This window comes from Chanodichthys erythropterus, chromosome 13, assembly GCF_024489055.1.
Source record: "Chanodichthys erythropterus isolate Z2021 chromosome 13, ASM2448905v1, whole genome shotgun sequence".
Taxonomy (NCBI): domain Eukaryota; kingdom Metazoa; phylum Chordata; class Actinopteri; order Cypriniformes; family Xenocyprididae; genus Chanodichthys; species Chanodichthys erythropterus.
Window position 1 is genome coordinate 40,805,047 of NC_090233.1, and position 121,896 is coordinate 40,926,942.

The 121,896-nt window shown below is 36.6% G+C and overlaps 3 protein-coding genes across 4 annotated transcripts; 1 reads left to right on the plus strand and 2 right to left on the minus strand.

The window, feature by feature from the left end:
• The first annotated feature begins 14,222 nt into the window (after window positions 1-14,222).
• Window positions 14,223-18,023, plus strand: si:dkey-3h3.3 (uncharacterized protein LOC100144568 homolog). Its single transcript, XM_067407240.1, has 4 exons — window positions 14,223-14,479; window positions 14,804-15,976; window positions 16,086-16,303; window positions 16,386-18,023. Exons 1-4 carry the CDS (start codon window positions 14,462-14,464, stop codon window positions 16,453-16,455), a joined length of 1,479 nt encoding a protein of 492 aa, XP_067263341.1. The 5' UTR covers window positions 14,223-14,461; the 3' UTR covers window positions 16,456-18,023.
• Window positions 18,024-21,163: 3,140 nt separating this feature from the next.
• Window positions 21,164-51,564, minus strand: parp8 (poly (ADP-ribose) polymerase family, member 8). Of its 2 annotated transcripts, none has more exons than XM_067405948.1 (26): window positions 50,736-51,564; window positions 50,151-50,205; window positions 43,545-43,582; window positions 41,881-41,970; window positions 40,286-40,356; window positions 40,089-40,157; window positions 35,827-35,921; window positions 32,229-32,289; window positions 32,011-32,101; window positions 31,483-31,570; window positions 31,273-31,401; window positions 28,602-29,184; window positions 28,190-28,243; window positions 27,704-27,799; window positions 27,023-27,115; window positions 26,802-26,927; window positions 26,630-26,695; window positions 25,730-25,797; window positions 25,437-25,485; window positions 25,006-25,118; window positions 24,359-24,431; window positions 23,041-23,110; window positions 22,817-22,890; window positions 22,518-22,587; window positions 22,336-22,420; window positions 21,164-22,148 (listed from the first exon to the last, which is right to left on the minus strand). In XM_067405948.1, exons 1-26 carry the CDS (start codon window positions 50,824-50,826, stop codon window positions 22,046-22,048), a joined length of 2,601 nt encoding a protein of 866 aa, XP_067262049.1. In that variant the 5' UTR covers window positions 50,827-51,564; the 3' UTR covers window positions 21,164-22,045. The 2 variants fall into 2 exon arrangements, with proteins under 2 accessions (XP_067262049.1, XP_067262050.1); XM_067405949.1 differs by having other exon boundaries at window positions 31,483-31,549; window positions 50,736-51,563.
• Window positions 51,565-61,458: 9,894 nt separating this feature from the next.
• Window positions 61,459-109,431, minus strand: pdzd2 (PDZ domain containing 2). Its single transcript, XM_067408062.1, has 24 exons — window positions 109,096-109,431; window positions 95,821-96,298; window positions 89,086-89,231; window positions 83,900-84,032; window positions 83,439-83,609; window positions 78,227-78,326; window positions 77,769-77,917; window positions 76,897-77,016; window positions 76,519-76,633; window positions 76,284-76,357; window positions 75,876-76,092; window positions 74,519-74,636; window positions 72,915-73,047; window positions 71,318-71,390; window positions 70,917-71,020; window positions 70,282-70,456; window positions 69,323-70,185; window positions 68,830-68,974; window positions 64,289-67,076; window positions 64,021-64,138; window positions 63,622-63,723; window positions 63,139-63,412; window positions 62,852-62,986; window positions 61,459-62,712 (listed from the first exon to the last, which is right to left on the minus strand). Exons 2-24 carry the CDS (start codon window positions 96,250-96,252, stop codon window positions 62,546-62,548), a joined length of 6,852 nt encoding a protein of 2,283 aa, XP_067264163.1. The 5' UTR covers window positions 96,253-96,298; window positions 109,096-109,431; the 3' UTR covers window positions 61,459-62,545.
• Between the last annotated feature and the right edge of the window lie 12,465 nt (window positions 109,432-121,896).

The window sequence follows — 121,896 nt, forward strand, 5'->3', positions numbered from 1 at the left end:
AAGCAAGGACAATAGCAAAAAATGGCAGTTGGAGCAATAATAACTGATATGATCCATGATAACATGATATTTTTAGTGATATTTGTAAATTGTCTTTCTAAATGTTTCGTTAGCATGTTGCTAATGTACTGTTAAATGTGGTTAAAGTTACCATCGTTTCTTACTGTATTCACGGAGACAAGAGAGCTGTCGCTATTTTCATTTTTAAACACTTGCAGTCTGTATAATTCATAAACACAACTTCATTCTTTATAAATCTCTCCAACAGTGTGTAATGTTAGCATTAGACACGGAGCACTATCAAACTCATTCAGAATCAAATGTAAACATCCAAATAAATAGGCCTACTATACTCACATAATCTGACGCATGCATGCAGTATGCATGACGGACATCTTGTAATTGAGGGTTATATAGCTGTGTGAACTTTGTAAATGCACTGTATTATAGTCGAGACCTCGGGGGGCAAGGAGCGTGCGATTTAAAGGGGCCGCAGCCTGAATCGGTGCATAGTTAATGATGCCCCAAAATAGGCAGTTAAGAAAATTAATTTAAAAAAAAATCTATGGGGTATTTTGAGCTGAAACCTCACAGACACATTCAGGGAACACCTTAGACTTATATTACATCTTTGTGTACATATTTTCTGTTTGTATCATATGAATGGTCATTAAACTATTTGCTAAGACAACAAAGCTATTGGTGGCCTAATACTTTTGCACAATATAATACATACTGTATAATACATACTGTATTATAACATTTTTAGGTATTTATGGTATTAGTGGTCAGAGTCAGAAACAGGTTAGTCAGAGTCTGAATCTCTGAGTTTGTGCTGATGAGACCTGACAAACAAATAAGGGTATCTGCATGGCAGGAGGCCACTTATGAAAAAAACAACAACATCAGCTACAGTAACTCTTCAGCTGCAGCTCTTAAAGCATTTCCTTTTTGACAGGACTAAGGGTTTTGTTTTGTTTTTGTTGTCAAGGTCATACATGCATTTGTTCAGTACTGTTTTTTAATACCAGCCATTGTTAAAAAGGATTTCATTTTACATACATACAGCCTCCCTGATGTAATGTCTCGTGCATCATAGGCAGAAGACATTCCTCTTACAGTAATAATTAGGGGTGTGACGAGATCTCATGTCACGAGTTTTCTGGTCGAGTCTTGTGTTGTTGCCATGACAGAGTGGTTAGGATGATTAGGAAAGAATATGCCACCGCTACCTTTACATTACGCCTCCACTATCGTTTTGCTTTGTATTTAAATAAAAAACATTGGATAACGGTTGCCGCCGCTCTCTATTCACAGAGTACGTGCAATCGCGAAAGTGAAAGAAAACGCGAGCGCGCATTCAAACGCGATGTCAATACCCGCATTTTAAAAGCGGCTCCCTGATGAATATAAATATCTCTCAATATGAAAGCTATTTTAGGCTGGGCAGTGTAGTTGTAACCATCTCTTAGCTCTGTATCAAAGAAAAATTTGGTCTTATTTGCACTTTGAATATTGAGAGAGTGCAATTATGGTTGCACTTATTGTAAAGTGTTACCATGAAAACGAATAACATTTTTCTCTTAATCTTATTAAGCACAAACAATAAGGTTTCATTTGTTAACATTAGTTAATGCACTGTGAACTATCATGAACTAACAATGAATGACTATTTTTATTAACTAACATAAACAAAGATTAATAAATACTGTAGCAAATATATTGCTCATTGTTGATGTTGTTAATACATTTATGTTAATAAATGAGACCTTATTGTAAAGTGTTACCATTTTTATTTATACTGTTTTTATTTCTATGATAAGTTTGTGGAAAGGAGTTCAGTTAGGAGGTCAAAAGTTGTAGAAACTCATATGTACAGTAAGGTCTGAAGAGACTGAAATCATACTGAAGTCAGTCAGTTGAGTTTGCGGCAAAACCTTTTACAGTACTTGAGTATTGTTGTCATTTCCTGCATATGATAATTCATACTCAGAAAGTACTGAAATGACATTCATTACAAGATGATTAGTTAAAACATTTTAAATGCACCTGCAGACTATTTTTTCTAGTCATGTATTTTGCCATTGAGGATTTCTTAAAAATGGCGTGTAAAAATCTTGTCTCATCTCGTTCTCGTGAACTCAATCTTGAGTCTCGTTTCGTCTCGTGAGATACCCGTCTCGTCACACCTCTAGTAATAATAGATTATAAGCAACCTGTGAAAGAAATCATATACAGCTGTTTGTTGGTGAAAAGCTAATACTAATACTTTGTACTTTGTAATAATTCAGATGGACATATTAACAACAATAATATTATGGTGGAGAAGCAAAGATGTGCAGTTTCTTACAGAAAATGCTTTAAAATTATCTTCCTCATCAAATGTGAGCAGCAAGCATGCTTCAAGAGTTACTTTCAAGAATTTTTAAATCTGCAACAAAGTGTTTAAGTATTTGCAGTCCACAATAAGATCTAAGATTGTTTAATATTTTAGTAACACTTTGTGTGGGGAACACATATTTACTATTAACTACGACTTTTTTTACTCAATAAACTCCCAGTATACTGATTATTAATAGTTAGTAAGGTAGTTGTTCAGTTTAGGTATTGGGTAGGATATGGTCATGTAGAATAAGGCATTAATATGTGCTTAATAGGTACTAATAAACAGTAATATGCAAGCTAATAAGTAAAAGACCTTAAAGTGCTACCAATATTTTTAAGGTCACCCCAAAAGAAAAAACAAACATGAAAAGCTGTTTTTATGTCAGTATCCACAGTTCTGTATTAGTCAAAACAAAAACAACAGAAGTTGATCCAAAGTGCTTTACAGATCAAGCAAGAAAAATATAATAGTTATGTATTAAATATAAAACATAATACAATAAATCAATAAAAATAAATACAACATCATATTTTTTTTTTCAGCTTCAAAACCTATTCCGCGATCTATTCAAAAGCCACAGAAAATTTAAAAGGCTAGCGATGAAGATGACCTCACATGGAAATGTCCATATGTTCCATAACTTAGGACCTATCACAGAAAATGCACTATCATCCCTAGATCTATAACGGCAACAAGGAACCTTCAAAAGCAGTTGGTCAGAAGACCTGAGCGCTCTGGTTGGACAGTAAGGTTGTAAAAGTTCACTGATATATTGGGGTGTGAGACCAAATAATGCCATGTAAACAAATCAACCATGAATTTCACCAGGAGCCATAAGCTAAAACTGTGGAAATGTGATCTCTCTTTCTTAACCCTGTTAACAGCCTGGCTACTGCATCCTGGACAAGCTGTAGATAGGATAACGCAGTTTGGGGCAGCTGTGATAAACTTGATTAAAATATTACCAAAGACTATAGAATAACACAAGACGTGTCACTCATATTGTTTTGAATGGGAGAAAGTGTAACGCGCAATATGGCGGAATAAGTCCCGCCTTCTAAAGCCAAGAGCCAATCGCCGACTGGTAAAGTCATCGCGTCACTTCAGCGGCCGTTAGAATCACCGGTTTCTATAGAAACAGTCAGACGCGCGCCTCCAAAGAGACGCGCATTTAGGTCTGCGCATGCGCATTAGCTTGATCCAGCCTGGGAAAAAAAAATAGAGTTTTTTTGTCATGATTCGAGCGTTTAGAAACTAAATTTATGAGTCGGTTGTTGTTAGATTTCATTGGTGATTTCAAATATCAAATTTAATCGTAAGGTTGACGAACAGTTTTGGAGAATCTGATGTTTCCCCATTCAAAGAGATAGGAGCCCGAACACACTAAACACACTGGCATCCAAATAAAAGCCATTAAACCACTGCAGAGAGAATGTCAAAAGTTTCCCTAGACAAGACTTCCTGTGCAGGTTATCATGAATTTTGTCCACTTTAAAAGCAGAAAGAGAGGAAGAGGCCCCAGTAATCTTTCACTCTTTTCAGGTGTTTAATTTGTGGAAGTTACTATGGAGACCATCTGCAGTCTTTCTGATGTAGCTTTACTTAAAAGCTGTCATCAGGGGAAAGTCCATTTGTAAATTTGTCTCCAGCATACTCAGAGGGACATGCACAGCTCCCCTCACAGACTGCCTTAACTATTAGTCTAAACATAACATTTGTCAGCATGTCATTTCAGCACCTTAAAGCAATTGCTTTAAGTTTTTCTAACATGGCATTAGAAGCCAAGGGTGAGGAGCGAGTCCTTTTTTCCCAACAGGGGGATGTCTGTTTTTTATCAGGCTGTGCTCTGATAAAAAAAACATCAACCAGGAACCAAGTTACTGGACATAGATAAAACCTTGACTAATCTCTTAGGATTTCATTGTCTTTTAAAGGGATAGTTCACCCAAAAATGAACATTCTGTCATTATCCTCACCTTCATTTCAACCCTATATCCTGGTCCTCATTTTTTAAGCTATCTCTGGAAAACTATGAAAATACCCTAAAAGTAATCCCGGCAACTCATGCTCTCTTGCAACAATTTTTTGACTTTTTCTCACAGAAAGCTATCATGAGGCACCAAGCACCCCTGTAATTCTTCGTACAGTGATGAAACAAATGCAGTAAAATATAAAAAGTAAATATTTCAGACCCTCACAAGCCATAAGAGAGGATCAAGACAATGTTCATTCCCACCCCTCCTCTTATAGCTAGTTGTTATGTCTCACATCCAGCTGTTGCCTTCATCTGCTCGTTGACATGGCTTTGAGACTATACAGCAACATACATGTCTGATTTAATGTATCGCCATCCATTAGTCTATATAATCTTAATACTGTTGTTTGTTATAGATATATAAGACGTATAAAGCATACATTATGTTACTTAGTAAATAAATTACCTTTGCCACAGCATGGCATTTCTATAATGCATTCCACTCAAACACATTTGTCTTTATTTCTAAAAGAGCAATGCAAAATGTTAAAGCATTTCATTAAATTATAAATACAAAGTATAAAGTGATATAATATATCACAGTGAAAATGATCACAGAAACACATTAATTTCATTCACTATTGTCTTTTATTGATGCGATGATAGAGATATTAAAGACAGTCAAGAGTAGAAGTGTAAGATATTAAGAACATATCAGTAAAAACCCAGCACTATCATCCAGTTTTCCATTTGACATTTCAGATTCAACAGTTCTGTGCACATATACATAATTACCCCAGCAGTAATAGCGCTTCTGCATTAACCAAACACCATTTCCAACTCCATCAGCCATTTTCACTTTGATTTTTCTACTTTGTCTGATGGGCTGATTTTGAATCAAATGAGAGAAACACTCTCCACAAATGCAAATAAGATTAAAGCTCACCGGACACCCGAGGACTATAACCTTTTAGAAAAGTTAGACACGTATTTTGAGTTTTGAATAAGCTAATTTTAACAAAATTTAAAAGAAAATGCACAACTTTGCTGAACTTGATGCATTAGATCATTTTGATTTAATGTGAGTTTTGAACTGCAGATTTGTTATGTTTATTTATGTATGTGTTAATACATACTGTATACATTAATAATAGATAATTGTTTTAAAAAATAAACTGAAACTGCGTCATAATTAGAGAGCCATAATGATTGTCTAATTATACTGGAATTAACATAGAGCTTTCATAAAAGTATAAACATCCTGACCCTGGCCATGAGTCAACTAAACAATCAATTATAAAGTCTACTGTTATTTATTTATTCTCAACCTCAAATACAATCTAATAATCTGTATGAATAATAATCAAGTCAACTAATTATCCAGAGGAGAAGGATTAGCCTTTCTCTAACATTTGCTTAATCAATATCTCAAGCTTCCTTAGAAGAAATGGCTACTGGTCGCCAAGCCATATTTATCTTTTGTGTATCATGTAGCAGATCTTTTTATTAACTAATTTTTTTTTTTTTTTTTTTTTTTTTTTAAACTCTACATTTGTAAATATATCCTCCTTAATACAATACTTCACAATGCTGTGCCTCATTCCACTTCCATTTACTTATTAAAAGGAATTTATTTTTGGAGAATTCATTCAGTGTTGACCTCACTGGCATTCATATTTTGTTAAGGCCCATTGTGTGAGATGTTTTGATGGCTGTAGGTGGAAGCTCTATCGCATGTAAGTTCCTCTGAAGACCAGGTGACATCAAGCAAAACAGTCTTAGTGGGTCATTCTCAGGTGATTCACATTCTAAACCACTGCCATCATTCTCTCTCTCTCTCTCTCTCTCTCTCTTCCAGGCACATGAATCTTTTATTCATCATATCAGCTTTAAGGGACGACATTGTAATTTGACGAGAGGGCTGAAAAATGTAAGATTCTTATACAAAGTGTTTCAAGTATGGAAATCATGGGAATCTACCGTATTTCATCTTTGGGGATCAAATTATATAGACACTCTAAGATAGAGATAGCAATGCTAAGCCTGACAGTCACATTACAGGTTGACAGTGAAAATGGTTCCTTCGTGGTATGTCTCCTGTCACGGAACAATGTTTCAGACCATTCCCAAAGTAACAATCATATAGATGGATTTGCCTAAACTCAAGGCTACTTCTCGTAGATTTTAATAGGCTTTGGATCTCTTCTTTAAAGTATCCGGCTCAGTTTAATATACAGGATTCAGATGATCCTTAGATGTTTGCCTCGTTTGTATTTACATTAAGCGGCTCTTAAAGCGCTCTTAAAGCTTAAAAATGTACAGCATAATCTAAATTCCTCACAGCTCTGAATATAAACGTGGAACATTTGGACAAATGGCACGTTATATTTGTAACGACAGTAATGGTTTGTTTCTGTAATGCAAATTAGTATGTGATTTTTTTTTTTTTTTTTTTTTTTTAAATATATGTGTATTACTGTCTCTTTAGGAAAAAGGAAAACAAATTATGTTAGCAAGCATGTGATTCATACATTTCTTTTAGCCAATCATCACAACAAGAATCTTCAAAATCAGCTTTCTTTAAGTTACTGAATTGTTAAGTGTTTGTGATAATTGATGAAATGGTTAAAAGATGCACAATAATAAGCCAGGCATGCTAAACAAGTCCTATCTAACAGCACTGTCCAAAACATAACAATTAATGTATTTTTTTGGTCAGTGTCGGTGTAACAATAGCATCTTTAATAACAGAGCGTGTTTATGGGGACTTCAGAAAGAAAACCCAAAACACATAAATATGTATAATTATCTCAATTATTCTCATGGACCTCTTTTTCATATAAAGGGTTTTTTAGGAAAAAAAAAAAAACAACCAGGCAAAACAACAACATAATTAAGCTCTCCTACACCCCCCACCCAACCCCAACCTCATCCCATCACCCCACTGTCCCTGTCATATTTAGATCAGATTAGCTGTCCCTCTTTGCTGTCTGTTGTCTATCCTGCTTATAGTGTCCATTGTCTGACACCAATATTTGAGGTCTATGGCATCAGGAGGTCATCGTGGACTTTGTATAGAAAGATGTTGTTATACATTATGTGAAGAAGAAGAAAAAAAAGTTTCTCTGTCTTCAATTTAATATTATAGAGCAAAAAGTAAATAAAATAAATAATAGAAAATGCCATATTAGCACTGAAAGTAAAAACATACATCACATCCCCTCAAACTTAATTTTTTTTAAGTTTACATTTTTAACATTTTATGGAAAGTAACATTTATTTTATGTAATTTATGGACAGAAAACGGAGGTAAGCTATTGTCCATGATAACATTTAGTCTGGGTTGTGAATCTCACGCAGAAGGGCATCTTGATCTGTGCCCCTTTTGTCATATGCATTGTGCCGGCCTGCATGCTTTCAAGCAGCCGAGTTTTCGTGATCAGATTATGAATTGTACTTAATCCTCCCCGATCTGCCGACGTCTTTCTTGGTTCAATATTACTAATGTACATTCTATTGGCTGCTTTTGACAGATGTCTAGATCTCCCTCAATCCGATTCCACATAATACTTTCACTGCCATTAAATCCACACTGGTGGCCTCTTTGGGATCCGTGCTATCTGAGGACTGGCAGTGATACTTGTTCTGCCTGTCTGGATGTGCTTGGACCGGGGCAGTGCTTGATATTTTCCGCTGTGATGCATGCGTTTGCAGACACAGGGTCTTGCTTTTAGCAACGCAGTGATTTCCAGCATTTTGCGCAAATCGATATGAGAGAAACATAAATCTGCCATGGTGTCAAGGCGGATGTAAATAATGGTTCAAATGGAACAGAACATGTTCCTTTTCACATGAGAATATTTCTTATATATATGCTACCGTTCAGCTTATAGACATAAATTATAGGCTAATAATTATTCATTCATAAATAATAATTAATTATTAGACTACAAGTTGTTGTTTAATCAAGTTTAGGCTATTATTTAATAGAATTTAAATAGAGTATCCTATCCAAAATTATAAAACCCCGAAATTTAGCTACTAAAATTTTGAGTAGTAGCCTAGCCTAAAACACAATATTAGGCTATTCACATTTTGTTTGTTATTCATTTTAATAGCTTTAATTATAATAATATCAACCTTAATATTAAGTATCCTTCAACTTATAAAATATATTATTATTTAGGCTAACATATTATTATGCGCGCTCAATAAAGCCGCATTGGTTTTGTATTTAGGCTACTTTGATTACAAACGAAATATTTTTCTGGATATTTTAATAAATTTAGAATGAAGAGGAAAAAAAGAAAAAAAAACTCCTTTTATTAAATACTAATATATGTTTAAAAAATAAGAAGCGTGTCCTGTTAGGCTTTATCATTGTTATAGAGTGCGGGGAAAATACATGATATCATTTTTTCACAGCTAAACATTTTTTATTTATTTTATAATAATAAAATCTAAACAAATTGAGTATAATTAAGTCGAATTAAGTACAAAATATGAAGTCGCTTTTATGTCGTTTAATTTAAACAGTTTCGTGCGTAGGCTATCATGAAATTAAATGAGAGTAAAAATAACTAAACGCGCTTTTTAACTAAAACAGTTCAAATTTAGAAAACCTAGCTGTAAGCGAACAAAATCTCGAAGATTAATGCAAGGTGAAAAGATGAAGATAGCCTCAACTCAGACGCAAAATCTCTAGTTTCTCTAGAGGCAGGCATACATACTGTGATGAAGGGGAGCCCCGTTTGGCTGCTGTCCTCCTGTTTTCACAAATGTCCCAAACAGTCGTTGACAAGTCGTCTTGTACGGACACATAGCTAATTTGTGTCATGTGCAGGTGGCCGATTGTGTGATATCCGACAGGAGCACCTCAATGGTGAAGTCTCACTCCAATTAGGGTCCCCTTTAAGAATTTCATGTTAGCCGCAGAAGTGCAATGCCACCAACCGCCTACAAAAAACAAAAAAACTAAAACATGTAGCGCATAGAAATATATATATATATATATATTTCCGCCCATTTACAGCCTTAAGTTTTATGTAAATGAACTCAAAGAGCAAATGACACAGTGCAGAAGAAATGTGGGTTTTGGGTGACAGTTGTGCCTGCGTGTGAGCAGCCTATGCTGTAAGTGCTATATTTCCCCCTGGTCAGAAAAGCAAAACATTAAGAGAAGGTGTTGTAACAATCGATTTTGGCATGAATTTGCTTGATGTGTGTTGTCGAAATGAAAGTCTAACTGCAACCTTAATACTAAAAAGCAGATTGGGTGTTATTGGTTTGTCAGAAACGCGAACTCTTCTGCCATCTAGCGATCAAGCATACAGAGGATGCTTTGTTTGTTAAGTTATTTTAAACTACTCTACTGCCATCTAGTGTAATTATGTAGAACATCGTCTGGTGGACGTCTGAAAGTGTGCATTACTAGTGTGAACTTCACAAGTCTGTTCTCTGGACCGACGGTATATAGCCCGCGACAAAATGTAAATGTCCCTGCTGATTTGGAAAAGAAGTGACTAAAACCTTAATGAATTTTGTAGATTTGATCACATTCTAACAATAGCCTAAAAAACAGTTTAATTTTGAATTTTAGTCTTTATATCCATTTAAAAGGACTGATTATTTAGGTATAGACAGAGGGTCTGCTGGTGTTCTTGGGCAGGTGGTCTCCAGTGATGCCCTGATGCTGGTGGGCCTCTCTTGATGAGGTATCGCTGGAGACATGGGTCCCTAATGATATCTTGGAGGGGGGAAAGGGTTTCTGACACTGTGTCTTGGCTTCTAAAGGGTTTCGATGCTGTCCTTTTTCCAATATTATATTGGCATTATGCTAAATCTTTCAGTGATTTTACAGTAACACTAAGTATTTGTTTGTGGATAGAGAGTAAATGCAGAGAGTAAATGTTTAGCTGGTTTGCTCAACCTGAAGGGAATTTAACTTAAAGGTCCCGTTCTTTGTGATCCCATGTTTCAAACTTTAGTTAGTGTGTAATGTTGTTGTTAGAGTATAAATAAAATATGTACAATTTTAAAGCTCAAAGTTCAATGCCAAGCGAGATATTTTATTTAACAGAAGTCGCCTACATCGAACGGCCAGTTTGGACTACATCCCTCTACTTCTTTCTTTAATGACGTCACTAAAACAGTTTTTTGACTAACCTCCTCCCACAGGAATACACAAAAAAGAGGGCTTGGTCTTGTTGCGTTCCCACGGAGAAGAGCAAGAGTTGCGTTTGTAGAGTGTGTTTGTCGCCATGTCGTCGAAACGCTGTTATTTTCATCCCGCAGTCCAATCACCTTTGTTTGGCCTTCCCAGGGACGCTGTACTTAGAGATCAATGGTTACAATTTATGTTTAACTCAGTTCCCGAAAATTATAATTGTGGTATCCTTACTGCAATAGTTAATGTTGGACTGCAGTGCACATAATGGCCACAAGAGGGGACTATGTTTATGATTATGGCTGTTTTCCGTATGAGGTACTCTTCTGAGTGAGTGCTAATTAACGTTGTACATTTTCTGTCACTGCTTGTGGAGATTAAAGAGTTCAGTCTCTCGGGAATTATTGTCTTTTGTGTTCATTCGGCACAACGCCACAATAATCCACATGTAAAACTATGTGCAGCACACGTTTTGGTAAGAGGCGTGACCTTTCCGGGCAAGGAGCGCTAAGCTGCTGTCGAATCACAACACAGGAACCGCTGGCACAATCAGAACTCGTAACGTATTTCTGAAGGAGGGACTTCATAGAACAAGGAAGTCATCAGCCGATTTTATGACAGTGGAAACAGCGGTATACAGATAAGTAAATTAAGTGAAAAATACTGTGTTTTTTTACATGCGAAACATGAACACATGTTATATTGCACACTATAAACACAATCAAAGCTTAAAAAAACACGAAAAACGGGACCTTTAAATACAGAAAAAAGGGGAGGAAATATCATGGCTGAATAGAAAGGCAGTGTTACCACCAGCTATTGTGTCCTTGTAATGTTTACCACCAAAGAAAGATGTGCAGCCATCATTGCTTTGCATCAAAATGGCCTCATGCAAGGACGCTGCTGCAAAGAATATTACACCTGAAAGAACCATTTACCAGATCATCAATAACTAAATGAAGAGAAGTTCAACTGAAGAAGGCTTCAGGACATCCCAGAGTGTCCAGTGAGTGCCACGGCTACAGAATCATGTCTCATCATGCTCAATATTTGCAGCAGGTATGTGTTAGTGCATCTGTACAGTGAGAAAAGAAGGATAAATGCTAACATGAGTCCTGTGTTGTGCCAAAAGTGAAGCATCCTGAGACTATCTATGTGTAGGTTTGCGTCTCATTCAAGGGTGTGGGCTCTCTCATAATTCCAGAAACACTGCCATTAATAAAGTACGGTATCAAAATGGCTCCCAACGATCCAATTTGGTGATGATCTGTGCATTTCCATCATAAGCACCATATCAAGAAAGATTGATAATGAAGTGGTTTTGGATTCGTGACTAGGCAACCCTCTGGATCTTAATCCCATAGAGAAAAATTAACCTTCAAATACTGAAGCTGCAAACTTTGTAAAACAAAATTTCACTGGGAAATGCACCTCTAACTCCCTCTTGTGGTGTAAATGTTTTTCTACTCTGTAATTAGTGAGTATCTACTAAATGAGGAAATCATTTTCACTGTAACTGGTTGCAGGTTACTTTTGGTATTATTACAGTCAGGATGTATTATTCGGCCTTTATGATTTCTAAATGACTCATTTGCAGAATTTTATTTAATTTCTTTCTGTGTAGCTTGTGCATTATGTATTCAAGTAAAAATAAGTTAATTTCATACCCTGATATATAGAATATCTTTTTTATTTGTAAAAAACAAACAAACAAAAAACCCTGGTTCTAAATGTCTGGCAGCATGTGTAGTTAATTTGTATTTTTTTTACACACAGCATTGGCTCCAAGAGGGGCTTGTAGGAATGGGAGATACCACTTATTTTATTTCCATTACGAGACCATGGTTAATGATGGTTAAAATATGGTTACTGTAGTGGTAACCATAGTATGTTTGTGGCGACTGTTGTTTTAATGCATTTAAAGGGATAGTCCACCCAAAAAGTGAAGACAAACATTTTTGTTCCCATTGACTTCTATTCTGTTTTTGACCATATTTTTTTGGGATCGAAAAAAACATGGTAAAAATGTTTATTTACCCTTGGATGAGGGTAAATAAACATTGACATAATTTAAATTTTTGGGTTGAATTTACCTTAAAGTTTGTGTTACATAAATAAAATCACTAGTTTAAAAAACACCCTGAGATTTATATTTTTATGTATAAGGATCGATCCGCCCATCCATAGGGGCCCGATCCAGTCACTGCGCTCCTTCACTTCACCCAGACCGCCTCCCTGAGTGAAAAAATAAATTTAAAAAATGCACCCTTTGGTTTTCCATACATTTTTAACACATTTGGTGTTGCCAGGGTTGTGTTTTTCCTGCAAGAGTGGGCTATTTTGAAAATGCAGTCTCAGGTTGCAGATTTTGGGCTACTTTTATAATATACTGTGCCACCAAAAAGCTTCTGTAGACAAATAAAAATGAAAATAAATCCTTTTACTAATGTGCATGAGTCTTTGAAATTAATACCTGGTAACCTTAGTGAATGAAAAGAGTATGCAGACTATTAGTCTAATAATGGTCTTAGTTGAGATCAGTTTTTCATTTATGGTATGGAGATGTGTACAAACAAACTACATTGTGTTCAAAGAATTGGGGAAGTGAAAGGCCAATACTTGTTTTAATGCAAAAACTAGCCTAAGATGTAGGACTAGGCTAGCGTTGTATTGATGACTATATGTCAGCATATCATATTCATGTTTAGGCCTACAGACCTTAGTCAGTGTAGCACCATATTTCATTTCTGACTGGAGTGAAAATGAGGTTGTGAGGGACAGAATTACAGTCTGACAAAACACCTGTGCAAAAAAGAAAGAAAAAAACTTCCAGTTGACAAAAACGCCATAAAACAAGTTGTAAGTTGTGAAAATTACATGATCTAGGACCTCTATATACAGTGCGTGTCATTCTACAGACTAAGCCTATCCCTCACAGCCTTGTTTTCATCTTCCTTCCCAGGTGAAAAAATACTATAGTAATTTATAGTAAATACTATAGTGTTTTTGAACCATACTATAGTAAAGTACTTGAATTAATTTGTTGTGGTAATTCTATAGTTGCTGTGGTAATATAACAAATATAGTAATATAATCAAATTACTTTACCCAATACTGTACTAAGTTTTCTACAACTATAGGATATATTATACTACAATATACACTACAGTTTACTGTAGTAAAAACTTAAGTATACTACAGTATTTATTACAGTTTATCAGTTCACTGTAGTTAATACTACAGTATGCTGAAGGATTAATTACCAAAGTGTTGTAAATACTATCATTTATACAGTATACTACAATTTATTATAGTATGGTTCAAAAACACTATAGTATTTACTATGGCATTTTTTGACCTTTTTTTAAATTCACATTTTAAACAATTTCATACAAAAATGCTGAAAATTAAAATAAAAAAGAACAAAAAAAAATAAGTAGGCTAAATGAATAGGAATAAAATACAGATGAAATATCATGCACATACTACACAAATCTAGCTAAAATCATATAAATAAAATAACAGAATAAATAAAATCAAAACGTTTATTTCATGATCCTTTAATCTATAATGGAGAGAGAATTAATTTAGTAATTATAGATCAATAGTTTTGAGTTGGCTTTAGTCTGGACATTTTTTTTTCTGGGATCTGGCAACCCTGAACATCTTACTGCGCATGAGTGCCTGCTTCAAAACTGAAACTAAAGCGCAGTGTTTACGTTCAAAAAGTGATAACATTGTTCTGAATTGCACTGTGATATTGGACCAAAAGAACACTTTATATTGTGCTTTTCTTTTGACAAGAATTAACACTTTTTCCTGAAACTGTTTCCTGTTACGATATGTAGGCTAGGCTACTTGGCTCGTTTTGTGTACACTGGACATTGTTTTGATTTCCCTGACAACTGAAAGACGCCATCGGCAGAGATAAGAGATGACAAGCCCGTCAAACGTAAGTTTGTTAACAGTCATACTAAAAACCCATTTAACTGTATTTGTCTTTATCATTTATGGACTTAATGTCAGGGCAGTAAGTTTTAGAGAATAAAAACTCCAATTACTTTGACATCTGACTATACTGCGTATATAGGTGTAGCTATAGCTATTATGAGTGGCTTAAAGCCTGTTTTTTTCCTGTTTAATAGTCTTTAGACATAAGAGTGACATCAGTTTGGTCACATTTAGGGTGTTAAAAAGTCTTACATTTGATTTTAAAATCTCTGCAGATGCCCTGTTAATACATTAGCTATGATTGTTTCTTTCTAATTCATTGCAGATATTTACTGAAGTCAGACTTAAGATTCCAGCCACCATACCAACTTCACCAAATTCAGTCTCAAGCTTACTTCACGGCAAGACAGTGAGACTTAAACGTGATGGTGAATATATAGTTGCCACCGGGTCTTTCCAAGATATTGAAGATATTTATAAGAAGTGTATAATTATGCAACCAACATATGATGGAAGTAGTGATCTAAGACAAGAGAAAATGAGTCTAAAGGACCATGCTGCAGCAGGTCTGGGACAAGCTCAAAGTGACTCTTTAGTAGTTCAACCAGTCAAGGTTGATGACATTGTTATGCGTTACATCCAAGAAAAGAAATCTAAGGAACTACACACAATCGAAAATAAGAATGCAGTTTCCATAAATTGGTGCAAAAGTCATGTGAATTTTATGTCTAATACTGGTAAGAACATTCATGCTCAATTTGCACGAGAACAGTTTATAACATTATATCAAAAGACTGCAACGGGGCTGCAAACTAGGACATACGTTTACAAACCAAAAATGACTGAACTTTGCCTGGCAGAGTTTCCAGAACTCTTAATCAATACAGATCGAAAGCAAATAGAACTGACTGGCAACTTCATTAGCCTTGAAAGATTCGAGACGGTTTTGAATTGGAGTGCTCAGCACAGAATGGGAAGGTCTTCACAGCACCAAACCCCAAGAAAAACAAAAGATGAAGACATGGGAATGTATTCACCACACCAAACCCCAAGAAAAACAAAAGATGAAGACATGGGAATGTATTCACCACACCAAACCCCAAAAAAAACAAAAGATGAAGACATGGGAATGTATTCACCACACCAAATCCCAAGAAAAACAAAAGATGATTACATGTCTTACAAACAACCTGTGAAAGAAGAGAAATCAATAGACCAAGCCAAAGATGAGACATGTCCAATTTGTTTGGACACAATCAAGACACCTGATTGCAAAGTCTTGAGTAAATGCAAACACAAATTTTGTAAAGACTGTTTAGATATGGCTTTCAAGTTGAAACCAGCCTGTCCGATATGTGGAGAGATATACGGCAATCTTACAGGGACGCAACCAAAAGGAGGGACCATGACTGTCTCAAGGGACAAATCTTCTTTACCTGGATACGAAAAATATGGTACGATCGTAATTAGCTACTACATACCAAGTGGACACCAGGGGGTAAGTTTATGAATGCAGTGAATTGTAAGACATTCTTCTGCTTTGAGCTGTTTGATATGACAACAATCAGTTACACCTCTGAGTCTTTTGATTACCTCATACTCTGCAGAATGAACATCCAAATCCAGGCATGATGTACCATGGTGCGTCCCGCGTAGCTTACCTCCCTGACTCAACAGAGGGGAACAAGGTGCTAAAGCTTCTGCAGAGGGCGTTTGAGCAGCGACTCACTTTCACTATTGGATGTTCATCTACCACTGGAAAGAACAATGTGGTGACCTGGAATGACATTCACCATAAGACGTCTCGTGATGGAGGGCCAACGCAGTAAGTAAACTTTGTCAATAAGCCCTTTTATTTTCAGCAAAGTCAAATCTAAAATTGTAGTGTTGTTGTTTTGCATTTGTAGTTATGGTTACCCAGATCCAGACTACCTGAAACGAGTACAAGATGAACTGAAAGCAAAAGGAATTCACTGACTTTATGGACTTAACTTTGTAATCAGTACAAACACTATATAATATTAACCAGAAGTCATAATACAAAAAGTAAGGTAATATTGCAATCTCAAAATGACCAGCCAATTACAACACATTTTTACAGCCACTCTATATATGTTTAACACAGTTTAGGATGTACTGTTTGAGTTGCCATGTTTTAGTTTGTAACATTTTAATCTCATAAAGCAGCATAAGAGAAACAGAAGTAGGAGTAGTCACAGTAATCACATTCTGATTTTAACTGTAAACCTTATAATTTCATGTCAATATGATAAAGGATCACATTTACAGAATTAGATTTTAAAGGCACAGTAAGCAAGTTTCACTGCTAGAGGTCGATTATTCAAAACAATAACAAAGACGTAGCTTGATGACACCGTGAATGAGCGTGGAATCACGGGAGTTGTTGTCTTCACCTTCGTAGCCGATGGAAAGCAATCCGACGGGACTCAGAAATCATGTTTGTGGAAGAGCAAATGTATTAAAGGTTCATTAACATTAATGCCGAGAGACGTGGGAGCAGAACAAGGCCAGTCGATCAAATGTTAATGAGACAAATGCGCTCCTTTGTTTTGTTGTTTATGTTTATATTACGATTAAAGTTGTTTAACATTCACTGGTTCCCGCCTCTTTCCTCCCTGATATTGAACTTTGTTACTGTTACGTTTGATCACTTAAAATCACATTATTTTATTTCATTCTAATGAAACAGCTGAAAGTGCTGAATTACTACTCATACAGGTCACTTTATTTGACTTGGTCAAAACAATCATACTAAAAATACATTTGAGTGTGCTGAAAGTTATGTTATTACTCTACTTGTTGCACATTGCAGTAAGCTAAATCGATATTAGAATTTCATATTAATAAAAGCTGGATGACTTATGTTGCTAAAAGGCATGCAATTAATTTTAAAATATATTGAATGGTAGAGAAAATGCCGCATTACAAATAAAGCTCTTATTTTGCTATGTTAGCAATGATAGCATTGTCTCTGAGGTACAAACTTGTTACTCGTGGCAAATCAAGAAAACGAGATTCAAACAAATAAGACTAACCGTGTTGATCTATATAACAGTGATTCCTTTTCTGTCGATAAAGGTATCTAAGCAGTTGCTCACCTGTCTAATGAAACATATTAAACATCTTTCCATGTTTTCTACAGAAGTAAAACCAGAAAATCAAGGGTAACACTGATATGTTTTTGCCAGACAACACAATGATATGGGCCATTACAGTGGCTAAAATTGTGGATTTCTCTGGATTTAAACATTGCTTAAACCTTTGGGATAATGCAAGTACACACGTCAACAGATGTAAAATTCTTTTAGAGTTTTTGGATATTTCAATCCAAAAATCTTAAAGATTGTGCCTGTAATCACCGTTCCTGTATTTTAATATTATTATAGATTTTCTATAACTGTATGAAGATGCAGTAATTAAATCATGTGTCAATGTAAAATAGACTGATTATAGAAACATATTTTTGTTTCATTTTGTTGCTGTTAAAATTATATGAACTATTCTGAGAAACATGAACAATCCCTTCAGTCATCAGAGGTTAATGAACCATTAATATTAATATTTCTGCATTTTATTATCTTGATCATTTAATTGTCTACTTTTGTTGTGATTTTGGTGAGTTGTACGCAATTTTTTTTATGGATTACATTTATAATACATTTTGTGTTCTGTTTGTCAGATCAGTCTTTGTATTATGCAAAAACTAACTTCAAATAAACTTTCATCAAATTATACTTTTATAATACAGTCAACTCCAGAATTATTGACACCCTTGTTAAATAGGATCAAAGCGAGCTTTAAAAAAAAACTACATTGTTTATCTTTTTGATCTTTCATTTAAAAAAAAAAATAAAAAAATTCTAACCTATCATTGAAGTAAATCAATGGAAATTGGCATCCGATTATTGCAACATCCTTTTGCCAAGATAACAGCTCTGAGTTTTCTCCTATAATGCCTGATGAGTTTGGAGAACACCTGAGGAGAGATCAGAGGCCATTCCTTCATGCAGAATCTCTCCAGATCCTTCAGATTCGTGTTGGTGCTTTTTCTCTTCAGTTCACTCATTTTCTTTAGGGTTCAGGTCAGTGGACTGAGATGGCCATGGCAGAAGCTTCATTTTGTGCTCAGTGACACATTTTTGTGTTGATTTTGATTCTGTGTTTGTTTTGGATCGTTGTCCTGATGGAAGATCCAATCACAGCCCATAATAAGTTTTTTTTTTTTTAAGCAAAAGTGGTCAGGTTATATTTTTTAATTGATAGTATTTGATATAATCCATGATACCATGTATCTGAACAAGATGTCCAAGACCTCTAACAGAACAGGCTCACAGCATTAAAGATCCATCAGTATATTTAACCATGGGCCTGGGGTACTTTTTATCCATGTGTGCACCAAACCCATCTGGTGGGTTTGCTTCCAAAAAGCTTTTTTAGTTTCATCTGACCATAGAAGCAGATCCCGTTTGAAGTTCCAGTCGTGTCTGACAACTGAATATGCTGGAGTAAGTTTTTGGATGAGAGCAGAGAATTTTTCTTGAAACCCTCCCGAACTGCTTGTGGTAATGTAGGTGCTGTTTGATATTTTTTAGGCTTTCTGACCCCAAGACTCGACTAATATCTGCAATTCTCCAGCTGTGATCCTTGAAGAGTCTTTGACCACTCAAACTTTCCTTCTCACCGTGCATTAGGACAATATAGACACACATCCTCCTACAGTACATGTCATCTAACTCTCATTTTAGTAGAACATTAGTAGACTGTCTGCTAAATATCTGCTTACACTTTAATCATTCTGTTGACTATATGTAACGTTGCATAAAGGGGACCATCAAAATAAGTGTAACCAACTTACCTGTGCCAAATGTCCTGGCTTTCGGCCAGCTTGAGTCAATGATTGACTTGTGCTAACACGGATTTGCAGAGATATGGCTAAATTAGTAACATTAGATTTTAATGGGAAAATAACAATAGGAACACTGGAATAACTTTTATTTGTGCTTCAGAGGACAGACACAAGAAATAAAATGAAGTCCTCTATTCCACAACGTAATACTAAATTATTTCCATGCACTGCTTCTTTCAGGCATTTTGTGGTAGTTAAAAATGAACAGCACTTGCGTTTGAAAACTGACTGTTGATCAATGGTGAGTGGGGCTTGTAAGGCTGTGTATGAACTGGTATTCTGCAGTATTTAGAGGTTTACATCCGATAGAAGGAAAAAAAAGACAAAAATGTATAAATTATAGGCAAATTTGAATTTAATGAACATAATGAACATAAGATACATAAGCTACTATATTTCCATAACTTGTAAAAAGCCAAAAAGCTTGATCTGTTCGCAAAATAAGGAAAAAGTAAAAACGTACTACGGAAAATATTTGGCCTCCATGTTGCTGTGGCATTATTTACAATATATACAGTATTTACACATATGACAGTATTGTCAAATTTGCCATTAAATCCTTATCTATAAGGCACCATATGCTAATAGCATGATCTGTCTCTCTTCTTTTTTTCTTTTTTTTTTTTTTTACCAATTTGTGCAGAAAATGTATAAAACTATACAACCAGAACTATCACATATGAACATAGTCCATCATAATGAAGGTAAAGTAAAATAAAAAAAGTTTTAAAACAGTTATGATATACAGTTATGTGTACATGCATGTAATAACTAATCCCTATTTTAATCTTTCAAAGAGATATTATTAACTGATCAGATTGTGGATTTGAAGGAATACTCATTGTAATAAATCTGATTTACATTCCTTTTTCAGTAATGACAAACTTGACAATGCGTAATGATTAGGTAAACTTTCACTTTAGAGTAAATGTAATATTAAGCTGTTGCCATTCGATCAATTGAATCTACAATGGAATAAAATGAAATATATTGCAAGTGAATATCATGTGGATTTACCAGTATTTCAGAGTCCCATGGAAAAATACAAAATACTTTTCTGCACACAAAATGATCAATACTACATATTTAATGTGCCCATTTTAATAAAACCCATGATTCTGCCCATAAGTGAGAAAAGTGTTGTGGTGCTACATCTTGACTTTATGTAAAAGTTGCATTTCCTCAAATAGTATTTTTAAAACAATTTTAATAAATTTTAACCAAATGTGTTACCTTTATGCACATATTCCTAATATCTATATTGGGTGATGATTCTCAAAAATGATTTAGTGATTTTAACGACTGAACAAATTAATGTTTAGAAAGTAAAGTTAACAACCACACTGGCGTCTAAACATCACTATAAAGAACTGCAAAAATCGAACAGAACACTCACACATTTGAACCTTCTGTTATTACATTACAATGTAAAAACAACAAGCAGCAAACATTTATTCTGCCTTAAAATCACCTTACAAAAAAGATTTATATTGAAAAGATATTTTACAATTGGGTGCCGATTTTTTCCTTTATCAAAAAATTCTCTAACCATACCAGGAAAACAAATTATTTGAAAAAGTAAGGAAAGCAGCATGCATCTTATGTTTAGTTGCTGCTGCCGAATATATAAAGTTTTCAAATTTTTTGTATATTTTATATATATTTTATATATATATATTATATATATATATATATATTATATATATTATATATATATATATATATATATATATATATATATATATATATATATATATATATATATTATATATATATATATATATTATATATATTATATATATAGTTGGTATAGTCACTCACCAATGAAAATGTTACAGCAATACTGTATATTTAAAATGAAGTGGCAGGTTTGGTAAATCTGGGCAAATTCTAAACTGAGGCCTTTAGAAATTGTAAACTGACAGCTACTTTTATGTAGCATGGCATATAAGCTGTAGCCACAGGGATTTTGTTTTTTAACTACACTTGTCAAAGCTCTCACCCAGCTGTAAATGCAGTCAACATCAGGAGTTGCTCACTTGTGTACAGCACTGTCAAACAATAAATATGTCTGTCTTTGAAAGGCATTTAAGATTATGTGGAAGTTTGAAACTATCATACATTAAGAAAAATAAAGTGCATATACAGTAGACACCTTTTGTATACACAAATTAATGTACTTTAACAAGTACAACTCTTAGTAAACAAGGTCAGATGGAGCATATCCACACAGGAATATTGTATTTTCTCCAGGAAAGTCTTAAAATACTATATTCTTCAAAGTGTTTTCATTTTTTGTATCTTTACAAAAAATAAGTAGTCCATCAGTTGAACTGAGAGACATACCATGCTCTTTCAAAATGTACCTTGTATTTATAAACTTAGCAAAATGGTAATAGTTTGAATAGCCAGTGTAAATGTGCATGTATCCCAGGGGAACAGTATAAATAGTGTATTTTTAAGATTGCGAATATCTTTTTTTTTCTTCTTTATGTGTGTGTGTGTGTGTGTGTGCGTGCGTGTGCGCGCGTGTGTGCGTGTGTTCATGTGGTTACCAAAAAATAAATGGTATTGGCCTCCTACGCTCAAATGTCCAGCTTTGGGAAAGAGGTCAAGGCAGCGTATTTTGTTCAAACTCTTTCATCCAGTAGCCGTTTGATTGCCGATGACTCGCAGGATCTCCCTATGAATACCAGGGTCCTGTGTGTTTATACTCGTGTCACCTACCTGTCCGTCCTCATAACTAGTTGACAAGTGGTTTAAAGAAAAAAAACAGAGAAAAAGGAGAGTTTAGGTTCAATTTCAATTCAGTTCTTCTACTACCGTTTCTACAGATACAGTATACATTTATCAAAACAGATATAAGAGTGAGATAAGAGTGTATATATATATATATATATACACACTGAGATAGATTTAAATGTACTTACACAAAGAAAAAACGTGTGCAGACATGATCTGTATTTGGAACCACCCAGATGTCACCATGCTTGTGCAGGTCTGGAGATGTAATAGCTGTTATATAAAAGAGAGATTATTATTATTTTTTTTTTTTTAAAGATTACAGATGATGATGTGAATCTGTGTAAAGGCAGTAAGGTCAAACATGAACCTTCACACAATGCTATGCATTTCAGGTTGCGGCTCTGCAGAAACTGCGGGTTCTGGCCTTTCTTCTGTGACTGAAAGCAAGAGAAAAATGTGGACCAACAGGTTTCAGATACCAAGTATGTTTGATAAAGTTATGGCTGTGTCAGGTGCTGAAATTATATATATATATATATATATATATATATATATATATATATATATATATATATATATATATATATATATATATATATATATATATATATATATATATATAGTAAAAAGTTTTATACAGTAAAAAGTACTAAATACATTCAATACCTGCAAATGAATATTGGACTTGTTGGCAGCAGTTTCATCTTTTGAAGCAACTTTCTGCTGTTTTTTATTCATCCCTATGGGAAAAAAGCCACAGCATGTCAAGCAAATGTTTTTTTTATTTTAAACTTTTTTTGTTTTATTGCGCATATATTTTTGTAGAAAGTACATGAAACATAGGTATCAAATATCTTGGAAGAAGTTTTTGCTCATAAAGGTTTTAAGACCTGAGTAGCCAAAGGATATGCTTGATAATGGACTGAGATAGATTCCACTCCCATAGATAGCGCCATGGAGCTGCAAACAAAACAATGATTTAGTATGCAAAGCATGTTTAACTTGTTCTCAAAAGGTGAAATGTGTCTGCTGAGCTACCCAGTAATTTCATTCTGTTTCCATACACCAGTGTTTTCAATCCTGGTCCTGGGGACTCACCGCTCTGCACATTTTGTCTCTCTCATCTGACACAGTTAGGGTGCATCTCAATCAGCTCCCTAGCTTCCTAGGTTGTGAACCAGTACATGAACATGAATTCGGGCAATTGGTAAGGACATTAAGGACCCTGGCTCACTACACATTGGGACACTGATGACTCCATTTCCGGCAACATGACAACATCCTTATTGTATAAGATCAGTAGTGGTATTTATTTTTGAACAACAGCAGAACAGATTTATTAATGTCATTTAACGTACATCATGATAAATACTTTGCTTGTTTCATATATGTGCAACATTTTCAGCTGTTTTTTAAAATACAAACCATTATTAATTATATATCAGCATAAACATACATCGCTAGCCAGTTAATGAATCTAACATTTATAATTTATTTATGGCTGAAATGTTGCATGTAGTGTAACAAGCAAATATTTATTATGATGTACTTTAAATAACATTAAGATATCAGTTCTGCTGTTGTTCATAAATACCAGAAGTGATGTTATACAAAGAGGACTTTGTCATGTCGCCAGAAATAGAGTCACCAGTGTCCCAAGGTCCTTACTGTCATTACCAGTACTCTAATTGGTGTACATGATATACTGGTTCATGACCTAGGAAGCTAGGGAGCTGATTGAGATGCACCCATAGTGAGCATTGTTGATCCCCGGTTTTCACAGTGCATTCTGGGACGTTTTGCAGAACAAACATTTCAGTGCACTGGTATGATTTTGCAAACGAGACAGCCCTTAAAATGTCCGACTCCCTGATCAGTGCCCTGACAACTGAACAAGGGAGCTGATTGATTTTCTGAGAATCATCTAATAAACCTCTTCTAGAGAGTGTTCAGAAAATTCACAACTATTAAGTTCCTCTTCACATATATTAAGAGATGTGGTGTTAAAAATTCAGTGTGCATCAGTCTGCTCCGATGTTTACATAATGCATTATGCATAAATACTATACTATTACATTGCATTTCCACTATAAAACCACTGGCTTCATACAAACTTCATCCGAGTTTAAGTACATTAAAAACATTTTAATAGTTTAATCAGCCTCGCCCTTTAAATGTACTGTAATGTAATGTACTGTATCTGCATACCTGAAGCCTTGTGTTTGATGCCACGACCAAACCATTCCTCAAAATGGAGTGCCAGTTTTCTATGTGTGATCCACTGAAAGCGACAGAAAGAGAGAACCAGTCATTTTTACTTGAAAAATCGACAACCAGTGTTCAATCAGCAAGAAACTTCACACCTGTACATCTGCGGTTTTAATTACATTTGTGCAAAAGACACATCTGAAACCAATTCTATGACTCAAAGCACAGCTGGACCGCAACTGAACTAATTAAGACAGCTGAAACGGATGTCCTCTTATTCCTGCAGTGAAATGCACTTCCAAATTTAGTGTTTAATATTAGTGGAAAATCACAAAGCCATGAAGCATGTAAAGTGTAAATTGGTGTTTTTTTTTCTGATACAGTAGGTCTTACAGTGCAAACCTGGCTTGTGGCTACAACATTTGTTCAGCACACCCACAGACTGCCTGATTCACACTGCACACAAAACTGCCCCGAGCTTGCCAAAAACGACAAGCTTCATCCAGACGGATATTGTTATATACTTTGGGACACATTCTCCTCAAGCCCTGTTGTACCCTAATCATGAATTTATGAATGCTGTGGGACACATTCGACTCAAGGATAAAAAAAAGAGCAGTTTCTTAGGTGTTTAAAATGGAACTTACTGAAAAGCAAAGGTACTCCCAAAGAGGCCTTTGGCAGCTCTAAAGTTGGATTCTTTGGCTGGCGGACTGCTGAGCAGGAGGAACTGATGGGGTGTGTGCATGAACTTCAGTTGCTGTTGTGATAGAAACAAGATATAAGAGCATATACTTGAGACGGCAAGCCTTAATCATTTTCTCTGCTTAAAACTTTGAAAAGTTTCACAGTGCCTGTGAATTCAAAATTCTCTTGAAAATACAGAAGAACTGAAAGATGGTTTCTAAAGGAGTCATGGTTCTCTCTTAGGGAGGTAATGCCAGTAATTCTATGAAAGATTAATCATTATGTGTCTAACCCAGATCATCTTAATCTAGATCTCAGAAATGTTGCAAATGTGCAAGCAGAAACATTTAGGGAAATCATAACAAATGCTTAAGGTAGATACAAGACTTACTCTAGTAACAGGAAGCTTCACTATGTGTGATCTGTTACTGGATATCACCCTGTAAAAAAATGGATTTATCAACCATATACCCCATTAAGTTTGAAAACCTCCACTGCAGGGATGTATAGAGACATTTAAATACTGTGTAATGGTGATTGTATGTCACATGATCACACCGACTGTCCAAGGTACCACAAAGATGGATGCACACACTCTCCATGACTATGTAATTAGAGCTATTATGAGAGCTGACCGTCACATATACACATCATTAAAATGCTTGAAGTGTCATTCAGTCATACCACTGCAGTAGTGGGTGAGCCAAAGGATCGTGCTTGTCCATTTGTCTCTTTATCTCCAGATATGGTGCCTGTGCAGAAGAAATGGCAAAAAAATGTTACAATTCTCCTCCATCAGGAATCAAAGCAGTAGCTGATTTCTCTGAAGACAAATGCTATGGAAGATACAGGGATTGTGATTTAAAACACTAGGGCTGTCAATGTAATGTACTAGAACACTTTTTTATAAATACTTTAAAAAAATATACATTTATAAAATATTATATTATATTAAACTGTAAAATAAATTAATGGCTACAATTTATTTTAAGGTTTGCTTGTTAGAGTGTAATTATACATTCAAGTACAGAATAATATTAATTAACTACATGTACTTATTTTAGGGCTAGTTGCATGTAATAATGCAGAATTTATAGTTAATACTGTAGCAACTGCATGTAACGTGTAACAAGGACACTGCAAAATAAAGTGTCACCAAATTAGTATATTAAATTATTATAAAAACACATAAATATAGTTTACATAATATTCTATGGCCTGGTTTGACAGACAGGGCTTAGCCTAATCCAGGATTAGGCCTTAGTTCAATTAGGGCATTTAAGTAGCTTTTATAAATGTTCACTAGAAAAAAAAACAAAAAACATTACTAGTGTGCTTCTTAAGACAAAGCAATGGCACTGACATATTTTAAGTTACTGTATGTCAGTGCAAGTTACTTTTTAGTTAAAACAGCTCAAACATGCATTTTAGTCTAAGACTATCTTAAGCCTTGTCTGTGAAACCAGGGGTATATATTATATATTTTGATGTCATTAAAATTGCTCAATTTTAATTGATTAACAGACTTAAAAACAACATAACCTCAGAACAAACATGCTCTTGTTGTAAATTGCTAGTTGATACCTGGGTCATTTCTCTGATAGATGTGATACTGTCAAGTGCTCTCATCACTCGGTCATAGTCCTTTTTCTGAAGAAGAACCCAAACACTCAATGTAATATTCCTTTCTAAATGGCAGCATTACACAAACGAGATGGGTTAAGCTAAAGCTAAATGCTCTTAGTCTTTTAAGTACCCTGGGGTTGAAGGCAAGTGCTTGTGAGTCATTGGGATCCACCACAGAAGGATATGGCTCAAAAATGACAACTTTCCTCGGAGACTCCAGTGCGGATCGGCACATGGAGACCAGTAAGTCTACAACCTGTTGTCACAAACAGAGATTGTGAAGGCATTTGGTTAAAAACATGTCATTTTCTGTACAGAATGACTGTATGAATTCTGTGTTTGTTTGTGTACCTGAGCACCAGTGGCAATCTCATCAGCAGCCTCATTCATGACCCCTAGAGTTTGGAAGGCGAATACACATAACTCTCTCTCACACACTGTGGGCTGCAGGACACATATAAACAAGCTCATTAGAACAGGAAGTCATATTATTAATCCTGGATTAATAATATCACATGTAACATCAACTGGCTGACTTTTAGAATAATATGACACATGAAAGCATATGACATGAAAGCATAATATGGTATGAAGACAATTTCTAAACATTTTCTAGTTAAAATAATTTTTTTCTACTTTAAACAGCAACAGAGTTTAATATGAAATACAGAAAAGAACAGGCCGTGTTAAAATACACTACTCTTCAAGTTTATGTTTGGGGTTTTTCTTTTAAAGAATTAAGACTTTTACTCAGTAAGGATACATTAAATTGATCAAAAGCGACATTAAATATATTTATTATGTTACAAAAGATTTTGAGAGGTGTTTTTTTTTTTTTTTCCACATAAATGCAGCCTTACAATAAGCCACTTTAGAAAACAGAAAATCTTACGAACCCCACATTTCTGAAAGGTAGTGTATAATTTAAAATATTCAGGAGAAAATAACAGAGAAATCACAGTTGCATTAAATGATGCAGGGTATTCACACCATTAACCAATCCAAGATCGCTAGTAGAGCAAACAGACTCACTCTGAGCATTGGTCCATTTTGGAACACGTGAGGTTCATCGCAGACCACACAGAACTCATTCAGTACAGGGATACGCTGTTCTGCATACTCCATAGTCTGCAATTACACATCTAGTCAACATGTAGCAACCATGTAGCAACATTTGCCTCCTCTATAACAGTTTTGACAGCATAAATGGCTACCACAAGAGTTCCACCCAAACCTTAATACAAACAGGACAGTTCATCCAAAATATTTTCACCATATTTGGAACATTTGCAATGACTTGACAGTGAGTAAACAATGTTGCACATTCAATTTTGTTCACAAGAATACTAATGACTACAAAATGTCAAACTACCGCAACCAATCACATGCCCTCAAGACCAGGTTGCTTCGGGAAAAAAGAATTTTGCATATATTTGCAAGTACAAGACTGTTAGACTATAAAATACTGTTTGATTAATGAAATAAGACAAAGGGCAAAGTGTAAATTTTTTTTTTTACCTGAACAAGGAAGCCTCTGTCTCTGATTGGAATGGATTTGGCTCCGAAATTTGGCTACTCGAGAAGAAACACACACACACACACAAAAAAAATGTTTGAACTCCTCTAAATTTTGTTAGCTAAAAACACAAAGTTGTTTTCACTGCCTTAAGCCAAAAATTACACTGTATAAAAAACATTTTTTTTTTTTTATAGATCACCCTCTCCTCAACCTGTTAAATTCACTAATCTCTAACTGCAATTCACTCTGAATGTGTTGTAAATAAATTAATTAATTTTGTTAATTCTTTCATATCCAAAACACTTGATCAGACATCTCTGACCAAAGCCAAATCAAAACAAATTAGGCAATTCCTAACTTATGTAACCTCAAGGAAGAATGTTCATAAGACGCAATCCCAAGCATCCCTACCTGAGGTGTGGAAGATAGTGATGGGGCCAGGATGCCGATTAGCCCTGAGGTAAGGGAGAGGCGTCTGCTCTCGGTGACAGGCTCTTTAAAGATGTCGCTTTTGTCAATCTTGGTGCTGCTGGAGTAGGACCTGCTGAGCAGACGGTGGTGGTGCTTCAGGCCATCCAGCTCTTCAGTCCGCACGCTGCCCGAGCAGGAGCGGCCCAGGAGCCGGTGGGGCTTTAAAGCACCGCCATCGCTACTGCCAGCAGCATGTTCGCAGCGAGGCTCTGCCGTGCTCGACCGCGGTGACAGTTTATGAGGCCGCAGTGGCGGGCAGTCCTCTGGCTTCACAGCGGTCGAGCAGGGCCTCGGCAGCAGCCGGTGGGGCTGTTTGAGGGGCTGATGTTGCTCCATTCGTGGGTCACTGGAAAGGGAGTGACCCAAAAGCTTGTGCGACTTGCCGACACAGCCGTCCATTTCTGGCTTCACTGTGCTGGAGCATGTTCGCCGTAAGAGACGGTGGGATTTTGACATGCCATCCTGCTCGGGTTTGAGCTTCTTTTTGCTCTTCACACAGCCAGGAGGAGGGTAGCTGGGGGATCTGAGTTTGCACAAGCACAGAACATTAATCAAACTACGAGAATTAAGGAACACAAAAAGATGTGCAATTACACTTGTGCAAATCCTGCATATTTCAGAATGCTTTATTGGCTGATTCACACCAATTTTATTTTTCATGTTGAGGTCTGCATAGTCCGCAGTGGGACTGCGCATTTCTTGTGCTAATGAACTACAGTAGGTCATGCCATACCGAGTTAATGAGATACAACGCATTAAGCATTGTTGACAAATTGCTTTACAGTTTTTCTGCATATCTTGATTTTTAATTTCTGTATAATTTTACTATTTATAAAAAACAGGTAAGGCATTCAGGTAAGATATCCTCTTTATGACTCAAGAGGTAAATTGCCAAACCCATTGCTATATTCTTAAAATCACTTTCCTTAACATTACATCCAGTTCAAAACTGCTTGCCAACTTGGAGTCTCTCCAATTCAATGAAACGCCAGATTTGTGTGAATTCTTCCTACAGTTTGATAACCATTCATCAGACCGGCTTGAATCTGAGACAAAATGGTCAAAGATCATGAAAGGGATAGTTCACCCAAAAATGAAAATTATCCCATGATTTACTCAGCCTCAATCCATCCTAGGTGTACATGACTATCTTCTTTCAGACGAACACAATCAGAGATATATTCAAAAATATCCTTGATCTCCAAAAATCATAATGGTAGTGAATGGGGGGCCTGTTTTGAAGTCAAAAATAAATGCATCCATCCATCATAAATATAATCCATGGGGTTAATAAAGGCCTTCTGAAGTGAGGCGATGGGGTTTTGTAAGAAAAATATCCATATTTAAAACTTTATAATCTAAAATACTTGGCTTGCGCTAGATGACGGTACGCATACTGCGCAAGTCGACTTGCACCAAAAAAGTCACTTCTGACGCAGGATGTAGGAGTAGCGCAAGCTTTGACACCTCTCACGGTTCAAACAAATAGGGCTGTGCAACAAACTCAAGCTCCTCTTCTCTTATATCAAAATCCTCTGACATTTCTCTTTAAAATTTCTAATTCGTGACCGGTGTTTTGTTTTTCTATATCCTCTGCGCGTCCGCGTTCGTCATTGCGCATGCGTCAGGTCAGAGTTCACTCTTTTGCCGCAAATCAATGTGTATCTGCCAGAAGCTAGTTATTTTACTTTATGAAGTTTTAAATATGGATATTTTTCTTACAAAAACCCATCGCTTCATTTCAGAAGGCCTTTACTAACCCCCTGGAGCCAAATGGATTATTTTTTATGATGGATGGATGTATTTATTTTGGGCTTCAACACACGCCCCCCGTTCACTACCATTATAAATATTTGGAGAGCCAGGATATTTTTTAAATATATCTCTGACTGTGTTTGTCTGAAAGAAGATAGTCATATATGCCTAGGATGGCTTGAGGGTGAGTAAATCATGGGATAATTTTCATTTTTGGGTGAACTAAGCCTTGAAGATGACACACTTGCTGGCATAGAAGTAAATGCTGGTCCTGAACACCTAAATTCAGCCTATTCACACCAAATGTGAAATATATGGATAAATTAAATCACCAAATTCACAATAGGTGGCGCTGATTAGCAAACAAATGTTTTCCAGTACAAAAGTGGGCAAAAAAACATTTATCTATTGAGGGTTACTCAAAACAAGCCTTATATTCAGATTACGATTACTTTTTGCAAGACTTATTTTTCTAATATTTCGTTAACGTAGAAGCATGGTCAAACAAAACAGCACACAAACAAGTTTAAGAGTAAGGTTAAGGCCGTCTAATGTTGGCAATGAAAATGAAAACTTCTTCTGAGACTCATGATTCAATATTTAAAAACTGTTCTGCAATGGAAAAGTACTGGCATGCACAAAGCACTAATTAAGAACAGAAAAAGTTCTAGAGAGAGTTTTTGAGCTGTAAACATTACCGCTTTAATGTGTGAGATTAATTAAATATTAACAATCACCAGAACCAACCAATTTTCTTGGCAAACAGGCCTTTAGTCTTGGGTTTTAAAGGGCTTCAAAGGGGATATTGAACTCAGGATTGCCCAGTATTGGTGTAGCCGAGTGACTTTTTTCTTACCTGCGTAAAGTTGAAAAAATGTGCAGGGGAGACTTCACCTTCTTTTCGGTTTGCTTTTTGCTGTGTGGGCATATGAGTTTATCTTTGCTCTGACACTTCCACTGCTGTGTGACAAAGGTTTGCATTATCCTGCCAAGAGACAGCACACTCATGAAGTTCAACGGAAAAACCCAATATAACACTAGAAAACATTTTCCAGTAGTTTCTTACTTTTTCAACTGATGTCCAAGTCCGAATCTGTCTTTTGAAGACACTTGAAACACATCAACAGTGGGAACTGGAAACGGGACATTAAATTCTCCATGAGAAAAAAACAAACAAAAAAACAGCATTGCAAAATAAAGTACCACATAATCTAACCGTTTGCTACAGACGTTTGATTTAGCCATCAAAGCGTTTCTTTTTGGAACAGAAGGTCACTCTGAAATGAGCCACTTATGATGAGTAATATCTTGGCAGGAGAACAAGAGCAGACATTACAACCATGTCCAAGTAACTTGTCTCTCTTTCTCTTGCAATCTGAACTGAAGTAGCCATGTTCTTAAGGCAAGCAACTGTGAACAAATCTACAATCAGCAGAGAGAGCTCACACTCTCATCCATCATTTAACCTAGGTAAGTCGGCCAAACTAGTCTAATGTTGTTAACAGCACAACAGTACCCCTTTATTTTCCTCATATTTTTCTGAATGTGCAATCCCATTAATTACGATGATGTGTGTGTGTGCGTGTGATCTAACCTGGTCCATTCAGATATTGTGTGAGGGAGCAGTGAAGCCGCACAATAACAGGTTCACTCCGGATCACATCCCAGGCAAGTGCAATCTCCTCCTATGAACAAATGCTGTATTTCAGTTTAACAAAGTACAACAGACAAACAAAAAATAAATATCTAAAAAAAAACTCAATGGTCATGGCTTATTCCAATTTAATAAAGGCACTGAACAATAAAACTTACATCTAGGAAAGTTACATCAATGTGTAGGTCGATGTCCACATCATCAATTGCACCATATTCCCTATATTTTGTAGAAAGGGGGAAAAAAAATTAAATTCCTGACTTCATCTTGGACGAAACAAATTCTGCTAGTGTGATTAATCTTTGTTTACAGCAGCTTTTATGGTACATATTCATTAATACTAGAAAATGACAAGAATATATTACTCAGCAGAATATGCTGTTGACAGTCAAGCACAAAGCTTTTAGGGATTTAAAGGGAATTCACAACAAATTTAGACATGATGAAGCAGTTCTCTTTGTTTATACAAACGGCTTACAAAACATTATGCTTGAAAATTGATGCAAACTGTCATTTGCACACTATTTTAAATAGCTTGGGACAAAGAAAGCAAAATGCAAAATGCTGAATGCAAATTTACCATCAAATACCCTGTGTGGCCTTGGTGACATAAGTGAAAAAAGGAAAGTCATCTTAGATGAAGTAATTATATTTTATTAAAAATAATGGTAACACTTTACAATAAGGTTCATTAGTTAACATATTAGTTAACTACATTAGTTAACATGAACTAATAATGAACTGAACTTATACAGCATTTATTAATCTTTGTTAATGTTAATTTTAACATTTACTAATACATTATTTAAATCTTGTTAACATTAGTTAATGCACTGTGAACTAACATGAACAATGAACACCTGTATTTTCATTAACTAACGTTAACAAATATTAGTAAATATTGCTCATGGTTAGTTCATGTTAGTTAATACATTAACTAATGTTTAAAGGGTTAGTTCACCCAAAAATGAAAATTCTGTCATTTATTACTTACCCTCATGTCATTTCACCTTCGTTAATCTTCGGAACACAAATTAAGATATTTTAGTTGAAATCCGATGGCTCCCTGAGCCCTCCATAGGGAGCAATGTCACTTCCTCTGTCAAGATCCATAAAGGTACTAAAAACATATTTAAATCAGTTCATGTGAGTACAGTGGCTCAATATTAATATTATAAAACGACGAGAATACAAATCGTAAAAATATGAGAAAAACAAAATAACGACTTATTTAGTGATGACCGATTTCAAACACTGCTTCAGGAAGCATCGGCGCACAAATGAATCAGTGTATCAAATCATGAATCAGATCGCGGGTCAAACCGCCAAACTGCTGAAATCACTTGGCGCTCCGAACTGCAGATTCGACACACAGATTCACAATGCTTCGATGCTTTCTGAAGCATTGTTTTGAAATCGGCCATCACTAAATAAGTCGTAATTTTGTTTTTTTGGCGCACCAAAAGTATTCCTGTTGTTTTATAATATTAATATTGAGCCACTGTACTCACATGAACTGATTTAAATATGTTTTTAGTACCTTTATGGATCCTGAGAGAGGAAGTGTCATCGGATTTCAACTACAATATCTTAATTTGTATTCTGAAGATTAAAGGTGCTAAAGAGGATCTTTTCGTCGACTGAGAAACCAAAGACTGTTACTGAGTTTTTGAAATGAGCGCATGCGTAAGAACAACCGCCCTCCTTTCGAGGGAACGCCTCCCAAAACTCGTGCACGAGTATTGGAACACGAGTGTTTACCACCGGCATTCGCTGTGTCGTGTTAGTGGATTCATTATGTCGGACTCACTGCAGGTAACTCATAATCTGCACTTGTTACTCCTGTCTCCTGACAAAAACATTGCATGCAGCGCCTGTAGAGTGTGGAAAGTTACTGGAGAGCGCAGTCGCGCAGGTCTCGCACAAGGAACGTCACGGCAGTGATCGACAAGCCAGAGGGCCAATCGTTTACGTGATGATCGCGTAAACGATTGGCTGATGTTTTTAAAGCCCTACCTCGTGCACAGATGATGTTTATTAATATCATTCCTTTCAGTGCACCTAATAAATAGTCTTTTATCAGTTAGTAAAGACAGTTTCAAGTAATATTGCAAAAATGTATAAAACAAAACATCCTCTTTAGCACCTTTAACGAAGGTCTTACGGGTGTGAAACGACATGAGGGTCAGTAATAAATGACAGAATTTTTATTTTTGGGTGAACTAACCCTTTAACTAATGAACCTTACTGTAAAGTGTTACCAAAATAACTTTGTTTTCTTAGGATGTTGTTATCATTCACGATAAGACTAATACGCAAATGTGCATAAACACATTCAATTAAGTTTTGATTTAATGTTAGGAAGATATTTAATAAGAAAGATTCCAGAATAAAGTATAAAACCAGATTAATTTATTTCTTGTGAGTACGCAGGTACACTTGATGTTGAAGGGACGCAGCTTGATGCTCCAGCTCTGTTGCTGTGCTTCACTCAAAGCATTTATTTCTCATAAAACCAATGTGATGAGTTTGTTGCGTTGCTCTGGGCTAACTGTTACCATGGTTACACCTCACTCCCAAATGCAGCCGCTGTTTCTCAAAAGCAAGAGGTTTGAGAAAATAATAATCCCCTTTGATCTGTCAAGGGGAAACAGCTTTCACACAGCATATAAACACACACTCATGTTCAGACACATGTAAACACACAAAATTACACATTTTCCAGGGTAAAAGAAATTCAGAGCAACTTTTATACTAATATAGCAAGTGTTTACCAAACACGTTGTGCTATGACCATAAAAGCAGTTTAGCATTTTCAATTCATTCTACATCAACAAATAGGCAAAAGCATTTAGTGGGATGTGTCCTGGAATTATTAAAGGGGGCCTCAGTGAACCCACTCATAGAGACTGCAGCAAAACCGGCCCAGGTCATTTTTCAAGCAGAACACTGAATAAATACTCAAAATGGTTTTCTGTCTATGACTCAGGGCAAATGCATGACAAAGATCACACACTAGACAGAATATAAAACACACTTCTGCTGCTATGAATAGAGTCTTTTATGCTGTTCTTTCATTTGACGGTCTGCTGTTATCAAAAGCAGCTTGACAAGATAAATTTTCAAGGACGAAGCTTTTAATAGCTGCCGCATGAAACACCATTCAGATTGGCAGATTTTGCGGGGTGAATCACGTTCTTGTTGACAATCTGTAATGAGTTCTTTTTTTCATCTGAGTTAAGCACAAACCCAAGCATGTATATGCTTTGCTGTTGTCCATAGTTTCAAAAGCTATAAATTTGCAGATTAGGTAAAAGAAAGCCTCTCTGTCAGGATAAACCCCACAGCAATCATTACACCATTCCAGCCCTGTAATCAAACAGAATCCACTCAGACTCTCGCAAACCGTCCTTAAGTTGATCACATAGCATTTCCCCAAATGACAGATTGGAGAATTGGCCACCTGAGGGTTATGGGATCTGGCTCGGGCAGAGGACGTCCTTGAGTGGGTTAACTGTGCCAGAACACTAAAGAACGATTGCTCAAGGTGTCGTTTCCCATAAAACACTTTGCTGGTGGTGAAGGGAGTTCAGGAAAGAAGTCACAATTTCAATACTTTTTTTCCTGAACTGATGAAATGTTTGCACTTTTACTGACATAGTAGTTTGTTTGTTTGTTTTTTCATTTTCAAGTTTAATTTGCTAAAGTTTCAAGCTCTTACTTCAACATCAACAAGAAAAATGAATGGTCAGTCACCTGAGAGATACTGCATGATGGCCATATAAGTCCCTCACGGCTGCCAAATCAGCCTCCAGCTGGGGGTGCTTGTGAAGCTCTCCATCATAATTTACCTGCCCACAAAAACACACAGGTCAAAGGGTCGATGCACAGAGCCCAGGGTTACAGACACGAGCACCAGAGTATTTTGTCAAAAATGAAGAAACGGCCCTTTTCCGCTCATGATTGTTCCTACCTTGAGACTTCAGAGGTGCATTTCTATTGGTTAAGCAGTGAGATTTTAATCAGTATAAGATCCAGGACACTTCAAACAAGCTTCTAGACATCAATCACTGTTGATGACTGAGGCTCTGCACTCTCTTAACAATCAATACACGTCATACGCTTTAGATTACTCTTTTAGAAGACCAGTCTCTTTAGACCGTGTCCAAAATCAACTGTCTGGCTTTCTTGTGAAAGTTAATTTTCCATATCAGCATCTTTAGAGTGTTTGATTTTATCTCTGATTGCTTTTGTTTTCCTTGATCCTTTTTCTAATGCATCACTGAACTGATTAAAATGCAGAGATGTTGTGTTTTAGAAGAATGCAGAGACCCTTTTTCTCAAGAGGGAGGGTAATCATAATATTGATTCAAACCTAGTTGGTGGATATGCTGCAAAAACTTAACAGGATTAACAGGAATGGTAACAATGAACAGGCAGTATATGAATGACAGGTTTAGATTAGCTGTCCTTAACTATGGAGTATCTTAAAAGTGGAGTATTTTTTTTAATTGTTTTATTTGAATATATTATTTGAAGTATTTTTTCAAATACTTTATGTTCTAGTTCATTATACAAAGATAAGATAAGTCATTTGTAGGTTGATTTCCAAGAAAAGTGTAAACACTATCAAAAGTGTGGCACTATCAAAGTATTGATCTGTTCGTCTGAGCATCGACCATCACAGCAACACTGGCTCAAACCAAGCCACACTGACTATCCGTTTGTCCAACCAATGGAAGACAGAGGTATTGTGTAGAGAAACCTGCCATTATTAAACTAAAACAGTCATTACTTTTGTAATTCCATTTAGCGGCTTTGGTGGCTAGTTGTTTCTTAATTTGCTAGTAAAAACTATGTATGGGAGTCTTTACATAAAAATGAAACAAATGATCATGCTTTGGTGGATGTAAATGATTAATAACGTTCAGTCTTTTTAGACATTCTGTACAGCAGAGATGAAGAAAATTCACCAGCTGTTCTGAAGTTCAGAGAGAATCTGCCAGCATGCAGCATGGAAGATTCTCCCGAAGGCTTTGAGATCATCAGAACGGCAAAGGATTGCAAAATTGCCACATTACAGTGAGCAAAAGCCAGGGAGCATTAACAGCCCGACACAGGCATTAGTGAACGAATCTTCATCACCTCTGGACTGCTCTTCACAGGGCACAAAGCTCACTCACTCACTGACTCCAGGTTTATGGATTTGCTCCAGTGGATGGTCAGATGATTAATTTAAGCACAAGCCGTGTGTGCAAGCATTCATTCTCATGATGGAAACCTTCTCAGGAGAGTGAGGGACTAATCATTAAAAGTTAAAGAGAGTTATAAAGTTTTTTTTTTTTTTTTTTTATGAGCTGCAAGCAAATTTACCATGAAATGAAAAGTCTGAAGCCCCAGGTGCTGCAGGTTTGAAGCTGGCTTTATAGCTGTAAGACCTTAGGAAGTTTAGTTGCAGTGACCATGTGACGTTGATGTTCACATGGTGAACAGGACGTTGTTTATCAAACACCAACTCTGAAACTTTCACCATTATCACTTTTAACACCTCCTACCTAAAGGTCACATTTCCACATACTTTTAAATTTCATTCTGCACCAATAAGTGCCATAAAAGAGCCACTTAATATTAGAATTTTGTGGGGGATTTCAGTAAAAATGAATTTTAAAAACATAATAATAAAGCTGAATCTTTTAGTACCCAATACTCCAGTCTTCAGTGTCACATGATCCTTCAGAAATAATTCTAATATGATGATTTGGTGCTCAAGAAGCATTTCTTATATATTATCAATGTTGAAAACAGTTGTGCTGCTTAATATTTTTGTGGAAACCATGATACATTTTTTTCCAGGATTCTTTTCTCAATATATATCTTTTGAGTTATTAATCAACATTTATCTTTCTGTTAAATTATTTGAATGACTTCTTCAACGTATGTTAAAGCATTTCTTTTCCTTTTCAAACACTGGAAAATAATTTTGAATATTGTCTGTACCTCTCACTGAGAGAAAAGTACAACTTATCAGTATGTTTTGAGAAACTTTCCTGTTTATAGTTGGAGCCTGGGCCAACTTCAGCCTTGACGAAGCTGTGAATGTGTATCTGTGTATGTGCGCTGGTGTTCTGTGTGTAGGTCCTGTATTGGTATTAACCCTTTGATGCACAACATGGGTCAAAAATGACCCGGCTTTTTATTTTCTATATCTTTGCAAGAAATTAATTTCATCATTCAGTATTCCAGGTATTCCTCAATTAACTTGTTTTTGATCATCACAAATCCTCATTTTAATTTTTTCTTTCTTTTTGAATAAAAATAATTTTTGTATCACTACCCTTCTAATGCACAACATGGGTCAAAAATGACCCGTATTCATTTCCTATGTAATTTCAATCATGAGTGTTTCTTTGCTGAATCTTTCAAAGAAATATATTTTATCATTTATTTATTTATTTAATTATTTGTAGAAAATCAAAAACAAGATATCGAATGAATATCTGGAATAAATAAATGACAAAATACATTTCTTTCAAAGATTCAGCAAGGAAACACTCAGTTATGATTGAAATAACATAGGAAATGAATACGGGTCATTTTTGACCCATGTGTGTAAAATTGATGTAGACATACAAAAACTGTGTTTGTTTATAAAGTAAGAAAGAAAAAATTAACAATGATTTTTGACAATCAAAAACAAGATATTTAAGGAATACCTGGAATAAATGAATGATAAAATACATTTCTTTTAAAGATTCAGCAAAGAAACACTCAACCATGATTGAAATTACATAGGAAATGAATACGGGTAGTTTTTGACCCATGTTGTGCATTAGAAGGGGTTTTCATAGCTTGTGCATCAAAGGGTTAATGGACAGCTGGCATTTGGCTGGAGACCTGAAGATGTCATGTCATGACCCAACAGGACATCCAGTACCTAAATCCAGTACCCCAATCCCCTTGTCAGCATCCTGATGAATGGAGATATGCTTCTGACTATCTGTCCATGTGTGGAAGATTCCTAATCTTGTCTATTTTTCTTAGCCAATCAGAATAATTTAATGCTGTAGTTAGTTGACTCTGTTCGAGTATAATTGTTGTGGAAATGTGAATGTACGCAGAGCGGCCTATGAACTCCTTGCGAGACTTGAAGCTGCCTTCGGCTGATGAAACTGCAAACTATTCCTTAGTCAAATTTTCTTCAATTCACAATTTTTTTAACTCTGACTCTGGGTCTTTATTCATCATATCTGGTCTTTTGGGTCTTTAACTGTAAAATTCCCCTACACTTTAATGAATAGAAGATTCAAAACAACAGCATTTATTTTAAATAGTAATCCTTACAGTCACCTTTGATTCATTTAAAGCGGGACTCAGTAAGATTTGCGAAGCTCCCCCTTCAGTACTCCAAGCGCAGCTCTGGACTACAACGCTCACCAGCGCAGTAGTTTTGCAAATACAGTACAAGAAAGAGGAGGTGGGTAATTTGCAAATACAGTACACTTGATGGAGGTGGGTAATTTTCGAAATTGTCTTATAAAGTCATAATATATACATTGTTTTTGAATTACCGTAAAGCATTTTGTCACTCTCGCGTGAACGTGAACATGAGGCGAGATTGTGTCGGGTCGGTGTAGCTCAAGTTGCAAGTGCTGTATTCTGGCGTAGACGTGCCAGAGGGGGTTAGTGCTCGCCTCAAACACACCACTACAAGTCAATTAACCATCGTAAGGACTTAGAGAACTATTTATGAAGGTAAAAAAAGTTACTTAGTTCTGCTTTAATGCACCCTTGGCTGAATAAAAGTATTAATCTCTTTCCCCAAAAAAATTAACGGCAGTATAGAAAGAACAAATAAGGCAAGTCTGAACTGAAAATTATGACAACAATATAACTTAACTAAATCATGGCTCAGTTGCAATTCAATTTATGTAACACTTGGTGGTTAGTGAATAAGACCACACATAATCCACAGATAGAAATGTTATGTTCATTAAATGTAGTGACTCAGCTGAACTTACCTGTCCAACATAGTAGAACTCCTCAGAATCATTGTCACCCTCTGAATCCTCCTCTATAGCATAATGGCACTGGAGAGAGTTCAAAAGCATGACAGGGCATTAGTCACAATACAAGCAATTCATTTTTGTTCCAGACATTTGAAAATAAAATATTTCACAATAAAAGCTAAAAAATAAAAATAAAAATACAGTCTTACCGAGTTTTTGTCGGTTTGAAGTTTTGATTTAATAGACAGACAGCTGGTGGCATCATTATTTATGCGTATTTCTAAAGACAAAGTGAATGCACAGATGTGTGAGAATGACATGATATTGTGAAGAATGTCAGATGGAACAATAATCTTCAGTTTTTATATATAAAAAAAGGACCATTAATGGCATAATTTCTGTGACAGGCCTGATCATGTCCTGAATATACAACCTTCAGCACTCTCATCTAACTTCCTAATTATTGTTTTCTGCAGATCGTATGATATGCATGGTGACAGCAAAACATTGTTTTCAACTAAATTACTGTAGGTCTTACTACAGGACTAGCTGTTATTGTTAATTCCGCTACAATTCCAAACCACAAAAACCTACAATTTTAGAATTATCGCTGCTCAGAATCACAAATCTGTAAAGCTTGGATAACATATCATCACATTAAAGTGAAAAGAGAACCGTGTTGTCTTGACCACTGTAGTGGTGCTTGCATTTCTCTTCGCCTCTGAGTAAAAATGGATTGTTTATGCAGGAGGTCAAAAAAACGTTTTAAAACTGACAAAGTGCACAAAGATCAGCAGAACGTACAGGCTCATTAGTTGTAATGTACTGTGTCGGAAGATGTCAAGACTTAAATGCGTGGATGCGTGATAAGCTTCTATTAAGCGTCTAACTAACTGCTGGAGGAAATCAGTGAAGATCGCTGCTGTTTTGCCACTTTGTTTTGGCACATATGTCTTGGTCGGTCCTAAAAATAGGAGCAGAAGACATGCAGTACAATTCCAGGATAATTTATTTCCAGGATTACTGCCAGTGTAATCAAAAAGCTCTAAAAACAGAGAGGGATTGGCTAACACTATGTTAAGACTGCAATAATGGGATCTTTAGATGACAATTTTTTTTAAGTTTTTTTTTTTTAATAAATAATTTTATTCAGCAAGGAAGCATTTAATTATTAAAAATAGAAATATATATTTTAAAAATGGAGATTAGATTTTAGATTTGTAATATATTTCACAATATTGCTGCTTTTACTATGTTTTCACCAAATAAATTCAGTCTGGGTGAGCATAAGAAGCTTACTTAAAAACATACAGACTCCACACTTTTGAACATTAGTAGTGTATACCATGGCAATTCTTGAAGTGGATTCAAGTACACTGGCATATGGTAGTCATTCAGTACCATGTTATATATCAAAGTATCATGGTGGTCTGACACCATCACTGTACTATGCCACTGCCACAGTACTTTTTTTTTTTTTTTTTAATGACTGGTCTACTTACCATCAATTTTGGCAGACATGAAGGATCAAACTCTGAGCCAACTTAAAAAAGTCTGATTGTGTAGGTGGTGGAATCATGGGTGCTAGCTCATGGTTAGAGCATAAATATTCAGCCAATTGGGGCCTTGACCAAAGTTCAAAAACCACTGAAGTATTTCTGTGAAAGTACACTGATTCTGGAAGGCTGCTGGTTTCCTTTCCACTTAGGTGTGATTTTAAAATGTCTGTTTGTTCGACTGGTTCATTGGTTTTCTTTAGCTGCAGCTCTTTAATGATTCACTATTAGATGATAATGTCTCTTACCTGTTGCAATTCTATGGAAAATCACTGGTATCGGATCCCTGGTGACTAACACTTCATCATCGTTTTCAGAGTTAGACACATACGTGTTATCTGAAATGACAAATGAAAAGCATGTGCAATTGAAACACCAAGAAAAGCAGATCTGAAGAAGAACTAACAAATGTAATCAACCCACCAATGATTGGTAACAAAAAAACAAATTGCAGCTTATACATAATTAATAGAAACACTCCAAATGAGAGTGAACTTAAATATGTGCTAATTCTACAGTTTCTGGACAATCCACTGTTTTCAGATTAACGCATCCTTTGGCAATGTTGCCTAAAACTGTGCCAAGCAAATTCCTCATTCTTATGCAAAGATGAATGTCTGCCACTATGCTGTAAATCAGGCTAGACTAAGTCCTTCAAAAAAGGAAGTCTGCATCTTCTAGACTTAGTTTTAGGGGACAACTCTTGTGTGCTGAATCAAAACATCAAAGGTCAGTCTTAGGCTCAGAGCAATGCCGCAGCTTCACAACAAAATCAAATTTTGTGTGCGTTGAAGGGGATTTACATTTACATTTATGCACTTGGCAGACGCTTTCATCCAAAGCGACTTACATTGCATTTTACTATACATTTGTATCTGAGTATGTGCAATCCCTGGGATCGAACCCATGACCTTGGCATTACTAGTGCCATGCTCTAACCACTGAGCTACAGGAAAGGGGATAAATGTTCAACTTCTGTTAACTTAAAAAACTTACTACGCTCAGTCAAACTGAATTTAGAGTGCACTAGGCAACTCTACCTGAAAGTAAAAATCCAGTGTAATCACTATACCCATAAAACCCACCGAGCTTCATCATTGTGTTGTGTCATTACATGGCCGATAAAGGAATGAAAACAAACATTCACTTTAATGTATTGTGCCATTATAATTATGTGATGGAAAAGAGACAATGGGAAAAGACTTAGGAGTATAAAGCAGCTGCGTTAGAGCACTTCATCACACTGAAGCTGAGAATGATGCAGTTCAGCTATATTATTAGTACTGGTTTATTTTTATCAGAGGTATCAGCCACAGAGGTATCAGTCACTTTACAGAGTAGACCTGGCGACGTCATCTTTCCTTTGAGGCCAGTTATATTCTGAGTAAATGACATTTTGAACTCAATTTAAAATTTTAACAGAAAAGTGGACTGCCACAGTGCTAGTTTTGTGGGTGCTTGGCAAGATGTTGTTATGCAGTTGTTTATGTGTTCTGAATGTTTTAGCACATTTATATTAGGAAACTATTGGGGTGTTCAGAATGGTTCCACACTGGTCCAAATAGAGTCAACCCCCAAGTCTCGATGATATTCTGGTCCCTAGATTTGGCCTGTGTTCCTCCTTCAATGAAAGTCTAAGGCATTAATTGCAACAATCTGTCTTATTTGAAGAATCATTCATGTTTAGAGCACAGATGTCCCAACAAGAGTTACAAGGCAAATTTGAATATCCCTAGGGTTGTGGATTTTTCTAAATCCCAAGCAAGCAGTAGTAATAGTGTTTTATGTTAGGGTTATGATTATTGGTCCTTATTGTGACAGATATAAAGTCAATCTCTATGTTATGGGAGCACTGGTGAGAGTTTGGGAGTATCATTTATCAAATTATTAAATAATCCATTACTTGTAATACCTGGATAATCATCAGAGACATGAACAGAGTAGGTCACCCTGCAGAAAAACAAAAACACAAATATTAACATTAGACAGGATGTATGTAACACTGCAATGCATTAAACTGATTCTCAGAAACATTTATGCTGTACATATAGTAGCTGACACATCACATTGAATCAGCATGCAGAAACAGTTTGAATATTTAGATACAGTCTGAATATTGAAAGTTCGCATATTGTGACAAGACACCTACTGGAGCAACACTTACAACAGAAAAGTCCAGATGTTTGTTTTTTTGTTTCGATTTCAGTGTAATAAAGACATACATTTCATTTATTGTACCTGACCCAGCAATACTACCACAGCAAAGATTCTGCAAATAACTAATAAAAAGTACAAATGAAAAGTACAAAATCCAGCCAAACACTTTTCATTTTTTATATACAACATCATCATTGGAGATGTCATTTTTTTTTTTGTTTTCTTACAATGATATTGTTATTAGCATGAAATACAGTGACATTTTGAACTGAAAATTAACGCATTTTTGTCTTAAGGTGTAGTCACATTTACCGTTCAATTTTCACACGCCATCAGGAACGCAAAAAATATCCCCACACAGGAAAGTGATTTCTTTATGAGCTGTGCTTTATACATCACTACAGTATTTTACGAAATTTGGGTACATTTAAAATTTACATTAGATTGAGACGTCTCAGATGCTGGAATCCCACTGCACCTGTCCATCGCTCACAGAAACCCAATTCTAATGCCACCCATCTACTTCATAGCTCACACTCTAAACTGTTCACATAAAGGCTTATGAATACAAATGGTCAGCTACAAATAAAAAAATCATTTTATGTTTTTGTGCAGTGTAGAAATGTAAAGACAGAAGCCCCATTTAGTGTTGACACCGGAAACCTTAAACAGAAGCAAAACTGCAATAAAAAAAATAAAATAAATAAAAGGCTCAAAAAATCCCCTCAGTTGCACAAAGGTGCCTGACAGAAATGAGCAGATGGAATATATAAATTCCAAGTGACAAAAGGGATTTTGCAAACACTTTACAGAAGAGACTATCAGGTCCCAGAAGGGTGTTGCCCATATGTCCTGAATACAGCTAATCTAAACACTTAAGCAAGAGGTAATTAAGGAAAGTGTGGTCTCCATTTCACGCAATCAAGTAAATAAGGTTGCAAGGAACAGCGTTGACAACAGGACACTGTCTCCTGTGAGGTACCTTGAATTAACGTGGAGATTAAGTGGCTTGCTAAAAAGCCTTTTAGTAATCAACCTGAAACTACCAAAATCATATTAATTACCTCGATATAGGCTGATCTGCCAACAGTGAAAATATAATATCACACAGGTGACCTTTATGTGCTTATGTTTTTTTCGCTCCATTGCACAATGTGAGAAAATATATTAAAGACTTAATGGAGTCAATGACCTTATACATACCATTAAAAATCATGGCAAATAACTTTATGAAAAAAACCCACACAACCATACTGGGTGTATGTAGACTCTAACTACTACTGGAATAGAAAGCGGTACTAGCCAATAAGTAATTATGTGATGACAACACAGAGAAGATTGATTCAGTGGAAGTGAAACCCCTCATGGGGTCTCACACAGGATGGTGCCACTCACAGGAAGCATTTATTCACAATGACACCTGGTATTGTTTAAAAATAACTTGGATGAAACACTTTTTATCTTTGGTCACATGAACACATTTTTCTCAAGCACACCAAACATCTGCAAAATGCCAATGACTATGCAAAACTGCATTAGTTCATTTCGGGTGTATGAGGTTCATGCTTATGCTCGATCACACAAAGCCTTCTTAATATTCACAGGCCCAAAAATGCATATTTGCCCCAATATCTAATGTTCTTTTTTATCTTAAAAATGCATTTAATTTATTTTAAGTGCATCATTTCAATCTACAACTGAACATCAATTCAGTTCCATTTCTACAACTGAACTTCTGCAAAAATATAAAATGCTTTGTCAAGTAACCAAAAAAATGTGGTAACATCTAAATTAATTGTTTTTGTTTAAGTGAAAACAAACCAACCCAAACTCAAAAAAAGCACCATTACGTAAAATATTACATCTTATTCTTGCATGTTTCACAGTCATATGTCCAGTGAATTGTGCTAAAAGGGTGTTCAGTTTTATCCGAAAGGGCAAGTTGTGGCAACATCTTATTATTAAGTTCATTGTTGCATGCATCGTGGCAGTTTGGAAATGAAATTTTTCCATACATATGGAGCAAACATCAAAATGTATTAGTTTACAAATCATGAACTATGGTAAATGTGTTTCGAGGTCGTAACATTGTTCAAGTAACAGTGCAAAAATAAGTCTTTATCAATAAATAATCCCATGTAATCATGAGAAAAGGGACAAACATTGTTTATGTTTTATTGCCACTGGTGTTTATTTCAGCTAGAAACTGCAGTAAATTGTATATAGGTATATTTTTGGAGTTTGGCAAACATGTACTGTAGGTAGAGGCATGTTTTTCCAATGAGCCTAGGTTGGAAACAACCTAACTACTTTGGGCTACACCAATGAAAAGTACATTTTAGGGGCCCAAATAGTGCTTTAAGGTAACAAGTGTCCATTTCTAATATCAAATATACAGATTTTCAGGCAACAGACCACGATTTCAGCTAGCATCTGGTATCTCCAGCTCTGGTTGGCTTGATTTTGGGGTAAAGAAAGCATTACTGTGTATATGAAATGCATAGACTTCAGCGAAAGCAAACAACCTCTACATGTGAATGGCCCAACATAGGAGAGCAAAACCCTATGGGCAGGTCTCTGCAATGCATCTATAGTCATTTTTCAACTGCCTGTCACACTGAGAGAAACTTTCCCATGTGGTTTGCATAGAGGTCATATGCAAGTAGTACTGCAAGAAGATAAGTGCAACTGAACATATGCGTGATGAAATCAGCACTCAGTATGATGCTATAATTGTACTGCTGACATACAGTTCAAAGGTGTCACCAGTAGTCGTACACAACTACAAAAAGAAAGCCAAAAGTTGTGCAGCTAATGGAAGAGCAGCATGTAAGATTCTCTGCATCAGTTGCATACAATTTAATTCAACTATTATTTACGTATTTATACTTATATATTTAAGAGAATATAGTATTATATATTATATATATATATATATATAGTTGACCTTATATACTATGCTGGGCAATATATCGCATGCGATTGTCACGCGCATTTCGTCAGTAAAGCCAGTTCCCTGAAATGCGCGACAATCGCATGCGATATATCGCCCAGCCCTATTATATAGGCTACATACATAAACAACACCCACAGAAAAATTTTGTAAGCAAATATCAATGTATCTAGCTTAGTTTGTAACTGTGAAGTCTGCACTTAGACAGATGCTGTGGTTTATACAACCCAAAACTGCCATATACCGTTACAAAAGCACAACATGGTGTGAGCGTGGCAAACTACTTCTGCTTTTATGCTTTCACTTTCTGCAATACACAACACCTACAAGGTTAGCCAGATCTCAAATAATAAGGAACTTCCTCATCTACTCACTGAATTAATAGTTTACATCTTTTTGATGTAGTACACCAAATGACCCAAAGTTTATTTCAGTGGTCGGCCCGCATCCGCATCTAATGCAACAACATTTGTTTGAATTAGAGCTTGTCACAATTTAGCACTCATGGTAATTATGTAAATTCAGTTACACCAAGATGATGAAAATCAAACATAATTTGTGTTGATCTCAGCCATGATGGATTATTCATGAGAAACTACTGCATCTCTGGGATTATGGGCTTGTCTGTTCTTTTCACTTCGTGAAATATCTTATACATACTTAGTAGTTTGGGAACATCAAACAAAAGTGATCTCCGTGCGAATATCCATCTTTGAATAGTTTGCTGTATCAAATATCGGGGTTATCTGGCATATCAGATATTAGAGCAACCTTGTTTTCGGTGAAGAAAACACATAAAAGGTGCACAAAATTAGGCCATGTCTACATTACAATGAAACATGGATCCATCAGTGAAAGATGTTGAGTGCATGTCGCAGCTCTACAAACAGGAAATGTGCTTCTTCCTCTATAAGGCTAGGTGCAATGATTTTTCATAGAGAGCCTATCAGCTCATTTCCTGCTTGTAATGCAAGGCACCTCCTCTAAGAACAAGAGTGACATTTGCAAAACAGTTCAAACATAAAAAAATGGACAAGGAACTCCCTGTTTTTAATTCAGGACACCTAAATGGATTACAACAGAGACAACCAACTGAGCAGCAGTGCTACAAATTTATTGCATGTGCACAAATAAATAATAACAGGTGAACATACGTATAATGTAATAAAAGTAGTAAAAATAAATATGATTTTTAAGAATTGCCAAATACATGTACATGCATTAAGAGTTTGTGTTTGGTGTTGTAAAACAAAAACTATAATACAACCAACCACTTTTAACCAACGGTAATTGAAACTTGAAGACCTTATTTAAAGGCAACTATTGAGAAAACGAGATCCACCACACTGCTTTTATAAATCTTTCGAGGACCTTCTTCTGTACTGGTAATGCTTCAGTGAGCCAAAAGTGCTTTCCTGGACAACTCATTTTTTTAATTAGCATACTTATCATGAAATTTGCATGACTATAAGGAGGGAAGCACTATTCCAGTGCTAGTTTCTACAAAGGTCTGGTAGCTTTGGAGGTATTACTCATCTAAATGGCCTCAAGCTAAAATTTCAGTCTGGTATCTCATCTGACTTCACTGTTAAATGAGGTTGCAAGTCCCATTTTGCCAAAGAAAAACTATTATCCATCTCTCATTTCAATCTGGTGAAAAAGCCTAAACAATATGTTGGCATAGTTGAAGGTTTTGTAGTAAACAGGTCAATAGATGGGAAAGACTGCCCTTTCGAGAACGAGAGCAATGGTGTTCTTCTCATGTTTGTGTTATTGTGCATTAGACACTAGAGTGGGTAAGACGAGACATGGCCACTTGACGTCAAGCTTTCACAGACTAACCCAAAACCACTTCTAATTGAAAGTACCATGAACTTCTGCTAGCAGATTCTTAACTACAAGTAGTTAAAGGGACGGTTCACCCAAGAATGAAAATTCTGTCATCATTTACTCACCCTCACATTGTTCCAAACCTGTATAATTTCTTTTTTTTTTTTTTTTTTGTTGAACACAAAGGAAGAGATTTTTAAGAATGTTCGTAGATCTGAGTTTCCATTCACTTCCATAGTATTATGTTTTCCTATTATGGAAGTCAATGGTGCCCCAGATCTACGAACATTCTTAAAAACCTCTTCCTTTGTGTTCAGCAGAACAAAGAAATTTATACAGATTTGAAACAACTTGAGGGTGAGTAAATGATGACAGAATTATCATTTTTGTGTGTGAACTATCCCTTTAAGAAAGAAACTACAAGCTTTCCTTGCAGTGTCTTAGGTTAAGATTATTAAGTAAATGATATGAAATTTCACAACATATAATCAGCTCTACATAAAAAGCAAACTACATATCAAATATCTCCATAATTAAACTTGACGTCAAAGACCATCTATCACACCTTCACAGCTTTCAGCAAAATCATTACACTAAAAAGTCTGAGCCCTAGAGAGTGGCATGTAAATAAAACAACCACACTGGAGTTCATGATCAGTGGAGCGATGAGTATATGGTATTCAGATTCTCAGTGTTTTCTTTTTAAAAAGGCATTGTTAACGAGAACAATAGAAAAGCACATGACTTGATAATTTCCAAAAGTCAGTTTCTTTGTGCTCCACGTTGTTTTCAAGCACACAATAAGGAGTTTATTCTTTTTATATGAGGAATACCAGCTAAAAAAAGCTGCCTATTCATCACTGTAAAAGTGATTAGTCAATGTCTAATATGTCAATGACAGAGTACAGGGTAATTAATTATATGTAAATACAATCTAGTGCAGCAAAAAGACTGCATGCTTCTAAAGGCGGTACATATTTATCAATGCACAGGATTTCACAAGCACTGCTGACCACTATAATAGCGAGCGGAGCTGAAAGAAATGAGGTTATTGTCCTTATTGATAGGGTGAAAAGAGAACATGCATGAACCTCAACTGAACGGACTACATCATTTAATCATCATTTTTAGGCCTCGCTCATCACAACCGAAACACCTATTAAAGGCTCAGTTCAACACCCCACCCACCCAAAAAAAAAAAAAAAGAACGTTGTCATCATTTGCTCACCCTCAGGTTGTTCTAAACCTTTATAACTTTCTTCAGTATAGTACAAATGAGATGTTAGACAGGATGACAGATTTCTTTCCTTTCACTTTCAGAGCATCTTTTTTCAAAAATGAAAGCAAATGGATGAGAATGATGTTCCACCGTACAGCTTCTTTTGTATTTTCACAGAAAACAAGAAAATTGGGATCCGAACAACATAGGGGTGATAAAATGATGACGGGGTGTACATTTTTGTAAACGGAGTACTGACAAATATGCTTATAACAAATAAACAACTCAAAACATGAAGCCAGCAGGCCTGTGAGCATACAGCATGTGTTTACATTGATAGCACAGCTGCCTATATTTACCTTTTAGGTCCTTTGGAGTAGGTGAATGTGAAGGTGGAGTCAGAGAATCTAAAGTCTGAAACACAAATGACACAAACTTAAGGTGTGTGAACAATATAACACACTGGACCACAAAAAAAGTCCCTTTCAACAAGTGTAGTCTCCATGGCAACATCAACAGGGAATGTCCATTGACAATGAATTTACGAGAATTAAATTGATAGTTAATAAATGTGTGATGGTCAATAGTATTGTTGACCATCACACGTTTAATTGCAAAATCATTCACATCACAAAGCAACACCTGAGAGGCATGTTAATGCTTTTGTTATGATGATGATAAAAGCAGAATATGTGGTAATAATAATGGCAGCTCACGTTTGCACTAGGCCCTCGATTGCAGTTGATTATTGCATAATTTATAATGTCCAGGAAAGATTAAATTGCGGACGCTGGGGCACATTAACCACATACGTGTTTTTGAACATATCGGGCTTTTGTGTGAAGGAGGAAATAAAGCCATCAGCCTGCCAATTGTGTTGAGTAAATCCATAGCAATTGTTAAAAGGAAGACAGCACTCTTAATAAGAGACAATGGAAACTCACCAGAAAACAGGCAGTCTTTCTCTGCCTTACACCTTTGAATTACGATGTCGACGTCTTTTTGAATCCTCTCTTGCCTTGAACACATCCCCATGAAATAACATACACTAGAATGGCTTCTCTAACTAATATTCGGCGAAACAAACGAATCCTTTCCGCTTGCAGGCACGATGGATGTGGGGAACAGTAGAAATACGTGCTTGGAGGTCTTCTGTAACAATCCCAGGTGTGTCACGCCAACCGACACCGTTTCATCTCGTCTAACAATAGCCTCGATCGCATGAGCACAGCGGACAGCTCTTCCTCGCGACAGCTTTCATAAAGATATCACTTTTACACCGGAAGCATCTCTCAGTCGTCCTCATAACTCTGCTGAACCCAACAATGGCGATGTCGAAAGCAAAGGCAAGAGCGCAAAAAGATATCGCAAGTCTTAAAGTAAACCCAACGCGGGCGTGAGCGTCAGACCGTTACTGAAGAGCTGAAGTTGAGCACGGGGGGAATCAGTGTGGGAATCCTGTGATTGCATCCACGAGATGAACCCGGTGGGATCGGGAATCACAACAAGGCGGATGATGTCATGGACGTGTTTTTCTCCCCACGCGCCCACTGCTACTGTCCAGCACTCTGGATCTGCTCAGGATTACAGGCTTCAGATTGAGAAGAAACATGCTAATTCAGCCATGGAATAACAAGCTGTTTATTTACTAATAAACAATTAATCTTATTATTTCTAAGCAATCATTCGATCAACGCTGTGGTTCTTATTGAGAACAGCAGCAACAATGCAAGTGATTCTTTCATACAACAGTTCAATAAACAAAGCAGGTCATGTATGCATCAGAGTTTGTGTGTCACCTATCAACCCGCAGACTGAAATCCGCACGTGAATAGATGAGTGGAGCGACAAATATTTCTGCCTTCTGTAATCAATCGGCTGAAGCTCGATCCACTCCGGGTTTTGCATGTCACACACACACACACACACACACACACACACACACACACACACACACACACACACACACACACACACTGATGAGAGAAACCCTGCTCAGAGCAGGAGGCAAATGCTGAGCCTGAGTTAATGAATTTCCAATCCAGGAAAAAATCAAGTCACACATAATCACGATCGATCATTGTTTACATTATCAATTAGTAATATGAATTGTATGTAGCTATGCTTGAATCAACCCAATAAGTTCATTAAATATTTTACCTTTGAGGCTTTAAGACAAGTTAGTGTGGTTATTCTAACTTTAAAAGGTTATTTTTCATGTCTGTCACTCTTATTTTGATTTCCGTTGTATATTTGGAGAGGGATTTTACTCCTCTGTATATTTGGATGTAAAGCACTTTGCTCTACAAACAACCCAAGTTGGGTTAAATATGGACAAATCCAGCGGTTCAGATAAAGATGTAATATAAGTCTCTGGTGTCCCCAGAATGTGTCCCCCACAGATCAGTTATTGTCAAATTTGCCCCTATTTGGGTGTGAGCAAAAACATGCAGTTTGTGTCCCTTTAAATGCAAATGAGCTGCAGAAGAGGGCGGAGCTTTAACAGCTCAACAACAACAAAGCTGCAGAATCTCAAGCAGCCAGTAATCAGGCATGACGTGTTTTTGTAGGCAAAACCCGGAAGCGAGTTAGCATTGACGTCCGGTTCCATCGCCTCAAAGTCTATGGGGTTTTTTTTTTAATGTTTTTTTGCTAAATTGCCTGAAATAAGGTCTGTGGTTAACAAAGCCTCTAAATATTTTCACGTTTTGATCTATGATATAAAACACACCAGTTATAACCCACTTGTGATTTTTTAAACCTTTATTGTGTCTTAAAAAATGGCGGTTGCTAACAAGTTGTTAAAAGGGACTACTTCCTTTGGTGGGGACTTTAGACGTCATCATGACAAATGGGACAGTTGGACAGTATTGCTCATGAAGAAGTGGATAAGTATTCATACACAGCGCATATCATAATCAGCGAGCATGTTTTTAAATAGAGTTGTTTTTTAAATACAGTTTGAGGAAGCTTGGTGGTGACGACGTTGATCCGCGACCATGGTGTGCTGTAGTCCGTTTATAGCCTACTGTTAGCTTTTTATATCTGATGACTTTATTTAGGCTTCAAAATCTATAAATGTGGTGTTAACTTGTAAAGATTATCTTGACAGACAAAACTTGTAAGTGTCATAACCCTTTGTTAAACACAGAGCTTTTTTGTGATTTTCCAAAAGTGGGAAAAATGCATATTGACAGAGGGAACCCGTGCACCGCTAACTTCCGGGTTGGCCTACAAAAACACGTCATCCCTGAGGTACTCTATGGTGTTCAGGCTTACATTGATCAAACTGGAGTCAGACACTGATGGAGAGTCTCAGGAAGAAGTGTAAATGGACGTTTCTGACCGGTAGATACATTTATGTAGTTGCTGTGAAGTTGATTAAACTGCCGTCATGTTAATCATTTGTGCAAATCCTTAGTTGAATTGGCCCTCGTTTGTGAAGCAGTTTATTTAACTCAACTATTGATTAAAAATCACTTTATAGCTGGCTTAAAATGAACACAAAATTGGTTGGCTTTATTTTATTTTTTTAGCATTTTTTAAATTGAGAAATAAAAAATACCTACTTATTTATGAAGATTTAAAAAAAAAAAAAATATATATATATATATATATATATATATATATTATTTTTTTTTTTTGAAAATCTTCGTAAATAAGTAGGTTTATATATATATATATATATATATATATATATATATATATTTTTGGCTCCGTTTCCATCCCACACTGCATGAACACAGTAAAGTGATGTCATTACCAGAGACTGTTAAAGGAAATGACAGCCTTGGCATTTGTATCATTGGAGAAAGCCACCTTGTCAACTTGAATCACATGTGCTTCGTAAAACAATCATATACTGGCCAGAGATTTTAACAGTCTCATTTGCAGATTCTATAGAATTGAATGTGCAGTTCCATAAGTGAATTCTACCTGTCACAAGTGTCTGTGTGACCTCTCATTTAAAACAGCTTTATCTGATAGCAGATTACATTTTTGGGGGGAGCCCCACATCATTTGAGCTGACTCCTTGCTGAACTGAACGTCTTTATTTGATAGCAGATAACTCCAAAATAAAAGTCATGTTGAATATTAGCAAACAAGACTTCATTATGTGACAAGCTGTTTCCACACTGAATCTGGCATACACTATCACCTCAAACACATTGTTTAAACATTGCATTTCACCCACAGAGCAACAAAGCTTTTACACACTGTGTAACGGGTCATGCAATCAATATGACCAGATCACAACACACTTCATCACCCTTCTCTCGCTGTGCTCACACCCATCATTCTTCTCACATTGACATTATGAACACTGAACAGTTTCATTCCAGTCTGAATATACAATTTCCACATGGTTCTCTCATGCAGAAAAAAAAGGTCACTAACAAAATGTTTTTTTTTCAACATGATGTTGCCGTAATAGCATTTTGGGGGAGTTTTTTAGTACATGTACACTTAAGTAGAAATAACATAATACATGAATATGATAATATGGTAATAATCTGATCTCATTACTGTACCATGGTAGTGCCACAGTACTTTTTTGTAAAGGAAACTGCAGATTTACATTGATTTACAGCTATTTACCAAATAATAACAAACAACCATTTTCATTAAATAAATGATTATTATTTTAGTTTTTCTAAATTAGCGTCAACCATTTGCATTCATGAAACTCATGAGATTCTGTTCACACCAGAGAGGAAAAGCTGTAGAGAGGCACGGTTTAGGCCACAGCAGTTCGTCCAGCCTGAAGATGGATGGCTGTGTTAGTGACACTTTGATTAACAGCTCCATCCGGACTTTGGCTGGTGGCTCACCAGTCTGGAGCTCCTCCAAGGAGACCCCACTATAGCCCAGCTGTGCTGAAGCAGGCAAGGCCTCGGCTGATGACTGCACTGGCAGGAAAATCCATCTTCCTGCATTGAGCCTCAAATGTATTTCCCCTTTCTACATACACTGTGTGATTGAGGATTTAGTGCATGTTCTGATGAATACAAACACACTCATCATTTTCTCTTTCACCTAAATGGCACCTCATCTCAATGCAGTGTTGATGGAATCAGCACCGCTGATGTGCAATGCAGAACTTTGTTAATGATTCTTCTCTGCACCGCCATCAACACATCATTCAGTGCTCCTTTCGATGATTTCACCATTATGAGGGTGATAAAAGAGCCCTGGTGAATTTCAATGCAACATATTTTGAAGGGGAATTCTACTGATAGAGCCCTGCAGGAAGCACTGTGTTAAAATAAACACATACGAGATAAGTATATGTGTCTACTGCCAGCTGGCTCGAGATAAGGGAAGAATTTGCAAAAAGAGAGAAAATGGACAAATGAAGCAGGTGGATAATAGAGCAGTATTTCCTGTTTTTGTGGGGAGACCCACATATTTGAGTTGACTCCTTGCTGAACTCATGATCAGTTCATTAATCCTAATTTCACAGTGAGTCAAACAGCTGGTGAGAGTGCATATGCACTCTGATGCTCTTTATTATCAGGTCTGCAAGCTAGATAAAGTGTTTAAGAGGCTGGATACATCCAATTTACCAATAATCCTCTTTCTCCATCACCATCAAAGGTTTTGGGATGGATATTTTGAGACACAAGTTTGTCTTCAGCACTTAATCATTCAGCAGAATATTTGGTCCGTTTTGGGAGTCACTTCTGCTTCAAAAGACTTTTTGCCTTATAAATTTATATTTGACACATATTTAATGTATTTGCCCTTATCAACAGCACCCAGGAAATTGGCTTTTTATATGAAATAATGAATCTTTTCATTTAATAACCTTTTTGTTTTGTTTTTTCCCAGGAAATTTTATTGCCTTGGTATGTAATGGGAATTATGATCAGTTATGAGTATCCTCTCAGTATAAATGATGGGGTTTTTTTATGTAAAAATGCAGAAAGGTTTATGTAAGTGTTGTGATAAGGGGTAGTGTTAGAAGATAGAATATACAGTTTGTATTGTTTCAAAATCATCATGTCTATGGAAAGTCCCCAAAAACCCAGCGTATTTGTATGCTTGCATATATGAAGACACAAGTTTATAATGACATGGGTAATTCCATATAAACATGGTTTACGAGGACACAGGTAGTGTGTCCAAATGGCTTAAAAACTAATTTGTACACTCTAAAAAATGCTGGGTTAAAAACAACCCAAGTTGGGTTGAAAATGGACAAACCCAGCGGTTGGGTTAAATGTTTGCCCAACCTGCTGGGTAGTTTATTTAAACCTACTATTATTTAAAAATTGCTATATGGCTAGCTTAAAATGAACCCAAAAAAGTTGGGAAATTAAAAACCAGATGCAATTAGAGACAACAATAATAGACAAAAGGTGAATGTTTATTAATAAGCTTTAATATATTATTAATATAAATATAATAGTTTAATAGTTTATTAATATAAATGTATTAATAAGCAATTTAATAAATGTTTATTGTTTAATAATTATTCATTGAACATTAATAAATGTTCATTTCCAACATACTTTGGGTTAATTTTAATTAACAATAGTTGAGTTAAATAAAACTACCCAGCTGGTTGGGCAAACATTTAAAACTACCGCTGGGTTAAAACAACCCAATTGCTGGGTTTGTCCATTTTCAACCCAACTTGGGTTGTTTTTAACCCAGCATTTTTTAGAGTGTACCCAGAAGTGACCAAAACCTGACCAAATTTCCAAAAACCTCCCTTTAGGGATATTCTAATTTGTAAAAATTGTATAAAAATAAAGTAATTAAAGGCTTTTAAAAAAAAATGTTAGGGGTAGGGTTAGTGTAAGGGGATGAAATATACAGTTTGTATATAAAAACCATTACTTCTGCGGAATGTCACCATTCACTGTAAATAGCTAAGTAAATGTGTGTGCGTGCGTGTGTGACGGACCTTTTTTATTCAGGTGGCTCAGTTCTACAATATTTCTGGCATAAACAACATTAGCAATCTGGGACTTGATGTCTCGCAAAATTAAAAGTCTAAGGATGAAGGGATCGGTGAAAAAATTGCCACCCTTTATCCAAAAACAATATGTTGAATGAGCATTTAGATCCCATATGTGCAATGATGTCACGGTTAGGTGAGCAAAGAGCCACTCCTCACCCAGTGGGTATGCTTGTGTATTATGTGTTAGGGATTCATTTATTTGCTGGAGATGGTCTCATTTCCCTTCCCTCCCTCCCTCCCTCCCTCCCTCCCTCCCTCCCTCCCTCCCTCCCTCCCTCCCTCCCTCCCTCCCTCCAGACTGACTCTGGAATGAGACCAGCATTCCAAATATCCATGACTGCAAGTGATGTAATCCATTAGCTTAGCTTGCAGGAACCAACAATCTGTGACACACAATGAGAAGATAGAGACATTGATCATCAGGACGATTCCTGATGGAGCTTGTGATACTGATGGAGCTTGTGATACAACGTAAGCCGAAACTGTAAATGACTCCTAAATGACTCATCCTGTTTGATTTAAAACTTTTCCTGCCACACAAATCTGTATGTCAACTTCGAGAAGTCTTGATTCACATTTAAAGTTCATGATCATCTATAAATCAGCTTGACCTTTTAGAGGGAGTCTTCATTGCTTTGTTTTAGCGAAAGGTATAGTGATGTTTCTGTTCATTTCCAAGTTCAAATAACAACAGCTTTGTGTCTGATGCTATTTTGTGCAAATGCATCTGTCTTTTGGTAATATGGTTTTTACTAATAGTGTTTGTTCAATTGCCTGTTTTTGGAAGGTAAATCACCCTTTATGCTGTTACAAAATGTACATTTTCCTATTTAATCTGTTATGTTAATAATTTTGCATATTGTTGGGCCTATGCAATGCAATTTTATCTTTTCTATTTTGGGTCACCAGTCAATTGGTCATGAAGCAAAACCAATTGAAAACCACTGCCCTAGAAACCTTTCTTAATGTTACTGATAGCAATTGAAACATTCACACAACATATCTTGTAACCAAGTAGTTAAAATCTGAATATAAAAACGGGCTCTGTTTGATGTTCAGAGGACCAAAGAGGGCACACATCAAGAAAGAGCAAGAGATTTTAGGGAAAGTTAATTTGCTGAATGAAAGAAAAGTATTTCTTTGAAAAAGGAACAAAGGAGACTGAGTAGGGGCACAGGACTCCCAAGGGGGAAGGATGAAGTCAACTTCACATGTCAGATTACTTAAAAGCGTGAAACAGTGAAATGGAAAATTTCAAGAGCTTTTTCCCTCTGGACTATTTCGTACTTAGCAGTGGGGGAAAACATGTTGGTTTTAGATGCTTATTTTGTTAGTATAAATGGTCATTAATATGCATTCATTTAGCAGTGGTGTTAAAATCCCTTACAAAAAAATAAGCACACTTCAAGTTCATTCTATTAAGTAAGGTTCAAGTATATTTTTAAGTATATTTTATGTAGTAAGTATACTAATATCTGTTAATATATGCTGGTCAGTAAACATGACGATGGAGAATTCAATATATATTTTTTAATAAACTGACGGTGGGAGGAGCCAGGGAGGAGAGGAAAGCAGGAGTATCCAGGCAGGGACCCAGAGCACAGCCAGGACGAAGGCCCGTGGCGGAGTTGAGGGAGGAGCCATGGTGGAGTCATGTCTGGCTAAACTTTGGGGGGGTGACTGACGGAGACTGTGCTGATGGAGATGGAAACCCATGTGAAGATGAACAGCCGATGAGACCAAGTGACACCGATGGCTCTGAAAACCTAGTTGGAGCCTCAGCGACGAGCATCCGGGAGGGCCATCTTTCGCTTGTTTATGCTTCTGCTTATCGTGTGTTTTGAACCCGAGATTTTGTACTCTTTCAGAAGATGAGTAATAGAGCCCCATACCGTATTATAGTAAATACATGGATTGCCGGAAAATTCAAATTGCGTCTGCTGCAGCCATGGAACGGCAGCAAAGTTCCTTGATTATTATGCTGGAATGAGAGTATAGTTCCTAGCCATATCAGCCTAGAAAATCACAACTTTTATTTTTCCGTCGGTCTTAGTACACGATTTAACTACAGAAGAGTCAAGTTTTAAATAGGAAAAATATCAAAACTCTTTGGTCATTTTTAAGCGCGATGCTAACGGTCTAATCAGATTCAATGAACTATGCTAAGCTATGCTAAAAGTGGTACCGCCAGAACCGGAGATCGGCTGAATGGATTCGAAAACGGTAAAACTCAACTGTTTAACTCTAGGGGAGTTGGAAAATGAGCCTATTTTCAAAAAAAGTGGAGTGTTCCTTTAAGTAGGTTATATCTTGATCAAAAGACTGAGTACAAGTATAGGCCAAATATATTTAGACTTTTCTGTTAGTATAAGTCAAGTATACTTAAATGTAATTTTAAGTATATTTCTTTAACTACATAAAAAGTAGACCAAAAGTATACTTTCTTATTTTTAGATTAAAAGAAGTATGGCACACTTGAATAAACTTCTTTTTTGTAAGGGCATGCTAAAAACAAGTCAACCATAACAAAAATTTATACAAACAACTTTCTTTCTTTCTTTCTTTCTTTCTTTCTTTCTTTCTTTCTTTCTTTCTTTCTTTCTTTCTTTCTTTCTTTCTTTCTTTCTTTCTTTCTTTCTTTCTTTCTTTCTTTCTTTCTTTCTTTCGTAGACTGCATTGAAATCTAAGATCACATTGAAAATCTGGGATTTAAAACCTAATTTAGGCTTTGGAAATAAACAGAAAGCTTTAAGATTTAAGGATTACTATCCTCATAAACAAATTTGTGACAACCATAAGACAATAAAAGATTGTATTAAAAATAGCATTTCGTCTGGTGGTCTTTTGAACCCCACTCAATGTTTATAAGCCTAATCACTTTTTCCATTCTAAGGGTCCTGTCAAAGAGTTTGTACCCACCCACACAGCTGCCATTTCATCTCTTTGTCTGATATGTGATAAACGTCACATCCAAAAGTCACATTTCACCGTTGTCTTGTCAAAATGCATAGATTTTCAGTCATGCACAAATAAAATAATGTATATATTTCTATTGGAGTTTGCAGCTTAGGCATGATATGTCACACTTTCCTCTGCTGACTGGAATTTATTTTTTTTTTTTGTGGCTTTTGATCACATGATTGTTAAATGGAGAACAGGAAATGGGTGAGAAGTGAAACTTGTGACATTTCAACAAGTGTCAGCTTATTTGTAATTGACAGTTGAACCCATGGAGCCTCAGGTTATGCAAATCTGCAATAGTTTTGCTACCTTACACTGTTAAATGACAAAAGTGGCATAATTAACATCATTACCAAAGTACAAACTGAACATATTGTCTATATTACTTCTTTTGGAGAGCTGAATAATGTCTTTAACTGACAAAATTTTAAGAAAGTGGCTTATGTAGCTACAAGCCACTAGCTATAGCTATCATTAAGTGTCAATCTCTCCTATCAGAGACTGGTTAAAAAACAGTTTTGATCAGATTGTTGACACCTGGCAGTGTAGAGGATAAATATTTGCAATATTCATGTGTTTACAGAAAATTGTTTCAATGGTTACTTCAAGCTGCTGTGTATTGTGATAGCCCTGCATATTCTGTCTGCTGGCAAACTGGCTACAACCCAGTAACAGCAGCAGTTTCCATGTTTAGATCATTCTGCAACAGTGGAATCATAGAAGGACATTGACAGAAAACAGTTGTGTATTATGAGAAGATTGATGTCTGCCAGCGATTACTGAACTCTTGGCAGGTAGACTGAGGAGGCGGCGGTTCCCAGGAGACTGTGGCCACCATCTGGACTGGAAAGAGATGCAAACAGTCCCCCCTTCACAGAGTCCCTGTGTGCTGCTGTGCTGGTCTTGCATTAAGAAGTAGAAATTAAGTGAAACTTAAAAATAATAATGTTCCAATCAGTCTGATTTAGTGGCATAAATATGTCTTACATTTTGTTTAAAGCTATAAATGCTTTCTCAGGCTGATGAAAAGAATGCCGAGTACTGTCCTCTACCAAAATGACATCACGTCCATTCAATTCTCTTTTCATCCATTTTAAGAGGCTGTTAACCATGTCCAAAATTGCAGCAGCAATCAAAAGAAAGGTTCAAGACAAAAGCAAGTTTGTAAATGTCAGTTTGCTGTTAGAAAGAGTTAAGAGTAAAGACATTTATAATGTTATGTTATGTTATGTTATATTATATATAGAAAAACCATTTGAAATAAATGCATTTTCCAGAATGATTTCTGAAAGATCAAGTAATGAGTAATAATGCTGAAAATTCAGCTTTGCTATCACAGGAATAAATTACATTTCAAAGTATATTAAAACAGAAAATGGTTGTGTTAAATAGTAATATCTCATAATACTAGTTTTTTAACTTTATTTTTGATTAAATAAATGCATCCTTGGTGAACATAACAGACTTCTTTCAAAAACATCTTAACAGCCCCCAAACTTTTAAATGGTAATGTAAATTTTATCATTTTGTAATGGTTAAATATCTATGGAACATTATATGGAATTCCATTGCACAAATGCCATATTCAAGTCTGAGACAAATAAATGTGTGCAGCCAATGAGGAAAAAAGATTGACATTTGCGGTGTACCAAACTTTTGTACTTGTGTGTTTAGCACCAAACACTACTTCAGTCATATTACAAAATATCTGATGTCTTTATTCACAAGGGCAGAAAGTCTGACAACAGAAAAAAAAAAAATCATGATTGCTTTTTTCATATACACTTTAGTTAATACACTTGTTCTTAATACTCAGTGAAATTAAATTACAATAGTATCAGTGGGAACCTTAATATTTACACAGACAATTCAAGTAAAATATAATAACAGCACTAACACATGTTATCAAGGAGACAACTTTTTTGAAAATATTCACAGCTGAAAGAATATGATCAAACATAACCGAAAGACCTGAAATGTCATAATTTTATTTCAGTCAAATTAAAGTGTGCTAAGGTGACTATTTTCATTGTATGATTGTATTTTGAATTACCAGATTTGTGAATTAGTATTTTAAAAAATAGACTGAATTCAAGTATTTAAGGTGAAGTGAGGGTAAACTGGACTTCCTGTTTTTCTGTACAATGGCCTGGCAGATGGGGGTGACAGGAGTGTTTGGGAGACCTGTTTGGGAAATTACACACTTCACCTTTAAGATAAAATCAATAGCACCCTCCACCCCCTCCAAAAAATAGAATCATCAAGAGGAACAATAAAAATACTCGTAAATTACTACGATAACAAAAAAAAAAAAAAAAAAAAAAAAAAAATCAATTCCACAAATCCATTATAGGTCATAAACCATTTCAAAAGCTCACTTTATGATTCACATGGTGTGATATATATGTTGACTTAATCATCAGATTAGGCAGAGTGAACAAACTCTTTAGTGGTTTGCATTATCACCATTATAATCATAGCTGTACGTATAAAACAATTTCGCAATATTGGAATCAAAATATATTATACAAGGGATGCAGTTGTTAACATAATTCATAATTCTAACAATTAGGCTTTAAACATCTTTAAAAAGTCATATAGCACAAAGTTCAAAGACATACTAAAATACCTTAAGCCCACATAAGTCCACCGCAAATCTGCAGAAGCCTTGGTTTGTATAAAAATCAATGTGCAACAAATTCTTCATCATAGAGATCCTGTAACAAACACATATTAAAAAAGCAATGCAAAGTCTATATACAATTAGAGTCCACCACAGTTTGGCATCTCACAAACGTGCAACATGTGCAGATAGATCAGACGTCATACTGAAGTCCTGGGTTTTCTGATGACTAACTGAACAGGACCCTCAGAGACCGTTTTAATGATGTTCCAGGCATCATAGTGCATAAGGCCTTGCAAAGACCTGCCATTGATGGCTAGAAGTTCATCTCCAACATCAATGACCCGGGACTGTTCAGCAGCTCCCCCTGAGTTGAGACAGAGAACACACAATCTGAACTTTCCTTTTCACTTTTCATTTATTGTTCTCAGGGATGGGCTAGCCCTAGATTACACCCTCTGTCTCCCCCCGGTGGACGTCTTTAAATGTTTGAGTAGAGCACTCACCACGGAAGATGCGTTTTATGTAGAGAGGTCGATCTCCATGGGCAGATGCTTTGCCTCCATCTAGACTGAACCCTAGACCAGCTGTAGTCTTCTGTAACTCCACACTCAAAGCCCCGTCTGGCCCCACTTCCACGCCTACAACACACCAAACAGCCAATTGGTAACAGAAAAAGTCATTTTTCTGGAGATTACTGAATTATAAAATTCACCAAACAACAGCCAACAAGTTAATGACTGACAGTGAGTTAATGTTTGCCATGAGAGTGATAATGACTCCAGACACTCACTTGTTTTATGTTCCCTGACGCTGACTCTATGGCCAGGAGATGGGCAGACTACAGTCTGAAGAGGAAGTTCTTGTCTAGTTGATATTGGCTCAGTGTTCTTTCCTTTCTGGATGATAACTAATGCTTGTCTCGGCAGTCTGGTCTGGTGAAGGCAGGACAGCGCCTCTCCATGTGTCATCCCACTCAAGCTGGTCCCGTTTATCGACAAAACCCCATCTCCTCTGTGAATGGTACCCTCCACTCCAGCCACCCCTCGAGTGAACACCCGATGGACCTGCGACAAAAGAAATTTAACATTTCAGTCTAACTTAGTTTAGAAGTTAACTTTAATAATCTTAGTTGACTCTACATAAAACTACTGGTTCATTTAAATACCACAAGGGGGTGAAAATGTATAATTAAAAATGCTACTGAAAATGTCTACTGAGTTTTCCATTTAATTATTTGTAGGTTTCCATTTTTGCTTTGAGCAAAGGAGCTTACAGTAATAGATTTCTGCTCAAGATCTACTCCTCCAGCGATGCTGAAACCCAGTCCAGATCCCTGCTCTTTGGTTAAGATCACAAAGTAAATGTCATCTTTAACCTAGATAAAAAGATTAATGAAAGACTGATTAATCTTTTTGAAATTAAAAGAAATATATGAAGCTATAAATAGGGCCCATAAAAACAATGACTGAAAATATACTGACAAAAGTAAAATAAGTGACAGTTAAGTAACAATTGTGAGCTTTATAAATATTAATAAGCCAAAACAAAAGCATTTCTGTAATTGCTTGTGCTACATCTGAAGGCATACCTTAAAAAGAAACTTCAGAATGCCAGATGGTCTTTAAGCTTAAAATATTAGCTTTCTCAACTGAACTGAAGCATGATAAATTACCTCTGAAAGACTGTTTGTTTCATGTATGACACTTGTCACATCCACTTTGGTTGTGAGGGAACACAGAAGATCTTGCACTTTATTTTGGTCCAAAGGAGAAGATTCAAGGTCTTTCAAACTGTTGTAGGAGACAAACTGATATCAGCTAAATGTTTGTCCTAACCAGGAACATGTTATCAACGATATCAACCAATGGTTGTTAAAAATATCTACTATCAACTTTACACACACTCTTTTCATTGCACATTATAAACAGGTCTTTACACACCTTATAGACCAACATGAGAGCCCTGTGACCTGTCCTTCATGCTGCTCCCCATTACTGGTTGAATCAAGAGCCCCAGTGTCAACACTGCTCACCCTGGTCATCATGGTGCACTGCAGGCTTTGTGATGTTGGGTCTATGGACCTGCGAGGGTGGATTTCCAGCTCCGTCTTAAAGATCACATTTCCAGGGTCACTGGTAAAATCTTCAGTACATAGCTTGTCCAGTTCAGGCATGCTCAGTGCCCTGATCTCTCTCAATTTGGAGCGTGAAAGGCCTCCATGGGCACGGGCATTGCGGGAGCGCAGTACTGGTGGCGTGTTTACGGTGGCCTGGTTTTGAGAGGCCTTATTTCTTACCTTCTCTTTCATTACATCTTCTGTGGTTTGGTTCATAGGAGTTGGCTCAGAGTTGGTGGAACTGGAAGACAAATTCTGTGGATATGGTGGAGACAGAGTTGAGCTCAAATTGTCTACACATGAGCTGAAACTCCTTCTCAAAGAACGGCTGTCACTGGACTGACTGCTAACAGATCCAGCATACCCAGACAACCTCCGGTTGAGAGGTGGCTTGGAGTTAATAGCATAAAACGGAATGTCTATACACCTTACGGCAGATCGATCAAAGCTGGCCAGATTCTCAAAAGACTGGATTCTTTGACGAACTGAGAAGGGGTTTGGGTCAAGAGAGCCACTGGTGTCTGTAGAGTAGCTCCTGCGTTCTAGTCCCCTTAGGTACAGTTTGGATTTGCTTGCCTTGAGACTAGAAGCAGCATCTTTATTATTTGAGTTTCTAATAAGACTTTCTTCTTGGCCATTGCAATACACTTCCTCAGCAGTTTCATTTGACTTATTAGCACCACTTTGCTGCGGACAACTAGATAAAGAATTGGTTGATTCTAATGGGATGGTGTGCCTTCCAAGAGAGGGTTCAGAATTGGATTCCTCCCACTCGACTTGATCAGCCGGTACTGAGGCCAAGCTTAAATGACTTGCATTCACAACTTCCTTGCGTGTGAGCACAGGTGTAGACGATGAAGAGGATGAAAGTCGCACTTCAATGAAAGTTCTTTGAGTGCTGACGGCAGTGACTTCCGATTTCGAGACTTGCTCCTTCAGATCCAAGACTTGCTCCTTCTTGGAAGGCTTGAGTTCTTCTTTGGTTGTATTGATTGGATTTGCCTTCAAAATACTGGACACAGCTGGCTGACTTTGGTCAGTTTTACAAGAAGAAACCCTGATCTTCTCAGAAGGTCTGGTGGATTTAGGGCTACCAGTTGGTGTGGTTCTTTTGGAGTGGAGTTTAGGAGACTGACTTGGGGAGCTGAGAGCTTTCTTCTGCGCTGGACTTTCAGCCCTAGGTGATCTAGAGACAGTCTGTTCTTGGTCTTTGGATTTACTTTTAATACTCAGACCCTTGAGTTTAGAAGAGGTGTTTGACTTTTTATCATCAACTTTGAGTTTACTTCTCAGCTTGGGCGAGACAGGGGTGTCATTAGGGGATTTAGTTCCCAAAGATCTGACACAGTAAGTGGTGGATTTACTCTGGTTTTGGGAGAGGGATGATTTCAAGTCAAGTATGGGATGAACTGTCCCTCTCTCCTTGTCTTTTGGAGCAAGTGTAGAGGAGACCTGCCCACTAGTTTTGCCACTGGTATAATTTGATGCCTTGGGGTCTAACACAGTTGACCTCAGTGGCACTTGTCCAGTGTTAAGTTTCTCTGCGAATAGTGATGCATCTGAAAGCAACTTAGCAGTCCTCTCTTGACTTCTCGGGGTAACGTGATGATTGCTTTGAGTTACAGGGGGACAAGTGACACCTGTTGGTGTCTGGCAGATTTGAACAGGCTTTGAAATGGTTTCACATTTTTCATCAGTGTTGCAGTTTGGTAGTATTCTCTGAGATGCACACATTGCCTCCTGCTGTGTGGGAGCATGTCCACTATTCCCATTTAAAAGAACATCATCTAAAACTTGAGGGCAAAGTGTCTCCGGTAACGTAAGGGGTGAATGATTGTTCTCTTGTGAATCCTTGTCTTGCGCTGAGAGTGATGGAGGATTGTGGCAATCTGTACCAGCAAAAGTCTTGTTAACAGTATGGCTAATGTCAATGCTATTTCTATCTTGCAGAGAACTGCCCTCTGATTGGCTGAATGCAGGCTGACTGACAGTGCTGAAACAGAGCTCAATCTCCTCTTCATCTGAGTCAGTGTCCTGAGGACCCTCACAGTGACCTTGAGACATCTCTCTTTTAACAGTACTGTCTGCAGAGTCGCTCTCAGAGTCACTATCTTCCACCAGACTGTACATACTTGGTTTCTCTCCATGTCCTTTCTCTGGAGGAACAACATCCTCTCCCAGATTACTAAAGTTTCTTGAGTAACTATTTAAAAATGTCTTTCCTACAGGAAAATGGCAAGCATTATTCCCCACATCTTGTGCAGAGAAATCCAGAAGGTTTGGTTGTGATGGCACTGCAGTCTCTCTGCCGTCTACTTTACTGCACTCTTCTGTTTTTGCAATTGTGTCTGTGAAATCCAAGACATTTTGGTCTTTTTCTTTGCTATCTGATGAGTTCAGTTCAGCTATTACATCATCAATATTAGTGACAGGCATGTTGTTGTGGATTGCTAATGAATGTTTTACATTTGTTTCTGATGAAGGGCTTTCTTGAGCCACAACTAAAGTTTTGTCCATATGATTCCTTTCTTCAGGAGGAAGTCTAGGTGCCTCCAATTTAGATGAGCCCTCACAGCTAGAGGACATAATCAGGCTAGAAAGTCGATCTACAGCTGCAAATGGGGATAAAAATACATCATAATTAGACATTACAAAAAGTCATTTTCAATTACCACAAATGTACAGGTCAATTAATCAACACAGTACATCAAATAGGACAATTCCAAATCAATAATAGGTAATTAAAAACCTTGGCAGAACAGTAAAAGAGAATCACTGGATATGACTCTACAACAAGATAAGTCCTACCGCACAAGTGCACCACTGAGGTCTGCAAGACAAGCTACAAATTGCCTGTTTTATAAATCAACATTACACTGGAAAAATATTCTGACTAACCCATTTTCCAGTCTCCTTCAAATATGCATACAGAATTATATTAAAAGAAAACCATAGCAATTGCCTTGCAATTCATTCCATAGTCTGATATTTCACTAATTCAAAACGGATACGGATTCTGTTGTTCATTAGTGCTTTTAAAAGCCATCAAAACAGAAACAAACTCTGGGAAACTTTGGACTTCTAGTATGAAACATCTCTAAAAAAAGAAAAAAGGTGAGTCTCACTCTGAGCATACCCAGGGATTGGTGGGGACACAAAGACAATCTTCAGAGATTTGTTTTTATTGTTTCCAATGGTGCAGCACTGGCATATGGAGGCATATTTTCTGAGACTGTATTCAGTTTTATCTGAAGCAGACACCTCTAAAAATTCCATTCACAATTAAAAAGACAAATGTAAAATATGTAACATCTTCTGAAATATTTCTTGCATTCAAAAGGTATTTTACTGGACATAACTGAAAAACGTAGACCTATTGGTACATTCAACGTGCATATTATTCTAAATATCATACACACAGCTGATAAATGCTCATGTTTACATAAATGTAAATGAGCATTTGCTCTACTGTATATGATGAATACGATCAATCATATATATAACCATGAGATGACGGCAGGTATAGACAGACAATGACAGACACATGACATTAATACACTATATCACTTTTTCCTTGAGGCTATTGCTCTGCATGAGATAGTAAGTAGTTAGAGTAGGAAATGTTTTGACCGAAATTAAATATTATGAATGTTTTACTTCTTTCATTTTAAAATTTAATGTGGCCGTCAGAGCAATAACACCAAATCTAGGTACTAATTGACTAGCAGCCTCTAGAAAGCATTAGCGCTGTTACTCTACACATCTATAGTGGCTACGGTAGTAACGTAATCAATAGTCACCATTGACAAATAGCCAGCAGTCTGCAGTTCCCTTTGAGCTGGTGAAGGGTACTGCCAGAAAGGGGAAGCCTGTAGTACTCCTACCTCTTTAAGGCAGCATGGGAAAAGACAGACTGATCTCTTTATTGCAGTGGCAAATCTACCTGCCCTAATGATCTCTTGTGTTTATCCTGCTAAATTGTGATATATTGTTTATACAATTAGGAATCAGCTTTGATTTGGCTATTGCACCACAGTCTGCAGCAAGGGAGGAGGGGATATGGACAATACTTTAACAAGCAATCTAGAGCATTATGACACTATACATAACACACAATTGACTACTATTCTTGATCATAGCAAATTCATATGTTGATTTTTAGATTGGTTACATAAATTGGGACCTTGAGTATAGTGTGCTAGTGTCGTGTACAGAAGATGTTTGATCACATTAGGGAAAACAGCTTGTTTTAAAGAACTGTTTTTTCAAAAATGAAATGTTTCAAACATGCCGTTTCAAACCCCTTATGGCTTTCTTTTTTCCACAGAACAAAAAAAGAAGAATTTTTGAAGACTGATTTCTCACCTGAGACTGGCTTCTTAATCTCTAAGGTCAATGTGATTGGCAGGTTGTGCATGAGGTCACAGATCTCCTGATAGGTGGATGTACACACAGGGGTGTCACCAATTGTTACAATCTCATCACCAACGCTCATCTTCCCCAAGGCTTCCTAAGGAATAGATAGGAAAGAAATGGGTGAAATAAATTCCTCAGATTTATTCTGGAGATATTTCATCCAAGCCCCCAAGCACATACAGCTATGTGTATTTGTACACCTGCCTGACACCAAGTATCATCTCAACAGTGGGGATAGGAATTGTTAAGAATTTCATGGTTATATTGAAATATAAATAAAGAAAAATAAGTAAACGCTATTTACTTTCCAAATGATTATATTTACTTTCCATTTCAATGGTAAATTGGCATGTTTCTTTTAAAAAGTGTCTTCTTGGATGCAGCATCTGTTGAACATTAAAAAGCATGACAATCAATCAAAACATCACAATTTCCAACCTACCCTTTCCGCAACACCTCCTGGTCTCAGCCCTGTGATCAGCACCTTGAGTGGAGCAGACTTAATCTCCAGATCCAGACCAAAAGACTCGGTCTCACTACGCTGGAGCACTATCGTCTCAATGGTGCAGACCCCTGCTAGCTCACTGGATTCACCCTTCTTGCAGTGCAGCATCCTGCAGGGCGGCCGTGTGCTATTCTGTGTAACCTGAGCAGGAGTTGCTGGAAGTAAAGGTGGTTCTTCACCCTTGGCCCTTTGTGGAGGGCTGGGGCACTCAATGCTCATCATGCTCTTGACACGAGTCACAGCTTTGTGCTCCAGCTTGGGTGAGCGTTTAACCTCCTGCCCTTCTCGATGGGGTTCTTTTTTGATGCCCAGGTTTGTTCCTCCGGCTGCCTCCATACAGTGAATGGGCATGAAGGGAGATTCGGCACCAGGAGGGCCGCTAGGTCCTTCCTCAGATTCAAGCGAGCTGCCGTAGATCGGAGTGGCTGGCTCGCTGCCGAGCTGTCTGTGGCTCTCGCTGCTATCCTGGCTTTCATCATCGACTTCAAGAGATGATGTGGCTATTACAATACCAGAATCTTCCTCCTGGTGGTGATGGTGGCCACTCTCTGAGACCCCACGGAGAAGGCGACGGAAGGGGCCACTGTCCTCTTCAAGACCGGTCTCGTCGTCACTGGGCTCATCCTCATAGCAGATAACCCGGCGCTGACGGAGAAGTGGGCTACGTACAGAACTCGGGCTGCTTCCCACACTGGGCTGTTGGGCCGTGTCTACCGTGCGACCAGCCACAGCAGAAGGTTTACAACATTCTGGGGTAGTGGGACTACTATCGGAACCTCTACAGGAACCATCCCGAAAGACTGTTATGATAAGAGGACAGAAAAACACACTGTTTTAGTGACAAACTGTGATTGATCTTTTTGATCAGCATGACACTTTAGATTCAGTGGTCTTACCAAGTGACTGAGGTGCTGCTGATTCCTCCATGGACGTATTACAGCTCCGGCTACAGTGCAGCATGTCGTCATCACTGGATCCCATCACGATGGTCTCAGAGAGGGAAGATTGGCTGGGTACGTCGTGAACTGAGAAATACTGGGAGAGCTCTGCCTCTGAACTCAATGAGCCTTGCTGCCAGGGTCAGATGAAGACAAAATCAAATCTTTCTGAAGATTAACTATATTCAGTAGTGTGTAATCAATGGACCCAAAAAGTATTTGGATACTTAGATTAAACTTAAAAATGTACGAATGTCACAGGATTAGACACAAAATTTACTTTTTTCAGAGTAACTTGACTTTGACATAAAACAAGGTGATTTTTAGTGGATTTAAAAAGTCAGTGTCTTAATTTTAAACAATATATCTTGTTTTATCATTCGAAATCTAGTAGGAAATGTGTTTTTGTGGAATGTTTCACTTGAAAAATGTGTTTTTGCTATATTTCTTTAAATTAAATGCCACTTTGTTTAATATTTTGTTATATAATGCAAAGACATTTTCAAGTAAATAAAGAAAGTTGTATGGATTTGATTTCACGTCTATTATCTCTGACAAGTTGAGTCCTCTGTAGACTAAAGCTTCTAGTTTACCCTGCTGGCTGGCTCTAGGAATCTCTTCATAGTCCAGCTGAGAGCAGGATTACCCTCACCCTGCTTGACTTTAACAGTAGGAGATGGACTCTTGGACGGCAGGCCTGTGAAAGAGAGCACAAAGGAAAATGACAGTTATATTTATTCAACTTGGAAAAGAGCTGTGCTTCTTGCTGTGGTACAAATCAATATTTTCCAGTTACTAATCAGAGACTACAACCAAATCAGAATTTCATTACAAATATTTGGAAGCTTAATATGAATTCCAAAACACCATAAATCAAAGCCAAATTTGAGCTTTTCAGAATTTGACTGGCTGTAAACTAAACCATGTGGCTTTTAAAGCCCTGAGAAGCACAGTCAAAAGTGGCTGCAGTCAGATCAGGGCAAAGGCACTTTACCAAGTGTGTGGGAAGAATGACTATCTCTGTGAGTGGAGCGAGTGATCACTTCATCCATCTCCTGTTCAGACACCTGAGGGTGAGAGATGATGATATAAGATACTCAGCCACTGAATCTCATGGACCATGCAAAAACATTGCTATAAGTTTTGATTAAATATTAAGTAGAATATTTTGATCTGATATTTAACATTTCTGACCACCAGGTGGCACTGTGATTTAAGCAGAATAAGCTGCCTAAAATCAGCTTCATAATTCTGCTCTATATGTACTAAATGTAACCTTACATAACCATTCTTAGTCATGTCCATGCCAACATTACCTTACAATCAATAGAGACTCTTGAATAATAATAAAATGATAAATTAATATAAATTCAGACATCAAATTAAACTATTCAATGACAAAAAAAAAAAGGAAGAAATGTGTGATACTGTTTCTGGCATTTCACATTAAAGAATAAGGATTACATTTAAATAATGTAAAACATTTAGCCTAGTTGTTTTGATACTACACTTAAAGTATTTGCCTTTATACAACTCTTCTAGAGAGGGCCTAACTGATTCGAGATGAGATCAGGTTATACCAGATCTATTTCAGTTGACTTTTATTGTTGTCTTCAACACAAGTCTCTCTCAATTCAACAAAAGCGATTAAATGTAAAATAATAAAAGAAACCCATTACATCTTGAGTGTAAAAAACAGACACTTCATGCCAGATGCACCTGTATGGCAAAAACATACTTAAAAACCCGGTCGTCTTTAACAACAAATCCACCCAAGGAGCACTTTTACAGCTCATCTGAATTGGAGTCATGAGCTTTTACAGTCTAAAGGAAGATATATAAAAAACAATGCAATCATAAAAACCCATCTGCACACACAGGCTACATGCAGACACATGCATAAAATATGTATAAAATGTGTCAGATACAGATTTAAGTAATTAATGATGTTTGTGAGAAATGCTTCTGACCTCGTGTCACACACAATAAGTGTTAAGCTAGTACTAACACTTCTCCAATCATTTATCAGGTTGAGTGAACAGTCAGCATACTCTAACCAACAAAACCTCCCGCTGGACCCCACCCCAGCGCACATTTCTCAACATCTTGATTCATTAGGTCGATGAAAACCATGTCGCGCTAGCAGAAGGGGCAGAGGAATGTTGTTTACTTTTTGTCGGGCTTCAATGATTCATACTAGGAGCAAATTACAGCTTAACAGGTGTATGGTGCTTTTGATTTCCACTTGCAGCGGTCTGGCAGAGGAAGAGGCCCTTGTGACTAAAGGAGCGTGACCACATCATCAAACTGATGTTTGAGGTGTATTTATTCATAAATTAAACCAGGTTCTGAAAAAATAGGGGTCGTTTACATTATTAATATCTCTTCAGACATTATTTATTTATTATTTTTGTTTTTCCATTGAGAATTGATCGTAAAGAAGTTGCACCCACTGAACTAAACTATTAACTACAGTGGTTTTACAAAGTAAGTGTTAATGACAGGGTTTGTATATACAGTAATTTCTATATTGAGGCTAAATAAGATAGCATAATGGGGCTCCACATATGTGTCTGAGTTAAGACTCTTACTTTGGGGTTTGGATGTCGGCTGATGATGAGGCTGACCGGGCCGGGTCCACATTCACTCAGGATAGCATAGGCTTCACTCAATGCCGCATGTCTCAGGCTTACAGAATCGACCTCTAGAAGCTGGTCTCCTCGACTGATAAACAAATACACACATTAGTCATTATAATCAAAGATTGACTAAAAATTGGACTAAAAAAAAAAAAATGTTTTTAAGGGAAGTAATATTTCCCAAAAAAGTATTAAGTATTAATATTAAGCAGCACAACTGTTTTCAACATTGATCATAAGAAATGTTTCTCAAACACCAAATAATCATATTAGAATGATTTCTGGAGGATCACGTGACACTGAAGACTGGCGTAATGATGCTGAAAATTCAGCTTTACCATCATAAGAATAAACTATATTTGAAAATATACTAAAATAGAAAATATTTATTTTAAATTGTAATAATATTTCACAATATTACTGTTTTTACTGTATTTTTGATCAAATAAATGCAGCCTTGGTGAGCATAAAAGACTTATTTCAACAACAATCTTACCAACCTAAATCGGCAAATGTAACATATACTGTATGCTTTCAGTCGGGACTTGAATGTACCACAGGGGAGCATCTGATATTTTCTGGACGCTGGTTCCAGCTGTGGGTGGCATAATAACTTAATGCTGTCACACCATGTTTGGAGTGAACCCTAGGTATTTTTAGCCAACTCAATCCTAATAATTTAAGAGATTTATTATGTTTATATTCAAGAAGCACATCCGAAATATATTTAGGTCCTAGACCATTGAGCAATAGAGTAAAATATACACCATATGATAACACAGATTACCGTTGATGTATGCTGTCCAAAGGTATTTTAAGTGTCAACCCAATTGCATTTGTTGTAAAAATAGACATGTCTGAAAGTATACTACAGCCTTATCTTTCCCTTCAGACAGCTGCAACCACTTTCACAACTAGATCCAACATTCAGGACCACAATCTCCTTCCATAAAGACCCCCATTCATGGGTTTCTGGCTCTTTTTGCACATTCTTTTTCAGTCTGTGAGGTGTTTCGTCTAAACAGGAGTTAAGCGCACACACGCAAACTCTAGCGAATCACAAACAAACATGCAGACAGCAAAGCCCAAATGAGGTTAATTGGATGTTTTACACATTAGAAGAAAGAATCTGCTGCAAACACGTGTACAGACACATCGTGGGCTCTGTAGGGAAAATGAAGATTTATGCGATTGTTTTCCCTAGTGGGGTCTCATTCCTGCCGCTCCCTTCCTTAATTAACTGTAAGTGAAGAATTTAAGATGATTGCTCAAAGGGGTCCAGTGTCTGCTAACTCGGACAAACCAGCACCATTCACTCTAAATCACATGAAATGTTTAGGACATTTCAGTGCATTAGCCATGAAGGAGTCATTTTATTATTTTTTCTTAGAAAAGTACCTGAACTAAAAAGCCAATTTTTCCACTGATTAACCACTGTTAAACATTGACAATCTGAGGCTTGAATAAGAAATAATGAATTTTAATTCACCATTGAGTTACTGTACATGAGACGTGGATTTGGGTGGGAATTGAACAATATATAACCAAAAGACTACCTGAGTCTGCCATCCATTTTGGCAACAGATCCTGGCGCCAAGCTGTGGATGTAGATCCCGGGAGCACTGTTTTCCAGTGTTAGACAGCAGGCACCAATACCCAGCCCCACACCTGGCTCTAAAACACACACAAAACAACATTGCCAAATTCTTTATTTTCATTTATGCATGATTTCTGAGTCTTATTTCTGGTGTTTATCCTGGTTAAAAGGTATTATAGATATTCTGACATAACAGGTGGGAAAGATTTAATGGTTCCTCGGATAGATCCAAAACCTGTTGAGGTGAAATTACCCACTGAACCTGAAGGAAATCAAGCTGAGTGACTTTAATTTAAAAGACTTATATTTACCTACACACTGCAATAATATAATTCATGTCAGAGAAATATGTGGTGTCCCTGAACTGAATAAGTTAACAAAACTCAAATAATAAGAAAGCCATTTAGAGGGTCTATTTATTAGCATGTTACGAAGAATAAGAGTTTTCATTTTGGCAGGACAGTTTATTTTGGACACATCATGAGCCCTTGATTTAAGCACACATTCATCCTGACGCACAGGTGTGTCTCTACGCTAACAAAAATAATGTTAAAATAATTCCATTTCCTTAAAATAGAAAAAATATTATGTCAATTTCAAATGGCAAGGAGTGTTGCAATAATTCAAAGCTGATAGGAAAATTAGCTAATGTTTTCTTAAGACTTTTTTGGTCAGAACATTAAAATGTAAAAATACAAAATTTACAAAAATGTTATACACACTACCATTCAAAAGTTTCGGGTCAGTAAGATTTTTTACATGTTTTTATAAAATAAAAATAAAAAGTTTTTATAGTAACCGAGGCTGCATTTATTTGATGAAAATTTTTGCTGTGTTTTTAATATTTTGAAATATTACTATAATAACCCTAGTTTCATATATTTTAAAATACCATTTATTCCTCTGATGGCAAAGCTGAATTCAGCATCATTACTCCAGGCTTCAATGTCACATTATCCTTCAGAAATCATTCTAATAAGCAGATTTGCTCTCTAAGAAACATTTATTATTATTATCAATGATGAAAACAGTTGTGCTGCCCGATATTTCTGTGGAAACTGTGATTAATTTTTTTTCAGGATTCTTTGACGAATATAAAGTTCAAAAGAACATAATTTATTTGAAATAAACATCTTTTGTAACGTGATAAATGTCTTCACTGTCACGTTTGATAAATTTAATGCGTCTTTGCTGAACAAAACATTAAATTCTTTCCACAAAGAAAAAAAAAATTCCTACCAACCCCAAATGTTTTAAACTTTTAAAAGATCTCTGCAACTCACAGCACTTATTTTTAGCAAAAGACAAGATTGTACCTTTGTTCAATGTAACCTCCATGATAATGCGATCCTTGGGACCAGGACCCTTACGAGAGTCCCCCTCTTCAAAGCTAGTAGGGACTGGAGTCCCACCACTGGCATTTGAGTTTGGAGAGCTGGATCTGCTGAGCAGTGTTGGCGTGGGACAGGGTGTAAGACTGGGGCTTCTCAGACGGGTTCTCACCGTTAGGGTAACTACCCCCTTCTTCAATTGCTGAAAAGTAGGAAAATGTCATCCATTAATGTTGGATGGGATTAACACCTTAGAATTCCTAGGAATTTCCTTTTTCCAATTATGGAAAAATAATTTAAAAAAATGGGCCTGAAATTAAAGTCTAGAGCTAATTCTTCTCTGAGGATTCATGCACTGCAGCAGGTGTTTCTGAGGGTAACTGAGCAGTTTACCTTGAAGGTCTGAATGGCCTGCTGGTGTGTGAGGCCTTGGAGAGACTCTCCATTCACCTCCAATATCTCATCACCTGAAAGGTGGAGAAAGGAATGTTCACCAGCGAAAAACCTCAAGATAAAAGCCAAAGACAATGAAAATCCTCATGCCATGTGGTTGAGTTCCAACTGCTTTGATGACAATTGTTCCAAGTGCATTGGAGTTACTGTTTCATGATCAGGAGTGTCCATATACCTTCTTTCAGCCTCCCATCTGCTGCAGCTGCTCCATTGGGGAAAATGGTCTTGACGAATATGCCCATCCTCCCCCGGGCTGAATCCTGCCCACCGACAATACTGAAGCCGAGACCCTAGACACATTCAAAGACACATCTCTATGAGCTTGGATTTACAATAGTACAGGTGGTGATGTATCTGGTATATGAAATGGTCCCTGCACAGAGGTTTCATTGTCCACCTCTATATCCCGTTTATTACAATTCAAAATAGAGAGTGGAATCACTCCTAAATAAATAAAGACCAACAAGATCAAAGCAGTTTATATGTAAAATGCTATATATGTGAACCCTCATGGTGACAGCATGCATTGTCCTGGGTGCAGGGCCTCACTCACCTTGCCCTGTCCTTTCATCAGGACAATGTTGGAGATTATGGATGGCTGTGCCAGTCGCCATGGAGATTCCACTTGAACAGTGCTCAGGGAACGGGCCGATTTCTTCACGATTTGATATTCCTGAAGAGGATGATAAAAGAGATTATGAATAAACAATGAGATGATAAAAATAAGCTTTATTTTTATTGTTTAACTGTGAGAAAATAAGCAGCTACCCTCAGTAATTTGTACCTATGAAATGCTTTGTATTGATTTAAACCTTCATAACTTAAAAAATACAGCTAAGTAGCACCATAAAACAAAATAATAACATGATTACATAATAATAAACATGTTTTGACAAAAATGTTAAAAACGGAGTAATGGCGCTAAATTGTATATTTGACCATTGTCCCTGGAAACTGATTTTCTATATTGTTTTTTTTCCCCCTCACATAATTTGTGATATATTTAATGTATTTAATTATATTTTACACAATATCTGATCATCCTATTATGGTTTATTTTGCAAAAATTACATGAAAAATGAAAATGTACATTGTGTAAAAAAATGAAAATGTACTTGTGTAAAGGCAGAGACTACTAAGTATTACTAATATAACAAAAAAATGAAGCTCTGAGGTAAGGTTTAAACTGTTCACACATCTTTCAATTTACTTTCGACAAGCAAAGTAATTAGCACAGCTAAGGGAAACCTTCCACCCAGATGTAAAGAAATGCGTGTTGTATTTGAAGTGGCCGTGACACATAATAATTTTTGTTTTGGGCCATCACAGCACATGGAACTGGAACCATGAACCATAGACTATTCCAAGAATAACAGTTTGAATAAGGCAATAAATCAAAACAAATGAGCTGAATGCTGCAGTGACCTGTCGGACTCCAACTGTATCCAGCTGCTGTGGGAGGGAATGTTTGCGTCCTCCTCGTGCTGGCTTTTCTGCCACGTCACTTCCTGTATCACCATTTTCTACGATAAGCTCATCATCTTCGCCAACAGACTCCAGGCGGCTCCCTCCACCTGATCGTAATGACATCAAGACATTAACTTAAAATGTAAACACATGCTTAAAATTCAGTCATTTATTTTCACAGCGAGTGAAACTGATCTCCATATGTCTGAAAGTCTCTATGCTTATTAACAAGCATAATTAAAAAAAAAAAAATCTATGTGAACAATTTCAGCACACCCTGATCTGGTACCAAAATCTATAATAAAGAAATTAGAATTGGTGGATCCACCCTTGGCCATAATCCAATACATTTTAATCTCATTATAAAATTTCATGCTCAGCAGTGTTGAGACTTGATACAACTGGACATGTTCGACCTTGGGATCTGCTACGGAACTTCATCGGTGTGGGGCTTCGGCAACATCCCTTGGGACCCTCGATCCTGCCACGTTCCTCCATTCTGTCAAGATCTGTAAACTGAAAGACAGGAAGCAGAAGGAATTAAGGAACATGCCTTGAAGAGAGAGAGACAGAAGACACCAGACTGGCTCTGAATGATAAACACTGGAGAAAGCAAATGGAGTAAACATTCCTCTGTTTCCTGTTACATTTCCTCTTAAAATTGTAAGCCATAAAGATTTGATTGTCCTTCACTGTGCAGGACTGTAGGGAATGTTGCACACTCATGCTGGTGAATGCTTTCTTATTTTCACAGAGGGAGATCAAATCTAATGTGTACATGAAAGCCAGTGTATTCATGGAGACTTCTTGGAGGTGTGGAATGGAAATGTGCCATGTGCCCTTGCTTAAGTGATCCAATATAAACCAATGAATGTGCGCACACTAAAGCTTTGCAAAACTAATTTCAATAAATATTAAATTATATTTATTGATTTCTGCTTGTAGTTTCTGCAAAGTTTATAATAATAATAATAATAATAATAATAATAATAATAATAATAATAAATAATTTTCCTACACTACCATTCAAAATTTTGGGATCATTAAGATTTTTAATACTTTTATTACAAGACATTTTACTTTTATCATATAAAGACATTTATAATGTTACAAAAGATTTCCATTTCATATAAATGCTGTACTTTTGGACTTTCTATTCAAAGAAAAAAATGTTTATTTATTTAATAGTTTATTTGATAGGGACAGATACCACCAACATAGATCATTATAACAAAACAATCTGATGTCTGTATCACAGTGTATATAGCCAAAGGCTAATTCGCAACACTAGAAGGGCCTTTAACAATCAAAAACAATAAAATATCTAGAAACCAATTCATACATTAATAAGACTCAAATAATAATACTCTATAACTTCTAAACATACACAATATATTCACAATATTAAAAGTGAGTACAATTCTGATTTATCTTTAACCAAGTCTGAAGTCTGGAAGAAAACATTTTAAAATCAGGAATAGTTTTAATATCAGGTGGCAATAAATTCCAGAGCTTATAGCTTCTAACAGAAAAAGCTGTCCGACCAAAACTAGTCCTGCAGTATGGAATTTTACAATCATGATATGAATTACTTCTCGTAACTCTACTGCTGTTCTGTATCTCCACAAATTTACTTAACGGCTCAGGCGATAAATGATTGATACATTTATACAATAATTTAAAAAAAACTAAAATTAATAAATCCATCAAAACTCATTAAATTATATTTCTTAAGAATAGTACAATGATGATATCGAATTGGTTTCAAATGCATCACAGTTTCCACAAAAATAAATAAATAAATAAATTAAACAACTGTTTTCAACATTGACAATAATAAGAATTGTTTCTTGAGCACCAAATCAGAATGATTTCTGAAGGATCATGTGACACTGAAGACTGGAGCGATGATGCTGAAAATTCAGCTTTGCCATCACAGGAATAAATTATATTTAAAAATATATTAAAATAGAAAACAAGTTTTTTAAAATTGTAATAATATTTCAAAATATTATTTTTTACAGTACAGTGAGTGTGAGACTTTTTCAAAAACATCAAAAGATTTTACCAACCCCCAAACTTTTGAATGGTAGTGCATAATGATGTTGTTGGCAGCCCAACATGTGCAAATGTAATAATAATTTATGCTAATTTTTTTTTAATCAGTGTGAGACGATTGTATCTATCTCTGGTTTTATATGGTAACCACTAACTCTGCTAAATAAGAAGGCATTAGCTTAACTTGTCAAAGCACTTCGCAGTAGAAAAGTCTGGGTCAAATTCAAAAGGTTCTGCATGCTTAAATGATCACTAATAACTATAAACATAAAATGCAATTAAGTCATTATGTAAATTAACTACAATTATATAATCAACTTTACATGTGCAGAGAAGTCTTTGTTAGCTACGATTGCAGATATTTGGCCCAGTTCTGCATAACACTGATATAACGTTGTTTTTGTAATAGATGTCAATGGCATTTTGAAGTCAGAAAACCTCTTGTGTTATTGCACCACTTTATTACTGCACCTTACTTGGCTGTTGTGAAAAAAAAAAAATAACAACAACAACTTCCAACCGCCTGAGCTTTAAGAATGAGCTTCAGGTTATATCACACTGCTCCTGAAACAAGTTTAAACAGCAACATGTAGGGGGAAGATCCACTGCTCTCTTTTCAGGCATGCAGACAGGAAGCCCTTCCCTCCGTTGTCAGAAATGAGATCTGTCTCCTGCATGAACAAGCTAGGCAACGCTGTCGCAGGTGAGCCTGTGGGCTTCCTCAAACCCCACACCTCCGTGCCTCACAGGACACAACGTGACAGTCACAGCTGCGTTCTTCTTCCAGATCCTTCCCTATTTTGTTGAAAATGCTTTTTCCTCCCTCCCTTTGTCTCATCAAAACCACTGAGCCTGACACTTCAGAACAGATCTGGAGACACACCCAACACTGTCAGCACTGGACGCCCACATAATAACAACAACCGCTCATCGCTCTCTTCTGCTATGGCAGGGTGCTGAAAGGGAGTGTGAGAACAGTTTGGACAGGTGTTTGGGTTTGGAAGGGAAGACTGAATGGGGAAAGCAAACATATGGCAAACTGAAAAATTAACTGTCCTAATTACACTCTCCATTTCATTTTCTGCTTAATAACTTAATGATAGGGCTCTTACACTTTTAGGCCAATGAATTTCCATGGCTTTGCCTTTCCCAGGCATTCATTATTATTGAATAAGGATTTTTAAAAACCCATTTATCAAGACTGCACTCACAAAAAGCCATTTCTAGCTGGTGAAATACTTGAAAGCAGGCCATACTGAGGGGAAAATAATGCTGCTGATAACTGATGAATCAAGAGCTATGAGTGAAAGCCATACAGGTGTGAATGCTGCTTAGCTCTAGCACAGTCCTGCAAAAGATGAGCAGTGTATTCAATTCATGGATATTCTATTCGATTTGTCAACTTGTCACTGAAAGTAAAAGAGCCATTTTGTTATTAAACCAAAAAAGCAACGCAGAGTGACTACAACAACACAAAAGTTTGTTTTAGTACGGATGTTGTAGTTTCTGTAATTCCACAATCAGAATTTCCCATGACTTTTTCAAATCTGGAAATCACAATTTTTCCTTTGTGATCCCTATAAAGAACAAACTTAAAAGAAAGCCGCAATGTGTTGCTTCAGAATCATAGGACCTATGAAAAATAACATCTGCAAAGAAAGTTATAATAAAAACAAACATAGCACATGACAGGAAGTCGTTCTGATAAGTACCAGGTCAATAAATCATGGGAAATGAGAACAAAAGCAAAAAAACTATACTGTTTATTCCTCCTTCACTCCTCATAATTCTCTAAGATCTCCCCACTTTGTCATTCATTAGAGACTCAAGACTGAAGGGAGAGAACAGTTCACTGGAGATTAGAGAACACCGGATGAGAGGAAGCTATAGGCTCCTTAAACCTCATCATGTCCCATAAGCCTTTATTTACAAGTGTTCATCTATGCAGCGGCGAAGGGAATCCTATTGAGGTTTAACTAGGCTAAGATGGTCTTTGTCTACCGACACAAAGATTCTCAGTATGGCTGGGCAATATGGACCAAAAAAAAAAAAAAAACATCTCTGTATTTTTCACTTTTTTTCTATTTGGATTAAAAAAAAAAAAAAAAATTCTTCTGTATTTATTTAAAAAAGATTATTTCAAATCCTGCCCATTGTTGTCCAAAAAATATTGTTCATTGAACATTGAAGGCTATGAAAACAAATATAGTCAATGTAACCATGCTATATATTATGTGCAAAAAAAAAGCAGAAGTTAAATTCACTAAACTAAAAATGGAAAAAAAGCACAGATTATATGTTAAATCAATCCATCAATCCATCTACCTACCATCTACAAATCCAACCATCCATCCATCCATCCATCCATCCATCCATCCATCCATCCATCCATCCATCCATCCATCCATCCATCCAATCTATATACCTACCTACCTACCTAGCAACCTACTTACTTATCCATCCTCCCTTCAAGTCATGTACATTTAGTGCCTTAAATGGAACTACGTACTGTATCTGTTACTGTCTTGTTTGCTATTTTTAAGCTTAAACATTGCCACTATGTGTAAATTATTGATAGGCACTAGAAGATCACAAAATAACAAAATATTTCAAAGGTTTCTATTCTACAGTTAAAAAAATCCAAGCTTTACTGCCCCAGATTCATGGCTATGTTCAGCAGGAGCCGTGGAATGCTAATGTAATTAGACAGCAGGCGGGACGGTTGCTCTTTTTCATTTTTTTTATCCCGAAAGCAAGAACGTGTATGCAGTATAGACGCAGTGGGGGGCGGTGGTGAATGACCCACTTTACTCTGCGCCGCAGAACATCTCAACCAAAGCATCACGGGCACTGCTCTCCAAAAGAGCTGCACAAGAGTTTAACCCTAATACACCGAGTTGTGTGGTCCTGTCAGTGTGCCACTGTTAATGGCCGGAATTAGCCGTGTTGTCATCACTGATCAACAAACCAGCGCAACGTCTCATTTTGTATGATTAAACATTAACGCTGTGTGGCATTAGTGATTTGATGCACGCCTGCTTGCGCAGAACAAATGAATAATTTGTTATCTGTGATGAAACAAACAAACGCTGATCCAATGGCTGCTTGGTAAGCAGTGGCACTAATATTTTTCTGGCAAAACAACAGATAAAACCTCAAGAACATAAATGGGGCCCTGGCACACAGATCAAAAAAAGCAAACAGATAAAGCAACTGTGCTGTCCTTAAAAGGAAAAGCTGTATTTTAAATCACAACATGCTGCGGGTATTTCGATTTTGCTGAAAAATATCAGGAAAGTCTTGTTCTTATCAGACAAACATTGGAAGCGCATTCGCTTTTTATCAAACACTTCAATGATGCACCAGTGAAAGTTTAACGCAGAACAACTACACATACTCGCACTAACAGATTACGATAAAGCACTAAACATTTATCCCCAAAGCAAACTTTTAATCATAAACACTCTCTTCTAGCAAAAACAGTCGGTTCTAGCGCGATCTGAGGGCAGCTGAGGCAGCACCAGATGAAAGTGGAAGATAATCAGGCTGATAGGCGGCAAACGTACGTACCAAGTCCTGGGTGGGCAGTGAAAGGCTGCTGGCCCTCACGTCCTCCATGTCCGGCTCCATATTCTCCTTCTCCTCCCCGGGGGAGGGAGAGGCGTCCGGGCCAGAGCACGTGCTCACTAGGTCGGGCAAGCTGGTGGACGGGTACTTGTGGAAGTCCACTTCGGATTCATCCTGGGAAAGGAAGGAAGAGCAGCTAGAGAGAACATGTTGTGTGCCTTTGAGCAGCCTGCGAGTATTTTTAACTTTATCTCGGAAAGCCGAGCGGCGAGCCCATCAGCGCTTCACTCTTCAATTTTTTAGCTGCTACAAGCATCTGCCTGTGACATCTTTATGTGCTTGAACAGCTGACACACTTTATATGAAGAACACATCAAGAACAGCTCATGATTTGCGCGTGAATACACTTGACACACAATTATTGATAGGGTATGAGACCAATTTGTTTACAAACTCAAACTCACCCTGCTGGCCACCACCAGCTGCACGAGTCCAGCAGTAGAGCGCAGGATGGCTACAGCTTCCTGGTGTGAGAGACCAACCAGGGAGTGTCCGTTTATCATTAGTAACTCATCGCCTGCCTTCAGACGGCCATCTCTGAAATTAAAAAAAAGAACCACGGAAAGCATGACCAGGTCATCCCCTTACATGAAAAACAAGCAGCATATACTCCTGATGTCACGGTTCAGCTATTAAAGTGAAATGTTAATTGGATGTTAATGAATGTTAATCAGGAATCGATTGGATCACTACAAGTGGTTTCTATATGACAGGTAGACTGATGCAAATAATGTCAACTTGCTATACTGAAACAATCGCAACAAGTCCAGGAATGTGAATTAAGAAAGTAAATACCTAAATGTATTTGAAGCAAAAAGAATACAGAATATATATCAAACTAATTTTATACTTAACGCCCTTGATGCCCATGTGTCGTGGGACTAGAGCAGGGATTTACTCTTGAAGCTTCAAAACTGTCTAAAATAATTTCTGGATCATCCACATGCAATTTAACTATTTATTTGTCTAGAGGGTTCAATATCTAAATGAAGCAATAGCCATTGTGTTTAGAGTAAAATGAGATCAGATTCATCATGCTTTTATGAAGAAATTTTTTTTTGTTATGACAATGATATCTCACAAAGTAGTGTTAATTTTCTTAATGAATAATTATCACCATTGTTTTCATTAACAACACTTTTTTTTTTTCACTGAAGAAAACAAGACAATAATAATAAATAAAAAACAGTTTTTGATGTACAGTTTCACACACATCCGAAGTGTGCACAAAGAACGCTGCCTCTCTGACAGCATACAAATGATAAATTGAGTTTTCTTTCATTTCTTTTTGCGCTTAAAATGACACATACAAAAATGTATCAAACTGCCCATTTTGGCGAGTATTCATTTAAACAGAGTCGGTTATGTCTTAAGTGAAAGTAAATGGTTATAGAGAATAGAGAAAATCGGATGTGAATCATTGGAGCCATGCATTAGTTCATAAAGTGACAGTACAGTAGCCTAATAACAGCCTGCTGCTGTCCTTAAAGGTGCTGTAAGTATTATTTGAACAACGCTGTTGAACACTATTGATATTTGAAATCAATCCAAACAAACCCGAGGTCTTTTCATTGCTCCACCTCCAAAACTCTCACTCCAATCCTAACCACCCTGCTCAGAGTCGGTCTCGAACCCCGGCCCGATTGCTGCTGGTAAGCGAGGCGAATGCACTGACAATGACGTCAAACACCACATTCTCTAGCGGTCGTCAGTGTGCAGCAATTTAACTGCAAAACTCTCACTGTTACACACACAATGCGAGTGGATGTGTTTATCACAGCTGACGCGCAAAAAAATGCTTCACGAAAAATAAAGCGCAGTTGATGAATGAACGACAAGGAAGCACAAAAAATGAACTTACAGTACACAAGAGTACATACAAAGTATTCGTTGTTAGTCGCCAACAGCACAGCAGCTCCAGACAAACAAAACCCAGAGTTACTCACATGAGTAGTGGGTTGAAAGCAGCCTCCACGTCTGTTTTCAGGCCTTCCCACTTAGCTCTCTCCAGCGCTGGAAAGCTTTTCTAATATAAACACGGGTCCTAAAGCGCTAGCCCAGGCATAAACCTTCATTCCAGTGATATTCTTTTGAGCTCTTTTTTTTCTTATTTTCAAATCTCCCTCTTGCTCGTTCTCTCTTCTAGACCGTCATAAGCCCCCTAACGCTGATTGGTTAATACGTTTGTTGTTGGTATCGGCCCGACTAACTTCCAAACAGTGTTTTTGAAATACTACTGAGTCCCCCTTTAATGTTAACTCAAACAACAAAAGAAAAAGAGAAAATCACTCACTGCTCTTGACTGAGTAACTTTAGTAGCTTTAATAAAGATTTATACAAGGAAGAATATGCACTATTTTACATTTGATTACTTTATTCAATTTATTTATTCAAAATATTTCTTACCTGAATACTACCTGCCAAACTATGTTTTAGTTGACTAAAACTAGACTAAGACAATCCAGATGACTAAAATATGACTTAAACTAAATTTCATTTTAGTAAAAAGATTATGACTAAAACTAAATAAAAATGAACACTGCTACAAAAGACATTTCTGTCTCTGCTACATTCTTCCAGTTCCAAATGTCCTCAGACAGTTTGGATCCTTCCAGCCTGACCACTCAACTTCATTACAGATGAACAGTGTGCAGTGAAGAGAGAAAGATTCAAAATCTGAAAGCCTCTCACTGGTCAAAATCCTCAGGGCTTCAGTCACAGATGAAGGAATCTGAGGTTATCTCAGTGTTAGCCGTTACATAAGAGCAGGAAACTTCATGACTACCCACATCATGCTGCACTGATGGCCCTGAAACTGACCACCTCTTGCGCCACACTAAAAAAAGCAAGATTTGGAAAGCAGCCAGTTTAACCAATATGCATGATTCATGTCTATAGGTTTCTCAGAAATGGCCCACATTAAAACTGTGTGGGAGAAAATGTAGGATTGTTAAATTATAACAATAAACCCTTGTGCTGGTCATACCAATAGCCTGCTCTGACTGTAGGCGCTGTGGGGGAGCTGCCTATGTATTTTACAACAGATCTGCAACATCTCATGAATTTGTATATCCTGTAATCAATTAATGTTTTCGGGTCCCAAGGCAAAGCCACAAGGGCTCATTTTCCCTGAACACATCTATTTAACTTAGCACATCTTCTAGAGGGAGCAATTCAAATTCTTTGAGGCAATAAGGGTTAATTTCAGCTTTTGGCTCATTACCATCAGGTTGTTGTGCTTTCTTTAAACTTTGCCAAAGTGTGCATTAATGAATCACAAAGGGAAGCAAGTCAGCAAATTCTCCAACATGTTACATCTTAAAATACACAGTTTAAGGGCCAATGCACATGTAGAAGGGGAGGGAAAGATTTCTGCAGTATTAAAAAATAAGACCCTGCAATTGTTATTGTGTGTTTGTATAAAATAAAGGGAAATATCATGTTAGAATCCTATGCTGACTCTGTCTAGCTTTGCAAAATGACAGCTATTTGCTTAAATATACTGGTACCGCAAATCACTCGAGGTGGAAATCACCAACAGGGACATCTTGCAATTAGTATTTTTGAGGGGAGCACATTTGAGGGTGGCAACAGAACTGTTTTGAGTTTTATGTGGAAAAAAACAACCCCCAAATAAAAATAACTATTCTTATTTATAATAAAACTTTACTTTTATTATAGTAATAAATTATCCCCCTTTCTCTCTCCCACTTTGCTTCCTGTCTGCTTACTGTCCTATAATAATAAAAAGGCAAAAAACAGCAAAAATAAATCATTAAAAAAAGAATATTAGGCATTTAACTCCTGCATAGATTCAGTCTTCCACGTGTTCTGTAGCTTTCAGAAACAAACTAATTTAAAGCTTATAAGCACTGACACTGCAAGGCCTATCTCGGCGTTCGAGGCCATTTTGTAAATTGGCGGCTATTCTTTGAAGTCCTTCACACCTTGCGTACACAGAGTTCGGTCAATCAGTAAAAGTCATTTCAACAGAAGGCAAAAAAAATTATATTTAGTAAAATTTTGAACAAATTCCCCCAATCACACGAAAACTCGATGGTTCTGCACAAATCTCCAAGGCTGTGTGACATATTTTAGCTAAAAAAACTAATAAATACACCAAAAGATGAAAACTTTAAGGCACTATTCATTTTTCTACGATTAGAGCAATGTGTAGTAGAATGTTGGATATCAATAAAACACGTCTTATTTAGGATTACTGCCACTTCCATGGACAGTACTTTTGGTAGTACTTATCTGAATTTAAATGTCAGAAGCATCAAAAATAACATATATGGTTGAAAACACTGAACAGTTGTGATATATGATGAGCACCGAGCGGGTCCGTCTCTGGCTCAGCTCCAGCGCCAACACAGATTTGAATTTAGCAGCTGAGAACATGATGCACCGAATGTTTTAATCACACGTGTGATCTACTCTTCAAAGGGTTAATTATTAAAATGTAAAAATATAATTTTTTTGTCTTTTGGAAGCTGCGTTCAAATCCATTTGGCTTAAAAATCTGGTCATGACACCTCTGATCACCGGGGAGTCAGCGATATGGCATTTCACTGATGTCTGGGTTATTATATGATAATATCCAAATTTTTTGGTTTAGTGTATATTTATTCAAAATTCTCATTTTCCCCCTTTAATCTGCACTGGAAAAAAAATGTAAAAAAATAAAATAAAATAAAATAAATAAAATAAATCTAAACCACAGACATCAGTTTATTTGCCAATACTGTTAAATTATCATTATTACTGACATGATACCAACATTTAATTTTAATTTAACAGTGTCTGTAAATAGAGTATTTTATTGTGCATGCTCATTTTACTTGTTTTTACATTTAGATTACATTTGTCATCATCTAAAGTTTACAATATTAATCATAAAAAAACACCAATAAGTTAATAACACCATTAATAATTCATCTGCAAATTTTCCGTTATGGACCATATCATGAAATTAATTATCAGTTTATTGTATTGGCCAGAGTTTTAATATTAGCACACCCCTAATATTTTCATTTACTCTGTATTTTGGATTAGGGTTAGTTGGGACTTTGTTTTAGTAAAACAACAATCAAGTGTACATTGACTTAATACATTGTACTTTGACAAAAACCATTCATATAAATAATATAACTAAAAGTGATGATTCTTTGGGCATGTGAATATCACAGTATTGTGATGTAAAAATGACGCAATACTTGAAATAAAGAAATATTTTTCACTACCCCTACTCATTGGTAAATTAGACATAATGTGGACATAATGTCAACAGGACAGCAAAATCAGAAATCTTTCCAAACACTAGTAATACAGAGCACTACGATTACAACTACTGAATCTTCTGATACCTTGTGAACTGGTCATTATCGTACAATTGGCAGCGTGACTGGATATTTTCTGTGCAACCATATAAGGGTGTCACAATGGCTTTGAAGATTAATGAGTATCACAGAGGGCACTCAAGACTCGCTGAAACTTGCATATGTATGAGATGTTGATTGAGCAGTATCACCACGGCACCTACTGTTGCCACGGCAGCAACTGAAAACCTTTGCTAATGAAAGCCGTTTACCTCTGTGCAGCTCCTCCCTCCTCCACATGGGCCACGATGATACCGTGAGGAGAGCGTTTGGACCCTCGCCCGCCCGTGATCTGGATACCCAGTCCGTCTTGACCCTTCACCATGTGCATCTTCCAGATCCGGCTGCCCTCACAGGGCTGTAGATAAGAAGAGGGGGGGATATTTATATGTATGCTGGAACAATCAGGAATGTGCTTTATTATATAACACTAGATATACCAAAACTCCTGCAGCAGCTGTTTTGTGGTTTTAACTTACGTTACAGTTCCCAAACTGTTACCCATTTTATGCTGCATTTCATGCAAAAAATAAATAATAATCTTTGAACAGACTGTTCAGCAAATTAAGAAACATTATTTATAAAATTTCAGTAAATATATAGCCTATTTCTCTCAAATAAGAAAAAAAGGTTTGGTAGAGGTAAATGGAAGAACTGAACTGATGCATTTTCCATGGTTTTTTTTTTTGTTTGTTTTTTTTTAATCCAGGCTTATTTCCTCCTTTGGAAAGGGCATAAATCAGAAGAAGGGAAACTTTAAGAGCACCTGTTTTTGAGAGTTTCATAAGCCTCTTCTCTCACTGTGTGAGATGCACTTCAACAATTACTTATATATTACCGTTAATATATATTACACTTATATAATACCATTAATGCTTTCATCGTTCTGTCAGACAAAAATTAAATTGGGTTCAATTCAAGTTCATCAAATAATAGAACAGACATTTTAAATGTCAAAGTTTTGGACTATTATAAAATATATTTATAATAGACTGTGCACTTTGTTCTCACATCTTGTCTATTCTTGCATTCACTTTTTGTGATTTTTTTTTTTTTGCCTATTATGATAGCTAAGCATTCAACTAAAAAAAAAATATTATTCTCTGCTTTTGAATGAAAATCTAAATAAATAACAGGCTTTGTTATGAGGTTAAATGAACCTGATCCTGTTTCTCATAAGAAAAACAGACATCTTCCTAACTGTACTTCATACATGTGCAATATGGTTTAAAAGTCCATTACATACAATAATGTCATGACATTCAGAGTCCTTTTTTTTCAGTCAGGCTTCAAATGCATGAATTCATTTCAGCCACTGAGCCATTTATAGCTATTGTGCTTGGCATCAAAGCTTTTCTAACAGTAACGCTAACACAGAAGCCCATGCATTTCCAAAAAACATTTTAAAGACGGATCTTGAAATCAGCCTAAAAAAAAAAAAAAAATCTTACATAACCTTTCATATTGTTAATTCTGTCAAAAGAGTTGTAATTTTGTAATTCAAAGCTCTGTTTTATGTCTGTATGTAAAGTTAAAAGAAAACCTTGTTTTTTTTTTTCAAATGTTAAAATAATTTATTCTATCAACAGAAACAAATGGTCAACATCAGGGCTTGCCAAAGAGGCAGAGTACATAGTGAAACACAAGTGAAGATGTTCACAAGTTGGAAAATTAAAAAAAAAAAATGGAAGGGGGGATTCTTCACAGATATCACACTTGCTAAAATGTACTTTTTAGGTATTAGCTAAATATACACCATACACAAGCCTCGAGTTTTTAATTCTTTAATTAAGCAAGAATGCATTCAATTGATCAAAGTGACAGTAAAGACTACATTGTTGCAAATTATTTCTATTTCAAAGAAATGGTGTTCTTTTGAGCTTTCTATTCACCAAAGAATCCTGAAAAAAATGCCATGGTTTCCATTAAAATATTACACAGCATGACTGTTTTCAACATTGATAATAATAAGAAAATGTTTAAGCACAATGTGACACTGAAGACCGGAGTAATGAGGCTTTGCCATCACAGGAATAAATTACATTTTAAAATATATTAAAATAGAAAACCGTTCTTTTAGATTGTAATAATATTTCACAATATTACTGTTTATTTTAATCAAATAAATGCAGGCTTGATGAGCATAAGAGACTTCTTTTAAGAACATAAAAAGAATCCTACTGACCCAACACTCAGAGGTGTAAAGAGTACCTGAAAACCATACTTGAATAAAAATACAGATACCTTACAGCGAAAACAACTCCATTACAAGTCACCAATTCCAATACGACTTGAGTAAAAGTCTTAAAGTATCTGATTTTAACAGAACTTAAGCATTTTACTTGTGCTGAATGTAGGCTCAAAGATGCACTAGTCCTCAACACCTAAGAGACATGCCAGTGAAGATAAGAAACAACTGATTTGTAAGATTAGAAATCATGTTTATTTTCTAAAATCAAAATAAAACTGAACAACTCAATATTGCAATAAATCAAAGTCGACACAACAGCCTTTTAAACGTCTACAAACTCTCAGCTAAGCTCAAGTGCACAAAAGGCCAATATCCTTTAAAAAAGGTGTCATCAATATAGCAGATAAATAAAATAATGTTAATTAAAATTAGTCAAAGTCTACTTGCACTGGATGTGCAAAACGCACAAGATATAGTACCTTAAATGCCCTTAGATGGCGATATCGCTTTTTTGTATCAGAAACAAACTGCTGCAGAAAAAGTTAGGTGCCATGCAAAATGTAATATGTAATTGCATTACTCATCACAAATGTATTGGAGTAAAAAGTACATTTACTTGTTCAAAAACGTAGTCAAGTAAAGAGTAAAAGTTGCTAATATATCTTTGATACTCAGTACAACTACAAAGTAGCCAAAAAAATACTTTGGCAGTACAGTAACTAATTACATTTACTCAAATACTTTACACCACTGCCAAAACTTTTGAACAGTAGTGTGTGTATGTTTGATTAACCTGAGAAACCTGCATTATTTTTGCAATTCTGCTTGGTGCCTCTTGTGGCGCAGATGCACACTTCACCTTTAACACATGACAGTTGGGTTAGCACACACCTCTGAACTACAAACATGCTGCCACTTGTTCACATTTCCTTTGAAATCCGTCTAGAAGAGGGGCATGTTCTCAAGGAAAGCCTGTCGGCGGGATGAATCACCGACACGGGATATCTCACTGAGATGGTCTGCTGCCTCTCTTCTGACTTTCTCACGCTTTTCCTGTTCACTGTCAAAATAAGCTTACACATCCTCCCTCTGACATGTTCCTACGCAACATGCTTGCATAGACACATTAATGCTACCAATTACTCTCATGGTAATCTCACTGTATGTCTAGGAAATTTATTTTTTATCACATTTTGGAAACGTGTATTTGAGAGGAAACAAGTCCATAAACTGTAATTAATGTTACACATAGGTTATGTTTCCTGTTAACTGGGTTGTAAAGTCAGTCATAACTGATTAGTCATCAGTGTGTATACAACTACAAAGATTAAAACACTATGAATTGTTCTTTGATATTGTGGTTGGTGAGGTGCAACATAATGGTGACATACACATTCTGGTTGAGATATTACATTGCTCCAAGGTAATGTGACTAATTTCAGTGGCTCAATGTGTTATTGTCAACTACAAAATGATTTTGATTTGCTTGTAAAACTGCCATTATGTGACATGACTCTAACCATTTAGATAATCCACTGAAAAAATAATGATAAAAATGTGCAGATTTTCTCTTAAAAAAGCTATTTCTGCCTAAATTGACCCTAAAAATCAACTTTTGTTTAGGTAGACTAATGCAGTCTGGTTGATTTATTCATATAAAATTATCCACCTTATTCCTGACGAGCCTACTGCGTTTTGAATTATGGGTGGCACTTCTGGTTTGGGGACCTTCCATTCAAAAAGACTTAAATAATTTAAAATCATAAGGTTGCCCTATAAATAAAGCTTCTCCGTCAGTTTGACTGAATGAGCTATCAATTTTCCTTCTTGTTTTATTTTCAGACATCATGAGAATAACGTAACGCTTGGTATTTTAACGTGACAAGTTATAACAAGAATATCTATGGCAAGAGCTCTTTTCAGTAGCTGCTTTTCCTAATGACTATTTTCTTTTTTCCATTTGCATTCTGTTGTAATAGTATGAAAAACAACAACATATCACATTTGTGGACTGTTCTCCCAATTTAATTTACTATATATCCCATTAATAATTCATTGGAATGCACAAAGAATCTCTTGTTTTTCTCCTCAAATCCTCTCTTTCCAGATGTTTTCACAGATAAATACAATTTATTATCTGCAAAAGTGATGGAAATCACTTTGAAATAGTATCACACACTGCTGAAGTTAAAGCAACATTGTGTAACTTTTTTGGTTGAAAACTGACAATATTTATGTAATTAGCAAACACATCATGAATCCATTTTCCAAACAGTGGTACACCTATAATAAGTGTTTATATTTGGACTATTTCAGACTGGTCATGTTGGCACCGCTGCAGAGTAGCAGAGTACCTGCAAGACTAGTCATAGACATAAATAGAGAAAAGTAGCTCCGGCTACAATGTTCTCCCACAAGACGCATGCAGTCGCTAGAGTGCCAAAAGTTCCATGGTGTTGCTTTAATGAACATTTTTGATTAAGGCAACGTATGTTACACAATACAGATATATATTACTACAGTGATATTTAACCCATCCGTTATTGCTGTGGAAAGAATCACACTTTTGGGGTTATTCATGGTCTGTTGAAAGTACCTTGTTGATGCTTTTACACTTCTAAATGTCCACTTAATGTTCGATGGTTGAAGGGTGAGCAGAATAATGTCATCTCACATGTCAAAAAACACATTATTGGGTTTTTGGAAGTTACACCCACAATTCTTGCAAAGCTTAATGGGGGGTGGGAATAAGGTGGATATTTTTTTACATTAATAATAAGGATGCACTGATATTTAAATTCTGGCAAAATACTGATTTATGGCCATTAATAAAATTATTGTACCATTTTGTCAAAATAAATTAAAAATAAAAACACTAAGAACTAAAATCAAGATTTAATTTTTAAAAGATTTTTTAAAGATTAAGAAAGGTACATTTTGAACATAAAAATACCAGAAATGAGAATTCACAGTAATATACATCTAATAACAACCAATACCAATAAATAAATAATAATACAAAAAAACACTATAATAATCTGCCTAAAACCAATATGGTACTAATATACTGTGCATCCCTATTAAAAATATAACCCAACTCAAGCCCTTCAAAGAGCGTGTATTTGCTAAATCTGTGTGTGGGAAAACTTTTTTTTTTTAAATTTCATTTTAAATGGAAGTTAAGGACAGTTATACAATTAAGCATATGGATTCAGTCTGGTGTCCTTTCAAGTGGCTTTCCGAAAATTGCTTGTTGCAGAATCTCATGGAACCCGCACCTTGTCGGTCTTTGAAAGCCTGTGTGATTGATTCAAAATCAGACACATACAGCTTTTTGGCATGATCGCTCAAGCAGTTCTTCCAACCACTGGCACATGGATACATCTAGAAGAACGCTTATGGTTATTTTGAGTGAGCCACTCAGTTTAAGGTCACAAGACTTACATGCTCCAAGGAACACTAGCAGTCCCAACGGAGAATCAAATCGGAAACATGTGCAGTTAGCCGCACTGTGGGGTCCAAACTTCTAATTACATGATGAGCATCAACCAACCACTCATTCATCCTCAAAGCAAAGTCAATGGCAAATGTTTGAATTTGTGCACTTAAAGGGCGTTTCCAAAGATTTTAAAGTGCCCTCTTTTCTGTTTGTTTGCTTGTTTATTTATCACATTTTATGCTGACGTTTTATGGCCATAAATGTGTTTAACAACTTATTTAGTTATATATTTTAATGTAATTTTTTAATATAACATTAGTATTTGTAATATTTCTATATTATTTAAAGGTGCCCTTGATTCAAAAATTGAATTTATATTGGCATAGTTAAATAACAAGAGTTCAGTACATGGAAAAGACATACAGTGAGTCTCAAACCCCATTGTTTCCTCCTTCTTATATAAATCTCATTTGTTTAAAAGACTTCCGGAAAACACTCGGATCTCAACATAACACAGACTGTTACGTAACAGTCGGGGGCTCCGCCCCCAATATTTGCATAGGCCTATGCCATTGCCAGCTCATATTCAAGCCATTAGAAAGGGCAGAACGTCTGGATGTGCAAAGCAGAATCATCAGACTAGGTAAGCAAGCGATGACAATAGCAAAAAAGGGCAGATGGACCAATATTAACTGACATGATCCATTATAACATGATATTTTTAGTGATATTTTTAAACTGACTTTCTAAATGTTTCATTAGCATGTTGCTAATGTACTGTTAAATGTGGTTAAAGTTACCATCGTTTCTTACTGTATTCACGGAGACAAGAGCCGTCGCTAACACTTGCAGTCTGTATAATTCATAAACACAACTTCATTCTTTATAAATCTCTCCTTATTAGCCGTTAGCCACGGAGCACAGCCTCAAACTCATGCAGAATCAAATGTTTAACATCCAAATATATACTTTACTCACATAATTCAAAGCATGCATGCAGTATGCATGACGAACATCTTGTAAAGATCCATTTGATGTTTATATTAGCTGTGTGAACTTTGTAAATGCGCTGTAATATAGTCCAGAGCTCGTGTGGCTGGGAAGATGCGATTGGCAGGGGGCGGGGTCGAGTGAAAATCAGTGCATAGTTAATGATCCCACAAAATAGGCAGTTAAAAAAATTAATAAAAAAAAAAAACTATGGGGTATTTTGAGCTGAAACTTCACAGACACATTCAGGAGACACTTTAGACTTATATTACATATTTTAAAAACATGATCAAGGGCACCTTTAATAATTCTTTTAATATTTCTTACCTGACTGGAAGTTTCACTGCTTATTGACTCAGACAGGCGTGAGTGTAATCGGCTGGGTAGGGTGGCCGTGCTCCCCAACTTCAAGTGATTGGATATCACCTCTGAGGAGCCAATGACCGGACTATCATCGGTCGGTGTGTCCTGAGGGGAGCTGCTCTCTGGTGACGTGACCTCTGCCTCCATGGAGCTGTAGCCATTCTCATGCTCAAAGTCCGGGCTATCTTTACTGTCTTTGCTGTCGCGAGTGAACGACGAGCGGGAAATGACGCCAAATTTGCGGGTTCGTTTTCCATTCTGCCCGTTCTGTGTGGGGCTGCCAACAGGCTTGTTGGAGACATTGCGCCGGTGTTCATTAGAGACTTCCACACAGTTGCCCCCACTGCTGCCATTGCATGGAGGGAGAGGAGCCTTGCGTTTGATTCTTCGCAACATGATCAGGTAGATGCAGCCTCCATTCCAGCACTGGTCCGCCAAGTAACTGTGGAGAAATAAGATAAAAAAAAATTGAACAAACTGCTAAAACACATGATCACAATGTAAATTAACCCATTTGGTAGCGAAGTAAACATTTTCTCGCATCATTACTAGGGATTACAGAGCTGTCCATCAAATCAAACACTTACAATCACATTAAATACACTAGTCAAATACTGTACATGTTTACAGATCACACCCAAATGACCTGTTTTCTTTTGTGGAACACCAAAGGTGAATTTTTAAATAATATCTTGTTCACTCCTTTACATGTAATGAAAGTGAATGAAGACCGGGGCTGCAAAGCTAAAATAAAGCAATAATCCCCAAGAAGCCATGGTTTACAGTGAATTTTTAACAGCTGAAGGGGCGTTGTTAGGCACTACCCGAAGCGGAGTTTGTTTTTATGGGTGAGTCACTCAGTCGCAAAGACATTTATATTGAAACTTGTTGTGAACACGGAACAAGACGCAAATGTCAAATGCTTTGACTGGTACTGTCAGTGTCAGCAGGGCATGAGAAAACCCATTAAATGTTAAAAGGACAAGATCGCAGTGGACATTCAAACTGAATTTATTATTATGAACATAGGATTGACGAAGGAAAATGCCAAATTTGAATGCAGGTAATACACTCGGTCACTCAATATCTCTCTCACAATACTCTTCTACATAATGCTGTAAGCTTCAATGAACAAAATCAATTGAGAACAAACATATGTTTACGTTGTTAAGAGTGGTTGCTAAGAAAGACGCAGCAACATACACACTCGAGAATTGTTTTCGGGAATTTTACAACGGCTTCGAACGCAGCTCAACCAATCAGAATCAAAGGCTGGAACTATCCGTTTTATACTAAATTAAAAAGTTTAAAGCACTTTATTGCAAATCTTCTGAATCCTTTATTCACAAATTTTGACATCCATTGCAGCTCTTCTTGTTGCACTGGTGCAAGACCATATAATAGCTGCTGAAAATTCAGCTTTTTCCTACATTTTCAAATATATTGATAGAAAAGTTATTTTAAACTGCAATAATATTTCACAACATTACAGTTTTTACTGTATTTTTGACCAAATTCTTTCAAAAACAAAAATGTAAAAATCTTACCAACCCAAGACTTTTGAACGATAGGGTACATCACATTTTGTGTTATATGAAAGGTCATAAGAAGAACATGAGAAATGAAAGAACCTTATTTTTTGTGTGAATATGCCTTTAACTTGTATAATTAAGAGAGCAAACAAAGGAGCTTCTAAAATCTGTCATAATTAATGGTTGTGGGATTATCTGAGAGTTTTTGAAATAAGGAAGGGCACTGATACAGAGCATGTTTTACACCATGTCTAGACATGTCCAAAGACAGATTCATGACAGAAGAAACTGATATACTGATATATGGTACCTCAGGGACATGTCCTGAGACATTCCGCATTAGCTGGTACAACTTAAAAGTTTAACTGCTAGCTGCAGAAAGGTTTATCTTTTATGACCTCCATTTTAGCTCTTCTCTCATGTGATTCTCAAAAAGAGTGCTTGGATTGACATATTTAGCTGTATACTGAACATTTTTGACAATCTCAGCTGGTTGAAACCTTATGTCATTATACATTAACAAGTTAAAATGATCATAGTTAATCATTTGTGCTTCTTGTTTTGCAGAGTTTGGTTTTAATGATGCCATATAAAAGGTGACCTCAAAGTAAAAAGAAAGAATGAAGGATTTATATATCTCCAATAAAGCTTTTAAATGCTTGATCTCATCCTGATATCCTTAAAGGGATAGTTCACCCAAAAATGAAAATTCTGTCATCATTTACTCTCCCTCATGTTTTTCCAAACCTGCATGACTTTATATCTTCTGTGGAACACAAAAGAACACATTTAAAGAAATGTCTCAGTGTCCATAAAATATAAATCTTTTGTGTTAGACAGAAGAAAGTCATACAGATTTGGAACGACATGGCAGAATTTCATTTTTGGGTGAACTATATCATTAATGCATAAAAACGGGCCAAATAAAGATGTAGACAAAACTTCAGAACAACCACCTAGTCCTAAGAAACGTAATATTAGGTCAAAAGAGTGCACACACCTTGAGTTTAACTGATGTCAGGGTCCCAGGGTCAAATGAATGAACAATGTCCTTCAATATTATGGTAAGACTACATCCAATGCTGCACACAGGTCTAAATCAACTGTGGCGGACTGATGTTTCCCCAGTTTTCCTAGCTTCCAGCTGTACAAAGGCACAGGGGAGTGGACTTTCTATGACAATGTCCCCCTGACTAGACATACTGACAGTGCTGATGTAACACACCAACAAAACATTTGCTTACATCCCCTAAACAGCAAGCCAGACAATGGAGGAGATACTAATGAAAGAAACTAAAGCGAGAGGAGGTGTTTTAGACAGAAATAGTGAAAGAGAGTGATTAAATGTGTCCTGAATGGAATATTATAAATATATGCTAATGTTTTTTATTTTACCAATTGTCATCAACAGCAGTATATTCAGTCTCAACACCCTTAGACATAGAGGAATCTCAATGACAGTCTTTATTCATCTTTGAATGTTTTCTTGTTGACATCTTTATCCAGTGCCATGCCATCAGTTAAATAACATGCAACAGTATATGCTACTGTTATTCACTCCTTTAAGTGAGGTATGTCATGAAACATACATTCTTTAAAGTGGTACTAGTCATGTATATATCAACCCCTGAGTTTCAGCTCAAATCATCTGTCAAAATGATGCATTCTACACTCTGGACAGCTGCAAATGACAGAGCGACGTCAACCGAGTCTGTTGTTAAGATGATTACAGGGCCTGGACATGCAAACATACCATATGAATTCATCATCAAGATTAACAAGAGCCGTTTTCAAATAAACAACATGCATGATAGCTTCAGGTCTGATTCTCTCTGGAGATCAGGATCAATGAGGTATGCAAATTCACTCACATTAGATCTCCTGGAACTAAAGCATGCTGAAAGGACTGAAAGGACTGTCAAGTTAAAAATACAACAAGCGAGGAATGTTCAGGAAATGGCAAGTCGATGAATTCCCTGAAGAAGATCGAGGCATAGTATTTATGCAGTATCTGACAGCATACTTGCTTAAGGTTCAGACATTTTAAGGTAAGAAAGCACATCTGTGGAATTTGTTGGTTTGACAGCAGCTGTGGTTTCGCTTTTGTTCAATAGAAGAACAGACTTTCAGCCTCTAATGTTCCTTTTTTGTGGCATTTCTTTCCCTCAGTCAACTAGCTGATAATGAAAAGTGTCTGACCTATTTATGTCATGATCTGTTTTCCCTTCCTATTTGATAAGAACAAAGTTTGTAATGTTGTGGGACTCGAGACAAAAATCGTCCCACATGAAAATCAACGGAAAAAAGGAGAAAATATCTTGACATAACTCAACTGAATATATCTGTGCACAAATCTGCCACATGTAAAATCCAAATCGGCTTTCCTAGATTTTGATGATAGTTCCAATCTCAATGGCAGACTGGAAAAGTTACACTGCATTCCAAAAGATGCAGATAGATGATACATTGTCAGGCTCGGCTGCGTAAAAAAAAATACTGTGTGCTGCAACGTTGTTATCTTAACCCATAAAACCTTTAAAATACTACTGATGATTTAGTTTCAGATAACATGTGGACAACTGGCGTGCATGTCCCAACAACACCTAACTGTATTTGCATTGTGCCAACAGAGGGGAAAAAGATGAAAATATTTGAGGATTGTTGTTTGTTGTATTGATAAAATGGAAGTAGTGGCAGTAACAAATCTTAACAATGAGATTAATAACATGCATTTAAAAAATAGGCAGGGTAAATTTGACTTTAACGCAGTTCACCAAAAAGTGAAAATCCCATCATCATTTACTCATCCTCATGTCATTCCAAAAACCAGAATGAAAAATAGGTGTGAAGGAACACGCTTAAATATAATCTGATGATTTGTGAACTACAGCGAGACATTTTCAGTAAATAACAACCTAAATTTTGGCTATATTGTATGGCTTCAGGAGACATACGGACCATATTAATGAGTCTCTAATGGTACTTTTTTCATAATTTTTGAGCTTGACTTTCATTAGATAGAAAAAAACAGCCAAGATATTCTTCAAAATGTCACACTTACTGTTTCACGGCAGAAAGTCAAAGAGGTTTGGAACAACATGAGGCTAAAATTGTGTCATTATTTCATTTTTGGGTGAACTTCCCCTTTAATGAAAAGGCAAAATGAGTTTAAGTCTGCAGTGAGTGAATCTGTGGTTCTAAACGTGATTTATGTATGTGATGTCATGACTTATGTTCAGTCCATGTCATTACTTAATCTTTCTAGACTGTTCAACTCATGCTTTGCCAACCCACACATGCGGGATCATGAGCAGAGGGCAACATAAACATTACATTACCACACAATAAAGTGATATAACAAGACCCTGTAATGGCACTCATCAACCTCATATCAATCAAAAGCCATAAACTCCTTTCATTCAGGCCCCTGATCAAACATTTAGCCAACTACCATCTGCATCTCTGAGCCAGAGTGACGAATGTAAACCACAGAGCAAAATGCAGGGAACGAAAAAGTTATCAGTGGAGGTAACGAAGGGAAAAAGGAACGTGGATGCAGATGAATGGTTGAAAAAACTCCTTCAGCCCTGTAGCCGTGGTTTGCTCTCTCGGCAGGTGCGTGCCATGCACTAATGGAGCGCTGTCAGACGATCGCCCACATCAGCGTCCCACTGAAGCAGACACGTTCATTATTACACTCGAGAGGAACAACTGAAGTGAAAAATGAGATAAAAACCTGTCGTTCTAAAGACCCGTTATGCAAATCAGCATCTGATAAAGACCAAGTAAGAAGAAAAACAATCCATGATCTCAGCTCTGGCACAAAGACAAGGAATTTAAGCTGCTGTAAAAGCTAATAGGTCTCAGAGAAACCCAGCAACAGGCCTTCATTGCCTCTTTCAGACTAAACCACAGCTGCAGTAGGGAAATCCATCTATTCCAGCCAACACAATTTAAGCAGAACGGAGACCAACACAGATTGGCTGAAGCGGTCTCGAAGCCCGCATCTCTCTGAGCAAAGTGGAGTGATTTGTTGTCGTGGAGTGGAGGACGCCCAAGACCTTTCCCATACAGTGTTGGCTTAATAATTCAGAGCTATGTCTCCCTCCAAAGCACTACGTTTTCTTTTCTGCAATCTTGGATTTGGCAGACTCCTCAAAGTGGCGCCTATGCATGGATTGTATTGTAGGTGCGGATGTCAGGTTGAGTAGATGCTCATTTATATCCACAGCTGAAACCTCCTGAAAAGACTTTTCCCATGGCTGTGAGCCAAGCGATGCAGACATGCATAAAGGTTTGCACCTGGATATCATATGCTGCAACAGATCCCGCATACTCACAAGAACAAACTGATACTTTGACAGGCCAAGTAAGGAAATCCCATTTCTTGGGTTGGATTTAAATACTTTTCCACCTTATTTGCCTTAACCATAATGACTTGCACAGAAATACCATTGAGGGTTAGGCATATGATATTTTGTCACATTATGACAATGGATTACAGAGGCACAAGAGGAATGCAAAGAACCCTGATCAGAATCAGAATCAGAAAGAGCTTTATCGCCAGGTGTGCTTGCACACACAAGGAATTTTTTCTTCTTCCAGTATACACATATAATATTCAACAACAACAAGACACATGATAATAAAATTAAGAAAAAAGCACTATAAAGCAATGGCTCCATGACAGGATGATGTTTTTAGTCTTAAAGCAGATGCACTTAAGAGTTCCTGCCAAGTGGAATGAATTCCATCAGTCTGCTGGAGAGGAGAAGGGAGAAAATCGTTCTACCACTTCACACCCACAGTCTTGTGTTTGTCATGAGATGTGTAATGAAAATAAAAGATCATATAATGGCAATATAACAAATAGATATGTGACCACATAAAAAGAGAAGAAGAGTGTAGGAGCAAATTTATATAAACTGATTTCTGGTTTATGGACTTCTGTTATCAATGATTATTATGCAATGAATTATTAGTATTATTATATAAGCGCTTCTATCCAGATGCTGAAAGAAGTTTCAACACTCCATTTCATATTATTTTTTATGTATTTGAAGGGTCAGGGTACAGACAACAACTCTGATTTATGTATTTGAGATGTATTTAATCCTCCAAAAGGCTTTTGAAATTCTTCAAGTAAACAAATTAGAAACAATCTAAGATCTGAGACCAAAACACTGACATTCTCCAAATACCATTTTAAAATTATCTGACCAACTGCATTTACATCAGTGGTTCTTGACTGGTTTTGCTTCAGGACCCAGATTTTACACTGAAGTCTGGAAGTAAAAAAAATGGGAACCAACATGAAAAGCTGTTACTGTGTGATTAACTTGAAGGGAACAACATGTGAATGAATAGTCACATTAACAAGCACTAGAAAAATAGGATTAAGATTAGGCTCATGCCCTGCAATTGCTGCAAGAAACAGATGACAATAAAGCTAATAATATATATATATAAAAAAAAAAATTATATTATCAAAACAACAAATCTTATTTTGCAAGCTTAAATGTGTGTGAAGACACAAGGAAGATGTTCATGCAGTATCATTTGATTCATGTAATAAATCACATTAGGTCATATAGTAGCCCTAAAAAATTATGTGGACACTCAAATCAGTCTTAAAAATATCTGAATGCATTATATAACAAAACCTCAAACCATAAAAAATTATGCTTGATCTTTTATGAGAACTAACCTTTTTGAACCAATATATAATGACTTTTACCCAACTGGTATAATGGGAGATTTTTTTTAGTGGATGTATGAACACAGGTGTCCTAGAAGATGTATTTCTAAAAAGAAAACCTGCACAGACATTAAAGTGGTTTAAGTGTCCAAATACTCTGTATAAAAAGTCAATGCAACTTTAAATTGTTTGCTTGAAGAAGAACATCAATTTAAGTTTTACATAATCTGAATTTCAAATGCGTTGTTATAAGAGTTGTCAACAAAAATATGCCACAAATTTTAAACTGTAATTCATGTTGTTCATGAACATTATAAACCACTCTCATTAAGCATGACCTCAAAAGTTTGCTGCATTCACAATAATCTTTTAAATACCATTTGAAATTTTCTTCTCTCTTGCCTTATCCAGGTTACTGAAAAAAAGGTCTTTACTAAGAATCCAAAAGCCAATGCTGGCCAGAAAATGAAGGAAATCATGCTCTCGCTAGGCTGATTAGCTAATGATTTAGAGCTCAAAATGAGACCAACTTGTGAGGAAAAATCAAGGAAATAAAACATTTGTGAGTCTAAACAGACTGAATGGATAAGAGAGACAAATGATATAATCTAAATTAAATCCTCTATAATATGCACCATACATTTGTTAATAAGCCAAATGAGATGACCTAAGCAAGGATGAGAATATGCCTCTAGCTTTTAACAAGAGTTTCAAATGTCCAACCTCAGACATTTACACTTCCATTTCCTAAGGCATTTGAAACAGTTACGTGTTCTGTTATTTGAAGAAGAGAGGCTATTGAGCATATATTCATTCAAAAACTATACTCAAGTGACAAATCCTATGAAATGACTCCCAATCAAGGAATCCTGGTTTGACCGTCCACCTGTTGTTGACATCATATTTTATGCTTTCCCATTAAAGGGTTAGTTCACCCAAAAATGAAATTTCTGTCATTAATTACTCACCCTCATGTCGTTCCACACCTGTAAGACCTTCATTCATCTTCGGAACACAAATTAAGATCTTTATGATGAAATCCAGGAGCTTTCTGTCCCTCCATATGCAGCAATGCAACTGACATTCTGACACTTCAAAAAGTTCATAAAGAGAAAATGAATCCATATGAATTGAGCAGTTTAGTCTAAATTTTCTGAAGAGACTCCATCGAGAAAATTTGGACTAAACCGCTTACGAAAGTCTTACAGGTTTGGAACGACATGAGGGTAAGTAATTAATGAGAAATGTTTATTTTTGGATGAACTAACCCTAGTATATACAATGTAAATATAATTCCCAATTCAATTTAAAACAAGGGTATTAAGGTTACAACTGGAGGCAATACGGCAATACTGTAGTAAAGACATGTGGTGGAGAGCTGAAGTAATAACCTCAATCTGCAATCTCCCCATGAACAAGCCTACAGGGGGAATAGAGCCCACCACAAGCGGCTCTGCATTTGAACACTCTCAGATGGAGAGACAGATGTCAGGACAACACAGAGCTTCTCATTTCTTCTATGTGTGCAGCTTTGCATCCATCCATATAACATTTTTGTGAGTGTGTGTTTTAGTTTGTGGGTAGACTGGTTTCTTGATAATCAAGATCATGGAAACTGTATATTTCAGAGCTACCAGTATGCTCTGAAATATACAGTTTCCATTATTTTGATTTAAATTATTGTCCATGTTTTCTACCGGTTATAGAAAACTCTCAAGCTACAATTATAAAGGGTCAGTCTTTTGTCAAACATCTTCAAAAGCCCAGATTACGTACAACTATTTAAAAGTTTGCAGTAAGATTTATTTATTTTTATTTTTTTTAAATGAAGTCTGTGTTATGCTCACCAAAGCTGCATTTATTTGATTAAAATACAGTAAAAAGTAATATTTTAAAATGAAATTCCATTCATACAGTCACATGATCCTTCAGAATTCAGTTTAATATGCTGATTTGGTGCTCAAAAAAATTTCTTATTATTATCAATGTTAAAAGGAGTTTTGCTGCTTAATAGAGTTGTATCGACTTCGGTACCAGTTGAAGCTGAAATGTTAAAAATGTGACACTTTGAGCGCTGTTGAGAGGATTCGTAAACACCTCTGATTGGCTATAGTGTTGACGCGCTCATCGGATATGTCTGTGATTGGCTACAATGAACAACGCACGGGGGCTTTTGAAAGCACATGGAAGTGTTTGAAACTGAAAGCGTTTTGAAAGCAGGAGCGGGAGCGTTTGAAAGCAGGCGTCTATCAGATGCTCTGTTTATTTGTGTAAGCACTCTGTGAAGAGCATCATTGATGACTATTTACAACATTTTTGAAGCATTGTTCATTGAAGCCAATCACAAAGACATATCCAATGAGTGCGTCAACACAATGGACAATCAGAAGTGTGTACGAATTCGTTCAACAGCGCTCAAAGAGTCACATTTTTTAAATTTCTGTACTGACGTGGTACCAAAGTCGGTATTTATGACAACTCTACTGCTTAAAGGATTAGTTCACTTTCAAATTAAAATTACCCCAAAATTTACTCACCTTCAAGCCATCCTAGGCTTGAACATAGTGTAAGCATTTTGAACTGCGAGAGTTTTACACTTTCTTCAAAAGTAGAATACGGAAGGCGGTCTGGCGGAAGCTAGATATTTTACTTTGCTTCAGAAGGCCTTTATTAACCCCCGGAGCTGTGTTTATGATGGATAGATGTGGATGGAGGCGGAGGCACTTTCTTCAGCTTCATACTTGTGACCCCTTTTCACTGCCATTATAAAGCTCGGATGCATCAGGATATTTATTAATATATCTCAGATTGTGTTCATCAGAAAGAAGAAAGTCAAATACACCTAGGATGGCTTGAGGGCGAGTATAGCTTGGGCTAATTTTCATTTGAAAGTGATCTAATCCTTTAATATTTTTGTGGAAACTGTGAATTGTGGAAACATTTTTTTTTTTTTTAATGGATGCACCAAAATTTTAGCTTCCAAATATTTTTGTCAGAAACAGCTATAATGGTTTTGAAGGGACGAAATCAGTGAGCGAAACAGACGTTTAATTAGCACTTTTTCAATGGCATGTTGACTGCGTTTATTTCATGCACACAAAGTAGATAAGCTACAAATGTCAGCCTTGTGGACACTAGCTCTGGATTGACAATATTCATTTCTCGATTTTAATCAATGGTTTCCTAAATCTAAAATCTTTTAGTTCTCTTTTCTGTTGATGCATGAACAAAACTAGACTAAACACTAAACATCTGTAGTGTGCCTCCCATTCAATAAATTGCAAAAAGCTTTGTGCTTTGTTAATTTTAATACGAAATTCAAACAATAATGTTGTTTTTCCACTCTTTAATATGGTGTGACAGATCACTGTAATCGCCTCAGTGCAAGCGGCAGCACAGATCAAGCATAAGTGAACTGATCACCTAATCTCCTCCTTATTAGTTCCAGCATGAAATAAACATGGGTGAACACCAGAGGGTATGTTGAAAGATTATTTGCAATTTGCGATTATTTTACAATTTGTCTAAATGAATCTTGTCTCATGTAATTGCTCAATCAGTGTTTCAACCGAGGAAAGACATCAATAAAAAAAAGCTTGTAGGCTATACAATGTCATTTAACGTTACGTTTACCCCAAGAAAGCTACTCAATGTCCAAATACTTGTTAGTTAGCTAGAAAAAATAACTCTATAGAAGAGCATTTTATTATGCACTGTATTACATACTCTATATTCTATATTACATATACTATATTTTTACTTAACCTGTTAGTGATCTCTTAATTATTTAATGTACGTTTGAATAAATCTGTCATGAAAACAAGTTATTACAGTTTATTGTCATGTAAATGTTTATATTTCACCGACAAACTAGAGTAGAAACAATTGTTATTAAAAATTAATATGAAAAAATGCCTTAAATGCAATTAAAATATTTGTACAACTTGAGTGTTGATTATTAAATAAGTTTGATTAATTAATTGATTATTAATTATTAATATTATTATTGCCAAGTGCATCCTGAATTTTTGGTTTTGGCCCAGAATTTTCATTCCTAATTCCTTGACAAATTAAAAGTTCAACAGACTTTTTTGAAAATATAAATATTTTTAAACATTTTAAATATATTCAATGTTACTTATTATCAAATTAAAGGTGATTTTAAATTAAATTAAATGAAATTAAAGGATTTTTTCGTCGACTGAGAATCCAAAGACTGTTACTGAGTTTTTAAAATGAGCGCATGCGTAAGAACAACCCCCCTCCTTCCTTTCAAAGGAACGCCTCCCAAAACTTGTGCACGAGTATTGGAAAACGAGTGTTTACCACTGGCATTCGCTGTGTCGTGTTTTTTGGATTCATTATGTCGGACTCACCGCAGGTAACTCATAATCTGCAGTTGTTACTCCTGTCTCCTGACAAAAACATTGCATGTGGCGCCTGTGGAGTGTGGAAAGTTACTGGAGCGCGCAGCCACGCTCGTCTCTCACAAGGAACATCACGGCAGTGATTGACAAGCCAGAGGGCCAATCATTTACGCGATGATCGCGTAAACGATTAGCTGATGTTTTTAAAGCCCTACCTCGTGCACAGATGATGTATATTAATATTATTCCTTTCAATGCACCTAATAAATAGTCTTTTATCAGTTAGTAAAGACAGTTTCAAGTAATATTGCAAAAATGTATAAAACAAAACATCCTCTTTAGCACCTTTAATGCATCAATGGTGAATAAAAGTATTAATTATAAAAAGTTACTGAAACAGGGAACCATATTCCCTCATTAAGATTATCACAGAGACAGATGGTCATCCACCTCTAAACCAGTTAGCATTGTGGAAGCCACAAGAAAATTGTTTGTTTGGGACAGAGACAACAGTCAAACAACCCAAACATGACCCATTGCTTTAAACAGAGCTTAGCTACCACAAAACCCATTCCGATTGGCTGCTCAAATCTATTATTCCCTTTGGGGGCTCAAAGGAATTCGGGGATACACTCAACTCCATATCCTGATTGTGTTCTCTGAAACAGCATTGGGATTCTGTCTTTCAACGCAGCGCAAAAACAATTCATAAAGAATGTCAAAAGTGAAGAAAAGCATCATTCCCTTCTGTAAATAATACTGAAGTCTCAGGATGTAGAATTGCAGCAACACATTTTGTGAAGGGAATATTCAGTGCAAAAAGTTGACCGAAGCACTTTTTGTTCATTCATAAATTCGAGCCTGTGTCAAGCCAGTTTCAGAAAGCAATTTAAGACATGTGAGGACATAGAGTATCCCTCTTTGTGTAGTGCAGCAAGGGAGCTTATGTGACTCAGAGATAAGTAGATTTATAGTCTCTATTTACACAGCGCTTCCTCATAAATAGAACGCTTCCATTGACAGAGCGGCATTTGCAGTAGATGAAGCTCTCCTGTTGGTTTCATCCACTATGAGTTCAGATAAGACCAACAGGCTACACGAAGATAATACAGTGAAAGATGAACAAATGGAATTAGGAAAAATATTAAGCACAGCTTGAATAGTGCCATTTAAACTTTTTTAATTATTAAGCAATATTTATTATTACTTTCTGCCAGCAATGAGATAGGATCTGGGTAGTGAATGAATGCTATTGGCAGAGATTAAACCAGATACAATGGGTAAAGGTAAGCATGTTTGTCCACCCATGTTTTTGCAGAAATGGCCATGCAGGTTATGATGTCAGACCAGAGACTCCCAGATATTTGTCAAAACAAGAAGCATGAAAAGCTGTTGAATGTTGTTAAAAACTGATATTCACCCCTTAAATATCATTAGCAATAATTATATATGATATCTAGCTGTCAGCCTATGCAACAAAAAGTGTATTCCTGAAACTAGATAATCTGTAAGATTTACTATATTGCTTATTCCTCCAAGAAGCTGTAAATATCAAGTCTCAAGATCTTAAAACACCTCACTAACACGCGATACATTTAAGTATATGCCATATGACTATGAAAATGCGCATTTTGTAGCCTACCTGAAACGTTTACTTACACCCCATCATCGTTATTCTTGCGGTGAGGTCAGTTCCCGACAGCTGGCACGCGCTGTTTGGGCTCCCGTGAGTTCAATGATCATAGCAATCATCCATATAAAAAGTCCCTGAGCGACTCTGTATGTTCATGGAAATGTTTCTAACAGCTCGCCTCTTTCATGTGATCTACTCAGAGCTTGATTAAAGTCCATGACTGCTTTTTTCCACAGGACAGCCTGTCGATACTGACAGTGTTCGTGTCTCTGAGATTGTCAAATGAAAACAGGTCGGCTCGGCGCTCGCAAACTTTGCACGCGCGTCTGGGATCCATTAACCAACGACGCGCATCTCAGCGGTTGTGAGGTTGTTGGGATCGTCCCGCCCCTTCTTCAAGCTCCCAACAGAAGACGCTCACAGCTGAATCTCAGATATTGACACACGAAGGAATAGCCAGAGGCGGTGAACTAGTGAACTGCCTTCATAGAAAGCATACGAGATGCCGAGGTTCCGATTAATTCGATTAATTAAAAAATATATTTTATTAGAATAGCCTACTAATAGGCCTAATTCATTCTTTCTTTATATATATATATATATATATATATATATATATATATATATATATATATATATATATATATATATATATATATATATATATATAAATAAAATCATCATTAACCACAGCAAAATTCATTAAATAGGCCTAACATACAACCAGCAGGTAGATTTAAAGCTTCTGTTTGTTCTCGCAAGCATAAAGTTCAACACTGTTATAATACTCTTATCATGTTAAAAAGGATCAATGTTTTTTAGATTTACAGTTGCGTTTTACTTTTATTTTGGAGTGTCCTTTGGAAATAACATGTAGCCTAAGGATTTTGTCATATCATAGCTCATATGGAAAAAACTTTTCCGTTTTGTTGACAGATGTGACCTTGAGCATCGTCAGTCATTCTGAAGGAGGTGAGCATTTAGTTTGAGCCTGGAGTTATACTTCATGATTAAAGGATTAGTTCACTTTCAAATAAAATTTTCCTGATAATTTACTCACCCCCGTTTTTGATGAAAACTTATTGATTATTGTGCTTATAGTGGACTTCAATGGTCTCCAGACGGTTGAAGGTCAAAATTACAGTTTCAGTGCAGCTTCAAACGATACCAAAGTCCCTTTAAGACAAGTCATTTCACTTGGCGGCCATCTTTGAAACGCCTCTCGGGCATCCTGGGCATCATGCAATCTCTTTGAATGGGGAAACATCAAATTCTCCAAAACTGTTTGCCAACCTTTCGATTAAATTTCATATTTGAAATCACCAATGAAATCTAACAACAACGGGCTCATAAATTTAGTTTCTAAACGTTCGAATCATGACAAAAAAAAATATATTTTTCAGGCTGGATCAAGCTAATGCGCATGCGCAGACCTAAATGCGCGTCTCTTCGGAGGCGCACGTCTGTTTCTATAGAAACCGGTGAATCTGAAGTGACGCGATGACTTTACCAGTCGGTGATTGGCTCTTATTTAGAAGGCGGGACTATTGGAGCGGCACTTAATATACAGAGCCATAGTTTGCAGACAAGCTACGCAATATCGCGCTCATAATCGCAGATGAATCGCCTTCGATTATGAACGCGATATTGCGTAGCTTGTCCGCGAACTACGGCTCTGTATATTAAGTGCCGCTCCATTTGAAAGCAGGTGATGGACATTTACCGCTAATCACAGAACCGGCTTCACTGATGAGACACGCATGACAAACACATGCGATTAATCGTGCAGCCCTACTGTATGTCAACAAACGCTGTATGGAATGAATGCAGCGCCAGTTCCATTTTTTCCATAAGCAGAATAGGGAAGACGTAGGACATACAGTGTAAGCGTTTTGAAGAATACGAAAGTGTGGTTTTGGCGGAAGCACTAGGAAGGCGATCATTTGTTTATACTGTATGAAGCATATACATTTACATTTTTTTTTTTTTTTTGAAAATGAGCGATTGTTTCACTAGATAAGACCCTTATTCTTCGTCTGGTATCGTTTAAAGCTCTTTGAAGCTGCACTGAAACTGTAATTTTGACCTTCAACCGTCTGGAGTCCATTGAAGTCCACTATAAGGAGTATAATCCTGGAATGTTTTCATCAAAAACCTTCATTTCTTTTCGACTGAAGAAAAAAAAGACATGAACATCTTGGATGACATGGGGGTGAATAAATTATCAGGAAAATTTTATTTGAAAGTGAACTAATCCTTTAACTCACTAGTTTTATATGTTTTAATCATCCATTCAGACAGAAAAGCAGCCTCACTGTGCTGTCCTCCCTCCTGGCAGGATCATAATATTCCAACAAAACAAATGGGAAAAAACACTTAATCACTTTATCATTTACTGCTGAAGGGAAAGGGTGTCTCCTAGGTTATGAATAAATAAAACAAACATAAAAATAAATAAATAGCATAAATCATAACGGACTGCACCTGAGTGTGCACTGGCTGGCTGGGCGTCTCCTTCTAAAGCCTGTTTTCATTATGAAAGACATCCGGTGGCGGGCAGCAGTCTGGCACACATTCTTCACATAGCTCTGAGGGGTTTGTGGGGAAATGTCCCAAAGACAGTAGTATCATTCACAGCACTCTAGCCTTCCACAATATTCACAGACTTGAAATGGACATGTCTATATTCTGCTGTTGCTGTTCTGACCATTGTAAATTAGGTATACTGATAGACAAAAAGTAAAATTAAGAAGAAATGTGACTTATCTCTCAAATTCATATTCATACAAATGTCAAATATCTAGTTGCTGCCTGGTGCTTTTAGTTTGATTACATTATGTTCATCATCATGTTTCCTGGTGTTCATTTTAATAGTGCAAGTAAAAGGATTTTTCTATAGAATAACTAGAAAGTTTTGTACTACTGCCCTCTAGTGGACAAAGCCACAACTGTACAGTCCCAACTGCACAGCCTTTTTTCACCACACATAAATGTCTCTACAGATATCACTGAATGTGTCCTGAGAAATCATATCTAGACTCAGCAATAAAAGAGTCAGGGGAGGAGTCTATCCTAATAAGTCAATCTGAAAACTAACCAATCAGAAATGCTCCAAAAATAAGTGTTAAATTGAAAAGGGTTTCATATAAAATTAAAACATGAAAGAGTTTGAAGAACAGAAACCCTGTGTTTTACTACCTTAAATAGGACATGTGTGACTTTCCAAATATATTCACTTACTTAAAATTCAATTTTGTAATTTCACAGACTGAGCTAGGATCTTAAAATTGTATAGTGGCACTGTCATGTGCGTGCACATGGCCTTGTGTGTTCGCAGATCAACCTTGCCCAGTAAACCACCACTTTCCACAATAAAAGCCAAAATGGGCATGATTGAAAAATCACGGAGCCAGACATGGTGGAATGTAATTTGTGGGGCTCAAAATGGTTAGTTCCACAAACCAGACAGTATTACCTGAATATCCGGATTGAACAGAGTTAATCCTCAACCCCATCTGTGACCAGGGAAATCTGGGGTGCATGAGACTTGGTGTTATTCTCATGGCACAGGGTTTATGCACAGTAGATGAATGATTTGATTTTGAACCCATGTCATAAAATTATTTTTCCAAAGAAGCAAGTGCAATTGGGAATTTGAAATAGATAGAATACTTTATTATTACATGTGAAGTTATGACTATATTCTGCCCACAACATTAGGCTGACTTGCTGAATAAATTATGATCTCTGAGCACTATTATCTTTCATCTCAAGACGGAACAATTCTATACAGTAAAAAAGTTTGTAATGTTAACAGAAAAAAATGCAACGGTTAAAACCTGATAATTGGTTAACTGTAAATTACCTTACAATATACAGTGGAAATTGTAAATGGTTTAACATCACATTTATGGGTGTTTTATGGTTATGGCTATATATTTATGGTTTTTGGAAGTAAAACTATAAGTTACCATATAAATTATGAGGGAAAACAGTAAAAGGACATTTGCAGAAACCCCTACATGACACGTCTCTTATGATTATATTTTCTTATTTTTGTTTTTGTTTTTAATGTTTACTGCATTATTTTAGTATTGTGTGTTACTCTGATGATGTTTTGGCTATGTTTGACCTGTGCACATCAATCTACAGCCATTGGTCATGTTTTATGTACAGACCACTTGAAATGATTTCTGATTCATCATGTGGCTTTCTATTGTGACATATAGTCACAATAAGACCTAGTCTGGCCAAGCAGCATTTTGTCAAGGATAATCCAGCATTTTTGGATAATCACTTGGTCTCACTTTTCAGATTCAAATGAGACCAATCTACTTTTTAAGTAACTGACATTAAAAAAAAAGTTATGATTAGTGTCAAAGCAAAAAAAATTACATGACTAACTAGTCTAAGCAGTTTATGCAACAGGCCACAGCATTAATATGATGGTTATCAACCTCGGTAGTTCAAGTAGATTGGTATATTAATATTTTACATTTTAAATGAATGAATGGCCATTTGATTCATCCAAATGTCTCACTAAATTGAATTCTTGAAAGTCCTTGGCAATTTAAACAATGCATATTTTATTTACACCCTCACAATCTTGGAAGTCCTCCGGTTATAATTAAGAAAACGAATGAGAACAAAACATTTGATCTGATGATTAAAGTTATTTTCAATCAAGGAACATTCTTGTACTGTTTTAACTAGACCACAGTGCCTGATTTGAGGTTCTCATATCCATTACTGTGGGAAAATGGCACCAATATCTTCACTTAAGACGAAAGAGCCAAAGCTTTCTTTTGCTGAAGAGAAAAGTGCAAACTCAGACATAGTTAATGCCAGGGAAAAGATGGCAGTCTTTCTCTCATTCATCCAAGCGGCAAGTTAACAACCACAAAGAGCTGGCTTGCCAATTCAGGACTCTGAGATTCAATTTAAAGCAAACATAGACTAAAGGGCTTTGATCTTTATACTGACAGGAACTAGGCAGGCTTAAGCTGAAATGTGTAATGTTTCACAGTGGTTTTGATAGGACAGATGGAGAGTCTAATACAGTTAATCACTTTGACACTGTATATGTCTGTAAAAACAGTTGTGGAAAGGAAAATGCACGGTTCATAATTCACTCTGTGCGGCCTTTTATTTCTTCACACCTCTGTTTTAGACTCCCAAATACTTGTGGTTTCTGGATCCCAAAATCTCTGGAAAAATCCTTTCAATTAATTGTAGATTAAAATGGAAGTGCCAATCAGCTGATTCTAGCTTTCGAGTCAAACAGCCATTTTCTTTGTTGCAGTGAATCCAAGTAAAGTGTATATTCTTAACCTTGTTTTCTTCAATATTCTCTCATTGAGCACGTGGAGAACACTTTGCATGGGCCGGTTGGATCAGCGCCACTGATCTATTTTCCATGCTCCCCACAGACAGATGCTGGGCCAGGCTGTTAAAGAGGGGGGGGGGGGGGGGGGATATAGCAGGACCAAAATTACAAGAAGACACATTAAACCGACAGGGCTTTTTGTGGTGAGCTGCATTTGGGCCCAGAAATTTTGCATTGAAATCATTAACATGAAAAGCATTTGATGAAAAATAAAGTTTCCATCATGTGTCTCTTTTTTTGTGTGTGTGTTTGAAGGCTTTGGCCTAATGCTGTTTGAACAGTGTCCAACCCTCATCTCTCCACTCACACCAGACCTTCTACTGCAGCAATTCTTAGTGTTTGCAACTTTGCACCCTTACAGATTTATTTACTACTTACCTGAGAGAGGAAATAAGAGTAATGCAGTAATGAGCAAACATATCCCTGAGGCAGACTCATAAAACTCACTTAAACTGAAATTTAACCAAATGTTTGTGTGATTAAAGGAAGGAAACGGCTAATGGATGGCTAGACCTCTAGAAAATTAGTCTGTGGTGTCTTCAGTAAAGATTGGATAGCAGGCAGATTTGACAAACATGAATTCCCAAGTTGCTTGATGCAAGTTTGCTGGTGTAGCCTTCCCACTAACTTGACCAGCACAAAGGAATCAACATATATTCCTGTTCAAAAGTTTGGGGTCAGGACATTTTTTTGAAATAAATTAATAATTTTTATTTTTCTACATGATTTCTGAGACATTAAAAAATCTTACTGACCCCCAACATTTGAACAGTGGTGTATTAGCTATGCTATTTTATCAGGAAATACATTACCATATTATATACATTATAAAATAACTGCTTTCACACTTTTTTCAAAATTCAGAACTTAGGACATCTCTATCGCCATCTAGTTGAAACATTGCAATTTTTTTTGTTTTTAACTCAGTTGTGCTTCCTATGAAGCATATATATTCGAAAAATGTCATCTGAGCAACTGTCACCATATATGACATAAACATGCAAGAACAAGTAAAGTAAATCTGAAATTTCCTGCCAAATCCAACTGACTGTTCAAAATATTAATCACAAGGCTTACTATAGTGTATCGAGAATATGCAAGAACAGTATTGAACACTGATTTCTAATGTACTCTCTAAATAAAGTAAATTGTTAATTTTTCCTCAAAAAAACAACAACAAAAAATCCTTAGTGGAATGTTATTTCATTTGAGGACCTCACCTCACCATCCATTATTGTCACAAATCTCATAGGCCTGTTTTTAAAACACTAATTTCTAAGAGACACTTGCTCTCTAACTTGAGTTTCCTCAGTTCATGTCCGCAAGAATAGTGTTAAGCTTTAAAAAATAAACCTTGACTGGAAGTTAAAGCAAAACGTATTATATTTCAAATCTTCCTGGAGATATATTAGCATAACAAACATCTACAAATAAAACAACCAAAAGCATTCATTTGTTTTCCAGGACTTAGAGAGGGTAAGAAGCTTATACCAACAGGAAACAGACTGATCTCTCGTATCAGAAAAACAAGAAGAAATACAGACGTTGTTTCTCTCCCAGAGACATCTTGACATCAACAGCTTTTCTTTAGCTTGAGAAAATAATATGTTTGTTCTTGGTCAAAACCACGTGCCACTCCCAGGAACCTCCTCCCTTTCTGTATCCCGCTGTTCATCCGTAAAGGAATCAGTTGTCCCAAACCAGATTCTGTGTGAACACTGCAAAACTTCCTATCATTTATCAGTCACACAATACAACACCTAATTATAGAGCTTAAGTTACAGGGATGGAGTCAACTCTGACAGACCACAACATTCAAAGGACATTCAAAGGAAGTAGCCTTCAACTAGGGTATATATAGGACTGTATAGGATATGAGACAGTGACATCAACACTCTAGAAATACGAAGAATATGCTAACTGCACTGGATGTTTGTTTTTTTTCCTGACATCCAAGCCAATTGGGCAAATTTGTGCACTATTTTAGTTTCCAGTTAAACCAGTTAAAATCAATATGCCACTTATTTTGGTCTCATTTTTTTTCAAATCCCTAAGATGTGGTCACAGAGCTTTAAGCTCTAAAGTGATAGTTCAAGAAAAATGTCATTTTCACACACCCATAGCTCCAAACCTGTATGACTTTCTTTCCTCTGTCCAGGACAAAACATTTTTCTTTTGTTTTTTTCTCTTCTTCTTTTTTTGGTCCATACAATGGGAGTCCGTGGTCACCAAACATGGTTACCAACATTCTAATTTCTAATTATATCTTCTTTTATGTTCTACAGAAGAAAGTCATACAGGTTTGGAGTGACCTGAGGGTGAATAAATAATGACAGAATATTCATTTTTAGGTGAATGAACCCTTTAAAATGGTCATTTAGAAGTATTTTGAATGCACATTTACTTCTGTCTGATCAAAATTTAAATAGCCAAAGGCCCAAAGCTGTATAAGATTTTATCATGGTTGGACAGAAAAAGTAGCTGCAATGTTATTATATTCTCATTCTGAAGAAAAAAGGTTTGCAAACTGAATTACAAATCTGGAAATAACAACATTAACAGCTAAAATAGTTCTTCTTAGAGGACAATAGCGCTTTTGAAATTAAGAAAAATGGTGCAAAACATTCCAACGTGTTTTTAAAGTCATTGGCAACATGGGACAAAAAAGTACTGGTATAATGTGACACATTTTCCAAGGTACTGTTCGCCAAGAAAGGAAAAGGCACAAAAAAAAAAAAAAAAGCATGGCACTGCAACATGGTGAACTTCACAGCGCAGGTCCATCCTTTGTTTTGGTTAGAGACAGACATTTGGCGGTCTAAGTGAAAGCTGAGCATGTCAGCCGGTCCAGATGGAGGCCAAACACGGACAGACACAAAACTGTCCACACCACTGACACATGCAGCCGTCTGTCAGAGCTGTCAACATGAGGAAACAAACAAGGAAAAGACCCACTGGCCCTGATCCAAGTACCATGCTCTGGGGCAAAACTAGACAACCCCAGGACACATGCTGACACACTGTACATAGACACAGGAACACTAACACACAAGAGACCCTGTTCTCTCTGACCAGCTGTGAATCACCCTGATACCTAAATAAGAAGCTGCCACCCAGTCAGACGAGAAGCTATTCAGAAAATGGTGTGATATACTATACAGTCATTAATGTGAAACCCCACTGGCTGAACTTTTAGAATGTACATATATTTTCAAAAATTTCTACTCATTTCACGCACTGTAACCTTTCTTGGCTGTTTTTACTTTATTTTCGAAAAATTTGCAGACCACTGACATCATTGCCGAATGTGTCTAATTATTTGAATTTTTTTCAATGGCTTAAACCAGGGATTCACAAACTTTTTGTCAGCCAAACCCCTTTGACCTAATACTTTCCTAATATTTAAAAAATAAAAATTTTTTGGACCCACTTTATATTAAGTGGCCTTAACTACTATGCACTTACATTTCAATTAATCATTTGATACAATGCACTTATTGTGTACATACATGTTTTTACATTGTACTTATATTTTAAAAACACCTGCATGTAATTACATCTGTAATTAATTTCTGTAATTACATTTATAATTACACTGTTGACCCATCCCTTACACCTTACCCCTACCCTAAAACCAACCCATAACACCAAAACTTTCCCTTACCTTACCCGTACCCCACCTCAATAGCTGAAAATGTGTTTTGCAATTCAATATGAATCCAATAAGTACATTGTACTGATTTTTCGATGTAAGTAAATAATATTTAAGGCCACTTAATATAAAGTGGGACCTTTTTTTTTTTTTTTAACAATTTACCAACATTTTCATGTTCACAGTTCTCTGATGTTGATTAATGGTCACATGACATGGAGGTAAACAAATAAATAATTCAGTTATTTTGTAAAAAAAAAAAAACATTTTAATTATTACTGCATTCACTGTATGGGAAACCCTGATTTGATGCAGTGGCATGCACAGACTATCAAGGGGTGGGGTCCCCTCGGTAGAAATCGCATTCTGGGGGGCACCACAATATGACCAAACAGGGCATGTTCACTTTCGCGATTTTGTGCATACCACTTTTTTTGGTCAGCTGGGGTGTTGCTAGTCCATCTTAGACATTAACAACTTCATGTCAACTCTTCAGCATAAAACTTCATTACATTCTCCACAGATTTGAGTATGGCAATGTACAATGCTGTCACTTTCACACAAGTTCAGTCCAAAAAAGGCTGTGGTTCATTTCAGTTATCACAGACCCATTTCCCATTGGCTTTTAGAGATTGAGGGGACATCTTAAATTATGAGGGCATACGCCACATATACTGGTCAATGGATGTTAAGTTGTAAATAACCTGGTGTGCTCATTTAAAATGTCCGAACACGTTCAAATTACTTTGCATGATGACAGGATGAAAGAGGAATGCTTTCAGTGCACACTTTTTCACAATTATTGAAATAGAGTGCCTCAGGGATGACGCGTTTTTGTAGGCAAAACCCGGAAGCAAGTTAGCATTTTAGGACTTCCGGTTCCAACGCCGTAAATTCTATGGGTTTTTTGAATGGGTTTTTGCTAAATTGCCTGAAATGAGGTCTGTGGTTAACAAAGCCTCTAAATACTTTCACGTTTTGATCTATGACATAAAACACACCAGTTATAACCCACTTGTGATTTTTTAAACCTTTATGGTGTCTTAAAATTGGCGGTTGCTAACAAATTGCTAAAAGGGACTACTTCCTTTGGCGGGGACTTTAGACATCATCATGACAAACAGGACATTTGGATAGCATTTCTCATGAAGAAGTGGATAAGTATTCATACACAGCGCATATATAATCAGTGAGCATGTTTTTAAATAGAGTTGTTTTCACAATAAAGTTTGAGGAAGCTTGGTGGTGATGACGTTGATCCGCGACCATGTTGTGCTGTAGTCCGTTTATAGCCTACTGTTAGCCTTTTATATCTGACGACTTTATTTAGGCTTCAAAATGTATAAATGTTGTGTTAACTTGTAAAGATTATCTTGATAGACAAAACGTGTAAGTGTCATAACCCTTTGTTAAACACAGAGCTTATTTTCTACGATTTTCCAAACGTCAATGGGAAAAATGAATAGGCTTTCAGTCGAGGGAACCCGTGCGCCGCTAACTTCCGGGTTGGCCTACAAAAACGCGTCATCCCTGGGGTACTCTATACAGAGATTCAAAACGAAGAAAACTCATTAAGTCATCAGCATGGGCTTGAATATTGGAGAAATTCAGCTCTTTGCTTGCTTATTTTGTTAACCAAACTTATTCTTTAAGACAGACTGACATATAGTGCAAGCTATATGCTGACTGTAAACAAATTCTTACCTGGCTCCAGTGACGTCGACCCCAACCATCAGCTGTCCGTTTAGTGACAGCAGCTCATCTCTCAGCTTAATATCTCCACAACGGGCTGCTGGACTGTTCTTTTTCACTTCAGTCACCCAAATACACCCGACATCCAACACAGGGCCTTTATCGCCCTTCCTGCGCCTCCTCCTGACCCCTTTCTTCTTCCCCTCAGGGTCTCCAAAAATCGGAATATTTCCAAAGCTGAGCCCGAACTCTGGTCCATCTTCATCAGACTTGTTCAGGTAGACCGCCCTCACTTCAGCATCGATTTCCTCTCTAAATGGGCTATTACTGTACAAAGGACTCTCAACATCAGCAAAGTTTAGCTGAATGTATTCCACAAGCTTGCAGATGGCAGCCTGGCAAACTCCGCGCGCGCTCATCCGAGGCTCATCGCCCTCGTCTCGGTCCTTTTCTCGAGCCCTGAGCCAGTTCTCCAGCAGGGGGAGATGGCTCAGGGCATTTTCTTGGGTGATAGGCATCCTAGCTGCTGCTGCTGGGCCTGCCTGGGCTGCCCCTGCATGTTGAGTCAAGGCTCTCCAGTGGTGGCTGCAATCAGACGCATTAAAATGGCTTCACATTCCTCTCAAAATGACACAGTGACCTCATAGACTTCAGATCCAGAACGCTGGCGTCCACTCGTGACACTCTTAGACCACAGAGGTCCATGATGTCATCCGCAGAAACAAAAGGAAAGCACGGAGATTGAGGAAGACGGACACGTTTATGCTTCGAGGGGTAACAAGAGAACGTGTGCCATTAGCTGGTCGTCTTGGTGCGTGCCAAATCTGATTTCCAATACCATTAAAGTGGAAAATAGCAGATCGTTGGGAGTCGAAATCTATCCTGACTCACAGGCGCCACAGACGTCCACCTAATCAAAAAGAAAATAAATAGAATTGCCATTACAAAGAAAGTCAGCAGGCATGAACTCATGTTAAAGCACTGCAGTCATGGCTCATTTGCTACTCAACCTCAGTACGCACAAGAACAGAAATTGGCGTAAGTATGACAACAAAGAAAGCTTCCTATATACCAGCCGTTTCATTTGACTGACAGAATTCATGAACTGGAAAAGGTTCCAATAATAGTCTTATGGGCTTTTACAGATGTGTCATTTGGCTGTTTGTACAGACATTCAGTTGGGGTAGAATCAATGAGGTTGACATTATTCGATGCACAGTGAGCAGACAGAAAGGAAAAGCAAACTTCCTTTCAGTTCTTATTCACCTTAACCTCATGGAATGTAACCTGACAATAAATGTTGAAACTGCCAGCCAGATGTTGTGATGGTGTAGCTCAAACTCTTGGACTTGCAGACCACATTTCTGGCATATTTAAGTATATGTTGTAGACAAAGACCACAATCAAATTGCTACTATGGGGTTTTGCTCAAAATAACACGACTTTGGCCTCTGTGAGCATCACACACACTACTATGGCTCCCATATGAGTTCAAAATCCTTCTGTGATATAAGATAATGGAGCATTTATGTGTAACAATATATCAGCTTTGCATTAATGTCCATTACTGGGGGAAAAATAGATTAAAATGTGAGAAGATTACTTAGCGCAGCTATATAAACAAGAGGGGGATGTTTAACCAACTGTCAGCTGAAGTCATATAGATCAGACTAGAAAAGTAAAGTGACAGCTAATACCAGAGGACAGAACCCATTTCAAGAGTTTAACCTCAATAAGTCATATGCAATTTATAAATGGCAATGCTAAAACATTTCTATCAACAACTAGGCATGCAACCATGTCATTGATAATGTGAGTAATGAAAGAAAAATTACTGTATCGAATATGAAAATATGCTTACAGTGAAGCTTTGTCTTTCCACAGGAATGTGACACTTATTTGTCTAAGAGATTATTATACACACTACAACAGTTCTCTACAATTTATTACATTACATTACATTAAAATGAAACCCGAAAAGTTACTGCCCCTTATTAAACACATTTATCGACATCTTCCTCCTACCTTTTTGCATTTTTGAGATTTTTTATCTTACTCCATTCAAGCACGTAGACGCCTC

Excerpts from the sequence above, each read along its gene's own strand:
- si:dkey-3h3.3 (XM_067407240.1), top strand. Across the intron at positions 15,977-16,085 it reads TACCAAGTGGACACCAGGGG|AATGAACATCCAAATCCAGG; the intron begins GTAAGTTTATGA and ends CATACTCTGCAG. Across the intron at positions 16,304-16,385 it reads CGTGATGGAGGGCCAACGCA|TTATGGTTACCCAGATCCAG; the intron begins GTAAGTAAACTT and ends TTGCATTTGTAG.
- parp8 (XM_067405948.1), bottom strand. The coding sequence starts at position 50,826 with ATGGGGATGTGTTCAAGGCAAGAGAGGATTCAAAAAGACGTCGACATC. Across the intron at positions 35,922-40,088 it reads AGTTCTACTATGTTGGACAG|GTAAATTATGATGGAGAGCT; the intron begins GTAAGTTCAGCT and ends TTTTGTGGGCAG. Across the intron at positions 25,798-26,629 it reads CTATCAGAGAAATGACCCAG|GCACCATATCTGGAGATAAA; the intron begins GTATCAACTAGC and ends TCTTCTGCACAG.
- pdzd2 (XM_067408062.1), bottom strand. The coding sequence starts at position 96,252 with ATGTTGCGAAGAATCAAACGCAAGGCTCCTCTCCCTCCATGCAATGGC. Across the intron at positions 76,634-76,896 it reads TGATGAAAGGACAGGGCAAG|GGTCTCGGCTTCAGTATTGT; the intron begins GTGAGTGAGGCC and ends GAATGTGTCTAG. Across the intron at positions 63,724-64,020 it reads AAACAAACAGTCTTTCAGAG|GTTAAAGATGACATTTACTT; the intron begins GTAATTTATCAT and ends CTTTTTATCTAG.